Below are 124,108 nucleotides of genomic sequence, written 5' to 3' on the forward strand. Positions count from 1 at the left end.
TTACTGATTCATAGATCAATGCTCAACACTGAGCCATGCAGGTGGGGCTATAGTTTCTATTGGATTAAAAATGGGCACCACCCATAGCTTGTTTGATGTTTTAGGGGGAACGAGAAGATGGAGAGTGTTCCCTCACTCATCCTCCTCCTGGACATTTGAATGAGGAGGCCCCTTGATTGGCTTGCCTTGGATTTCCCTTTATTGATGGCTGCTCATGATCCTGAGCTGAACTTTAGCTCACAAGTCTAAACCCAATTTCCAGAACCCTCTGCTTTATCTGGTGCTACTTATGGGAATGAGAGCTAGCCACACTGTTCATTCTGATTCCTGAATTTCACATTTAAAAAATGAGCTCATCCTGCTAATGTCTAAATTTGCCATGAAGTATGAGGCATTTGTTGAATATTCCTAGAGCAGAAATTTGATTAAATCGATATCTCTTCTATTAAAATTACGTTGGGATTATTCTGATTGCAATTTAAGAAATCAAACTAATATTAGCTGAGCCAAAAAAGGGAGAGGATTCATTAATTTAAATAACAAGGATGACAAATGATAGCTCTGGATTTGCACATTGAATCTTGTTAATGGAGCATGAATGCCTCCAACAACCCTGGATTACCTGGCCGTCAGGTGGTGATCTAAGAAGGAAGAGTGTATTTTGCAATAGGTCCAATAATATACCAGGGAGACCTTGAACTGACCAGCCTGAGCCATAAACCCATTTCTGAACCAATCATTATAGCTAAGTAGTAGAGGTATTCTATGTAGACAAATGATATAAGTTATTTATATCCAGAGTATTAAAGAATCTCCTAAATTAATAATAAAAAGAAAAATGACCTAAGAGGAAACTAGACAAAAGCCATAGAAGAGAAAAATTAATAACAATAAGTATATGAAAAATTCTCATTACCAACAGTATTCAGTATAATAAACATAAATTAAAACAATGAAATACCAATTTTATTTTATTCAAAAGTAAGTGTTGATGAGCGTGTGGGGAAATTGGATCTCTCACTGCTGGGAAGTAGTTAAACATAGCATTATAGCCTTAGCTGGTTTGGCTCAGTGGTTGAGCGTCGGCCTGTGGACTGAAGGGTCCCAGGCTCGATTCCGGTCAAGGGCATGTACCTTCGTTGCGGGCACATCCCCAGTGTGGGGTGTGCAGGAGGCAGCTGATCGATTTTTCTCTCTCATTGATGTTTCTAACTCTCTATCCCTCCCCCTTCCTCTCTGTAAAAAATCAATAAAATATATTAAAAAAATAAATATAGCATTATACATCCATGATTTAGAAGACAACGTAGCCAATAGAAATAATGAGGTAGTGCTGTATATATTAACATAGGAACGTCTCTAAGACTTGTTCAATAGGAAAAGGTAATTCTCAAGTGGCAATTTTAAAAGCCATTGAAGGTACGCCTTAGGAGAACCTGCAGCAAAGAGTGCAATTTGCTGACAGCCCACAGCTGCCAACTCAGTGGATTCATGAGGCCAAAGAATGAAGATGCCACTAAGGCAAGAGGAAACAAATCTTAAAGCAACACAGTAAGTGCAATGATAGAGATGTGTACAATATATTATGGAGGCCCAGAGGAGGGTACCTAAGCCAACTTTGGGAAGATACATAATTTGGGGTCTGGGATGGCTCCCAGAAGGAGATGATGATCAAGCTGAGGTAGGTGTTAACTGGGTGGAGAGGAAAGAAAAAGCATTCCAGAGACTGAAACTGAATGAGAAATTTATAGAGGCAAGAAAACTGTATATACAGGGAACCACCAGTGGGTTACTAAGTATTAAAATAAGAGGTAGGGATGGATTATAAAAGATGAGGAGGCTAACAAGATAGGCAGTCTAGCAAAGCCTCCTACATAATATTAGGGAGGTTTGAATATGTTTTTATGAGATGAGGAAATACTAAAGGCTTTTGAACAGGAGAAGCTATCTGAAAAGATTTTAGAGGATGGTAAGACACAAGGCAGAGAGAATAAGCAGGAGGCTCTCACTGTTGTTCAGAGAAGATAAATGTCAAAAAAAAAAAAGAGGCTGGAATAGCATGACACTAGTTGGAATCCTAGAAGTGGAAGAAATCAAGGAATACTGAGTTGGTACAATCTGTAGGTATTGGTAATGGGTGGTGTGGGAGGTGGCATGAGAGAGGGGGAGGAGTCACGATTAGATATACCCAGGGCTCTGGTGTGAGTGCAGGAGAGGTGGAGAGATGAATCAGAAGATCAGGCAAACTATACCTTAGAGAATACAGTGATGGTTGAAAATGGCATCTGGTATTGTCCTTCTGCCACTGTCTTAAAAGGGATTCTAAAGGGATTTTCTTTCCCTTGTTCTTCCAGCCCTACACTTGCATTACTGGCCTAAGTGGATACTCACCAGCTGGCCGTGTCCATCATTACAGCCAAGTCTGAGAATTCCTGATTATACTTAGAGCCTGTGGAGCTGCTGACACAAACGGTCATTAGCAGATGACCCTTTTGTAACAAACTATGCTTTAAAATGTAAACTGTGGGGCATTCTGCTTGCATTGTCCAGAAGAAACTTTCTCCTGCCTGAGCCTGGATTAATCATGAGAGAGCTCGTCAACATTCCACTGGTACATATTCTTACCCTGGTTGCCTTCAGCGGGACTGAGAAACTTCCAAAAGGTTGGTGTGAAAACTCTTATCTTCTTGTTGCCTTGTCATAGTTATAAACTGTGTGTGTGTGTGTGTGTGTGTGTGTATGCGTGCGCTCTGCTCACGACTGATTCTCATAATGGTGGACCTAGGTTTTAGTTGGTAAAGTAGGGGTGGAGTGTGTGGAGAAGGAGAAAGCTATATAAATAAGCAATTGATTGATGGTCTCCTTTCTACCCGTTTCCTTCCCTGCCTTAAGGTCTGCAGTAAAAACTTTAGCCTGCAGAGCCCTCACTCGTAGAGGAAACATTAGCAGGTAGAAACCTTAGACTGCAAGTTATCAAGATCCGTTTTGTTTATGTTTATGCTAAACTTCAGGGTGGTCTAAATGGATGATGAAAACCTTTTAACTCGGGAATATAATCAACCCTACTCTCAGACATCCAGAGTGTTCACTCCTGAATGAAAAAATCATTTCTCTTTTCACTTTTAATTTTACAAAACACTTCCTAAATATTTTAGTTACTAAAAAAATCAGAATTAGAGAAAGATACACACAATTTGCCTACTTAATAAAAGCCTAAAGACAATGGATTCTCAATAACTTTGAGACCCAGTAATGATTTGGCTTGGCAAGAGACTGTGAACGTTTTTTTCAGAGCCTTTGGAATGTACCGGAAATAACACCACCTCAGGGGAAAGGAAAGCAACTTAAGAAACTGACAAACACCTGTTGCAGTAGCAAGAATGTCCACAGTGATATGGGTTCTGGCCAGTGTATTATGAAACTGAGACTAGTGAATTTCAAATCAGGAAGAAAGACTGGAAAATTTTGTGATTTGCAAAGGGACTAAAGGCTGCACTGAAATCTTTTTTTCATGAGAAAGCAGATTGAATGGTATCAAAGATTTTTCAAATTAAATGTATTACAGTAGCATAAAAAGACTTCTGTGATTTATGACACTCTCACATGAATTATTTTCCCTTTATATTCCATTTTATCAAAGAACTGGACATGCTTGCATTGTATAGATAAGTGAAGGTAGTATCTGTATGTAGATGGGAAATGTAGCTTTAGATTTTGTGGTTCACTAAAATTTCTGGAGCCACAATGTTAAGATTCACATGCCAATACGATAAAGCTTTTTTCATAGCCTGATTTCATATACTTATTTTGTTTTGTTTTCTAGTTTACATAAGCAGAATGATATCTTCAAATGCATTTAAACATTTAATTGCCAATTAATACGCTGAGGTATCTCCAGATAAAAGATAACCTCGATCTTTTCAAATAGCTAATAATAGCCAGAAAGATTTAACATCGGCTTCAGATTATTTTAATACTTCCTTTCATATAACGGATGTTCGGTAAGATAGCACCTGGATGTTAGGACTTATGGATTATGTCTTATCTGTGCTATTCTAAACTCCAAAGTTATATAGAATGACATGGTGAAATGCTAAAATTTAGTAAAATTTATTCTTATAAGAAGCAGGACAATTGATTTTGATGGTTCAAATTAGAATTAAGTACACACAAAAAAATCCCCAACCTCTTTATATGAGCAACTCCTAATTTATATTTTAGAAATAAATGATTTTCAGTTTCCAAATTTTACAGATAAAGCCCTTAGTTCACACTTATCTCTATTTTGAAAACTTTAAAATATCAACCTTAGTCAAAAACACCAAGCCTAGCAGAGCAAAGATATATTAACTACATACCCCAGTTGAGAATAAATATTATCATGAAAACACAGCCCTTAAAATTATAAATGATGAAATGCATAGAATATGTTGGTATAAACAAAACACAATAATGTGCTATCCTACCTAATAATAGACAAATATGCAAATTGACCATACCTCCGACACACCCACAAGCCACACCCATAAGCCATGCCCACCATCTAATCAGAGCAAGTATGCAAATTAACCCAACCAAGATGGCTACAGCCAGAGAGAGCAAGGTTTCCTAGGTAACAGAGGAAGCCAAGCTTTCTGCCTGCCCTTGCCAGGCCTAAGCCTCCACTCAAGCTACAAAGTTTCAATTATAGAAGGTAAACAAATTCAAACAGAAATGGCGGCAGAATGGAGCTTGAGAGAGCAGGCCAGGGTTGCCGCCAGCAACAGGGGAAGCAAAGCTTTCTGCACACCCTGGCCGGGCCCACCCGCTTAAGCTACAAAGTTTCAATTATAACCCCAACAGAAATGGCTGCCAGCCGTGGAGGGAGCCCCAGGCTTGGCTCCGCTCCAGGCTACAAAGTTTCAATTGTAGAAGGAAAATAAATTTCAGATACCAGGGCCTCTGCTTGGGTTGCCAGGGGGCGTGGCCAGCCTGCAAACCACCACAGGCCCCTCGCTCAGGCCGCCCCCTGCCCCAAGGGAACCCCACCCTGATCAGGGACACCCTTCAGGGCAAACCAGCTGGCCCCCACCCCTGTACCAGGCCTCTATCCTATCTAATAAAAGAGTAATATGCAGATTGATGATCACTGCAACACACAATATAGCTACCCCCATGTGGTCAAAGATCCTGACCCCATGTGGACACAAGATGGCCACCACAAGATGGCCAGTAGGAGAGAGCAGTTGGGAGGCACCCGGCCTGCAAGGGAGGGCAGTTGAGAAGGGCCAGGCCTGCAAGGGAGGGCAGTTGAGAGGGACCCGGCCTGCAAGGGAGGGCAGTTGGAAGTGATCAACCCTGGAGGAGAGGGCAGTTAGGGGTGACCAGGCCGGCAGAGGAGGGAAGTTGGGGGCAAACAGGCTGGCAGTGGAGTGGTTAGGGGGTGATCAGGCTAGCAGGCAGAAGCAGTTAGGGGTAATCAGGAAGGCAGGCAGGCAAGCAGTTGGGAGCTAGCAGTCCTGGATTGTGAGAGGGATGTCCGACTGCCCGTTTAGGTCCCGATCCCACTGGGCCCTTAGTTCACACTTATCTCTATTTTGAAAACCCCTGGGATCGGGCCTAAATGGGCAGTCGGACATCCCTCGAGGAGTCCCAGATTAGAGAGGGTACAGGCTGGGCTGAGGGACAACCCCTCTCCATGCACGAATTTCATGCACAGGGCATCTAGTTATTTAAATATTATTTAACATAATAAAAATATTCTACATAAACTATTTCATAGCTGATACTTTTATTCTTGGCAGAAGGCAACTTTTAAGAAAGTTTTTTAGATTGAATCCATTTTCCCCAAGTCCTTTATCATGAATGAATCAGGGACTCTGCCTAATAGTATTTTACAAAACAGACTGATAAGAGTTAAAATAGTGCAAGGATATTCAGTGGATTCTTTTCTGTCAGCATGCCATTTTCTCAATAAAAGCAATAACCAACTTTGTAGAATTAATAGCTTATTGTTTGGTTTCAGTTTAACCAAGATTCCTAACATTCAAAGACAAGAAAAAAAGTCAATACCTTTCTGAATCATGTTGACTAGTGATACTTTTGACGATGATCTCAATATCATAACCCACAAGTAGGAGAACTTTACAAACCATCATGTATGAAAGTAGCCAATGTTTCACTGAATTGCTTACCTTAACCACATACTTCAAAAATATTTAATGCTTTATCATGAAGTATTAAGTGCATAGCAGAATTTAAAGGGTGGGAGTACAGGAATTCACATAAGCAGAAATTCACATATGAATTTCTGTAACATGCACAAAGAGCTCCTGGCTACACTACATTCTTAATATTACCCCATTGACTAACATACCTAGAAATTTTTGAATCTGAGTGGTTTGCTTTAGAGATATTTGAGTAACCTCTTCTTCTAAATCATATGTATACAGGGATAGGATTCACAGATCCGACATATGACTAATTCAGAGCGGGTACAGCTGTCATTAAAATCCAGGACACTAAGTCCTGGATGAATGATTAACAGTGACGTGCATTGTAAGAGTAACTCATTGCACGTTTGGGGAAACACAAGTTGACTTAGATATTACTTACCTCAAAGAACAGGAAAAAAAGCAGAAATGTCAAGATTTCTACCATATTTCCAAAGGTGAAGCAGGCAACTTAGCAATGAAATAGGACTTGGTGGTCATTGGGGGAAAGTGACAAGGGAGTAGAGGACTCAGAGGAAGTGGTTCCACTCAGGAAGATGAGTGGAGTTGACCAGAGAATGTAGGACTACTTGGACCATGCTGAGAATCTAGCTGGGGCTGGGGACAGCACCTTTATGTGGCTCTGACCTGCACCATGGTTTCACTTTATCTGACAATCAGATATGAACATAGGAGCTGCAAGGACAGCTGGATGAATTAGTACATGGTTGGTGCTCGAGGGTCAACGCAGCCAAAGAACTATAGAGTAAGAGAGTTGCAATTCTATGGCAACACACCATGGAGTATAGGTTGAATAATGATGTAAGTGAAATAAGGATATTTAAGGCCTGGAGAAATGTTTACCAGTGCTCAACATATAATGTTAGGTACTATGCTAAGGATTGTCAGTGACTATTAAAAGGGTCACTCCTGAGTACATGCACATTTTTGATGGATCCCTATGAGATCACGTCTTCACCCAAACGAAAGCCCTCAGGGAAGCAACTTGAGAAATTCTAACGGGCTGAGCCAGAACTCTTACCTGCCTGTGTCAAATGTCATTCCTGAAGGACCAAGAGTGTATTCTGAGACAAAGAATTAATGATACAGTATTAATAAGTGACTGAGATTATCCATAAACTTCAGAAATTCCAAAGCATCATAATAAAAAAATAACTTATGTTATTCCATCACCAGTAGAATAAGTGTGTTAATTTCCAAGATATGCCAAGTGATGAGCAATACTGCATACTCTCTTTCTTTGGGGGCTTTGGAAAATTTCCAATCCCAAAGCGTTTTCTCATAGTGATAATACAATACTGTATTCATGATGTTAGAAAAACCTGAATATTTTCCAAGTCTGAGCCCAAATTTTACTAAAACAGAAGGGAGCAAATACACCTGACTTCTTTGTTTACTCAATCACTCGGTCACGTTAATCAGCAACTATTCTGGCAGAAGTTGGTATGTCAGTGACCAACGTGCTAGAGCCCACGAAAGGGTAACATTATGCCCTTCTCATCTAGCAACTAGTATTCAAGTTAAGTTACTCTTTGGGTCCGGGAAAGGGTTGTATTCATTGTCATGTATTTGTTATTCATGTGGTCCTTGTATTGAGGGAAGAAATAGTGCTCTATTATAAACAGGCTCTGGCTGAGATGAAAACTGAATAGTAGAATGAAAGTAAACAAGAGAGTCTGCTGAGTCAACAAGTACCATTAAATACAACTATGTGATAGTGTCAGTAAAATTTTGAAAGCAGATTTGTTTAGATAATTTTGGAATACGGACAAAATGGACTTAACCAACTATGTTCTGCTGAAAGAAATTGATACCGATGTAAATCTTACGACCCCTTCCCAATCTCTAACTAGTAATATGCTGAAGACATGAAGACATGGTATGGTTTAGAGTTAAAAGATGGGAACATTGTACCAATTTTAACCTTGAAATTCAGCTCTATCCATTTGTACTTTTGTTATATTTAGACAAGTTATATAACCATTCATAGCCTCCATTATTTCTCATCTGCAAGTGAGAATGATAATGCTATCTGTTTTTATATTTATATTATGATATAATAGTTTATTCCATTTTTTCTACATATCCTTTAAAATATGTATCATGATAAAATTGTTTATACAATTCTGCTTCCTGCCACTTTTACTAAACACATTCTATATTATCAATACTCCTCAAAATGCCATTTGCAGTGACCATAAGTAGCATTCTGGTTAGATAAGAGTTACTGGTATCTGTTAGATATCTGCTTCTCTAAAATAAAAGCCCTGATTTGCTGCATTTGTTGATTTCTGTAGTATAGATACTCCAACCACAGTTAATTTCAAGCTACCAACACTGAATTGGTAAGAGATGTGCAAAAGCATGCCTTTATATACTACTTCTACCATACAGAACGTTAGATGTAAATAACCTCAAGAACATAGATAATAGTAAAATAATTAGGAAGTGATACATTTTCAGTATTATTACTTTGTTTTTAACATAATTCAATTATAAATTTATATGACTTAGTGTTTAATAATGTTTGTATTTAACAATTGTCTCATAAAATTCAAGCCAGCTCCATCAGACCACAGTTAGAAGACAAAACTGTGTGCTTAACTCTTCTCCCACTTTTGTAGTTAGTATGATTTAGTACAATTAATCTGTTTTGTGCAGTGAAAGTCATCTACTTACCTTCCTGTTTTGATATTATTTTCTTGGGATAGATTCCCAAAAGTAAATATTAATGGTAAATCTGCATATAACCCAGAGACCAGGAGAACAATTGAACAGTTCAGGTTTTCAGGTTTCTGTGTTTAAATTACAGAGTCAAATAATGCACAGGGTTTCATGAGGGCCAAGGACGATTTTAAGTGCTTTATGTATATTCATTTATTTAATCCTCATGACAAGCCCATGTGGTGGTTTTATCATCATCTCCATCTGCAGCTGAAGAGGCACTAGTTAGGTGACTTGGTGGGGCAGGGAAGGATGCAGTGGGGTTTTGAACTCAAACCCTGTGCTAGCCTGGTTGCTCAGTACCCTTTCTCTTTAAACAATGAAAGCATTCAATATTATCAATTAACCTTTGGGCCCATCATTACTTGCCTTCCACAAACTTAATATTTTTTTTGTTTTTATCTCTTAATATCTATATTATACAATCAATTGATTATTTCATTTGTTGTCTGTTTAGAAAATATATACTTTTTTCTTAAGAGATTGACTTTTTCAAAATTTATCAATCACAAGTTTGCTTCCATTGCATTGGGAAATGAACATTTCTGCAGCATTTGGATTTGTTATAACTTTTTGCTATAAAGATAATATGTATTCATTTGTAACACTGTAAGATACAGCAAACAAAAAATATAAAATTATACATAGTGCTCACACCTAGAATAAAATGCTTTTAACATTTTGGTATTCATTCTTCCATTCTCTCTCATATATACGTGTGTGTGTGTGTGTAATTTTCTTTAAAAATTTAGGAGCCTGGAAATTCATTTTACTGTTTGGCTTTGGATTTATTTTAAGTCTTTATCTATACTAATAAAAGGGTAATATGCTAATTAGACTGAATAGACCGGGCGTCTTCCGGATGTCCTTCCGGATGCCCTTCTGGACAAAGCCATGATGGCAGGGGCCAAGGCAGAGGTGGTTAGGGGCGATCAGGCTGGCAGGGGAGAGTAGTTAGGGGCAACCAGGCCAGTAGGGGAGCAGTTAGGGGCATCAGGCAGGCAGGCAGAAGCAGTTAGAGGTGATCAGGTAGGCAGGCAGAGGCGGTTAGGGGCAATCAGGCAGGCAGGTGAACGGTTAGGAGCCAGTGGTCCCGGATTGTGAGAGGGATGTCCGACTGCCAGTTTAGGCCCAACCGGGTTTCATGAGGGCCTTCCTTCCTTCTTCCTTCCTTCCTTCCTTCCTTCCTTCCCTCCTTCCTTCCTTCCTTCCTTCCTTCCTTCCTTCCTTCCTTCCTCTTTCTTCTTTCTTTCTTTCTTTCTTTTCTTCCCTTCCTTCCTTCTTCCTTCCTTCCTTCCTTCCTTCCTTCCTTCCTTCCTTCCTTCCTTCCTTTCTTTTATTCTTTCTTTCTTTCTTTCTTTCTTTCTTTCTTTCTTCCTTTCTTTCTTTCCTTCCTTCCTTCCTTCCTTCCTTCCTTCCTTCATTCCTTCCTTCCCTTCCTCCTTCTTTCCTTCCCTCCTCCTCCTTTTTCTTTTGATTAAAACACTTCAGTCCCTCCTTTTCTCTTGCTGCTTTGGAAGTTTGGTTTTGCATCTATTCTTTTAGTGGTAACCATTAATAATTTTTGTACTATATTCCCTGTGCTGTACTCACACCCCTGTGCTATTTTTATAACTGGTAATCTGTACTTCTTCATCCCTTTCACCATCTTGCCCCTGTCATGTGGCTTCCATCTGTACCTTCTCTGGATCTAGGAGTTTGTTTCTTCATTTATTTTGCTTTTTAGATATGGGTACCATATGATTATACTTACATGTGAAATTGAAGGAACAAAATAAACAAACAAAACAATGATAAAATTTTAACACATGTATTCAATCATACATTTTTCTCCCCATGTTTGTAGTTACTCAATATTGCTGCCATCTTCCTCTTTATGGTAATGAGTTTAACATATTTTAACTATCCACTGAAAATCTTCCCTGAACTTTCATCTTATAATTGTTTATCTATAATTTTAGTTTCATTTTGTTTAAACACAAAAATTAGTGATTTACTTTTCAAATATTCCATAGTAAATTAAAATTGGAATCATATTTTACCACCATCCTTGCTTACTATTGTCATCTCTCATCCCTTTCTTTTGGGTACAAGTTATTTCTTACTAAGTTTATATACTTCACCAACTGTTTCACAGAAGGTCTGTGAGTGGTAAACAATTTCAGTATTTGCCTGTCTTTATTTTGTCTTCATTTAAAAATAATTATCTAAGTTGACTATAGAATTCCAGGCTAATCGTTATTTTATCTCATCCCTTAAAAGGTATTAATCCATTGCATTTTCGTATCAATTGTTGCTGAATAACCTCATGTCAGCCTAAGTGGCATTTCTATTAAGGTGATTGATCTTTTCTTTCTAGTAGGGTTTAAGATTTTCTATCTTTAACTTTTTATAGATTGAATCCAACATATCTAGGGGTGAATTTATTATTCTTTATCTGGCTTGGCACTTGGTATAACTTTCCATCTGAATATTCATGCTTTCTTTTCAATTTTGAAAAATGATCAGGTATGTATCCCTTTACAAATTGCTTCTCGACCATTCCCTCTGTTTTATTTTCCTGGAACTTCCACTAGAAGTGCCTGCCAATCTATATTTTATGTTTCTTAACTAGTCTTTAATAACTTTCATTTCTTTGTACTGCATTCTGTATATTTTAATGGTATTTCAATGGAAAATAGTGGCCTTGATACCTATATATGTCATTTTACCTAAAATTTTTGCTCTCTCGTTTGAGCTACTCTTTCAACCTTCTACAAATACATGCCTTTTATAAAGGCCTCAGAAATATAGTCTGGTTCATTTAAATAATACATCAGTAAATGTGCTAACCCTGAGGAGAGAAAGAGCTCTAAGACCTGGTCCCTGACCTAAAGCTCAAGATTTTTATAATTGAGTGGAACAAAGTCATAAACAGATTACTTTAATAGTGTCCATATGACAAGTCCTATACGAGTGATATATAGAGGATGAACTAAGGTTAAAGAAAAGGGCATCTGGCTCTAACAAATCAGGGAAATTGGGAGAACATGATGCTCAAACAGGATTTTAAGAAAAGAGTAATATTAACAAGGGAGATATGAGCTAAGTGAGACCCTCCCAACTAACATTTTCTATTTTCCTTCACTCTCAGCCCATGAGTTTGCCTTTGAGTTTAAAAAAATAAGGTTCTTTAGATAGAGTAGGTGTGTCTTATGGCCAATGTACCAGTTCTTGGTGTTTCCTGAAGCTGTCACCAACTACCCCACATGTTCACTGGGTTTTCATAGGCACCTTGTGTTTCAACTAAAATGACCATATAATTTATTGTCCTAACTCAGGTAATTTGGGAGTAAAGGGGGCACTATTGATAATTACATCAGGAGACCAGGTATAACTGATGATTATAGCTGATCATCTTGTATCTATCCTACCTTGTCATCTAGATTGTGGGTCCTTACAAGACACATCTTTTTGCTTCTAGTCATTCCCCCTAGTCCCTCCACCCTCCCCCTCAGTCCTAAGCAACCACTAATATATTTTCTGTCTCTATAGATTTGTCTACTCTGGACATTTCATAGAAATGGAATTGTATAAGATGTTGTCCTTGTGACTGGCTTTTTTTTTTTCACTTAGCTTACTAGTATTGTTTCCAAGGTCTGTCTATGCTGTAACATGTATCATACCTCATTTATTTTTATTGTTAAATGGTATTGAATAAATTACATTTTGTTTACCTATTAATTTGCTGGCAGATACTTGGGTTGCTTCCACCTTTTGGTTATTATGTGTAATGCTGTAATTAAAATGAGTGTACAAAAATCTATTTGAGTCCCTGCTTTCAATTTTCTTAGTTAAATACCCAGAAGTGGAATGGCTGGATCATAGGATAAAGGCAGGTTTACTGTGTGAGGAACCACCATACTGCTTTTCACAGTGGTTGTACCATTTTACATTCCAACCAACAATACACAAATATTCTAATTTCTCCATGTCCTCACCAACATCTGTTGTTTATTTCTTTTTTAGTACAGCCATTCTATAGGGTGTGAAGTGGTATCTTATTGTGGTTTGATTTGCATTTCCTTAATAGCTAATGATGATGAGCATCTTTTCATGCTATTATTGTCCATTTGTACACATTCTTTGGGAAAATGTCTATTAAGACCCTTTGCCCATTTTTTAAAATTTGGGTTATATATCTTGTATAATGGACTTTTTCTAATCTAGTCATATGCAGATGTGAATTCCCTATAAATCAGATGAAGCTTAAACTTCAGAGTCTCTCATTCTTAGGAGCCCCTTCTAAGACCCTCATTGGACTTGAGGAATGTGTCCAGATAAACATATTTTTTATAAAATGTGGAGAAAATTATTTTTAAACAATTGTTAACATTGCCATCTCTTTCCACTCTGATTTCCCTTCAGTCATACTTCTGTTAAAGTTGACTGGTGTTGAAGTGGCCACAGACATTTTATAGTCATAATTTGATATATTCTTCCTTAAAGAGGGCACCCAAATTATATATCTTTGAGCTTATAAAACCTGGACCTGTCCCTATTCCCTTAAGAGCCTTCTTTTTTTGATTCTCCAATACCTAGTTTGGAAGCAGAAACAAAATTCTCTATATAAAATTTTCCTTCCTTTTGGCAAATTTCTGCTATGCTAAAATATAATTCTTATTCGGGTATGTGATGGTCTCTGACTGCTTACAGAGTTAGTAAACAGCTCTCATGTTATTTCTCCTCTCCTGTTAGCTCCTGTCATCACCACTCCTCTTGAAACAGTGGATGCCTTAGTTGAAGAAGTGGCTACTTTCATGTGTGCAGTGGAATCTTATCCCCAGCCTGAAATTTCCTGGACTAGGAATAAAATTCTCATCAAGTAAGTATTCTGCCTTTTCTGGTAAGAATGCCAATACCGCCTTGCAATATACCTTGACATGAATGCAACCACAGCTCTTGGCAGTATTAAAGTTCACCTTCTATGACATGTGAAATGCAAAAGTCCTTATTTTATAAATATAAGATCTGAACTTCAGTGACGTTAAGGGAATTGCTGAAAGCAAAACAGTGATTTAATTGACATGGGGAAGTCAGGACTATTTGCTTCCTTGTATCCCAGAGAACTAGAACTATGCCTGGCACATTCTGGGCAGTCACCAAATATTCGCTTAATGAATGCATAAATATTCAGTTAATTTACTTATGTAAATATTTAACCCTTTCTGCTAGTTACATTTGTGTGTGTGTGTGTGTGTGTGTGTGTGTGTGTGTGTGTGTGTGTTTTCATTATCCAGCTGCTATTTCCCAGTAATTGTGGGAATATGACTCTATAACTTGGTAATAATATACTTGCCTGAATAAAGTAAACTTTACCTTTCATCTTATCAGTAGACGCCCCCATTTCTGAAGAAATCAATAGTGCTTTGATTACTGGAGCCCAGCTAAGGTTAGAATATAATGTTAGCTTTATATCACTAAATAAGATTATTTTATTATTCAGAATTCACTCAAGTTTCCTCTGACCTTCAATCTACTTCCTCATTGACAACTCATCTTTCTGATCAGTTCACCGTAGCCCAAAAATCACAAGTGAGGCTCTAACCTGGCATTTTCCTCTGTGACCTGCAGGCTCTTCGACACCCGGTACAGCATTCGGGAGAACGGGCAGCTCCTCACCATCCTGAGTGTGGAAGATAGCGACGACGGCATTTACTGCTGCATCGCTGACAATGGCGTGGGAGGAGCTGCGGAGAGCTGCGGGGCTCTGCAAGTGAAGATGAGTGAGTGAGAAAGACAATCATCTATTGATTTAATTTTTTGAAATCTTTAATGTTGAAAGTATTACAGATGTCCCCTTTTTTCTCCCATTGACCCCTCATAACCTGTCCACACCCTCTGCCCAGGCCTTCAGCATCCTATTGTCTGTGTTCATGGGTTATGCATATATGCATACAAGTTCTTTGGTTTCATCCACTGATTTTAAAATTGACTTGGTACATTTTGAAACAGGTGGTAAATAGAGCCTCCCACATACCTAGAGGTTCAGAAGTTAGACAAGTTCAAGTTCAAAACACAACCTTGAGGCAGTTAATTCTACACCTCTTCTTTTTTAAATATATTTTTTATTGATTTCAGAGAGGAAGAGGAGAGAGAGAGAGAGAGAAACACCAATGATGAGAGGGAATCATTGACTAGCTGCCTTCTGCACGCCCCCAACTGGGGATCAAGCCTGCAACTGACTGAAATCGAATCTGGGACCCTTTAGTCCGCAGGCCGATGCTCTATCCACTGAGCCAAACTGGGTAGGGCAATTCTACACCTCTTATTCCTGCTATCAACCACCACCCTGAAGGCAAGTCTCAGTCCCTGTCCTCTCCATTTTCTTGCCTTCACACAGCTCTTTATTTGCTCCACCCAGACTTCTTTCACCAAGGAACCACTCTTACTTTTATACTCTGTGCCTTTAGAACAGTTTCATTACAAACATCTACCCCCACCTTTGATTTTTTTTTTTATCTCTAATCTCTTAACAGTCCTTCTACCCTTTTGTTTTATTTCAAGTTTGACTCTCTTACGTGACTTTTCAAACTTGAGTGACTTTTCTGCTTAAATGGAGGCTGTTGTTCCCCCCACACACAGACACACACACTCTTCATGCCACAAGGCTAGCAAGTATTCATGGCTAATCTCCTAGCCATCATTTAAGTGATCATATTGTGTATTCCTATGCAAAATCTTTCCTCTCTTGAGGATCTATGCCATCTGACCAGCTCTACTCATCAAGTCATCTACTCACTTCTAGGCACTCCCTGCATTTACAAAAGACTGATTCCATACTTATTACCTTTCTATCTACCCCTACTCTTGCTGTCATCCTAGGGAATTTTAACGGTCATGAAACAGAACCACTAGCCACTTCATCCTTATAATTCCTTGGCTTCCACAAGTCCAGTGGAGTTTGCCTTAACTCTTTATCAGCCTACCCAATCAATGACCTGTCACCCCCCAGGAAATGAACTGTATTTAAAATCTTAGACCCTAGTATGTCACATCCTGCACATGAACACTTCCATTTCCAGCTCTGCTTGCTGAGGGAAGCAGTTTCACAGACTTATGATATGTTTCCAAATAGAAAGCACAAACTCCACCTCTTTCTCAGCTAAGAACAGACTCTACCTCTCTCACTCCCTTAGCCCCACTACACACTGTCACCAACATGGTCATGTTCTTTTGCCCTTGACTCCTCTCTGTTCCCCCTCCACTTACCCCCAAATGGGACTTTATGCCTTCCATACTTAGTTCTCTCTCCAACCTGGTATTGTATCAAGTACTCCCTTACTTACCAGAATCCTCAAATCTCATGACCTCCTGTGCTATTGCTTGTAAACTGTTAACCTTGTAATAATATAACCTTTGTTTTCTCCTATCTGACACCATGCTACTGATGGGAGGAGAGGGGGCCGGGAACCACATAAAAAGGCATATTGGCACCATAAGTACCACCAGAAACCTTTTTGTTATTATTGTTGATTTTCATCGTTATTTATTTTTACCTTTTATCTTTGTTTTGCTGTTACTGTTTTGTTGGAGGGAATCATTAGCTGCTTCTTTTCAGTGTGAGCATGTGAGATATATGTTCTGAATCTTTGCATGGCTGAAGTCTTTACTTTGTCCTTATTCTTAGATAATAATTTCAGGACAGAATGAGAGTTTAAAAAGGCTTTTCCCTAGTTTTTTTTGTAGACAATTATTCATTTTCATATGATATTCTCACAGATGAGAAATCTTTTTCTTATTTCTTTACAGGTAAATCTGATGTTAATCTTTCTTTAAATTTTTAGGATTTTTCTCTTTATTTCTAGATTTTTCTCATATTCACAAGAATATGTTAGGTGTGTGTTTTCTTTTATTGTTCCAATTTAGTTTTAGGTGGACCTTTTTTATCTAAAGACCAAAGGTAGGTTTTTTATTTTTTTCACAATGAGGTACACTATTTTTACTTCTCATTCTCTTAATTCTATCACATTCTTAAATATTAAATATCCTTTTTTCCGTTTTCTCCTTATATTTTCTACATCTTTATCTTGATATTCTACCTTCTTCAAGATCCATATCATAAACTTGGTCTTCAATATGACTATTCTGTTATTCCACCCATACATTGATTACTTTGATCTTAAAAATGCATATTTTTAATTTCTAAGAATTACTTCTCTAATTGCTCCTTTTTTGGATAGCAACTCTGCATGTTACAAGATACAATATAAACTCAAGTCTCTCTGTAAGGATATTACTAAAACATTTCTAAAAAATATTTTCTTTTTCCTGCTTTATTTCTGTTTTCTTCAGGATAAGTTTTGCTTTTATTTTGGTTCTTATCTTTTGCATTCATGTCTATTCTCAAATGCCTATTAATCTTTTATGTTTAGTTATACTTATAAATGAAGTCCTAGACCAGTGGTCAGCAAACTTATTAGTCAACAGAGCCAAATATCAACAGTACAACGATTGAAATTTCTTTTGAGAGCCAAATTTTTCAAACTTAAACTTCTTCTAACGCCACTTCTTCAAAATAGACTTGCCCAGGCCGTGGTATTTTGTGGAAGAGCCACACTCAAGGGGCCAAAGAGCTGCATGTGGCTCTCGAGCCGCGGTTTGCCGACCACGGTCCTAGACTAATTAAAATAGGTACCTAGTGGGACTAGGGGAACATTGTGGAGAAGCTGATTTGGGGGGTTCTGTGAGTAAGAGGGTAGGGATGAACCCCAAGCAGAAAAATTAAGTAAGGAAGTTGGTATTTTCTCATTTGCTGAATAATAAAGGCTCAACTTTGAAGACAGAACACATTTAAGTACTTTACTACTTTGTGGTACTACCTTTCCTTTCACTGTTTCTTACAATCTCTCTGGCACTAAATATTCTTTATATTGGTCCTATCCTAAATACTCTTATCTTCTTTTCTCTGTCCTCTCCTTAGGAAAGCTCATCCCTCATGAGAGTATACACTGGTGTGACCATCCCAATTGCTAAAATTTTGGAATGCTTTCACACTGCTGGGTAAAGAGCTGCTTCCTGAGAGACCCTCCCCTCTCCCCCTGACCCCCCACACAAAGTCCCTGCCCCCATCACTACTCCAACTACTCAAGGGCCTCCCCCAGGAGTTCCCTCTCCTAACTTCCTTATGGATCCTGCTTCAACAAGATGACAAGTTCTGATTCATCAATGCTCATGGCTCCACCTGAATTATGTTCCTTTCGCGTGGGGAATCCATGAGTCCACATTAATACTCAATTCATTGTTAGTGTACTTTATATTCAATTTCCCACAAGGATTCTCCTCTCCTCTCACCCAACAGATCTATTTCCCTGAGCAGATAGCATTTATTTGCTTTAAACCAAGACTGTATGCCTAAAATATTATCTGGACTCAGGTTTGCCCTAGGAATCAGTTTAGGGAACCTTTGGCTATATCATAGGGAAAGTGACAGAGTTGATAGTTTCCTATAACATGTTTTAGAGCCTGTCTTGTATTATTGCCACAATGCAGGATCATCTCAACTCTGAATGGCAATAAATATCTAGATTGAAAATGAGTAGACCATGAAGTCTTTGCAAATATCACTCACAACCACCACAACACCCCCCCCCATCAACAACAACAACAACACATACATGCAAACACACAATTGAAATAGAAGGGAAAACATCTTTATGTCATGCTCTCCTCTGTCAAAGGAACAAACTGATTATGGCACATGACCTAAAAGAAATAAAGTGCATCTATTTCTCAATCTTCTGTTGTGTATCTGTAACATAAGGTTATTAAAGAAATAAATTTAGTTTTCATTATTTTATGAATATTTTAAGTAGTAAAATAGCTGGTGTCCTGAACTTTTCAATTCTTCTATATATTAGATTTAATAACTTCTTCCTCTGAAAGCTTGGAGAATAAAAATTAGCTGACATAAACTATTTCTTCTGAAAGAATTAGTTTAAGAATATTTCATAAAATGATAAATTACCCTTGTTTGCTTTGCAGAGTAGATTAACCATAAATTGCATGACAGAATCCAATTACTAATATAATAATATCTGGTTTACTTTCTAGAGGATAAATGTACCTAATTTTTTTAGTCATCAAGTTTAATAGTCCAATGAAGATGGAAACTAAAGGGAAAGTAGGTCATAACTCAGAATTATATAAAAAATATAAGCTTAAATATTTTTTCAAATGTTTTCATGTCTGTGTCTATGAATTAAATTATGTTGAATTGTTATGGTGACAGGTAATTTTAATAAACGTTTTATTAACTATCTTTTAAAGTTAATATTATGATAACTTCAAGCTAATGGTTCATAAATTTGTGTTTTTCAAGTTTTTAATAAAACAGAGATAAACTAAACTTTAGAAATGACTTCTGTTTGGTATCCACTAAAAGCCTGCTCTAGCACTTAGTAAATTTTATACTCTACTATGCCTAAAATTGTTCTTAAAATGGATATTTAGAATTAAATAGAAAGTTTAATTCTAAATATCCATTTTAAGAAGCTCTAAGTTTAATAAAGTCATATTGCCTTGTTAATTTTGAATGTTTGTTTTCCTTTAGAACCTAAAATAACTCGTCCTCCCATAAATGTAAAAATAATAGAAGGATTAAAGGCAGTTCTACCATGTACTACAATGGGCAATCCCAAACCATCGGTGTCATGGATTAAAGGAGATAGTGCTCTCAGGGTAAGTGATTATTATGTTAAAAAAAAAATAAAATAAAATAATATATATATATATATATATATATGTGTGTATATACACACACATACACACACACACACACAATGTATTTTCAAATACAACAATCCATAGCAAACTCCATTATACACTTACAAATTTTAAGGCAAACCAGCTGGGGCTGGCTAGGGAAAAACGAGATGGGTACCTGTAGTGTCAGGGAGGAAAAAGGAGGCAAAGCAAAAGCAAAGCTAGAGGCTTTTTTGTTGGTTGGTTGAATATTTATTTTTCAACAATGGATCATAAAGACTTACAAAATAAAAAAGATAGAACTAAAAGCCACACTTTAGACCTGACAAACAGTTTCTGGGAGGAGAGAGAGAAATGAGGTTTGAAAGAAAAGGAATGAGAACACTCTAGAGTGGAGTTAGAGCATGAAGACTCAAGTCTGGTGAACAAGCAAACATCTTGACAAGTACCCCAATCACAAAGAGTAGTCAAAAGTCATTATTCGCATGCTTACTTTGTACTGCTTTTGTATCTTATCTTATACCTACATAATAGAATATCCCATAGGGGATTCATATATATATATATATATATATATATATATATATATATACACACACATATACATGTATATATGTATATATGTATATATATATACATATACATATATACATATATCTATAATAATAAAAGGGTAATATGCTAATAAGACCGGATGTATTCCGGATGTCCTTCCTAATGAAGCCAGGGCCGGAGGGAAGCCAGCTCGGGTCCAAGGTGCTGGAGGGAAGCCAGTGCCAGCAGCCAGGGGAAGGAAGGCCTACTCTTGCATGAATTTTCGTGCATTGGACCTCTAGTATATATGTGTGTGTGTGTGTGTGTGTGTGTGTGTGTGTGTGTATGTAAAAAATATATATATATATACACACACACACACACATACACATATATATACATATATATGTCAAATAATTCAGTATCAAATCAATTAGCTTCTTTAGAATTTAAAATAAAACACATATTAAATATTTTGTGGTAATCTATATGCTTCTCTGGCTTTCCTTTTCCTATAAATATTGGTGCATTTCCAACAATAAAAACAAGGGGTGGCTCTATAAATGTTACTGAATTTAGAGTCCTAGAAGAGAAGATAATTTTTTAACTTCAAAAACCAATTTTTGCATTATTTGTAGAACTTACCATTTTTTTCAAAGGACCTGTATTCCCTTAAGGATACTACATAGAGTATGCAGTAAATAAGGTAGTAAAAAGCAATGCTTTTAATCAAACATACTTGGATATGATTTTTAGGAAATCAAATAAGCCTTGGTGTAATCAGGTGATAAGAGAAAATAAAAATAAACTAATCTTATGGGATGATTATTAAAATTATTTAGGTAATCTTGTACTATCTCATTTACTATCAAATATTATACATTGTAAGTGCCAAATATAAATGTTCAAAATTATATTCTTGATGATAACAGTGATGACAATAACTTGATGAAATGTGTCCTTGATAGAGCCATGGACCTTTTAAAATTCATGTCCCTATCCCTGGCAGGAAAATTCCCGCATTGCAGTTCTTGAATCTGGGAGTTTAAGGATTCATAATGTGCAAAAGGAAGATGCAGGACATTATCGATGTGTGGCAAAAAACAGCCTCGGGACAGCATATTCCAAATTGGTGAAGCTGGAAGTTGAGGGTAAGGAGCTGCATTCCTTCCCCTGAGTGTTATCAAGAGGGCCTCAAGTTCTGCTGTGAAGGCTCTACTGTATGTAGCTGGCAAAAGTAGAGGTGTAGGTAGTTCAGTTCCCTCAACTGTTCCAGATATTAGACTCTAAGATCAAGACTGTGAAAGGAATAACTAAAAAAAAGAAAGAAAATTTCATTGGAATAGTAAGTCATATTCCATCTATTGCCTACAATCACAGGTAATTTTGACCAAAACAAATTAAATTCACTATGATACTAAAACTAAAGGATACTACTTTAGAATTTCTGACTGGTATGGACAAGTCTCCCTGGTTAATAAATTTGAAGACATTTGATCTTTTGCAGTATGTAGACATGACTTTGAAAATGTTACCAAAAGAAAATAATGTGGTTTTTTTTCAAACTGTATTGTTACAAAGCATTGAAAAAAATAAAATACTCAGAATGTATAATCAAAAACAGTCCTACTTCTATGAGATACATTGTTAAAATATATTTTTCATATTTAAAATCAACTAATTCAACAATTCTCTGTGAAAGTTCTTCACTGAGAAATCAGAATCCACATAGGACTAGTTGTTTTACCCATTTGGTCGTCGGATCCTTCTTGACCTAAAATTACAGCACATTTTGCTTAAAAATAGAAGCCGCCAGCACACCTGTGCTACGTGAGTGAAGTGAATACAAAATCTTTCCCAGCTCTTCCTGTTACAAGTTATTGAATTGACCTCTCTGGTTCCCAGTTTTCTCATCTGTACAGTGGAGTTTGTTGTGAGTATTCAGTGAAGTGTTGACAGTATTTAGCATGTATGGCCTTTTGTAAACACTCAGTAAATATTGACTAAGAATCATCACCTATTTTTCTGCTTTTCTCTTATCTGATTGATAGAGTAATTGGACTATCATATACTTGGTACAATTATATCCTAGTTCAATTGGGGAAGATGTTTAGGATTCCCCACAGCTTACTTTGATTTCATCCTACCCTTAAGCCAAAATTTAATCTTTCCTACATCTCCTCCTTCTCAATCATATAATTTACTATTATTAGCTCCTTTAAGATTATTTTTATTTCCCAGTTAGAACTTCCTCTCACAGCTCTAGTGATCTCACTTCCCACATTTACTTCTACTTGAGATAACATGTTTATTATGTTATTGCATCAACTGCTCGTAAAATTTTTATGAATTCCTCATGAAAATGAATGCAGTTGGTGAGAATAGTGACTGTCAGATGTAAAACAGGATGTATTTTCAGCCTAGTTGCTGTAATTTAATATCTTCTAAATTATCAATGCTAATAAAGCTCAGTATGCAACAATCAGTTGATGTTAATTTTACAGCGAAAAATAAGCATACAACACATTAAGTTGCACACTTTGACACATTGAATATCTGCCTGGATTCATTGTTTGCTTGAACTATATGTGTAATGATGCAGATTAATGTTATCCATTTGTTTACACTATCAAAGATTTTCCTCTTCAATATATGAGCTTCTACACTATAATATAGGATACTATTTTTAGGTCACTGTCTTCATAGATATTGAAATGATTCACTTTGACTTTGGCTAGAGAAAATTATAAAAAATCTTCAATTATTGGAGTTCAATTACACCATTTAGTCCTACCTTGCCATTTAATTTTGTATCATGCTTATCAGTAAAACTTAATACTCTTTTCTTTCTTCCTAACATTTAAATGGTCATGCTCATTGCTTTAACAGTTAATATATGCTGGAGGTTTTCTTAAACTTGCTAGTACTGAGAGTGGATCACAGTATTTAAAGTTACTCTAATAGTAGGCAAGATGATCTTTTTATCACACATGTCTAATTTCTACTCCATCCTAGTCCCTATCCAGATAGCTGATATACATGAAAATTTGTGACATGCTTAGCAAAGTTGCTGGTACATAATAAGCATTTATTAATGGCACTAACTATAATTATTACTATTAGAACACAAAAATTACAGCAAATCTGTTTTGGTTCTTGAAGATCTGAAAAGTTGGCTTCCACTTAAAGAAATAGTTGAGGCATTTCCACAAGATATAATGCAACATGACCTATTTAAAGGAAGGGCAATTCAGCCAACTACTAAGAACAGGTGAAAATGCAACTGAGAAGTGACTGGAAGAATCCCAAAAGTGCCTGCAAATACCTCCTAGGTTGGCAATGGTGAGGGCCGAAGATGAATCTAGGCCATGGTCAGTCAGGGCAGATGAGCATTTGCTACATGTTGTGTCATTAACTCTGAAAATTAGTTTGAGCAAGTTAGGAGAACTCGACAGTGCCACTGGATTCTGAGCTACACTTACTGCAAGTGAGTAGGAAAAGATAGGGCTTTGTTCACCACTGCTAGCTTCTAATGAGGATATGCAGGCCAGGCCGTGGATTTGGTAGTGTGTTCACGAAAACCTAGGTGCCATAACAAACAGAGAAACACCCTTCAACACAGAAGCAAAGCTCCCTTTCTGGATTGCCATCCTCAGTCGGTGTGTCTCTGGAACAACAATACAAAGATATTCTACCCTCCCATCTTATCTTACAAGGTTCAGACTGTGACATGCAAAATTACTGATGGAACTCCACCTCAAGTATGGTCAGACATGGATGTTTTTCTAAAAGGGTGAGCAATGGGATGTCTAGCACTTAAAAATACGAAATGCCTTATGTGGATTATTTTATTTAATCCACACTAATGGTCTGTGACAAAGGTTTATCATGGTGCTATTTTAGGAAACTGAGGAACAGAGAGGATAACTAGGCTGCACAGATAGAAGTGTCTAAGAAACTAAGTAATATTGAATACTGTCTGTTCCATTAAAGAACAACATAGTCATGTGTGAGATTGTCCAGAATTGTGTCAGAAGGGGGATTAGGGAAGAAGCTGGAATTCTGTAAATAATGGAGACTAGAAATTTTTTAAAAAGAGAGACAGTGGGTATAACGTTTTCAATAAATTTAGCAGTGAAAAAGGTAGAGTCAAAAAAATGAGCAGTAGCTGGAGGCATATAGGTAGTGTTGATTTGCAAAATTTCTCTTTTTAAAAGATAAAAAAATGTTAAACTATTAATGAGAAGGAGTCTGGAGAGAAGGAAATTTTGAATATGCGAGAGAGGGGGAGGATTCAAAGGAATATTGGTGGTGCTTGAGAAGGCAAAAGGGGTGTATTCAGGGGACAAGTGATGCGATGAACTTTACACAGAGGGTGACCACATGTCCCAGTTTTCCCAGGACGTTCTGGCTTACACCTGTTGTCCTGGAATAATTATTAATAGAGTCTCTCTATTACTTTCAAAAGTATCCAGGCTTCAACGATAAATTATATGATCGCCGTGCTTAGACAGGAAGAGAAAAGTTCCTTCCTTGTAATAGGAAGAAAGGAAAAAGCGGTGTATACCAGTATAAATGAGTTAATGTGTTTGGTGGATAGAATTTGAGAACGCTCTGTTCTAATGGTCTCTATTTCCTGTAGGAAGTAGAAAGTAAGTTTATCTTCTGAAAATACTTCTATAAAGGGGGGGGGGGGGCAGAGGGATGAGGAGAGCAGAAGGGTTTAAAATAGCTGTGGAGAATGGGAGAGATGACTCACAAGGGAAACCAGGATTCCTGGGTGACATTAAGTGGAGAATGGGACATGAATATAGAGTGGGGGGGTTTATTGTTGGTTGGGGTGTTTTTTTTGCCTAGTTGCAGGTTATTTCCTCAGCTTTGCTCAGCATTACAGGTATAAGTTCAGAAAAAGTAGAAAGCCAAATCCAGGGGCAAGAATCAAGCATCTGAGTTTTGCCAGGATGGAAAGAAAATAGGGCAAAGGATTTGAGAGAATATTACAAGAGAATAATCAAAGCAATGAATCATGCAGTCTTTATGTACCAAATAACACAAACCTCGATTAAACACTTACAGCTCCAGGATTTTGACAGACAAGATAATATGAAAATCTTATGACTATAAACACCCAGAAATTCTGGATTGGTTGTACAACTCACAAGAATAAAATGTAAATCTTCAGAGGTCAGGAATGAATAGGAATTTTTAAAACAGAGCCACATGCTCGTGAGCTGGTTCTGCATTGTCCTGGAGGTAATGAGAGATGACGTGTCCATCTCTACAACCTAGAATATTGGTTTTAAGACTCTTAAGGGACAGTAGACAAGGTCCTGGGACCCTGTGAAGTGGAGATTAGCATGAGAACCTTGCATAAACCTGAGAACTACTGACGTGAAAAGATGGGCCAAAAAAATTCCATCCATAGGCTCAGAAAGACAACACAGAGGCTTGTCTGTCTCTACCTGGACTCTAGGTGTGCGGGAGGAAAAACAGGTCTGCTTATGAATGAATATTCAACACTCAGGACTATATCCCACATAAGTTTGATATCAAATTCATATTGCCAGCACAGATGGAAAATTCCCCGTTAGAGAAATTAACATTAAAATTGGTCCCAAGCAAAAAACTTAACAACAAAAAAGCTCTAAAAAGAAATATCTTGCCCTGGCCAGTTGGTCTCAGTTGGTTGGAGCACTGTCCTGTGCCCCGGAAGGTTGCAGTAGGTTGCAAGTTCAATCTCCGGTCAGGGCACATATGGAAGGCAACTGATCAATGTATCTCTCTCACATCAATGTTTCTCTCTCTCTCTCTCTTCCTTTATTTCTAAAAATATCAATAACATTCTAAAAATATGTCTTACCCAGGTTAGATAGTATTTTCATAATAAAGCCAACTAAGAATGAGTTCACAATGCAAAATCATAGCATCCACAGCAAACAACCTGCCTTGAGTGAGAGCTGACACAATGTACAAAGGGGTTAAAACCCAGGAAATTCAGTTAATACACAATATAATAGAGACTCTACAATAAAATAAATGAATTAAAGACATAAAAAGAGGAACAAGAAACAAAGAAAAATATATTAGGGAGAAAGGCAGTTTTTATGAATAATAAAATATAATTTTAAATGGAAAATAATTAAAATTCAAAGATAAGTAATGGTATATTAGAGATAAAGAGACAACTCATATATTAGAAGTCAGTTCTTCAAAATTTAGAATTCGGTGCAGGAAAATATGAAATTGAATTTAAGAAATAATTAGGGATATAAATTACATAACAAGAGAACAGAGAAAATATATTAGGCTATACTCAAGAGCATAATGATTGCAAACTTGCCAAAATGAATGAAAAAGTTATCTTCAAGCATGAGAAGCACAATGAATCCCAATCAGTAAAAATAAAGAGCAGATATATGAATAGTTTCACACCCAGATGCATCATAATGAATACAAAAGGCAAAGAGGTGATGTTACATCAGCAAAGAAAAGACATCCTATCTAATAAAAGAGTAATATGCAAATTGACTGTCACTCTAACACACAAGATGGCTGTCCCCATGTGGTCAAAGATGGCTGCCCCTATGTGGACACAAGATGGCCAGCAGGGGAGGGCCATTGGAAGGGACCAGGCCTGCAAGGGAGGGCAGTTGGGGGCGATCAAGCCTGCAGGGAAGGGCAGTTGGGGGAGACCCAGGCCTGCAGGGGAGAGCATGTTGGGGGTGGGGGGACCAGGCCTGCAGGACAGGGAAGTTAGGGGTGACCAGGCCTGCAGGGGAGGGCAGTTGTGGGAGACCAGGCCTGCAGGGGAGGGCAGTTTGGGGGGACCCAGGCCTGCAGGGGAGGACAGTTGTGGGGAGGGAGGACCAGACCAACAGGGGAAAGCAGTTAGGGGCAATGAGGCTGGCAGGGGAGGCAGTTAGGGGTGACCGGGTTGGCATGGGAGGGCAGTTAGGGGTGACCAGGCTGGCAGGGGAGGGCAGTTGGGGTGACCAGGCAGGCAGGGGAGGGCAGTTAGGGGCAATCAGGCTGGCAGGGGAGCAGTTAGGCATCAATCAGGCTGGCAGGCAGAAGCGGTTAGGGGCAATCAGGAAGGCAGGCAGGCAAGCAGTTGGGAGCCAGCAGTCCTGGATTGGAGATAACATCTGAAGTGCACAATTCTGACTTCACCTTTTTGTTTTTTGACCAGAGGGATATTATCCCTTTTAAAAATGTGTTTAATAAACACTACATCACATAAATTAAGTGCTTTTGAAATGATAATGTAATTCTTTTTTTTTAATTTATTTTTTACCCAGAGAGGTCATTGTTATGAGTTTTTTCATCATTAGAAAAGATCCATTTAAAGATTTTCAAATATCTAATTTTCTTATAGTTCCCTTATCTTCTTTGACTTACTTATTATGAAATCGCTTATTTACCAGAGCTGAGTGTAGATCTTACTGCATTCAGACAAATCCTGTTTTGGGTACAAAAACTGGTGAAGTGTAGAGTATGTGTGATACAAATTAAAATATATGGATGTTGGATGTCTTGGGTTCCTGTGGATTGCATTTTCTATTACAACCTTGTTTGCCTTCGGAGCTTTAAGCCATTAAGACAAAAAAATTGGGCAAAGTTGAAGCTGGAACCAAGGGAGGGTTCTCAGTCAGCAATACTAGTGGGAAGAGGTGGCTTAAGATCAGGACAAAGCTGAGAGCCCCAGAAGCAGACCAAGAACAAGAACAGAGCCCTTCCAGGCAGAAGGTTATTGTAGGCTTTCCTGTGGCTTAAACAACTTCTCATTTGCAGGGGGTTCCCAAAGCAGAACCCCGTGTCAACACTTGGGGGAGGCATTAATGGGGAATGAGGATAGAAGGACAGCCATTTGGCAAATTTAAGTGGCCTCAAAGCATGAGTGCCCATCACTTATCTGGGCACTTGAGTCTGTCAGTCTATTGCTCAGCAGTCTGAAAGGCTTCATCACATACACTTAGGGCTGACCAGTTCTATTGAAGGCATTTTTTAAAAGAATTTTTGAAACATATGCAGTGCATAAGACAATAAGTAGAGTTGCAGAAGACCAAAATAAATTATATGTGTGTGTGTGTGTGTGTGTGTGTGTGTGTGAGAGAGAGAGAGAGAGAGAGAGAGAGAGAGAGAGAGAGAGAGAGAGAGAGAGAGAAAATGTCTATACATATAACTATCAGAGATCAGGACTAATTTCAGAAATATTAGACTTCGGCTGTCTTCTTTCCTAGAGATGAGATTTCCTTATTGCATCTAGAAAAGTGGAAGCAATCATGTAATATTTACACATTTGATTTGCTTTTTTCTTTGTTTATGCTGCAGCTCTTAATATGACAAATGCCACAGAGAGAGGTATTTAAAACCCCAGTGTGTGCTGTGCTCTCGGTGATTGCAATTTTAATAAAATTTGCAGTGGTCCTGTTCCCGGCATCGATTCTACTTTTTGATGCCACTAACAGGTTTGATTTGTTGTCATGAGTACCTGTGTATTTAAAAGCCAAACCAAAAAAAAAAAAAAAAAAAGAGGCACAAACCTTTGATATCCCTGGGAGTTATCAAGGAGAAAATTAAATCTGCATGATTAATAGGGTGCATGCTCTAAAAGAAGAGTTTGACCCATGCATTCTGATTTTAGGGGGTATTATGTTGAATTCTCATCTAAATAGTTCTCTAGTGCTTTTAAGAAACAGTGGCAAAGTGGTCCTTTGGTTGAAGAGTTGTCAGTAAAGGCCTCTAAGGAAAAAAAAGTTATATCATTATTTTAGAACTGAAAAGACAATAGTTCAAATTAAGGAAGAGTTAGGCCCTCTTTAATGGCAGGTTTAAAAAAAAAGTGTTTCAAAAATTTGTCTTAAATTGTTTAAGATAATTGAAATGTTTAATATAATGTTTGCATTATATTAATTGAAATGAGAAACTATCTGAAATATGCATATCCTAATTAGGCAAGCTTTTTATTTCTACTTTTTAGGTATTAAAATAAGATGCACAAGTGCAAACATGCACCAAAGAGGAAGTGTTCTTTGTCTTTTCATGCATTAATTCATCCAACAAAGATTCATGGAGTGATTTTGCAGGCAGTGTGCAAGACAGAGAAGGCCAGGCCTTCTCCAGGCTTCATTTCAAAATGTAACTAACTATTTCAATCATGCAAAGATATCCGAGAAAGCTATTAGAACTCTATGGCAAAATGGAATTTGAATAATATTGCATTCAGTTATTTCCTTCAGAAATAACTTTTAAATTTTAATTAGTATATTCATTTCCATGAATACAAGTTTTCATGAATATATAAGGTATAATTTTTGGAGGAAGTTTAATGTACTGGATAATATCATGGACTCTAAACTCTTGAGAACATTACCTTGGTTCCAGAGTCTAGAGTAAACTGTCTAAGTTCAAATCCTGGCTCCACTACTTACAACCTGTGTAACTTCAGGTAGGTTACTCAGTCTCTGTGCCTCAGTTTCCCCACATGTAAAAATGAGGTTAATAATACTCTAACTCAAAGTTATGGAAGGATAAACTTACATAATATATTTAAAGCTCTCATAAGAATTCTTGGCAGAGAATTATGATTCAAATAATAGTTATTATCAATGTTAGTTCTATGGCTAATATAACTTCTGTGCAACAAAAGAAATATTTAAACACTTGTGAAGACAATTATAGTTCTTTATTCTGTGTGTCATCTTTATCTTTGAGACAGAAGTATTATAAAGTTCAATGGCAAAGACAAAAATTTCATTTAAAGTAGAGTTAAGCCCAGCTGGAGTGGCTGAGTGGTTGAGCATTGACCTATGAACCAGGAGGTCATGGTTTGATTCCCGGTCAGCGCACATGCCCAGGTTGCGAGCTTGATCCCCAGAGGGGAGTGTGTAGGAGGCAGCCGATCAATGATTCACTTTCATCATTGATGTTTTTCTCTCTTTCCCTCTCCTTTCCTCTCTGAAATCAATAAAAATATACTAAAAAAAAAAGTAGAGTTGGTTTTTATTAACTTTGGTCCTGTCAGAAGAATAGCAGACTTCAAATCTGGAATGGGCCTCAGACGTCACATAACTCAATCCTTTACTTTACAGATAAGGAAATTTAAGACCAGAAATTTAATTACTTTGCTCAAGTTAGCAAGGAGCTTGGATGTCCTGATTCCGATGTCAATACATCTTCCATTAACCCATCCCCATCTTTCCTTTCTCTATATTTATGCTGTGTAGATCAGTATTCTGGAGCATTCGCATGCTTTAGCATTGGATAAACCTGGGTGTTAATCCTGTTTCTGCCACTTACTAGTTATTCGAGGTTGGATAATTTACTTAACCTCTGCAAGTCTATTTCCTCATTTGTAAAATGGAGGCATATCACTTAGAGTATGGAGTTCTTAAACTATCCACTGCCTACCTGGTAGCTCTTTGATACACATTGGCTATTGTCGGTATTGTTGTCTGTTGTTTACATTGCTTGAGAGCTGGAGGACTTCTACCCAGAGAATATTGCTGGTTAGGCTTCTCAAATTTCATAAATAGAATGTCAACATTACCAACTGCTTCTCTTGCTTCCAAAGAACATAAATCTTCCCTCAAGCAGCAATGCTTTGTACCTGCATACTCGGTACTTGTTAGAGATTATAACTTTGCCTTGGCCCCACTGTGACAAGCGATCTAAGAAGCTGTGTGAAGATGTGCCTTTGCTGGAAAACTGCAAAGCGGCTGTTTAGAGTTAACTTGTCCTATAAACAAACAAACAAACAAACAAACAGTATAACAACATGAAAGCGAAGGTGACCTTAGTGCACATCCTGAATTACATCATATGTTACTCACCACATAAATAGCTATTTGGCAAAAATCTTGTTGAAAATATTGATCATTCCATCACTCATTGCTCTATTGAGAATTTGATTTTAAAAATTTAGTGCCTTGAGGGGAGAAAGTGGTCTCTTTTGAGAAACTGGCATTTTACTTTACTTCCTGTAAAGAGAACTTTTTATTTTCTTTTGCGTCATTTTTTGCCTTAGCTGGCATGTATCTCAGAATCCAATTTGAAGCTTAGTCATAGTATGTTACAGAAAACCAGCCAGAAGTCTCCTTTTCCCTGATGCTAATGTGTTATTTAATTTCTTTTTGGTATACTCACTTCAAAACTTCTATGGGAAGAGGTGGAATTAACTAAGTTGATGGGTTAATGGAACTTTTCCTTCAAGGTAGTACTTCTGAAACATAAGTGCAGATCTTATTAGAAGGCATAGCTCCAGGATGCATTCCCCAGAGCTTCGGATCTGATAGGTCTGTGTTAAATCCTTTTAACAATTTCCTAAGATCCTTATGCAGATAGCCTATGAACCACATTTTGAGAAACACTAATTTAAGGATTTCTACTTGGAATGTCTTTATTCCAGTCGAAGCTTAAAAATTTAAGGAGAAAATTAGCTTACCATAATTAGTAAGATAAATGTTAGGATAGCTTCAAATTTATTCATTTGTTGAGTACTTACTATATTCCATGTAATGAATTAATTCCTAAGGATATAGAGATAAATAATGGTTTATTAAGTAAGGAAGATAGACATGCAAGGAAGTAATTACAATAATTAAACTTTAACATATTTGCAATTATAGAAGTTTGTACAGGATACACACACAGGACAAGGGAGATAGTGAGAGGTCAGGGGAAGCTTCAAAGATGTGAGGTCCAACGGGGCTTTGATTGATGAATCGCAACCAGCTCATGATACAGATCATATCACAATGAGGGAGGCAAAATGCAGGTTTATCATGCAAGCACAGACTGACACTGACTCATAACCAGGGAGTAAAAGGACTACAGAGTTTGGGAGAAGATCTATTAGTGGTGTTATAAAAACCAGAGTGAGCTGCAATTTGACTCACAGACTAACACTGATATTATACTCTATGGTATCCTCTTTTGGATATACTGTCGTTTTTAAATGGGTATATAGCTACTATCTCGTCAGCATGGGAACCTACAGTTTAGGCATCAAGAATCCCTTCTCCAAGGTCACAGAAATGTTCCCAATTCAAGACACTTTGATAAACAGGATGCTATGGTGTCACTTAAGATTAAGGTTATGGCTCCTACTTCTTTCCCCAGCTGAAACTTCTGGTTAGCTATAGTAATAGTAATAATAATATATACGGTATATAAAGAATACATTTTGGTTTTTAATAAATGTTAGCTTCTTTGACTGCTATCACAGCTCAAGTATCTTCCATTTCATGAGAGCAAGTACAAAATGTTATTTGAATATAAACTATGATTTTTTTTGTTTGTTTGTCAAGCCTCACCTGAGGACATTTTGTCCATTGGTTTTTAGAAAGAAAGGGAAGGAAGGAGGGGAAGAGAGAGAGAGAGAGAGAGAGAGAAACACTGGTATAAGAGAGACACATTGATCGGTTGCCTCCCACAAACACCCCGGCCAGGGTTGGGGATAGAACCTGCAACCCAGGTATATGTCTGGAATTCGAACCCATGACCCATAGGTGTGCAGGAAGCTGCTCTAACCACTGAGAAACACCAGCCAGGGCAGAAAATAAACTATGATTTTGATACCAGATGTACCATGATTATATAAGATGTTAATATTTCAGGAAGTTGAATGAAGGATACCTGGGAACTCTCTGTAACTATCTGCTACTCTTCTGTAAATCTAAAGTTATTTCAAAATAAAAACCTTCCAAAAGGGTAAAATAAGAAAGGTTTCTGTCCTGGTAATTACACAGGTTAGTTCTCCCATTAAAACCAGGAAGAAAAAAAAAAGAGATTCTTTTTAAAAGAATAAAAATAGTGAATCGGAACTGAAGTCCAACTTTTTATCTGCTTATGGTTAAACCACTAATATATTTTCAGAATTATTTTAACAAAAATACTCTTAATAGTTGGTCTATGTATGTCTGAGACTGAAATAAAAAAACAAAAAAAAACAAGTTAACTTCATGTGGCTCGTCTCTGAATTAGCTGGTAAACACTTCGTGCCTGTAGTCATTATTCATCACCCGTATTTACAAGCTTGGAAAATGTTATTATGTCAAAGGACACAGAGATGTTTCCAACCCAAGCCACTTTAGAGGATCGTGATGTCACAGAGACAGGCAAGCCTTCCTTTGAGAAGAGAGTCGCTGTCTGTGAGGGTGCTGTGTATGTTTTCTAAGGGCCTTGCACTGGGACTCCTTCAGAGATGGAGCCACGTGAATAAACCTCCCCAAGCATAGCTCTGCTTCAAAGGGAGCAGAAATGTAAACAGCAGGGCACACCAAGATCGGATTTGTTTGCTTTAGCATCCAAGAAGTCAGGAAAGAAAGACCAGGTATTGACTTAGGTTTATTGTTATGTATATCAGATTTCCTTTTAATGATCAGAAAATAAAACAAGATTCAGTTCAGAAACCATGTACCACAGAGCCTCAATGTGACACTTTTCAACCACTCCTGGGCCGATTTTTTTTAAGTAAAAAAAATAAAAACAATTCAAATGACCCTTTTTGTTTTTTGTGATGCTTGTCTTCTAACAGAAATCTCCAATGTCTAAAAGAGGATGCTAGGTGAGACAAATGTAGCCTTTTACGAACTGATTCAAAGAATACAGTATTGATTAGCATCCATGTTTTAATAACAGGGCCTGAGGAATGGATTTTTCTTTCTACGGCACATAGATCTGGTATAGAGGGAATAAGAAAACAATGAGGAATTCTGTGGTCTCGTGCTCTGGTGGTCTTGTGTTCAGTGCCTGCAGTGGTGCCTTTAAGAGGTTTAGAAAAGAGAATTACTCTGACATTTCAAAGGTATGTTATCCTAGATGCTTAAGAACAGTGGACAGGCTCACTTACGGTGAAGACTGACCTTTGTTAAGGAAGCAACAGGCCTGGGATGTGACTCCCCACCATGGACTGCCCAGTTGGGAATTTCTGATCAGACCATCCTGCGTGGTTACTCCCAGCCACTGAGCTTGTCAGAGCTGCCTTGTGAACCCCCCTGAGCATGTCAGGTTTATTACAGAAGTTTTTTTGTTCACAGAAGTTTTAAGTAGTCTTTGACCTTGCTACTTAAAAAATAAATAAGAACATGCCACTGATTTGGTTGGTGGAGGCAGGAAAAGTTCAGACAGAGAAAACTATAAATGGGAAATTATGAGTTCATTTACATTTAAGAGGATTGGTGTTAAGTGTAGAAATGAGGCCTTCTCACTATGATGCTACATACAATGCAAAAAATTTCTGGCTCTGCACCTGCAGCAAATCTATCTCAGATTCCTTGTCTGGAAAATCGGCTGAGTAATATCCATTATGTACAATCAGAAGGATAGGGTTAAATGAGATAATATATAATGTGTGCAGATATCCATAAACTGCGAAGAACCATGCAATGTATTTTCAGCATTAAAAGTAGTTAATAGCATTATTTTATAATTATAAAAATATGTTGCAGTTAACTTATCACTAATTTGAAGAAAGGTCTAAATTGACATGAACAAATAAACCTTCCCAGAAAGAAGGGATCTGTATCTGATACAGTTATATTAAACCTTGTCTCTTTTCTATAATGTTTTTTAATGTAATGAATTCTCAAATCTGTATACCCAAGTTAGACATTTTTACATGTTCTTTGTAGCTTGCTTCACCCGCAGTTTCCTAGCAGATGCTGAATTCATCCTCTGTGCTCTGAGCAGCCTCTGAGAGCTGAAACAGAGTGAATCTCAGCTGGTGACAGGCTCTGTTCTGCAGAAACCCCCTAATCCTCTGTTTACCACAACATGAGTCTATTGCCATAGAAATGATAGCTGAGATCCCAGATTCAACATCACTGACTTCACAGCAGGGCCTTGTAAGAGGAGAAGCCACGCTAACAGGAAGAAACGCATTTTGTAAGAGCAGAGTAGGGAGTCTGTTACCTTGAAAGAAAAGGTAATTGTCAACATAAATAAAAATGCATGAGTGAGCTATGGTGTTGGTGTGCTGTGGTTTACTTTCTGTGTAGTACTGCCTGGCTAACAGCAATCATTTGAAATTTTACATCATGTAGTAGTTAGCTTTGAAAAGGTCAGCCTTTCCCTTGATTGCATTTGTTTTTTATTGAAATAAGAAACAAGCAGATTCTAATTACTCGTTGCACAACTGATATTCCCTTTTCATGATGTGTTGTTTTTGTTTGTTTTGTCTTATTTCTATTAATAGAAGAAACTGAACCTGAGCAAGATAATAAAGGTATTTTTTTCTTTCTGCACTGCTTCTTTTAAAATGTATGGCTCCATTCAATTGTTTATTTCTGCTGACCTCATAAACAACTCTAAGTGCCTTATTTTGTAAGGAAATAACAAACGGTGTATGGGGAACATTAAGTCAGCATTTAACAGAGTGTTATTAGATGGGCTAATCTATTATATAATGTACTTGGTAACTATTTTATTAAGAAAAGATTGAGTCAACAGAAATTTTAAACTTGGTATTCCAAATTCTGAAAATGCAGACAAAGTGAAATGAGATAAATCAGCAGGAGACTATCAGTCTCACACAGGCTGTAATGGAAAGTAACCTTTTGACTGAAAGTCTTTGGGGAGGGGGAGGGTGTTAAAATTTTTGAAGAAATGTAGAAGTGTCAAGGTGCCAGCTTGGGTTTTTATTGTTATTATCATAAGAAGACAAGTATTATGCAATTGCTCCAAACCAAACCAAACCAATTAAACACATTAATTTTCAATTGTATATAGTGCAAAATAGTTGAAAATCCTTTGTTTAGGGAAAAAAAACCTATCCTAGAACAAGTTTTCCTATGACCAACATTAGGCTGGTATTATTTGAAACGGCACCTCCGTATCATAGTAATTCAAATATGGTATTTGAGCTGTGTCCCTATTTCTAAACATCAGGCTACTTACAACTACATTTAGATAAAATAATTTCACCTGCTCCTGTGTAATTTTTTTTTAGTTTAGTTTTATTTGTGTTTGCTTGCAATTTACTCCTATCAGCCACTTTTTATTTAAATCAAGTAACCTTAAAAATTTCTGTAAGGGAAACTAGAAAATTATAAAGAAAAGAACAAGAGGAAATAAAATCCATGAGAGCGCATTGTGTCCTCTGAAATAATTGCTCAAATAGCATTTATATGGACTGCATTCCTGTGGTCTTATTCCCTTACCAGAAAAGGGAGGTAATTCATCTCAAGCCAAACCGCTCATTAATTTCAGACTTCATTTGGATCCCCTGCCCATTGGGCTTCCATCGCACCACAGTGCAGTTTCGAAGTGAATAATGGCTGTATCTCCTGATTACAAGTCCAGATTGTAACAGTGATAATCAATAATAAAACTCATGTATTTGAAAGTGCTTTGAAAAATGGAGACAGACAGAGAAAGCGAGAAGAAAATGATACGGTTCTATTATAAAGGACTTTGGAATCACTGGCTACTTAAGCACAACTTTGAAAATGATGTTCTCAACCTTCAGTTAGCACCGTAAACTTAGCCAAGAGAAATTAAAGGCCCAAACTTATGACTAGATATCATGAGAGAAAATGCAGGGATAAATATTGCCCATGTCTATTTTCTATGTTGCCGATGAACAATAGGAAAGGAAATGGGCAAGAGCTCACAGTGAATTAAAGAATGATGGATAACTCTATTGAAAGAAGAATGGATCATTTTTTTTCTTTAAAAATCCATATCAAAACAGTTGTAGACATGTTCCAAATTACTAAGTATTGTCATACCCCTTCTATTAAGCATCTTATTTATGTAACAAAAACATTTTTATATTATCTTTCATGCAAATAAAATACAAGTAGGAATAGTCAATTATTTTACTTGATATGAAACATATCACATTACTTTTAAAATGAATGACCTCAAATGTAATTTCAATTTGTGGCTACCACTAAAATAATGGGAGTTTATTATTGAACTATGTCTGTGTTTATTATTACAGGTGTATTATTATCCAAGAAAGTTAGGCTGGCATTTATTTTTAATTGCAACTGGCTTTACTTTCAGTGTTTTATAAATGTGATGGAATTCCTTTTACCCAACTTTCATCTTTTGTGCTTAGGACAGATGGGTAATAGCAATATCAGTGTTATTGCTGATAAAACTTGATTGAAAATAAAGCTGTCTATTCCTTTACCCAAGAATTAGACTAATATAACTTCTGTGTCTTCATTCTCCTCAGCTCTGCTCCACTCTCCCACCCTTCACCCTGAGTTGTAGGATGGAGAACCCCTGACCTGGGGAACTTATCTGCTGCATGCTAACCCCATACCTTCTTGTTTGCAGGGTAGCTGGGAGAATGATGGCCCAGAGAGGGCTGAGACACTCATAATATGTACAAGTCGCTTTCCCCAGTCTCACCAATCAGAGGCATAACTCATTCATTCAGTTATTTATTCATTTAACAGATATTTATGAATGCCCATCATATACCATACAGGATTCTGGATCATCTATCAATCTATCTACCTATCATATGTCTATCAATCGGCCTGTATAAATGAACAAAGCATGCTCTGCCCTTTGTGATGCCTACATTCCAGGGAAAGAGCCAAAAAACAAACAAATCAATAGTTAAGACATGATGATAAATGCTATGACAAAACATAAACAAGGGTAAGGCAATGGATCCAGAAAGCATTATGGTAAGGAGACATTTGAGTTGAAACCCAATAGATCACTGGTTCTCAACCTTTCTAATGCCGCGACCCTTTAATACAGTTCCTCATGTTGTGGTGACCCCCAACCATAAAACTATTTTCATTGCTACTTCATAACTGTAATTTTGCTACTGTTAATGAATTGTAATGTAAATATCTGTGTTTTCCGATGGTCTTAGGCTCTACAGCAGCAGTTCTCAACCTGTGGGTCGCAATATTTGCTGCTGCTGTCACACTTTTACAGCACCTATGGGATTGAAGTAATCCCATTACAAGCTATTCAAAGATCCTTCTTTTTTCAGATTCTCAGAGGCAATGGGACCCCAAAATGATAATTTCAATAGTCTCGCACTCAAAAAATGTATGACACATAAGGATAGCCCCAACACCTACAGGAGTTATTTCAGCCAAATGATGAATGTGGACTCAAGTATCCTATCTAATAAAAGAGTAATATGCAAATTGACCATCACTCCAACACACAAGATGGCTGCCCCCATGTGGACACAAGATGGCCACCACAAGATGGCCAGCAGGGAGGGCAGTTGGGAGGGACCAGGCCTGCAAGGGAGGGCAGTTGGGGGTGATCAAGCCTGCAGGGGAGGGAAGTTAGGGGTGACCAGGCCGGCAGAGGAGGGAAGTTGGGGGCGACTGGGCCTGCAAGGAAGGGCAGTTGGGGGGACCCAGGCCTGCAGGGGAGAGCAGTTGGGGGAACCAGGCCTGCAGGGGATGGCAGTTGGGGGGACCAGGCCTGCAGGGGAGGGCAGTTAGGGGTGACCAGGCCTGCAGGGGAGGGCAGTTAGGGATGACCAGGACTGCAGAGGAGGGCAGTTAGGGGTGACCAGGCCAGCAGGGGAGGGCAGTTAGGGGCAATCAGGCTGGCAGGGGAGCAGTTAGGCATCATCAATCAGGCTGGCAGGGGAATGGTTAGGGGGTGATCAGGCTGGCAGGCAGAAGCGGTTAGGGGCAATCAGGAAGGCAGGCAAGCGAGCAGTTGGGAGCCAGCAGTCCTGGTAGGTTCGGGCCTAAACAGGCAGTTGGACATCCCTCGAGGGGTCCCAGATTGGAGAGGGTGCAGCCTGGGCTGAGGGACACACCCCCCCATGCACGAATTTCGTGCACTGGGCCTCTAGTGTTATATAATCTAGGTCTCCATTATTGTTGCCAGAAAACATTAGAAAAAAATAAGATTACCTGGGTTCACCCTTGCTAGGATGCCAGCCAGCCTATGGTAGTTGTCAAGTGCTCACAACTTGAGCTAAATTGGGAGAAATCTCCTATTAGGGGCTCAGATGAGGTATCATGTTAGTAACTCTGGAGGAAATATACCCTGCCTTCTGGCTGGCTTGTGTTCTTGAGAAACTTAGAATGTCCAAGGGGGACAGCCTCTGTCATATAGTCCTGATTGATACTTCTTTGGACCCATGCAGCACAATTGAAACTTTTACCATTTCACCTTTGAGCCTTGTTGTTCTGAAACTTCAATGGAGGTGCCACCTTCACTCCCTCTTTTTTTTAATGTGTTTTATTCATTTCAGAGATAGGAAGGGAGAGGGAGAGAGGGATAGAAGCATCAATGATGAGAAAGAATCATTGATTGGCTGCCTCCTGCATTCTGTAAAGACCACTCCAGCTTGACCACTTCAGAGGGAAGAAGCACTCACCACTTCCTGTTTTCCTAACAGTTTTTGCCAGAATCCTGCGGGCTCCTGAATCCCACAATGTCACCTTTGGCTCCTTTGTGACCCTGCGTTGTATGGCAACAGGCATCCCTGTCCCCACCATCACCTGGATTGAGAACGGAAATGCCGTGAGTACTATCTGCGTGGGGACTTGTCTGGGGAAGACTCACTGGTGGTGAATTTCAGTATATACCACATATAGGGGTTGGCAAAAGTAGGTTTCCAGTTGATTACCTGAAACATGGTTTATTCTTGTATTATTATTAATTATCATATTATTTTCTATACACAAAAGTGTAGAGCTACTTTTATCCATCCCTGTATTTGTAGTTACCCTGATCTCTGTCATTGGTCTCACCTGCACCTCTCTTTTCAAAGCCTTCCAATATTTTCATGCTAGAAGTCACTGCCATAGAAATTGAACACCATGGGTTTACTTTCCTTGTATCATGGGGTATAGTAGAAAATCAAATTCTTTATGCCTTTGTGTAAAAGGGAAGTGTTAGCAATTTTTTCCCACACAAGTAAAATAATTTTCACAAAACATCATTTAAGCCTGGCTGGTGTGACTCAGATTGTTGAGCATGAACCTAGAGATCTGGAGGTTGTAGTTCGATTCCTGGTCAGGGCACATGCCAGGGTTGTGGGCTCGAACCCCAGTAGGGGGCATGCAGGAAGCAGGTGATCAATGATTCCTTCGCATCTTTCATGTTTCCATCTATTTCTCCCTCTCCCTTCCTCTCTGAAATCAATAAAAACATATTTTTAAAAATTTATCACTTAGAATCAGTTCATTGCTAGAATCTACTCATTAATTCTTCCCCCATTTCCTAACTGCTATTTATGACTCGAACACATCTGGGGTAGGAGGAAGAGATGAGCAGTCATTAGAATGGAAACTAATTTAACTGACTTTCAAGTCTGCTTTACAACTCTGTGCCTGACAAGTGTTTATAACTGACTCTTCAGAAATCAGGGAATACTCAAGATGATGCCAGTGATGCATTTTCCTCAGGATCACTATGTCCCTCTCATCCCCCAATTTGTTAGTTGATGGGGAGTCTCTCTGAAGGTCCTTTTGGAAGATTTGAAAATAACTCCAACTCAGATCTTCTACCAACCTTTGCATGTACAAACCTTTGGGTCCAGACCATTGAACAGAGCTACTACCTCTTTGCTCCCTCCATTGAAGCTGCTAGGTAGCCTGACTCTGCTTCTTAAATTTTATAGATGAGAATTAGACACCTGTCTGCTGTGTCAGGAAACTGAACGTGTGTCAGGGTCCCCAATATCACCTTCAAGTTTGATGATTCACTAAAAAGACAGAACCCAGATAAGCTGTTATACTTATGGTTCTAGTTTATTACAATGAAAGGAATCAGGCTAAAATCAGTAAATTAATCCATTGTCCTCTCCAAGTGGAGTTGCATGGAGAGTGCTTAATGGTCCAAGCAATGATGTATGACAACATGTACAAATTATCATACCAGGGAAGTTCACTCAAACCTTGGTGTGCAGAGTTTTTACTGAGGCTTAGTTACGGAGGCATGGAGGGCTAACACGACTGATTTTAACTAATCTCCAGCCCCTCCAAAGGTTGAACTGATAAAGCATGACCTAAGGTCCTTGGTGAACAATTTACATTGTTAATATGAACTATCTGGCTTGGTCCCAGGTCTCAGGTATACAAAAACATGCTTATCAGACAGGATATTCCAAGGGATAAGGTTATCTCTCAGGAGCCAGTCAAAGGTCAGTTTTTTCTTTCTACGGTGCAGGGTTTGAGCATATTAAGCCCATTGATTAATCCTTTACTACACAGCAGGGGACATATATCAACTCTCTAGGTGGTCCTATTGAGAACCCTCTTTCATGCCTCAAGGAGACGGAGTGGGGATGGCTCTCAATATAGCTGAACAACTCAAACCTTGATCGCTCATCTAAGGGGTTCTCAGCTATTTTCATGTTCACGTTTTGAGGCATAGTCTCTGTCCAACTTTTTGGTATCTTGTTGGCCACAGTGTCCATATATTATCATATTACAATATATTAATGATAGCATTTTCAAGCCAAATGAATGTTCCAAATGAGGGGGGAGGGAGAAAAAGGAGAGGAAAGAAAAGGGAAGAAGTAGGCCACTGGATATGAAAAAAAAAAAAAAAAGAAGAAGAAGCCGAGAAGGGGAGACACGTGTGTGGAAAACTGTCAGTGAAAGAAATTTGGGTGGATGTTGTAAATCAGGAAAAAGATTCCACATTCTAAGGCCTCCCCATCTAATGAAGAATGCCATCTTGCCTATAGCACTCTCTAAATCTTATAATTAATTTACTATTTTTATTTTCACTATTGTTTCTGCTGAAGGGCCTTTTATTTTCCTTTTCTGATACTTGAGAAAACCCACCTTTCTTATAATTTGTTATTAAAATAGGTTCATCTTATCTAATTGTCTACCATGCACCTTCTTCACAATAAATTAATTAAGTGAATAAATAAATGTCATTTTATAAGCTTGTAACTTGAAGTATGCTGAAATAAGAATGAGGTGGGGAGTTAGAAGACCTAAGTTGTAAATGCTCCTCTCCAGTTAGTGAAATTTTAGGGGAGTCCATTTACCTCTCAGACATCAATTTGCCCATGTCTATAATGACAAAGATGTCAAGTGTCTGGAGAAGGTGATCTCCAATATGACATCAGAGCTAACAGTCTCTAATTTTGCTAAATTATAATAAAGTAATTCATAGTCCTGTTCTTCTTTAGCTCTCCAATTAAATCTTGTATCATTTAAAATTTGAATCTTATTTGGCAATATGTTTTGTGGCTTTTCCATGGAAGCTGTTATAGTTGTCTTAAGCGTCTCAAGTTGCTAAAGACATGGTGAAAGAAAACTGGGGGGCTGACAACATGACTTTACTAATTTGTCTTACTCCCTGGAAACAGTAATAAAGAAAAGCTATATGCTTTTAAAATAATCCGGAGTTTTCAAAAGGCTCTATTAGTTTAGAACTGGGCAATGTATGATTCTATCTGTTGGAGTTGAGAGTAATAAAAAAGTCAGGTGGTTTGAGTTGTTTTGGTCTTATTGAGACCCCAACTTAACCCTTTAAAGATGTGATTCACAAAAAGCAAAAGGCTAAATAGACCCATTGCCCCAGATTCTAAAACAGAAATAAAACAAACTAACAGTGACTCTCTCCCAGGAAGAAAGCAAAGTACATCTGTAGTTCTCAGGGTCAGAGAGAAGTGTTGCTCTTACAGCCAAGCTTTGTTCTTGGTGATACACTCCAAATCCAAACAGAAATGGAGATGACTTTGCCTGTGCTGCTGCAAATCACAGGAAACGGAGACAATTTCAGGCAATTAAATGTGGTACAAGTAGCAAACCAGAAAGTCTGTTAAGGATAACAGGACAGAGCTCACAGCCCTGATATCATTTTGGGTGGACTGAATGAAGATGAATGCAGACCTGGGAGCTATTAGGCACGGAATAAATAAAACAGAGTTTGAACTGTGGCTCTTTCCTAACTACAAGTCAGTGAACTAACTTCACTAACACACTACTAAGTACAACAGGTCCTCTAAAAGATGTGGATGCTCTTTTACTAACACTCCAAACAGTTATAGCCAAAGAACAAGAAAAAGGCAGCAACATGCCCCAAAATGTTCATGAATTATTTCGCTTTCTTCCTGTGGATACGGCATTTATTTTTCATGAAAATTTGTGGTCTTAGATGAACTTCAGAGTGAGCTGTAATATTCCTCTTGTTTTACAACATTAGAAATAGTAGTTTGATGTGGAGGAGCAGAGCTTTTCTAAAAGAAAATATCCTTGTATTGTGATAACCAGATTTATTTCAAGTTATACCTATAGTAATATCGATTATTTTGTTATTCAATAAAAAATGTAGAAAAATTGCATGCTGCCTTGCTTTGTTCAATAAATATAGTTCCTAAATTATTTTAAAAGTTGAATCATTTTAATTTATTAGAAGAATGTTATCAAACAAATAGCCAAATCACCTGCATTGAATTGTGTTTGTGAATTTTCTTAAAGGGAGGCTCACCTATATTTTACACATATTTTTTAAGAGGCAGAATGTTAGGTTCAATGTACATGAGCTTTGAAGTCATCTTATCCTATTAGCTGTGTAAATCAAAATAACTACATATATCATTTTTTGTGCGGAATATTTTAGCACCTAAATTAAAAGAGGCCAATGTTTATGGCTATGCTGATCAGAAGCAATATGGACATTTTCTCAGTCTATTACTCCTTTTTCTATGATGCATCGATAGGCATTATTACAAGTCCCTGAACCTGTATCCCCTGGATCACACCTAACAGCTCAGTGAGTTAAACCCAGATAGCTGGAACTATTTTCAGGACAAGGCCAGTGAGACCAGAATACCTTACAAAGGTCTTCCTATGCTAAATTCAAAGCATGATGAAGTTAAGAGATTATCCAGCACTGTGGATAGATGATCTCAAAACAGCATAATGACATATTTATAATATCCCACAGGTCTTCTATACCACCTTGCCACCTTCCAAAACGGGTGGGGAACATCCAGCCTGGGGGCCAGACAAGGCCTGCGAAATCATTAGGGGCGAGTTAATGAAATGTCTGAACAAATAAGCAGGCTAATTTTTCAGTTGGTAATTTTGTATGGCCCCAAAAGGATGCTGTAAATATCCAAATGGACCTTGGCAGAAAAAAGGTTCCCCACCCGTTCTAAAAGGCTTCCCATCCATTTTCTCAGGTGTGAACCACTATGCCTACTTAATAAAGCTTCCTGTTTGCCTTCTTTTGAGAAAGTGAACACCACACACTGAGCAGAGAGCTGTTTATCCAGCTCCTTCAGGTGGGCGTGCCTGGGTGAGTTGGAGAAAATAATGTATTTACTGTAAACACCAGATATAGTCACCTCAATGAAGGTCTTGGTTTTGCCCAGGCAAACCTTGGTCAACACACAGTAAAAATCTGAACTCATCCCTTTGATCTTTTAAACCTGAAGGGCAGAAAGATCAAAATGGAGGGCAGAGGGTTGTTTATATTTTTAGGTCATCAAAAACACTAAACTGTTGGTCAGGATGATCCATGAAGGAAGAAAAACAAATTCAAACTATGACTAACAAGGCCCGCTGTGCATGAGTCACAAACTGGATCAACTGGGCCTCTGCAAACAGGAGGCAAAGCATTTAGGAGCCACGACATGATCAAGCAAGGAGCCCCGTAACTCGATTTATTCGCTGAACTATTTCAATACCTGGATGAAATCCAGGAGAAGAGAGGTCAGGCAGTTTAAAAATCACTTATTTTCCCTACCAAGAATGTTTTCAGTGACCTTGAGGAGATGTTAGAAATGACTTTCTTAGGTGTGAACATGAAAATAGTTGGAGTTTAGCCAGCACGGGGGGGGGGGGGGGGGGGGGGGGGGGATTACTCATTTCAGAGTTGTTTCCAAGGCATTGTACTTCTTGAAAGAAGAGATTAGTTTTGCAGAGGAAGGTAACTTTCTACAGATTTCCCTTCTACAAACTATAAAGGGATTATATTTACAGACAAGACATCCTTGTAGCATACAGCATGGTGATTGAGCACAGAGGTCTTCAGCTTTTCTCTCATTGTTGCTTTGTATTAAAATATAGGGAGTCTACCCCCCACTTTTATAATTGAAAACAAAACAAAAATTTATGGAGAGACCAAAAATGTAATTCAAATTGTTCAGTCCTTTTGATCTAACTTGGACACTCAAATTCATAAGAAGTTACACTTCTGATAAGTACAACAATGAATTTTATTTGAAGTCCCAAATGAGTATATGTCTCTTAAAGATATTTTTCTCTCTACCTTGTTAATTTCTCATAGAGTCCAGTCTGCTTATCTGGGGAAAATGCCACAATACTTGATCTGACCTGGGAAGTTTCCCCAGTTAAGGTAAATTGATGTTCACATAAATAGTTTTTATCATAAGGATGAACTCTAATAATGCAAGCAGAGAATAAAGACAAAGAAGCTAACAGGGCAAACTTCACTGCCTGATTGGTAGAGAGAATGATTGGTTCCAGGGCCAGCCAGCCACCCAGCTGCAGAAGGAAGAAAGCTAGCTTCAACCCAGGGCTTCCATCCCCCTTGCTATAGTCTACAATCCTCCCTCAGGCAAAACAGCAAAATAACTGGCTCCAAATTTCTCATTTCTGGCCTCATTCCCTTCTACTGGGCAGAGAAGCCCTTGGAACCCATCTCTACCCTCCAAGATAATGTCAAGGCAAACCAAAGCCTTAGTTGTCATTCCATTCAAATTTCCCTCAAACTGGCATTCCCCCTCACACAAGCAGTGATGACTAAAAAAAAAATTATTAAAATGATGGCATAGAGCTGGGGAAAAAAAGGGTAAATCACCTTTTTAAATTTAATAAATCTTTATTGTTCAGATTACAATTGTTCCTCTTTTTCCCCCCCATAGCTCCCCTCCACCAGGTTCCTACCCCACCCTCTGCCCTTACCCCCCCGCCACTGTCCTCATCCATAGGTGTACGATTTTTGTTCAGTCTCCTCCCGCACCCCCCACTACCCTTTTCCCCCGAGAATTGTCAGTAGACTCCCTTTCTATGCCCCTGATTCTATTATATTCACCAGTTAATACTGTTCATCAGATTTTTTATTCCCTTGGTTTTTAGATTCACTTGTTGATAGATACGTATTTGTTGTTCATAATTTTTATCTTTATCTTTTTCTTCTTCTTCCTCTTCTTAAAGAATACCTTTCAGCATTTCATATAATTCTGGTTTGGTGGTGAAGAACTCCTTTAGCTTTGTCTTATCTATGAAGCTCTTTATCTGACCTTCAATTCTGAATGATAGCTTTGCTGGGTAGACTAATCTTGGTTGTAGTTTCTTGCTATTCATCACTTTGAATATTTCTTGCCATTCCCATCTGGCCTGCATAGTTTCTATTGAGAAATCAGCTGACAATCATATGGGTGCTCCCTTGTAGGTAACTAACTTTTTCTCTTGCTGGTTTTAATATTCTCTCTTTATCTTTTGCTCTTGGCATTTTAATTAGGATGTGTCTTGGTGTGGTCCTCTTTGGATTCCTTTTGTTTGGGGTTCTGTGCGCTTCCTGGATTTGTAGGTCTACTTCTTTCACCAGGTGGGGGAAGTTTTCTGTCACTATTTCTTCAAATAGGTTTTCAGTATCTTGCTCTCTTTCTTCTTCTGGGACCCCCATAATTCTGATGTTGGTACGCTTGAAGTTGTCCCATAGGCTTCTTATACTATCTTCAACTTTTTGGATTATTTTTTCTTTTTGCTTTTCTGGAGGAGTGTTTTTTGCTTCTTTGTATTCCAAATCTTTGACTTGATTCTTGCGATCCTCTAGTCTGCTTTTAGGTCTCTGTATAATATTTTTTATTTCAGTCAGTGTATGTTTAATTTCTAGTTGATCCTTTTTCATATCCTTGAGGGTCTTGTTAAATTTATCGGTCTTTTCTAGGAAATTCTTGAATAACCTTATAACCGTGGTTTTGAACTCTATATCCAGTCTTTTGCTTTCCTCCATTTCCTTCATTTGTGGCCTGCCTCTTTGTCTCCGCATTTTAGCTGCTTCCCTGAGTTGATGGAGTGGCTTTGTGTGCTAGGTGTCCTATAGGGCCCAGTGGCTCAGCCTCCCCAGTTACCTGAGGTGGACACTCTTGGTGCACCCCTTTGTGGGCTGTGTGTGGAGTCTTGTTGTAGTTAAGCCTTGATTGTTGTTGGTATCACTGGGGGGAGTTGACCTCCAGGCCAATTGGCTGTGAGGATAAGCAGTGTCTCCACTGGGAGGGCTTCTGTGCTCAGCTTGGATGGGGCGGAGTCTCAGGGCTGAGCAGACAGCCTTGGTTTCCCATCAGCCCCGCCCTAAGAGGCCCCTGTGTCTCCGTGTCCCGCAGCAGTGGCTGCATGCATCTCTGAGAGAAGGCTGCTCTCAAGTTTCGTCTGCTGCCAGACAGTCCAGTTTCTCTCCAAATGAGTCTGGTACTCAAAGTCTCACCCGGAGCTGGATTTCAGTGCAGTTGGGAGGTTTTGTTTCCCTCCCAAACGAGAAAGCTAGCTGCGCACTTGCTGCCTGCCCTCTCCGCGTGCTGCGAGTAAGCCCGCCACGTATTCAGACACCCGCCCTTTCCGCACGCACGGGTCTCCGCACCTCCACAGCTCCTCTGAGTCTCAGTGTCCTTTTCTCTTTCCTTCTAGTTGTAGAATTTCCACTCAGGCAGCTTTCTGGTGGTTCTGGACGATGTCCGCTCTGTCTTCCAGTTGCAGTTTTGAAATTGTTGTGCGAGGCAGCAGTATAGGTGTTTACCTATGCTGCCATCTTGGTTTCTCCCTCCCACCATTTTTTTTTTTAATGCCACCACCTAAACAATGACATTCAAGTCAGATATTTGTTTTGTTCATGGTAGGTTGATCTGTGGAGATCATTGCTGTTACTGTTCTTGTTTTCTAATGACTTCATTTCTTCTCACTTGGAGGACTAGGGAAGGCACTATAAGAGTGAGAAAAAGCACAGGATTTGGGTTCAGACTAGGTACAAATTCTAACTCTGCAACATAATAGAAAGCACTGGGCAGTGACAACCAGAGTTGGAATGATGATGACTAGTAAATAAGCACGTATGTATATTAACCTGTCAATTATGTGCTAATACTGCATTGATAGCCTGCCTCTTCCAGGATATTTGATTTTCTGATTTAAGTAGTATGGCATGATGTATGTCATGCCTCAGAAACAGAATCAGCTGCACAAACATTCTTCTGGGTAACCATCCAACTATCCAATGTACATGTGTGGGGAACTGAACAGGAGTTATGGGAAAATAAAACCAAAAGTATACAACCTCTCATTCTTAATTATCTCTTATCTTCAAAAGATAGAGAGTGTATCTTGGGAAATCCACACCGCATATCTTTCCTTCATTACATTAGTTATCCATTGCTGTATCACAACCATCCAAAGCTCAGTGGCTTAAAACAATAACCATTCATTAATGCTCAGGAGTCTGTGAGTCAACTGGGTAGTTTTGTTCATTTGGATCAGGACTGCTTGATCTTGGTCTAGAATGGCTTTATCATATACTAGTATTAGGTGGTTATTGTTGGCTCCAAGCTGGAACAGTGGGAATAACTGGGTCATATGTACCTCATCCTCTAGCAGGCTAGCTCTGGCTTGTTCACAGAAGATAACAGGTTCCAAGAGCAACAAGATAGCAAGCCACAGTGTGCAAGAACTTTACAAATCTCTGTCTTTTTAAATCATGTCACAAGGCCAATCTATACTCGAAGATGCTTCCTTTTGAGGGAAAAGCTACAAAGTCACATTACAAGGTCATGGACATACAGACAGAAAAGACTGTATTTTTGCAATCTACTACCTGCCTTTTGATCATAATCCTAACCCATTTTCTTTCAAGTCTACTGATACAGGAAGTTAGGAAATCTTTTACCTAATTCTATGTGTGTTTTTTTTCTCCCTACTCCATCAGGTTTCTTCTGGGTCCATTCAAGAAAGTGTGAAAGACCGAGTGATTGACTCAAGACTGCAGCTGTTTATCACCAAGCCTGGACTCTACACATGCATAGCTACTAATAAGCATGGAGAGAAATTCACTACTTCAAAGGCTGCAGCCACTGTCAGTATAGGAGGTATGGTGGGTTTTTGCATTTGCTTGCTCCAGGAGGGGAGAAGAGTTGGCTCTATTCAAAATCCTTTTTTATATATTTTACTCCAGTCACCTTTGGCTTATTTTATCCTCCATGTGGACACTCCATAATTATTGATTTTGCTGATATATTGCCTCAAAAACTTTATCCTCTGATACCTACTCAAGTGATGGGTAACAGCTTTCAAAAGCTTCCTTCCTTCATTTCTTTTTTTCCTTCCTTCCTTCCTTTCTTCCTTCCTTCCTTCTCTTCTTTTTCCTCTTTTTGTCCCTTTCTTCCTCCCTTCTTCCCTTCTTTCCTCCTTTTCTTTTTTTCCTTTAATTTTTTTTTATCTTTCCTTTTCCATCTTTTCTCTCCTTCCCCTTCTCTCCCTCTCTTTTCCCTTCCTCCTCTTTTTTTTCTTTTGGGTTTATCAAACTTTCCAAAACTCTCAAAGAGTAAATTGGAAGTATTTACCATGGTGGTGACAATTTCTTCATGGCTATTTCTTGAGGGCATTTTTGCTTAGGAGTATGTGGCCTACCTTATGGTCTTTCCCTTTCCGGTTTCTTGCAAGTGATATCACGACTTACAGGTGTTCCAAGGAAAAGGGCTGATACATAGAGTTCTGGGATACTTGTGTTGGGTTTTGAAGGTTTATTTTTAAAGTTTAAATGTCCCAAAGGCTTCTGAGAACATTTGTGGAATCCCTAGAGATGAAAATAATCCCTGTACCAGGAAATTCCCAGCATGTTATATTCATAGCATGTCCACTACACAAGGGTCAGCAGAAAGATGCTTGTGCACACATGTAATTCAAGCATCGGTAGAACCTGTGCCCAGTGCCAGGTTTCCAGAGCCTGGAATTGCTTACTACAGTGCCACTTCTTTGATCTGCCATGATGGGGGAAATTTCTAATAATGTTTGTAATGTTTAATATGAGGCAAAGAGAGACCACGGAAAAATATATAGGGAGCATTGGGCAAAGCTGGACCTCTGATGCATGCCCATGAAAGTAAGATTCTAAAACTAAGGTCTTCTCCAGGAATATATGTGCCTATGTTGTCTTGAGACATCATATCAGTTATTCTAAAATTTCCACTGAAGGGAAAACATTTCTCCCAGAGAAAACGTGTGAGAATCCTAAAAATTCAACTCAACAAATAATAAAAGGATTACTGGTTACACAGCACTTTGATGTTTGTAAAGTACTCTTACATGCATTTATTACATACACTGGATTCAGGCCATTGTGTTATGTAAAGGATACAAGCTTAATTAACAAATGGGATAATTAACAAGGGAGTCTCTGACTTTCAGGGACTTTAAATCTAGAAAGGAAGTCAATCAGTCATATATCGGATGGCAGAGACTATGTTCTATGGCAGATGCATAAACAGTGTACAGCAGAAAAAGAAAGGTTGTGCTTAAAGGAATGGAGCAGGAGAAATGAGTATGAGATGAAAAAGTGGAAGTGTATTCAGAAAACAGCAAGTCTAGAGCATGACGGGAACTGGGAGTGATAGGGAGAGTAGAAAGAAAAGTTTGAAATGTGCGCTCCAGCCGAGTTATGAAGAGCCTAAGTAGGTTGAATGTATTCTTCAATCAATGGAAGTCATTTAATTATTTCAGAGGGAACAAGCGTTATGGTCATATACATCCTTTATCAAATTAACAAATGTTGGGCCCTAGCTGGTTTGGCTCAGTGGAAGAGCGTCGGCCAGCAGACTAAATGGTCCAGGGTTCAATTCTGGACAAAGGCACATGCTTGGTTGCAGGCCTGATCCCCAATAAGGGGGGGGGGGGTGCAGGAGGCAGCCGATCAATGATTCTCTCTCATCATTGATGTTTCTATCTCTCTTTCTCTCACTCTTCCTCTCTGAAATCAATAAAAATATTTAAAAAAATAAATGTTGGTTGTCAGAAGTTTGGCAGGCATGGCAAGAAGTAAGGAGTATATTCTAGGAGTCTAGAAAACTCATAAATGTCTGAACAACAACAGTAGCATTTGGTACAGAGAAAAGGGAAGAGATGTATAGGACCTAGCAGGATAGAAATGATGAGATTTAAAAGTGTTTGAATGTGACAATGTGGTAGAGGAATGAGTTAAGATGTGTCTGAGATTTTGAGGAAGGTGTCTAGACAAATAATGATAGATAAAAACAAAACAAGAACGTGAGATAAATTAATTAAAATGTTGATGCCTTTTAATTACTTGATATTATTCTAGTTTCATTATGTTACATTTTATTTTATATTTGATCAAGATCCAATGTTAAAAAATCTCTCTCTTTGTATGTGTGTGTTTGTGGAGAGAGAGAGAGAGAGAGAGAGAGAGAGAGAGAGAGAGAGAGAGAGAGAGAGAGAGAGAATGAACTGATCTAATCTAGTTAAATTTACACCTCCTCTGGGCAGAAAAGAAGAAATAATATTGTTAATCTTAAGAGAGTCTCATTTCAGGAAGTTATTAAGTCATTCAAAGGTCGATTCACTGCCAGGATTCTTCCTGCCTTTCCTCTTTCCATCCCTTCCCTAGATAGCATGGGAGAAGGAGACTTAAATTTATGCAGTGGTATCCTCTGGGCCTCCCTGGTCTCCAGTGAAATCTACAGCCGGAGCACTTATGATCTCATTTCTGGGCTTGGTTAGAATCCAGAGGACCTCCCTGACTGGCTCAGCCCCTTTGAGGTTCCTCCTGTAGCAGCACAGCCCTCTGCATCTCAGTCAAATTCTTTAAGCCCCTCTCTAGAGGCTCTGCAAGTAGGTCACCCTGTCTCTCCCTACTATGGAAGGCCTGCTGAATTCCAACCCAGCCCTTCTTATCCCTCATGGGGCCCGATGCAACTTCTGAATCATTGCAAGTAACACAAAATCCAAGAGCGATTCAGACCTACCAACTTAGCCGTGCTCTCTACCCAACCATGTCATGTTACCATTTTTAAACTAATGTGACCATCCCATGTCAGGGTTAGAGACCCTTATAAGATTTTCTGTTTCTAGCTTGCCAAATCAAATGTAGGAAAAATTCCCTATGCTTTTGGCTTTTTCCTTAATTTATCAATATATACATCTCTTCTAGGATATTGGTCCAGAAAAATGAAATCTATAAAATGTGTATCTGAATTCTTAATTTCCTTGTTTCCCTCCTATTCACAACATCCCAAGCTGGAGGGACTTGTCACAAACTCCCCCTTTAGTGTAGCAACCTTCAGAGCCTACCCATAATAAGTACACAGAAGGTAGTGGCATGACCAATAAGAAGAACCTACTAAAATGGGTATATTTGCCCTGAAAAGGCAGATTCATCACATGGACATGATTTCTTGATGATGAAAGGACTACAGAGCATGGTTGTCATCATATCATCTACAGGAACATTTCCCCTTCATCCCTATCCCAGCCCAAATGAGAACCTGATTCAATTCCATTAATAAATAGAATATACCAGCAGACGAAGCTTTAATCTCCCTCTCCCTACCCCCTAAATCCCCCACACTAAATATATATATATATATATTACAGTATTTTTCTGACGGTAGAAAGAGCCCTACGGTGTGAACAGGCAGCATAGAAAGGCAATGTCCCAGGGTGCAGGGAAGAGTGGTCAATGTTGAGACTAGACCAGAGAGAGGATGGGGGCAATTAGCAACAGCAGCCTTGGAAAAATAGCACTAGAATATGTGTGAGTAAAGGAATGGTGGGAACAATTCATGGGTTGGCACATAGCAGCGAGAGGGCTTGAGATATGCTGCAGCAGCAAAGTTGAATGCAGGTGAGGAGCAGTGACCTCAGTAGGGGCAATGGAACCAGCAATGCCTTGACTTTAGTCAATGAGCCTGAAAATGCATGTTGAGCAAGTGTTAGGTACTATACTTGATTCAATAAATTTTAATCCTGCACATGGGGAAAAAAGTTACCAAGAACGAGGAAAGAGGAACTCCCTCCAGTTGCTAACTCATAAAAATATATAAGGCCCTTTGTTCAGCCTCTAATCTGTTTTCCCTGTGGATCTCACTGACTATGAGGAGATTTTAAGCTCCTCTACTTTTCCTAATATTTCCCCAGGAAGATCCAGTGAGGATGTCTCAATGGTACAATGGAATAAGACCTCTGAACACCATGAGACATCTGCCATTTTCTCTCCATCACTTTGACATCTTCTTTTTAGTTAAACCTGCTAGATGTTTCATGAAGTCCCTCTGCCATCATTGAGGAAATTACCTTCTAACTCTGCAGTGCTCCCTGGACCAATGTTCTACAGAAGTGAGGCCACTTTGGTGAAAGGAATCTGTTGAGTCACTCTAATTCAGAACCATTTCAAAGAAGCTTGGTCTTATGCTCCCCAGATCTTCCAGAGCTTGGTTGTGGCACCTGCTTTCTCTATTTCTGCTTCAGGTCACTTTCGCCTTTTGACTTCTGATGGGGCTGGCCAGAGGACCAGAGCTTGGAGTCAGATATGGTGCCTCCCTTTGACATTCTGGCAATGCTTCCTTACCTCAAACTTCTTTCTCTTATTTCAGTCAACCCCATCCTCCCTTAGTGTCCTGTAGTCAACAGCCCCTTTGTCACATTCTTTGTGTCTCACTTAGAAGTTTTTTCTCCATCTGTTTATTTACTCATCCTGGCGCGGAAAACTGGAAATGGAAAAATCTGGTCTAGTGCTTAGGATTAAGTTTAATGATACTTCTACTGTTTAAGGACAAGAAAAAAAAAATCAGCATTTATTTTCCATGTGTTTGCCCAAATCCTTATGCATTGTTTAAGAAATATGATACACTTCTTTCTGACTCATTTACATTTGTTATTAGTCATCAAAAAGAGTCAGAAAAACTTTTGGAACCTCTCCCTATGAACCAGGAAGTTGCATTTCCCCTCCAGTCACAACTCCAAAAGGTTCAAATCACAGGATAGTTGGCAAGATGCCTTCTCTTTGTCATCAGAATCCTGGGCCCTGTGGCAGAGACCCAAACTCATTTTAATAGGCCAGCATTATTCTGATATCAAAGCCAGATAAGGACACTACAAGGAAAGAAAACTTCAAACCACTACCCCCGATAAATACAGATGCAAAGTTTCTAAACAAAACATCAGTAAACTGAATAGCACATTAAAAGGAGCATACACCATGATCAAGTGAGATTTATCCCAGGGATGCAAATCAATAAATATGATATGCCACATTAATAGAATGAGAGATAAAAATTATATGATTATCTCAATAGATGCAGAAAATGCATTCAACAAAATACAATATGTTCTCATGATAAAAATTCTCAACAAATTGGGTATAGAAGGATCATACCTCAACACAATATGGGCCATTATGACAAACCCACAACCAACATTATACTCAACAATGAAAGATTGAAAGATTTTCCTCTAAGATCAGGACAAAAAAAGACAATATAGGTGGCAACCTCATTGACAGTTTTTTTCAACAATTTTTAAAAATATGACACCAAAAGCACAAGCAACAAAAGCAAAATAAATAAGTGGCACTATTTTCAACTAACAAGCTTTTGCACAGCAAAAGAAACCATCAACAAAATGAAAAGGCAACATATGGAATGGGAGAAAATACTTGCAAATCATGTATCTGGTAAGGAGTTAATATCCAAAATTTGTTTTAAAAAACCCTCATTCAACTTTAAAAGGGTAAAAATACAAACAACACGATTTAAAAATGGACAGAGGATCTGAATAGACGTATTTTCAAAAGAGACAATGAAATATCACCTCATACCCATTAGAATGCTATCATCAAAAAGACAAGCATTAAAAAGTGTTGGCAAGGATGTGGAAAAAACGGGGACTTCTTGAGCACTGTTGGTAGAATGCAAATTGATTCACCCACCGCTATGAAAAATAAAGAAATTAAAAATAAACTGCTATATAACCCAGCAATCCCACTTCTGTATTTATACCTAAGGAAACAAAAGAAAATGAAAACAGGATATTGAAGAGATACTTGCACTCTCATGTTCTTTGCAGCATTATTCACAATAGCCAAGATATGAAAACAACCTAAGTGTCTATCAACAAACAAAGGCATAAAGAAGACGTGGTGAATATACACAATGGAATATTATTCCCTGGCATTTCATGGTGGCTTTATAAGTTTTCATTTTTTTCTTACATTTCACTTTTCAATTACAGTTTGCATTCAATATTATTTTGTACTAGTTTCAGGTATACAGCAGAGTGATTAGACAATCATACTTTACTAAGTGTTTCCCCCAATATTTTCAGTACCCACCTGGCTATATGGTTTCATATTGATTAAAGGTGTTTTGTTTTTGTCTTTAATAAAGGGGGAAAGGAAGAAGGAGTAACAGCCAGTAGCCGCAATGATTGCTACCAGCTGTTCTGCAGTTAGGCATAAGAGCTAAGGACTCTTTATAATCAGGCAGCTTGCTTATATTAGAATCGCTGTATGTTTTAGAAGAGAGCCAAACTTTTACTGACTTCCCCAGATAATTTAAAAAATACTACAAATATTGATGACTGTTGGAAAATTTTGCAATTTTAAAATATCTTGTTTTGAGATAAAAGCACTTGTTTATGATTGCAAGGTTCTTGGACCCCTTCCCTACTCCCCATCCTCCCTCCAAAGAAAATATGACTGGAGAAATTTCAATAAGAAATGCATGGAAGCCCAGAATATGAGGGCATCCTCCAATTTTCTTAATATTCTTGAGACAACAATGCACCCTTAATTAATTATATTTTTCCTTCCTTACTTGCCCTTGAGATAGAAGCATATCTAAGCTTATTATCTCCTCCCAAGTACTATGCCTGGATTCTCCTTGGCATTGGCACATATCCATGGTATTGAGTCCTCCTTTTACATCTTAAATTAAGGGCTCTCTCATATACATAACCTTGGCCTCCTCAAGTTTCAACAGGTTTCCCTGCTCAGCTGCCCTCAGAATCTGCCTTTACCTCTCTAAATTACATACCATTTCTCTGGAAGAATTTCCTGATGTCTCCTTCCACCTGTTCTATCTGTACAGTGGCAGAATTGGAATGAGGTTTGGATCATAGTGGTGCCTCATGTAGGTTGATTTCTGAGCCTCATCATCAGACTCACTTAATAAAAAGCCCATAAATACAAGACTTACACACTCAAGGTTACAAAAACCTCATAGTCACCAACCCTCACAAATGCCAAAAAGATGATTAGACGGACAAACTTCTGAGTTTACAAGGTTTTTCAAGAAGATAGACTTCTCAGAGGAATTCATTTATTTTTTTAAATATATTTTTATTGATTTCAGAGAGGAAGAGAGAGGGAGAGAGAAACATCAATGATAAGAGAGATTCATTGATCAGCTGACTCCTGCATGCCCCCTATTGGGGATTGAGCCCACATCCCCAGAATGTGCCCTGACAGAAAATCCAACCGTGACCTCTTGGTTCATAGGTCGATGCTCAACCACTAAGCCACACCAACTGGGCAGGAATTCCTTTTAGAATCCTTAAAACTCAGCAAAAGAAGAACACCCAAATGGACCTGAAACTTTAAAAAGGAGTTGGACATTGACATTAGGAGAAATTCTATTAAGGCAAATTGGATTTAGTCAAAGCATATGTTTTACTTCTTATTTTTATGATGGGAATTGGGGCACAGAAGGACATAGATCAAGTATTTGGTAAAGAGTGTGAAGTTTTAGATTTCCTATACAAAAAGAGATGAAATCATACACCCTTGAAAGGGTTTTCCTGCCTTGGGAAAGTCCAAGTTGGGGCCATTTCTGCCACTAGCCCCATTAACTCACTTGAGGAGATGGGCCTTTTTCTCAGTGCCCTGAGCTTTCACGCTGAGGGCATAAGTTATGGGTCCCTGTGTGAAATGAAAATGCAGGGTCTCTTGTTAATAAATGAAGTATTTCAAGAAGGTGACAGCAGTGCGGTAAACTAAGCATATAATCCTTCTGAGCGCAGGGCGCTGTGTGGCTGCACAGGTCACACGGCTGTGAGGCTAGTGGGTCTATGGAAATAACAGCTCTCTCATCTCTCCTTCTCTCCTCTACTCCTCCCTCTCGCCTCTTCCCACTTAACCTCCATATCTTGCTTTCTGGATGAAAAGTCCCTGGGTGGCTAATGGAGGTATATTCGGAGCTACAACACTGACTGTGCTGATGGCTCCCACGGTTGCTTTGACTTGAATTCAGTTCCTGGAGACACTCAATATTTTCTTAATATTCTCCAAATATGCCTATTAATGTGGTATCTGGCCTCCTAGCAGAAGCAGAGAACTTTACAGAAATTTAAGAGATTAGAGTTATCAAAGCTATCTCTTGCAACCATAAAATGAAAATGCACTAATTTTTGCTTCTTTCCCCCTTTAACTTGATTTCCTGTGGGAACTTCCTTTCCTGTTATAAGAATGGAGGTAAGACATTGTTATTATATCAATGTTTTGTTTTGTTGAGTTTTAATTTTTATTTGACATGCCATCTATTGTCTATTTGCTGAGCATTGTAATCTTTCAGAAACTTTCTAATTTCAAATCCTTTTAATACTCTTACAAGGTGTTGATGAAAATGGAGATGGGTAACATCTATTGAATAACATCTATGGTGTATCAAGCACTGTTTTGGCTTTATATGCATTATTTAAAGTTATCCTCAGGAAATCCCTATGAAATAGGTACTATTATTATCCCTATTGTACGGAAAAGAAACTAAGAGAGTTTCTTTGAACTGGAGAGTTCCAGTGACTTACAGAGCTAGTAAATTATAGGCTTGGAAAGAGAACCCAGAACTGATTCCCAAACTCTCCCTCATTGCTTTATCCTGTAGATAAGAAAGTATCACCTCGTAATATAATATTTGGCAATTTACAGTGTTTTATTTGCAGTAAAGTTGGCTTTTATAAAAACTCTAAATCTACAAATGATGAAACTGGTATGAAGAATAATTAATAATAGTAATAGTGATAATAGCAGCTAAGTTTTGTGGTCGACACCTTTCTCATGTCAACATTTCAGCAATTTTATGGGGAAAGCACTATTATTATCACTATATTTTTATATGCGGAACCTGTTGCACCAAGAATTGCCAGGACTGCATAGCAAACTACAAAGCCTCAATCTTATCTCAGGTAGACAGATGCAAGAACTTAGATTGGTAACGACTATACTAACCCAGTTAGCACAGTAACTGAGCAGAGCAGGATCTAAACCACCAACCACTCCTCCTAATTTCATGGAATGAAAGAACACATTGCATGCGAAAATTTGGTTAGTTCTTTATCTTTTCCCAATTCATATAGATTTGACCTACTCATTTATCACAGTTCTAAGAGACAGCGTTCTGATCCTTAAGAATTCTACAGTGAAGCTGAATAAGCTACTGAGGGGACATACAACATAAACATGGTAAAAGTTAAATTAAAATGCAGGCCACCAACAGACCCTTTATTGGTAGCACACCTGTTCTCTCTATGTATTTTTAAACCACTCACTCTGTTCCTGGCACTATATAGGAAAGTAATGAATCAAAACAATTCAACATATTAATGGAAGCACATACAAATTCCAAGGTCTCAAGAACAGAAGTAGATCATTCACGTGCACATAAGTGCAAAAGAAAAATTTTACACTCATTAGTAGTCAAATACCTAGTAATGCTCATTAAATAAAATTCCATACCATTTTTCACTTGTGATAACACAAGCACTCTCAAACTCTGTTGGTAGGAAGAAAATTGCAATAACCTTTCTAGAGAGCATAATTTTTATTAAGCAACTTAAAATGGCTGTATCTATTCATTGGATAAATCCACTTTTAATAATTTATGTTAGGGAAATAATAAGTGTATGAACAATAAAATCCAAAACAACCTTTCCTTTTTTTATTGGTGAAATGTATGAGCAATTTCAATATCTACCAATAAGATAAATTGATGTGATTTTAGGATATTTTTGAATAACATAATGGCATAGGAAAATGTTTATATCATGCTAAGTAAAAATGCATGATATAAAAACATGTATAAAATAATTCTAATTGTAATTATGTACACCATGTATACTATCTATAGTATATATAAAACTCTATATATTACTCTTATGTATGTACAGATTATGATATATGTACAACTATTTAAAGTGTATATATTTGGCTAATATAATAAATTTTCAAAATTTAATTTAAATTTTGTCTTTACATCACTCTCTGTTCTACACAATAAATAGTAATTTTAGAAGAAACACAAGAGGTATTTTTCAGGGGAGGCCATGTGCTTCTACTTGAGGACACTGGGTCTGGCATTTCAGAAAAATGACATTTGATCTATGTCTTAGAGCAGGGGTTGGCAAACTTCTGCAAAGGGCTGGATATTAAATATATTTGGCTTTGTGGGGCCTACGGTCTCTGTTGTCACTGCTCAATTCTGCTGTTTCAGGGTAAAAACAGTATGACCATTCATAAATGATTGAAAGTAGCTCTGCTCCAATCAAACCTAACTTCCGGAACTGGCAATGGAGTTTCATATAATTTTGACTTCTTTTGGTGTGTTTTTTTCAACCATTTAAAAATATAAACACTATTCTTAGGTCACAGGAAGTATAAAAATGGGCAGCAGGCTGAATGTGACCTGTGGGTTGTATCTGTTGACTGCCTTAGAGAATGAATCATGTATAAAGGCATGAAAGAATAAAAAATTCCAGTTTGCTTTGTAGATTGGAAGTGGCATAGAACCCTGTCGGGAAAGTGCAACAGTAGACCAGACAGTTGGGATATAGGGAAAGGAGATTTTTCCACATCAAAGGAGGTACATGTGGGCCACCCCTAAGGAGGCCAGTAGAAGGTGTAGATTTTTCACTGGAGTAGTGGGGTTGCCTTATCTCAAACCACAGCTAGTCCTCTGCATGGACAAGGCATTGTGTTCAAAGGGAACAGAGGTCTTCCTCATAGAAACTCTACAATCACTTTTAAAAAGGTGACATACATTTTAAAGCAGAGAGAGTAAGAGTAAATGGTGTAATGAGACTCCTTTAAGTACTCCATTTGACCAAGGAAAATTGTGTGTAATACAAGAATTTAAAAGGGGGACTTGGGATCATCCAAAGAGAGAAACTTTACAGAAAGGAAGATGAGCCAGGTTTAGTTTGTCAGGAGAGAGAGAGGGACTGGCTCCATGAGCAATATTAACTAGCATTTTTGGAGACAGTCTGGCAGATCATTCCAAAATAACTAACATTCTGCGAACAGATCCCTGTGACCTCTGCCCCACTGTTCAAATGAACAACAGGACCAGCTGCTTCTGGTGTTGCTCCAAGGGCCTTCCCAAGAACTGCTTGCGGACAGGGAGGGGTCTCCTCACTTGCAAAAGACAACAGGAGACAACAATGGAAGTTATTTGCATTTATTTTGTCCCCTTAAGTGTTGCTGTGAGCTCCTTTCAAATTTTGTTTAAGTGATAGGGTTAGGAGGTTGAGGAACAAAATGGCCCAATTTGCCTTTGTGTTTTGCCTCTAAAATTTAATAAATACATAAAATTTGAGGTTTATAAAGTCTGTAAAAGAAGAGAGAAAAAAGAAAAGGAAGTTGTTTCAACTCTGAAACTATGGGCAGTCTCTGACTCTCTCCACTTATATATGTATATATATCACATGTATAAAATGTGTATATTTGGTCCTATATATTATTTCTTACATTGTAGAGCTAATCCTAGTAAGTCTTTAAAGCTTCCAGAAATATTAGAGACAAAGAAAATTAATATGAACCATATACTTTGTATTTTACGGTTTTCCCCAGCAAGCAAAGGGTTTGCACAGGCTAGTTAACTTCAAGCTGATAGAAAAGCCAAAATTGCAACCAAAGTTTCATTTCTACTAAAAACGTAGCCTGTTTTTTCTTTTGATTTTTATTTGTTTTTTTGCATTATGTAGCTAATATTCAAAAAGAAATGAAGACTCAATACTATCAAGTCAACTGAAGTTGTTAAAAAAAATGTAGGGCTTTTTAGGAGACACAGCAGAAATTCAGAGTGAGAGACTGTTTGGTAACTGGCTTAATAATCCTTATCTCTGAGGCTATTTTCACTTATTTTTCTTTTCTTTCTTTTTTTTTAGTTTCCAATGTTTTCTAAAAAATGTTTTTTGTTTGTGTAATTAAAGAAAAACTTAGGAGTGCTTTTAATTAAAAAAAATACAGAAAAATAAAGAACTGTTATTCAATAGTTAACATGTGATCAGCAAAGCCTGCATGAACCTTTCTCAGCTCAGGGACAGTGGGGGAAATATTGAACTTTTACATGACAATTTTTTCCTGTTAAGTGAAGAATCACATCTTCACGTATCCATCCTCCCTTTTACCAAGATATTATATTAATATGTGAGACCATTTTGTAAACCAGTTTGAGCAACTTCTGGTTATTAGGTATTATTATTCAGTTTCTTAAAGCACCACATTGTGCTTCTCTTAAACTTTCTTAGTGTTATCTCAGACCAAGTTCCTTCCCTAAGAAGTGGGGTCATCGCTATTTCTCTGGGTGTCTTCCCAACCTTATCTGGTCCAAGTTTTCATAGGAGTTTTGTGTTTTCTTATTCAAGGCCTTTGTTCTAAAAACCTGTAACATGCTAGAAGTAACACAGTCAAATTCAGGTAGACTAATTAGGAAAAGGCAAGTATGGATTAGAGGAAAATTTTATATTACAAAACATTATAAGTATATTGTTTCTTGGAAGTTCATTGTTTTACCTGATTGAGTTGTATTTCATTTAATAGATTTGCTTTAAAAAAGCCAATGGTTGGTTTCTAATTAAAGTATCAATTTTTCAAACGGGTTTTCTTAACACTTTAAAAATTTGGCACAAATTCTAATTTGCTTAATTTTCTGGTCTTAGAATCCTTTATATAAAGACTAGTGGCCCGGTGCACAAAATTCATGCACGGGGGGGGGGGAGGGGGGGGGAGAGAGTGTCCCTCAGCCCGGCCTGCACCCTCTCCAATCTGGGACCCCTCGGAGGATGTCTGACTGCTGGCAGTCAGACATCCCTCTCACAATCCAGGACTGCTGGCTCCTAACCACTTACCTGCCTGCCGGCCCAATCGCCCCCAACTGCCCTCCCCTGCTGGCCTGATCACCTCCAACTGCCCTCCCCTGCCGGCCTGATCACCCCTAACTGCCTCTGCCTCGGCCTCCACCACCATGGCTTTGTACAGAAGTAAGTCGGACATCTGGAAGATGGACAGTCAACACGGTCTAATTAGCATATTACCCTTTTATTAGTATGGATAGATTATATAGGATATTATTGCTTAAATGCGGGGGCGGGGGAGCCTTTTTTAGCATGAGGAGATGCTCTTGGCAGACAAAAATACATAATCCCTATATCTGGACTGATAGCCAGCCATATGTACTATAGTGCCAAACCAGTCATTAAAAAATTGAACCACTTTCTTACACCTTACACCAAACAGCTGTAGCCCTTAAAACCCCTCCTCAGCCCCCACCTTAGGTTCTGCCTTCGCAGTTCATCCAGATTAGGTTCTGACTGATCAGTTTCTATGCCAGTCAGTGTCTCCGGGCCTATCTCGGGGCCTGATCCACAGTCTCTGCAGCAGCTGCTGATCAGGCCTTGTCTCTCACTCTCTCTCTCTCTGGGCCTTGCCAGCAGCTGCGGCAGCTGCTGATCAGGCCCCGCCTCTCTCTCTGGCCCTCTCTCCAGGCCTGATCCGAAGCTGCAGCGGCAGCAGTGAGGTCGGTAAGCCTCCATCTTGGCCCTAGGCTGGAGGCTAATGACCTCGCCGTGCCTGCCTTGCCCCGCCCACCCTCCACTGCCTCTCCCGCCCACTGGCCACCAGCCTTGCTGTGATAGGAGCCTGTGGTCCATGGGGGAGGGACTGAGAGGTGCTTCATGCACTTCCTGGTGACCAGTCGTCCATCTGGTCATTTAGGTCATGATGGCCCCTGGTATTTTATAATGTAGATAGAAATCTGATGAAAGGCATAAGGATGTATTGAAATCAACACAGTGCCTACACATAAGTGCTCAATAAATATTTGTCAGGTGCGTATAGGAAGTAATATAATTCCCAACATTCCATTAAGGCGGCAGTGAATATGTGAAGGAAATACCAGCAGCATTGTCTATCTGCCCTATTATTCTCTTACATTGCTATAGCGGATAAGCTTTTAATCTTATTTTTGTGCTAGCACTATAGAATTTAGTTTTTCTTCACATACATTATCCATTAATGCACAATAATCTAAGTTCAGAATAATTACTTACATCACTCTACAGATTAGGGCAGTGGTTGGCAAATTCATTAGTCAACAGAGTGGCAAACTGCAGCTCGCAAGCCGCATGTGGCTCATGAGCCGCCATTTGCTGACCACTGGATTAGGGCATTGGAACTCTGAGTGATTGTATGACTTCCCAAGACAGATGATGAGAATGTAGCAAAGCTAAAGATGCTCTTCACTCCCCTGAGAGCCATATCCTATGCTTTCTCTCCACTTATGTGGCTTTCTTTATATTCTTTAACTAGAGGCCTGGTGCACAAATTCAGGCCGGCCAGGGTTGAGGGGCCATGGGAGGTTGGCTGGTCGGCCGTGCCCCTGATAGGGGTGGGGGGTGCCAATTGGGGCCGGGGCTGGCCGGGGGGAAAGGGGCCACAGGAGGTTGGCTGGCTGGCCTCGCCCCCCGCAGTGCATATCATAGTGACCAGTCATTCCATCATTCCGGTAGTTTAGGGTTTTATACTAGTACTAGAGGCCTGGTGCACAAAATTCGTGCACTGGGGGGGGGGCAGTGTCCCTTAGCCAAGCCTGCACCCTCTCCAGTTTGGGACTCCTCAGAGGATGTCCGACTGCCGGTTTAGGCCCGATCCTTCTCACAATCTGGGACTGCTGGCTCCCAGCCACTCGCCTGCCTGCCTGCTGATTGCCCCTAACCGCTTCTGCCTGCCAGCCTGATCATCCCCTAACCACTCCCCTGCCAGCCTGATCGACGCCTAACTGCTCCCCTGCTGGCCCGATCATCCCCAACTGCCCTCCCCTGCCGGCCCGGTCACCCCCAACTGTCCTCCCCTGATGGCCTGGTCGCCCCTAACTGCCCTCCCCTGCCGGCCATCTTGTGGCAGCTATCTTGTGACCATATGGGGGTGGCCATCTTGTGACCACATGGGGGTGGCCATCTTGTGTGAGGGTGTGATGGTCAATTTGCATATTAACTCTTTATTATATAGGATATGTAGATGGAATGCTGGGAAGATGGGTGAGTGAGAGAATCTAAGTATGGACAGTGTCTCAAAGATATATGTATGCTACAAAATCCAAGTATTTAACTATCCTAACACATAGATAAACTGTTTGTAAAGCTTTGGATCAGAGTATTTACTATGCTAGATTATTTTTTAATCATCATGATGAATATGTTTTTATGTATTTGTTTACCTATGTCAGCTTATTTGTAAGAAGAATCTCAGACTGCTTAACTAAGAGCATTCAAATTCTATGTATAAAGATACCCATAGTTTCCAAAGCTTCCCACATCCATTATCACATCTGATCCTCATTATAGCCCTCAGGAGTAAGGCAGAGGTGATATAATTGCAGGTGGAAATGTGAAGACAGTATTCACATGGAGCACTTCAACCAATTTGCTAGTGCAATTTTCTCCTATTTCTGTAATGTAGATGTGGAAACTGGAGAAAAAAAAAAAAAAAAACAGACTGAACGCTAAGAAATAGCATGTGATTGGGAACACTGTTCACTGCTTCTTTCAGTAAACCACAGAAAGATAACAAAGGCTACTGCGCCCAGTACAGAGGGGAGGTGTGTAACGCTGTCCTGGCAAACAGTGCTTTTGTTTTCTTCAACAACTCCTACGCGGACCCTGAGGAGGCCCAAGAACTACTCGTGCACACCGCCTGGAGTGAACTGAAAGCAGTGAGCCCGTTCTGCCGGCCAGCAGCGGAGGCTTTGCTGTGTAACCACATTTTCCAAGAATGCAACCCTGGGGTGGTACCTACTCCTATACCCATTTGCAGGTAAAATTAAAAGTTAATAAGTGGGTGAATGTATTTGGCTGTCTCCAAACAGGAAGAGTTTTCAAAAGTGGAAGTTGTCTTGTGCATTAGTAAAGGCAAAACCTGGCTTTTGTCCAAAATAGAAGGCAATTAATTGGACAAAACTCCTATCATGTAAATCACTGATGATACCTTAAATACAAGGGTTCTGAGCTTCTAGAAAATGTCATAAAGGTATAATATTCTGTTGCCCTTGTTATTGTTCACATTATCATATTCTTAAATATCCTGCTTTCTATGAAATAAAAAAAATCCTAAACTAATATGGATCTTATTAGTAAGCCAAGAGAGAGAAAGGAAAATAAAACTACATTTCAAGTGTTTCAGCATTATTTGCTAATAAATATGAGATCAAGATGAGCATTTCAGAATATTACTTTATATTATGTGTAAATATATATATTTTTTAAATATATTTTTAATGATTTTAAAGAGGAAGGGAGAGAAAGATAGAAATTTCAATGATGAGAGAAGAGGATCATTCTTGCATGCCCCACACTGGGGATCGAGCCCACAACCCAGGCATGTGCCCTGAATGGAAATTGAACCTTGACCTCCTGTTTCATAGATTGATGCTCAACCACTGAGCCACACTGGCTGGCTGTATATATTTTAAAATACATTCCACCCACTATTTTAATTTAAGTATTGACACTCTTGTCTCATGGGGACGTGGGGGGGGAGGGGGAGAAGCAGGGAAGCACATAGCCATGGGACAGGCCTCAGCTTCTCCAGAGCTGGGGCTGGGTAAGGACTCCCATGCCCTCCTGTAGCCTGCCAGGAAAGTTGTGTGGTTCTGGTTTTGAAAGACAAGCATGTAGAGGTGAGGACTGTGTTTCTCAGGCCCTGCCCATTAGCCCCAAGATTAGAGGAAAATCTCCCAGGATGGAAGTTGACTAACAATGATCCATGACTTTTAGTATGTGTGTTTTTGAAACTCTGTGTACCTTGTTTCGGCACCTTTGTAGTTATTATACTATAAAGTTGAGAGGAGACAGATTACAGATTCCTAATCTAATACCTTTTGAAATTGAGAGTTTGTATTTTTTCCAAGAAAAACGTATTTCACATGTCATCTTACTTTTAAAAGTAGCATTAATTATGTCTTACAAACAAAACGAGACACATTTCATCTGACAGGATAATATATTCCATAAAGCCTCACATTATTTACAATAAAACAGTCCTTTCAAAAACCCTCTTGTGAGAACAATGTGCTAGGATGATGTTTTGAAAATAAAGAATTTAGGCACTGCCACAAATTTGGCGCTAACATGCCATGACTCATCAAGTGTTGCTCTTCATCAACTGTTTTAGAGAATACTGCCTGGCGGTGAAGGAGCTCTTCTGTGCAAAAGAATGGCTGGCGCTGGAAGAGAAGACCCACAGGGGACTCCACAGGCCTGGGCTGTATCTGCTCTCGGTGCTCGACTGCAGCAAGCTCCCCAGCATGCACTGGGACCCGCGGGCCTGCACCAGACTGCCATATTTAGGTAACAGAGTCCTCGCAAGACTTTGGAGGTTAAGAGACAGTTACTGGTTTTGTAGAAACTAAGGTGTGCACTTCAATCTCCTAATATTTCTAGACATTTCAATTTTTTTTGAGTTCTGCCTCCCGTGGATACCCAATAACAGAATCCTAATTGCACAGGCTAGTATAAGGATTTACTTCATTTGTTCTCAGAGAACTTAAAGAGCACTTCTAACTGCTGCTTGAGAGCTTACCTTATTTCAGAAGGGGATCTTAGGAGAGCTTGTAATATTTTCTGGAATGTGCAGAGAAATGGCTAAGAAACTTCTCAGACTTTCTAGAGGAATGGGATAAAGGAATAAAGTTTTCTTTCTTAGCCAGTGAAGCAAATTTTTAAGCATGCAAAAATAAGCCACATGTTTGAAAATGCTGACCTCCCAAAACAAAGCTGGATCCCTGCATGCTGCTTTAATGAACTTTGTAAGGAACTCTAACAGCTGGCTTAATTTTCAAGACGCAATCTTTTCACATTTAACACAAAGAATGTTTTCTAGTTGCATATCAAAGAGCTGAAAGAGAACTTGCTGTTCTTAGCACTCTCACAGACTATGTGAAATATCTGGATGCTCACTTAAAACAGATTTTTATCCTTTCCCCCTCAGATTTTAAAAAAGAAAACCTAACAAGTAAGTAATTTGTTGTGCCCTTGAAACCTTCTGTGTATGTAAGTGGAGTTGTGCATGTGTATTTACACTCATACTTCATAATGTCCAGAACAGAATCTACAGGTCCTCTCCAAGGCAGTCACCAGGGTAAAGCATGAAGAAAAATCATTGGTCTCAGCTTGTAGCTTCTAATTAGGCCATGGAGAGCAGCATATTTAGTGAATGATACAAATGATATCTCCTACCTCAAGATTATTAGCTTGCTTGATCCCTTACATGGCTATAAAATACACCAAATTGAAAATGTCACTTTTGACTTTGCATTCATGATTTTTGTATCAGCTAATTATCTAGAGTGAAAACAAATATCTTTTTATTCATTGAGCCAATTCACAATCTTTACTTGTGACAACAGGTCCCTCTTTTGGAAGATAGGTGTGTGTTTTTAAGACAGCTAATTTCCAATATAAGGTTTACAGGGACAAATCAAATTATTTTAAAATGGCTGTCTCAAAACTCCTGGGAAAGAATTCAAAAAGTTTTCTTGAAAAGGGATGTCCTAGAAACTAACTTATATCAGAGTGCTTTAACCTACAAAAATGCAGAAATCTTCAGAATGATACTAGAAAAGTTTTTCATGTCAGTCAGCTTCCTCTGATTTGAGTGGTCTGAGATTTAAATCATATTTAGTTCCTGTGATACATATTCCAAACCTAATCACCTCTGCATTTGGCTAAGAGCCAGCACTTGATTTTATTGGCTTACTTAAAGGACTAAGACTTAAAGTATTTTTTAAAAAATGAAAGAAAAAAGAATGCTACTAGCTGCAACCGAATGCCTCAGAGTTTTTAAACAAGAGCAGTTAGGGAAAACCAAAAACAAAAAATCTATTCTGAAAGCCTGTCAAATTGTTATTCCCAAATTGAAGGATGAAAAAGAAATGTTTCTAGTCTTTGTCCTAAGTAGTCCAAGTTTACTTTGATTGGACTTTTAATTGTTGACTGAGGTCTATGTTATCCTTCAACTGTTTACTCATTTATCCATTCCAGTAGTTCACTGAGGGTTTACTGTGTGGAAGGGGCTGACCTTTAATCCTAGATTAGATAGGAATAACATGCACAAAAAGCACCCATATTTCTGCCTTTTAAGCCAATTATAAAGATATAAGTATGAATTACCTACAAAAACTCATTTTCTATTCTTAAAAAATCAATTTTAGAAATGAACAAGACAAAAAACACACACAAAAAACAAACAACAGTGGTGGCTACTGGAAGAAAAGGGGGTTGGGGTGAGGTTATAAAGGGTAAAGGGGGTCCAATATATGGGGACAGAGAGATTTGCCTTTGGGTGGTAAAAACACAATGCAATATACAGGTGATTTATTATAGAATTTTACATTTGAAACCTATATCTAACCTTACCTATAGACACTCCCCAACTCAATAATAAAACTTTTATTAGTAGATGTACTTTTAGAAAGGCATCACAACTGTTTGGTTTGGGCCCTGTACATGTTATTCTTTTTTTAGAGAATACTATCTCTCCATCGCCATACACACACATACACCTTCAACTGGTATTGCCTGTTCACCCTTTATATTTAACTTTGTTACTTACCTAGAAAATGTATCCTGTATGCCTAGGCCAGGAATGGGCTGCCCCTGGATGTTCACAAGCATCCTGTTCTTAACATTCTTATAACACTTTTTACACTTTATTATAATTACCTGTTTACTAATTTTTCCAAGTTAAATACTTTTAAAATATTTTTTTATTGATTTCAGAGAAGGGAGAGATAGAAACATCAATCATAAGAGAATCATTGATCGGATGCCTCCTGCATGCCCCCTACTGAGGATTGAGCCCACAACATGGGCATGTGCCCTTGACCGGAATAGAACTGGGACCCTTTAGTCCAGCGGTTGCCAACCTTTCGAACCACGGACCACTGGTTGGTGACCGCTGCTAGTCCACAGGCCAATGCTCTATCCACTGAGCCAAACCAGCTAGGGCCAAGTTAAAATAACACCAAGATGTGTCATGTTCACTACAGTATTCTTGATACCTAACAATCAATATTAATTTAGAGGATACATTAATGTTTGGATGAATGAGTTAATAAAATTCCCCTGATGTCCAGAGGAAAAGGATAAAGAGATAAAATGATGATGAGAAGATGCCCGATAGTGTGGTTCTGTGGTTGCGCGTCGACTCTGAAGGGGTCATAGTTCGATTCCCTGTCAGGGTACATGCCCAGGTTGTGGGCTTGATCCCCAGGAGAAGAATGCAGGAGACAGCTGATCAATGATTCTCTCTCATCATTGATGCTGCTATCCTTCTCTCACTCTCTCTTCCTCTCTCTGAAATAATTAAAAACATTTTTTTAAAGTCATGTTGAGGAAAGAAACTTTAAAAGGAAAGAAACTGGAGTTCCAAATTGATTATTTCAATCCAAAGATATAATTAATGTCACTCTAGGAAAGACCAGAGCAAATAGATCAGAAACAATAATCAAGGAAAAGCAAAACAAAACTATCCCTAAAGGAAGAAGTAATTAAATGCATAAAACAAAACTATTGTTTAAACTATGTCAATTCTTGCATTTAAAAATAAGTCATCCTAAATTATCATGGATTATCCTCTTAATATGCCACTGAATTCTATTTTCTGATATTTTTTAGGAAAAGCTACCCTTATATTTACTAATGAAATTACACTACAAATTTTATGAATTACATTACATTCCCTTGCCTGTTAAATATAGTATGAACTGCTCGGTAAAATACAGATATAAAAATAGTCACTTCTCCCTGTCTTTTAATGATTGCCCCTTCTTTATTATTAGCAGCAGGTTTCACTCTCCAGTTTAGGCCCCCCTCTTTTTTCAATTAAATTCAAAATATCGTGGTAGTTAACTGGTTACATTTCCTAGTTATAGCTATATTCAGATTTTCTAATTCTTCGAATTTAATAATTAATATCATTTTCCTTAAGATTTAAAAAATGTAATTATTTTATTTTCATTGACCTTTGAATCTATTGTCTAATTCCTTCATCATTCCTAATTTGTATGTTTGTGCCTTTCCTATGTTTTTAAAATTAAAATTCCATTGATTAGGCTACTTAATAATGTTTATAAGGCCAACTATTCACCTATTTTAAATTCTATCATTTGTGGTATATGTATTCTAACTTATTAATTTCTGCTTGTATATGACTGTTACTTTATCTTCTATTTTCCTTTGTTTTCTGTAGTTTTTGTTTCCTTTCCAAAGTCTGGGGATAAATGTTTAGTTCTTTCTTTTTTTAATCTAATGGAAAGAGATAATGCTATGAGTTTATTATTTAGCACAGTTTTGGCCAAATTCCATACCCCCTATTAGGAAGTCATTTTCTAATCTGTATCTATGGCTACTTTTTACTCTCTGATGGAAAAGATACTGAATATATTTTCTTTTCTTAGATGTCCTATTGGATTTTATTTATTTAATTGCATTTTGGTCAAATAATAGATCTGCATAATTTCTGCTTTTTAATTTTATTGAGATTTTCCTTGGTGGCCTGACAAAAAGATCATGTCTGTCACTTTTCCACAAATATTTCAAAATAAGGTTTATTCTCTCTTTTTAGGTTATAAACTTCATTCTTTACTAGTAAAACTTTCCTGTTGATTATATTATTAAAATACTCTGTATCCACATTCTTGTCTTTACTTAATCAATTAAAAGAATTTAAAATATAATTAATATGATTGTTTTATAGATATCTAATGGACTTTGCACTCTACTGAGTGATATGCATATGGCATCTTTTGGTTTCCAGCAGTAATGCAGATTTCGCCTCGTTTTTATATTGCATAGACCTTTTCAATGGGAGTTTGACAGTGGTCAATTTTTAGATGAACTAACTTTTGCTCATTTGTGTCCCAAGTTTTCATCTTCTTCCATTAATTTTATTCTGTTTGTAAAACAACAGTATAAAAGCTCAGCTTTAGACAACCCTGACTTCAAGTATAATTTCATTAAAAGATTTTATTTAATAACAAATTCCACAATTGCTGTCAGGTCACAAACAATATGATGCATTGGAAAGAGCACTAAGCCAGGATCTGTTGTAGTTTTTTTTTTTTTTTTATGAACAACAATTTGTTTTGCTTTTATTTATTATTATTTTTCATATTATTGATAGTATTACAGATATCTCCCTACCCCCTTCACTTCCCTCATCCTAGCTCCTACCTATTCCCCCAAGTCTGTATTTTTTGGTCTTGACCAAAAAAGTTTTTTCTCTAAGTCTCATTGTTAAAATTCTACGCTCCTATAAACTGGATTTACTTTCAACTGGACCTCACTGGATACTTACAATTAGACTTTATAGATATACTAGGAGCCCATTTGCAGGAAGAATCCTGCAAGCGGCCACTGCGGCCGTGCGGCCGCTGCTGCATGCATTGCCGCTGCCACCACCATTGCGGCTGCCGTGCCTGCACCCATGCGCCCTGCCCCACCCCGCCCCGCCCGCACTTTCTCTCTGGCAGCCACCTTGCTTTCTGCTTTTCCTCCCTCTTCCTTCTAAGTTGTCTTCAGTCTTCACTAGTCCTTCCCTCAGCATATGCAAATTAACCGCCATCTTTGTTGGGTAATTTGCATACTCGCCCTGATGGGCTGGTGGGCGTGGCTTTGGCTGGTGGGCGTGGCTTGGGCGTAGCGAAGGTGCGGTCAATTTGCATATTACCCTGTTATTATGTAGGATAACCTGGGAGAATCTGATACATAAAAACTCATTCTTAAAATTAAATTTAGTTTACTGATTACTTAAATACAAAAATTGCATCTTAAAAGTTTAAGGATGAATGACAAGCATTATTGTTTACTTTCAGCATTCCCATCAATGACGTCCTCAAAGCCGAGTGTGGACATTCCAAATTTGCCTTCCTCCTCCTCCTCCACCTTCTCTGTCTCACCTGCATACTCCATGACTGTAATCATCTCTATCATGTCCAGCTTTGCAGTATTTGTGCTTCTTACCATAACTACTCTTTATTGCTGCCGAAGGCGAAAACAATGGAAAAATAAGAAAAGGTGAGGTTCTAGTTTAATCTAACCACATGTAGTAATGTTTTAAAACCCCGATATTTAATATTGGAATAGGGGATGGGAGATGGAATACATATTACTGCCATGCCAATCTTCTTATGACATCCATGGCATTGCTTTAAAATTAAGCACCCCACCATGATCTTTAAAAATATCAGTAACTTTTTGCATAGGATCACATGTCCTCAGGTTGACAGTTTCAGCACATAGAAGCTAAACAATAATTTGGAAGAATATGGCTATTCCTGCTCCCATCTTCCCCCTCATCTCCATTGCCACTGCTAGACTGGACAGTAACAAAACTCCTGAAAAATGTGACATTTGACTCTAGACCAAACAAAATACTTCATTGCTCTAAAACTGAACAATCTTTGGCTGTCTTAGTATAATTTCTTTTGTTTCCTACTAAATGCCAAATCTCTTTAGAACATAAGTCTGAGTATAAAGATCTCACCTGAGCCTGAGCTCCTTACTGATCTTACCTGTCTTAACCTGCAGAGAATCCGCAGCAGTGACCCTTACTACTCTTCCGTCTGAGCTCCTGCTGGACAGACTGCATCCTAACCCCATGTACCAGAGGATGCCACTCCTTCTGAATCCCAAATTGCTCAGCCTGGAGTATCCAAGGAATAATATTGAATATGTGAGGGATATTGGAGAAGGAGCATTTGGAAGGGTCTTTCAAGCAAGGTAAAAAAAAAATGTTAAAAAAATCTCTTCACTGAAATATGTTGTGTCTGAAAAGTTACCAGGCCAGTATGTATAATAGTTATTACCAAAGGAATTAATTCTTCATGCCATCAACCTTACTTGAATTGAGAACTGTACTTTTAATCTAAGTAATTTCCCTCTCTACTGGAAAGAAGGGTGTGAATATATAGGGAGAATCTTCATTTGTATAGTGTTCAAAGTACAAGTGATCAGCGAAGTTTAATTATCTTTCCTTTTTAGAAAATAATTTTAAATACATTTTAAATAATTTCTTGCAATGTTCTTAGTAAATAATTCTCAAATATACTTCTCTTCCATTTTCTATTGCTATAGTCTCCACTTTGTTTAAAGTTTACTTTGAACTAGTTTTTCTATTTAAGCACTCAGGGCCTGACCTGTATAGGTATTAAATAGATGTTCTTAGAATAGTAAAACAGAAAAGGAAAAAAAAACGTAATGAAAAAATGTCAGAAAACAACAAGCTTGAGAAACAAGTATGCATTAGGCTCAATGCCAGCCCTTTGTGTGAACTGGAATAAAATATCCTCTCTGCATGATGCCGCTCCACAAAACTGCTGGGCCAGAGAATGGGGACACCAATTATCACTTTGACCTGGTGCTCTTGGGTGGGACACAACTTTACATCCACTCAAGGTGGCCTTGGGGGGGAAGTTTACACGTTTAATGAAAATCTCACACAAATACTTATTAAAAAACAAAAATATGCAATGTATCATTGTAGGGGCTTTGGGGACATAAAGATGAATAAGTCATGGTCCATACCTTCCCAGAATATAGGTTCTAACCAGAGATTAAGGGGTTAGGATGGTAATGATAATCCCATTGGGTCTGTGGTGTTGTAAAAATTCCTATAATTTATGAATACTGCACTTTTCAAACTTAATCTATATTGAAAATAGCCCCAGTAATTTTTATCAATTGAAGTCAAGGAATTTTAAATACAATTTACTTATTGGCATCCTCTTTGATTCTGAGGCTCTGGAAAAGGCTGTATAAATGGGGGGATGTAAATAAATATGCGACTATCTTTGATTTCTTTCTAAATAAATGAACTTTGATTTCTTTCTAAATAAATGAACCTCCCAGGGCTCCAGGCTTACTCCCCCATGAACCGTCCACTATGGTGGCAGTGAAGATGCTAAAAGAAGAGGCTTCAGCTGACATGCAAGCCGACTTTCAGCGGGAGGCGGCCCTCATGGCAGAATTTGACAATCCTAACATTGTGAAACTGTTAGGTATGAGTATATAAGTGAAGAAATTTATTGTATCAGAAAACAGAGGCTTTGCCAGTTTTTCCTCCTTCATACCTCATTTGTGCCTTTTTGCTTCATGCCTTGACCAGAGAAATGTCTCTGTTCCTTCCCATACACTAGATTCTGTATCAACGAGTGGAACATCTCATTAATTCACCTCAGTTTTTAAAAATTGGTTTTTTAATATTTCACAGAGTACAATGTTGTCATTTCTTTTATTTTCTTTCTAGTACATAGAAATATACTGTTTGCTAATGTCCCTGGAATTAAAAAGTAACCCTACAGTAAATAAGCCAAGATAATAGTGTTTTTATTTCTCTTCCTTATTGAATGGAGACTTTTGATTATTGCCTAAAATAAATAGATCTAATAATCTATTTTTATGGTGATGTAAAATTGTGCCCAAATGATCTAATATTCCAAGTTGCCCAGTTTTCCCTCTCAAATGTAGCAAGATTTTAAGATATGAAAATGTCCTCCTGATACTAATTCTAAGACTCTTCATGTTAACATTTTTCCTTTCTAGCGTGAATATTGTAAAACCTAAATTTCAGAATGTTTTACGGCAGCAACCTGAAAACTTCATCTAAGATCTTGGGATTGTTTTTGCTATTCTTTCCAAATTTCATGCGACACCTTCCTTACTATCCTTCTTCAGAGAAGCAGAAACACAGAGGGATTACTTACATATTCAAACACCCATTCATAAACTCCTTCACCAAACACTGAGTACCTGGTCTACCAGACATGTGGTTGGTTTGCAGAATTTAAAGAAGACGTAATCTCTAATTTTAAAATGTTGGGGAGGAAAATTTCAAATAAATGGATGTTTATGACATAGGATAGTAAGTACTATGTTAAAGGATGATAGAAGAAAAACCTGACACTGGAAGGATCAGGAACTAAGGCACCCTATGGGGAATGATAGATACCTGCATCTTATTAGGTAAATAGATATTTACACAAAGAGATGGGGTCCGTATTCAACTATGAAGCTGTCAACAAAAAGCCAGGGCCCCATATTTCTGATGTGGTCGCTTGCTTTTAGTGCTCTTTCAAGTGTGTCGCTTTGGAAACCCAACCTAACAAAGGATGCTATTTGTTCCAGGTGTGTGTGCTGTGGGGAAACCCATGTGCCTGCTCTTTGAATACATGGCCTATGGCGACCTCAACGAGTTCCTCCGCAGCATGTCGCCTCACACAGCGCACAGCCTCAGTCACAGTGACCTGTCCCCGAGGGCTCAGGTCTCCAGCCCTGGGCCCCCGCCCCTCTCCTGTGCTGAGCAGCTTTGCATAGCCAGGCAGGTAGCAGCTGGCATGGCTTACCTCTCAGAGCGCAAGTTTGTCCACCGGGATTTAGCCACCAGAAACTGCCTGGTGGGTGAGAACATGGTGGTGAAAATTGCCGATTTTGGCCTCTCCAGGAACATCTATTCAGCAGACTACTACAAAGCTAATGAGAATGATGCAATCCCTATCCGTTGGATGCCACCCGAGTCCATTTTCTACAACCGCTACACCACAGAGTCTGACGTGTGGGCCTACGGTGTGGTCCTGTGGGAGATCTTCTCCTATGGCCTGCAGCCCTACTATGGGATGGCCCATGAGGAGGTCATTTACTACGTGCGAGATGGCAACATCCTCTCCTGCCCTGAGAATTGCCCCCTGGAGCTGTACAATCTAATGCGTCTGTGTTGGAGCAAGCTGCCTGCCGACAGACCCAGCTTCGCCAGTATTCACCGAATTCTGGAACGCATGTGTGAGAGGGCAGAAGGAACTGTGAGTGTCTAAGGTGGAAGATGTGCAAATAAAACACTACCATTTCCTCTCAGACTCTGGGAGCCAGAGGAACACAGTGCCGAGGCCCAACAAAACCTAGGTAGAAAGAACAATAGTAGACATGAGTAGCATGTCATTTGTTTCTGGGGAAAAACAAAGACCGCACAGAACTCAGATAGGAGCTCAATCTATTGGAAGTTAATGATTGGAAACACAGGCTAGGAACAGGTCAGATAACCAGAGATAACTACTCTTCCTCATGGGGGATGTCTGCATTACATATTGTACAGGAAAGAATGTCATCTGCTCTGTTCCTGAATTAGCTGGCAGCAGAGGAAGACTCTGCTGTATTACATTTTAATACGAAATGCGATAGAGAGCTTCATTTTCAGGAAAGCTAATTCCTGTCCTTTCTGGTGTAGCTTCATGTACGATATTTAAATAAAACACAGAAAACTAAAAAGAAGAAAAACACATTCATTGTCTCCCCACCCAAAGATGGATGTTTGGTTTTTTATTGAATTTCTTCTTGCATTTTATGCATATTTTTATAATTGTCCGTGATCTACAGAGCTATGGTTTACTTTATCAATAAGGGGTTTGTAAGGAATAAAATGAGCAGTCGGCAAGTCTTCATTCTTACTGTGACTTTTAGTTCCTTTTTCTGTCTTTGTGCTTCTCCTCCTTCAGATGTTTTTCCTTTGTATGCACTTGTCATGAATTTACTCTACTTATTTTGTTCCTAACATTTTTCTGAAAAAAAAATGTTTTTGAGTTTTATAAGTTTATCTTTTTCTTTAAATTTTTATTGGTATCTTTTCATTTGCTTTCATCTTTATTTCTTCCGCTTTCAAGGACTTTCTGTCCTTTTTCAGTTATTTAGCTATTTTTTTCCTTTTATTTCTTATATAAAGATAAGCACTCTGGCCGAAATAACTTTCTAAATAACATTGTGGACTGATATTATATACCTTTTGCAAAATATTACCATTTGACTTTGTGTTTACTTTTGAAGCCACATATTTCAAATCTGTCATTCATTAATTTTATTGCCACAGTCTATTAAAGCTCTTAAATAATATGGGATTTCACAAAAATGATCTTATGGCTTTGAGTTATTTTAGACCTGATGTTTTTGTGCCTTTTGACATTTTTTCCTTTTAGAAACCAACTTAATAGGCAGTAGAATTAATATAATGTTGCTTACCAACTTTCTGCATGATAACCTATCTTTTTACATTTTATGATTCTTTTAAAAATACTCTGGGACTCAGATTCCAGTGGCGCTAGATTTTTCAGTGGAGCGTCACACAATATATCTTTATTTAAGACCAACATGAATGATCTGAGCATGAACCCATATTCTCCTAAGAAGCAAATAAACAGAGAAGAGGAAATAGCAGTCGACACTAAACCTGCTTACTTTCATTTAAACTAATTGGTAGTTAGGCAATGGAGAAATGGTCTGAATTCTTGAAAGCAGATTTTCCACGTCTGCCGGAAGGCTCCACCTGCAATCTCCAAATCCACCTTCATGCAACAACTTGTCATCTTTGCTGGAAAACTTCCCATTTCTTATTCATAGTCACTCCAGGCAACCAAGACAAACACATAGAAATTACCTGAGACTTTGTCCTATCCTTCACCCCTGAGATTCTACCAGTATTACTTTCTAAAATCCTCCTGCTCACATTCCCTCCTCTTCAATTTGACTGCACGATACTCAAGCTCTATCACTGCCTACCAGCCTATTATCTAATCTTCCTCCCGTTTTAGGCCAGAGCAGATTCCATGGGCTATAACAATGTAAGGACCTGCCTATTCCTAGTTCTGATTCATAAATAGAGAAGTAGGAAGTTAGGATGGAGACCTAAGTAGGGAGGTGCTTTACATAAAAGTCCTGATTATAAGTTCAAATTGAGTTAGATACCCAAAGGGCTCGATAAAGAATAAGGTTACAGCATGAGTTCAAAACAGAAAGCCAAGAGGCCAACAAAGCAGAGAAACTGGAGAGGGCCACTGCAAGTCGAGAGCTTTCATGTAGATACCCAAGTCATATTTTAAATGGTTCACATATGTGTGTCACATATGCTCTGCAAACTTCAAAGGTGTCTTCTGGTTTCATCAGCTGAGAAAGTTTTATCATAAAAGAAAGACATGGAAGTCAAGCCAATCAGAAAAGCTACCCACAGAAAAGCAGGTTAGTACAGTTCCTAGAGTACCCACCATGTGGCCTGTACTGTGGGTGTCATGTTGGCCCTCAGAGCCAGGTTTCCACAGCCTTGGTTCTACTGTCTGCCACGTTGAGCTAGTCTCTGCTGCCCTCCCCACTGCTCAATGAGTGCCCCGACTTCCCGGTCTCTTTCTCCTGGCTTCCACAGCCTCCCAGGTTCTCGGTCTGTGTGTGTTTTAGGCTCTGATATTCAAGAAACCAAAGCCAAAAATGTTATAGAAATGAGGGGGCAAGCAAGTAAATATTATGTAACCATTCAGCTTCATTAAAAATTTAAAATGATTAACATCTAAAGATAACAAGTACAACTCCCACTATAGTAACAGTTATAATAAAAATAGCACTGACAGCATTTATTGAATGCTTACCATGTATATTCTAAGGACTCTAAATATATTAATTTAAACCGCACAGCATCCCTGTGTCATTGGTACTATCATCATGCCCACATTTTAGGTGAGCAAACAGGCACAGAGAGCCTGTGTAACTGGCCCAAGCACACAGAGCAACAGAGCCTAGTGTCTGACCAAAAGAGGCTGAGCTCTCAACCGCCATACTGTGGTGCTTCAGTTTACTAGAGAGGGAACCTCTGTGACTATAAAGAGGTGATCTGTAATTTGCATGTGGTTTCAGAGCACATACTCTACCCCTTTTATTATTAACTTCATATCCAAGTCTTTTTATTGAATAGCAAAAAAGTATATTGTTGCATTGTCAATTTAATCAGAAAGTCAAGTAGATGGCACATTTCTTTTTGTTTCCTCTAAATGTATTTCCAATTTAGGTTAAGATCACTGTTATTTCTTTAATGCTTATCCCAAGGTTCTGTATTGAGGAACATGGATCCATTACTTACCAGTACTGTCTTCTCTTTTAAATAAATTTCCCATTGTAAAATCATTGTATAAACTCAAAAAGAGAGATGAGAGAGAGAGAGAGAGACTCTTCATGCCATTGTTAACAAGTGTCAGAACAGTGTGAGACACCAAGTCATCTTGAGTGGTCAACTATCAAGCATGGCAAGAGTACCAGAGTATATCACGTAACACACACACACACACAAACACACACACACACAAAAAAAAAGACAATATTTTTGGGATTGTGATGGAGCAGAAAAAGAACACTTTTTCTCACTTTGTAGTGTATTATGAACCTATTCCATGTCACAAAATAATCTTTAAAATGTCCAATTTGATTTCTAATATTCCATTTTATGGCTATACCATAATTTCGTTTTTTCTTATTCTTTAACATTTGAATTTTTCTAATTTTCACTATTATAAATTGTAATAACCATCCTTATTTGGACATGGCCATAATTACCTCTTTATGTAATTCTGAGGAAGATAATGTTTGGGCTAATGGCATGCACAATAATAAGGCTTTTGTTATGTATTGTCACATTCCCTAGAAATAGGATTCTCATTTCTGCACTGCACAAGAGATCTCATAGCCCTAATCACTTGCTGACAGAGAATTAATTCTCTATTTTTAAGAAATATTTAGTTTACCAGGTTATAGAAAAACTAGAGGCCCAGTGCGGGGGGTGGGGGGGCCCTCAGCCCAGCCTGCACCCTCTCCAATCTGGGATCCCTCTCATAATCCAGGACTGCTGGCTCCCAACTGCTCACCTGCCTGCCTGCCTGATTGCACCTAACCACTTCTGCCTGCCAGCCTGATCACCCCCCTAACCACTCCCCTGCCAGCCTGATCGGCACCTAACTGCTCCCCTGCCGGCCCGATTGCCCCTAACTGCCCTCCCCTGCAGGCTTGGTTGCCCCTAACTATCCTCCCCTACCAGCCTGGTCACCCCTAACTGTCCTCCCCTGTAGGCCTGGTGCCCCCAACTGCCCTCCCCTGCTGGCCCGGTCACCCCTAACTACCCTCCATTGCCAGCCTGGTTGCCCCCAACTGCTCTCCCCTGCAAGCCTGGTCCCCCCCCAACTGCCCTCCCCTGCATGTCTGGACCCCCAACTGCCCTCCCCTGCAGGCCTGGTTGCCCCCAACTGCCCTCCTCTGCCAGCCCAGTCACCCCTAACTGCCCTCCCCTGTAGGCCTGATCCCTCCCAACTGCCCTCCCTTGCAGGCCTGGTCCCTCCCAACTGCCCTCCCCTGCAGGCCTGATCACCCACAACTGCCCTCCCCTGCTGGCCATCTTGTGGCGGCCATCTTGTGTCCACATGGGGGCGGCCATCTTGTGTGTTGAAGTGGTGGTCAATTTGCATATTGCCTCTTTATTATATAGGATATCTCATTTTAATTTTGTTTTAATTACTAGTGAGGTTGAATTTTTTTTGTTCCTAGGTCATTTATAGTTTTTATTTGGGGAATCATCTATGATTCCCCATTTTTCTATTGTGTTATTCATTTTCTAACAAGGAGAAAAAAGTATTTATACTTTCACCTTAAAATAATGTTTATAGAAGACCTTTGAACAACACGGGATTGAACCGCACAAGTCCACTTATACACGTATTTTTTTCAAAAAGTACCTATACTGTTTTCTATGCAGATGGCCGACTGTATGCATTGATCTATACAGTTTCCTATAGGATATCTGAGCATCCACAGAGTTTAGGTTCCGCAGGGGGTCCCACACCCAGTAGCCTCATGGATACTGAGGAACAACTTAGGTATTGGGGAAGTCAGAAGTTATACATAGATTTTTAACTGGTGTGTGTGTAAGAGAAGGGAGGTGTCAGTGCCCCTAACCTGCTCATTGTTCAAGGTTCAACTGTACATTTTTAATATAAAAGCGATAATTGTTTACTTTTTAAAAGAAAAAATAATAAGCAATAATATATAATAATAATATACACAATGTATAATAATAGAGAAAAAATAGCAATCAGTGGTAACTAACATTAATATCAAGACAAGTATTCTTTCAGCCTTTTTCAGATAGGTAAATAGATTGATAGGTAGATAGATGATTGATAGATAATTTTCAAACAAAAGCGAGATCACATCATTGTATTATTTCAAGCTTTGTTTTAATCACTAAATATATCATTAATATCTTCCATGTCAACAAGTATTAAATGGCTAATGAGTATTCTATTATATGGACTTAATATAACTATTATTTTATTGTTGGACATTTGTTTTATTTCTATCTTTCATTATAAAATATAATGTTTTGGTAATTAATCCTGTTGCTAAATTTTGTGAGCATCTATCTTAAATTGTGATTTTTTTTTATATGTAACTCCTAGAAATGGAATTTCTAGACCAAAAGGTCTATACAATGTTAAAGCTTTTAACATAATGAGAAATTACCTTCCATTATTTTATCAATATTATACATCTTTCAGTCAAATACTAGTAAGTCCGTTCTTTCAAAGTCACCAAAATTGAGCATTAGCATTTTAATCATTGCCAATGTAGCTTAAAATTTTTATTTTGTGGTATATGCTTTATTTCTTTAAATAAGGTAAGGTTGCATATTTTTTCAATGTTTTGGAGACAATTTATTTACCTTTTGATTTGCCTCCTACTGATGTTTTTCTTTCTATTGGATGTATTTTTTTCTTGTTGCCTTAGAAAAGCACTTTATATATTAAGGAGCAAAATTTTGTTATACATGTTTCACCTACTTTTATCATGTTAAAAATATATACTTCTACTTGTATTTCATTATAAGATTTTATTAATCAGGAAAGAATGCTAAATTTTCAGTCTGTTGAGATGATTGTGGCTTTTTCCTTAATTAATCTGTTAATATGCAGAAATGTATGAATTGATTTCCTAAGAAATATCTTTGTGAGAATAATCTCTCTTTGGGTGTGTCATATCAATATTTTAATTTGATACCAAATCTGATTTGTTAAAATTTATTTGCACCAATATTTATGAATTTATAAAATTAAAAGTTTATTATTTCTTCTCTATTAGAGTTTGGTGTCGGCATTATGATAATTTCAAAACTTAGGAGTTTCTCTATAATCTTGATTACTATATATATATGGCTAAGAGACCGGCTGACCGGCTGACCGGCCAGTAGGTATGATGCGCACTGACCACCAGGGAGCAGATACTCAACGCAGGAGCTGCCGAGCGACAGCAACTTTGCAGGGTGCCCTCTCGAACTCCGGGACCCCTCGGGGGATGTCGGACTGCCAGTTTCGGCCTAATCCCCACAGGCCAGGCCGAGGGACCCCACCTGCCAGAGGGAACCCACTCACTCTGCAGATGTCCTTTGAGCCCCGGTGCTGCTCCAGGTGCAGCTGGATGGGGAAGGACTGCGGGGGGGTTGGCTCCAGGGCATGTCCGGCCTATCTCACACAGTCCTGCCCTGCCGGCCACCTTCTAATTAATTTCCTTTCAATGTGCACAGATTCGTGCACTGGGCTGCTAGTTTTTAAATAATTGTTATTTATTTGTAAAAGCAATACATACATATGGTTTATAAAAAACAAATTTGGAAGAAGGGTACAAATAAAAAAATAAAAGTTCTCTTCCTATTCATTTCTGGTCCCACTTCATCCATTTCTGGTTTCAGTTCTTTGATGATTATTACTGCAATTCTAACGAACAGGCTTGAGTCTTCTTCTTAACTGATCAATTTAAAAGGGTATGTAATATCTCCCTTCCTAACAGGTGGGCATTTTACAATTTTATTCAAACCCCTTCTCTACTTCCTGAGATTTGTTAAATTCTTATTATCACTTATATTGTTTTTCATAACTTTAAAAGATTTTACTTAAAGGTTACACATTTATTCTGACTAAGATACAGTTAGAGCTCTCACACTTCCTTTCACCACTTTTTCCCTTTCCCTACACTCTACATCAGTCAGCAATACACCTATTTCAGTGCTGTCAGTATCTACAACATTTGCATTTTGTTATTCAAAAACTTAAGACTTGGGTATTAACTATAGGTTGATCCTAATTATGAAAAAAAGGATGCAGAATAGCTACAATTGTGTAATTATGTAAATATTTATGTATTGCCAAGTAAATAATGAACTTCAGTTATCTTAATATGGTAATATTGTTGAATCTCCCTTAATTCTTTATTTCCCCTATTTCATGGATGTAGTATCACTTAAAATATCAAAGAATTCTTATACTCTGTTCTGATTTTTACATTTTTTTCTCTCTCCTCTTTCTGCCTCTCCTCTTTCCTGCCTTTGTTTTGCATAAATACTTGTTGATCTTTGATTTACCATATGTGATTACAAATTAGAGTTGTATGGATTCATATTGGTGGCAGGAGTGGGGTTCCTTTGCAGTTTTTTTGCATGTTTATGCATCAGGGCTTCTCTCTTCAGTGGGATGGCTCCCTGGGAGCTTTGCACATGTGGTTTGTAGGAAGGGTATAGGCAAGACTGACTTAGAACCCCCCAAATTGACAAGATAATGAAAGACTCTAAGGACACAGAACTTCAATATATTTCACTCCTGGAGAGAACTGTTATTCCTTCATCCTTTTCATCCCCTGTGAGAGTCTTAACATTCTCCCCATATTCTACTTGACCTCCCTACTTAGGTTCATGGCTCACCTCAAGGGCCCTTCCCAGGCAAATCTTCCAATCTACTCAGAAAGCATTTGGGTGCCACAGCTGGTAGTGAAACCTTGTGGTCCACGTGTTCTATATACAAATGTCTCACTGGCCACTCTGACTGACCACTCACAGGCCATCCCTGCTCTCTGTTGATTCACAGCCTGGTGTCTTTATTCATGTGAAACCACTTCTTACCTCCCCTGACAGCTGGCTCATGTGTACTGCAGGAAGCAGTTTACATTTTCTGTGCCCTGCATTATCTCTCTATATAAAAGCCTAATATGCAAATTGTCCCCACATGAGTTTGACCAGGAGACCGATCGCTCGCTATGGCATGTGCTGACTACCAGGGGTGGTGCAGAATGAAGGAAGGCCCCAGCTGGCAGCAGGCAGCTGGGGAAGGGAGGCCCCAGCCTGCAGCCGGAAGGCCCCAACTGGCTCTGATTGCCGGCCAGGCCTAGGGACCTTACCTATGCACGGATTTTGTGCACCAGGCCTCTAGTTCATGAATAAGAACACTAAGAGACTTTCTGCTTTCCAAATATTTGTCAAACTCCTGGCACTTAGATTGGCTCCAGCAGGTATATAGATTTATTCTTTCTTATTCATATACAGTCCTGTCACATCAGTGAATTCTTAAAGCAAAGGAAAGGGTTCAGTCTACCATTTTGATAAAGAATAGCTGAAATAGCTTGGGAATTATCTGCTCATTCATCCTTAATCTTCTTCGTTCTTTGTTTCCTCCCTCTTCCTGCCAGCCTCTTAATATTGGAACATACCACACACAACTTAGTCCTTGGGCAGCATCTCTCTTTTATCTATGCACGCCTTTAGTCATCTCATCCGGTTGTAGGGCTGTAAGTACTACCTATGTGTTTATTTTTAGATCAAACCTCTCTTCCCAGCTTCATACTCACATTTCAAATTACCTATTATAGACAAAGCTTCAAATTCTCCTCCCCAGAGCCTGGTTCTCTGCTCTACGTATTTCTATGTGTGATCTAGGAGCAAAGCTGAAAAGATGCCTTACAGCATTGTGTTGCCTTTCATGTCAGGGAGGAGTCCCAGAGCCTCTCCAGGATGAGTGCCCACTTCGTGCACTAGTGCTGATGGCTCAGATATGATTCTCAAGCGTGCATTTTATGTCCATTTTAACAGCTATAGCCTCTCCCGTTCTGATTACAGCTGGCCGATATTCACCAGTTTTTCTCATGTGCCTTCTATCCATTCCTGATTGGTGGTACTGATATGGATGTTTCCTCTTTAACATGACCTATGTGTTACTCCAGGAGAATCTGGGAGGGGAGAATCAGTGCTGTGCTCATTCCTTATTGTGGGGAGGATGTTGCCCTGTCCTTGTGGATTCAAATCTTTACAACAGACCTGTTTCAGGTCACCACTCTTACTTGCTTCACGTCTATTTAAGTAGCACAGTCACCGAGATACAAACACTTATAAGTCTGTATTGTGGTCCAGATCGCCATAAAAACAATGGCACCTCTCATTCTCCCAGTGACTTTCAGTGCTGTGGGTCATTCCATATGCTGAAGGGTCAGAAACTACATCAGCAGCAAAGAGTCACAGGCATGAGGGTCTGATTAAACAACAGAAGTCTTGGCCAGTGCAGTTTTTATAATTACAAACAAAGCTACACGTGACTAGATATTTGCTTTGCCTTCTAAAAGATCATGTCATCTGCGCATAAAGCATAATAAAGGTGAAGGAAAATAATTACACGACTTGTAAGCCGTGTCTTCCTTCCTGGTCCCTCTTAATTAAAAACTTTTAAGAGATTCAAAAGGGATGTTTTTTTCTTATAAGCTTTGTCATCATACCTGTAATTACACAAGTAGCCATCATGACTCTCTTTTCAAACCACAGCCTCTGGAAAGTATACACCATATTTAGAATTTTGCCCATAAGAGGAGAAACCACCTGCACTAAGGTTATGTCAGAGAGACGGTAACCACAAAAAACACCAGACTTAGATATACACTATCATTTTCTGGGTGTGCGCTTAACTATTTAGAGCTGTGATTAAAATTAGAAGTGTTGGCCTGACACTGCACCATGGTCGTTAGTATAATGCTCCTTGTTATTTCAATTGATGCTTTACTCAGCATGGACTAAACATATGATTTTATGTTAACTCCAGTTTTGCTATCTTGTTCTTTTACTTATTGGAACGTATTCTATTTAAGGAATTAAGGAAAGCCCATTGAGTGCCAGGGCTTCATTCATTTTATCTTCGCTCATTTAAGTCACCTTCCCACTCAGAGCTCACCTTCTCAGGAAACTGTCAAAACCACCTTGGCCCACATCACTCTGCTCAGGCCACGTTATTTATGGCAGTCTGAACAAAGAGCCACTCTGATTTCAGTCATTCCCCAAAGTACTCTCAGAAGTGACAGGCAATGAGCAATACAATGAGCAAGAGAAAAACTTACAGAATAGTGTTACTGAGAGAGCGAAAAAAAAAAACCCAACAGAGGTAAATTTAATTTCTAGGAAGGCAGAAAAGAAGATCAGGAAATGTTTGAGGAGTCATAATTTTTAACATAACTTTTAATAATAAGCCTCTTTCCTTTGTTTTGTTTTGTTTTGTTTTATCGAAAAAACATATTAATCACCGTTGTGGGGTTTGTTTGTTTTTTGGCAGACAAACCCAGTTTCCAATTATGAGATCAGTTTTGCAAGGTTTTTACGAGAACAGTTTTTAATTTTTAAACATGAAAATTTTGGGAGGAAATATGCATCTACTCATCCAATTTTAGAGAAATTTGGAGAAAATTCGGGGGGTTTTTTTTAATGAAAGATTTCTTTCCTTATTGCAGTAAATGTGGATTTTTCTGGCACTTGCCTAGAATTTACCATTCCAGGGTAAATCATTATATCTACAGCACAATCAGCAAGATGCTTCTAAGATATCATAGCTCTAAAGAAAAAAACATTAATCTTTTGACATGAACCTTTTATAGTTAGATCCTATACTTTAAAAATCTACACTTGGATTTCCCCCCCCCCCCACCCGCCCCCAAGATTGCCTTGTATTATTTAGTAACCTGCCAGTTTTGCATTAACAATAAATTTGGAAGATAATTTTTATATTTTAAATATAAACATTTACAACATTATTTTAATGGTTCTATACTAAACCATTATATGTTGCATAAGTGTTATCTAGACACTCAGCAGGTAGAGTGGTGAAAGGCATGGACTCAGGATGAGTCCCAGCAATTTACTTAATGCCTCTGTGCCTCAATTTTCCTCACTTATAAACTAACTAGAGGCCCGATGCACGAAATTCATGCAAGGGGCTCGGCCCTCACAGTGTCTGCTTCGGCCGGAAGGTCATCTGGCTGTCCAGTCTAATTAGCATATTATGCTTTTATTATTATAGATAGTAATAACACCTAGTTCATAGGTTGTTGGAAGGATTAAATAGGTTAATATGTGGACAACGTTTAGGAAACTGCCTGATATACAGTAAATACTACAAAGGGCTTTGCTAATATAATTGCATCTAATTTTTGCTATGATACAGAAAGATGCCACCTCTATCCTTAGAAAATAGTAAAAAGATACATGCAAGAATATACTAGTAGTAACAGAACTAAAATAATTGGGTCAGACTCAGTAAAAAATTTTAGGACTTTTAATGTATGTTGCAAAATTACATTCCAGAAATCTTGCAACACTTTACACAACCAATAGCAATTTATGAAAGTACATGTTTCTCATATTCTGGTTAACTTAGAATGCCATCAAATTTTTATTTTTAGCTGGTTTGATAAGGGAGGAACTTTATCTCTTGTTTTAATTGATTTTTATTCCTGGAGACATTGTGGATTTTCTTCACATATTTTTATCAACTTATTTTGTTCTGTTTTTGTTTTTAAATCCTCACCCAAGGATATTTTCCCATTGATTTTTAGACAGAGTGGAGAGAGGGAAAGACAGAGAGAAATATTGATGTAAGAGAAACATATTGATTGGTTGCCTCCTGCACGAGCCCCGACCAGGGCCCCGGGCCGGGGAAAAACCTGCAACCGAGGTATGTGCCCTTGAACCTGGGACTCTTCGGTCCTCAGGCCGATGCTCTATCCACTGAGTCAAACCGGCTAGGACTGTTCTTTTCTTGAATTGTCAAGTGTGTTCTACTTCTTTCCTACTGATTGTCCTTCATCTGTTTATTTCTAGTTTTTTGGAGCTAGACTCCCTTTAATAATCATTATCTGTACTTTCATTGTATCAACTTCAGATCATTTTTCTCTGTGATAGGGTATATGTCTTAATCTGATTTTCTAATTTATTACATCTTTTATCTAAAGGCCCCAATCCAAGTTTTACTGTTTCTATTGCATTGTTTTATTTTAATTTTTATTTAAATATTTTTAATAGGTAATATATTCACTTGAGTTAACACCTAAAGGTAATATAAATCTATACTGCAGACTTCTCTTTCCATGAAGATGAAGCACTTTCCTTATTCTACCACTAAATACAATCAAACCCCCTGAACACCACATATAAATCCAATATAAGGAGACTGTGAAGGGTGGAGAGAAGAGGGAGATCAGCTAGGAAGAACACAGACCCAAGGAATGACACAGTGGTGAATTCCCTGGATTTTCCTTTTGCCTCAAATATCTCAGACTTGGCACTGAAGGAGCTGGCAATTCAGAAACACCAATGGATATATGCCCAAAAAAAGCTCTAACTAAAGCCTGCTCTCTTTAGCCAAAGGACTAGGAAAAGGGCAGCTTAGCAACACAGAAAACTTTTAGACAATAATTACTTTCTCTAGCCAAACACCACAGAAAAAACTGACCTCCACCCCACCCAGGCCAGCAATGGCCAAATGGGGGCCTAGATTTCCACCCACACCCATTTATAAAAGGTGTTCAAACTCCTTCAGGAGTGTATCAGAAAAGACCAAGTTGAGTCAGGAGCTAAGACTTCCACGCCCACTGGGTTCTAAATGTGTGTAGAGGGAGAATTTAAAGCAATTATATAAAAGTTTCTACACTTCATTTGAACTCCTAGGATGTTGACGCCAGTAGACCATAAATTACAAATATATAAGATAATACCTACAGTAAGCATAACAGAATTATACCAAGAGATATACTTTAAAACACTTGATAAAATTAAATTATAAAAAAAAATGTTTAAGTAGCCCTAGCTGGTTTGGCTCAGTGGATAGAATGTCAGCCTGTGGACTGAATGGTCCTGGTCAAGGGCACATGCCAGGGTTGCAGGCTCGGCCCCCAGTAGGGGGCATGTAGGAGGCAGCCAATCAATGATTCTCTCTCATCACTGATGTTTCCATCTCTCCCTCTCCCTTCCTCTCTGAAATCAATAAAAATATGTTTTTAAGCCTAACCAATGGACACAGTCACCAGGGGGGGTGAGGGCATGAGTGGGGGGTGATGGGGGGCAACAGGGGAATAAGGATACATATGTAATACCTTAATAAAGAAAAAAAGAAAAAACATATTTTTAAAAAATGTTTAAGTAACCCATAGGAAGTCAGGAAAAAGAAAATAGGGAAACCAAACAGAAAGCAACAAATAAAATAGCAGACTTAAGTAAGCTCTAGCAAATTAATCATTACATTAGTTGTAGGATTGTAATGTTTGGATGGGCTTCCAGTTCCAGATGGGAGAGTATGCACATGTGTTTGTCTGATCACCTGGGGTCTCAGTGGGCTATAGATTTTGATACATTTCTAGAAGATAGAAAGCAGATGAAGCCATGCTGGCAGAAGACAGAGCACAGAAAACAAAAAGATGAGAGGCAGAAATCATTCTTCTTGCCTAAACCTTAGAGAGGCTAAATAGAGACTAGTTTTACTAACTAAAGTCTTATCCCTGGTAAAAGGGGAAACTCAGGTCCACGGGTGGTGATCTTTCTGTTGTCAGCGCCTGGGCCATATTAGTAAATATTTTGATTATCACACCTAATAACAAATCTCTTTAGTCATTCCTTCCTCCAAACCATCCATTATTTTTTTTATACATTCATTTTACAAATCATTACTGAATAGCTGTTAAGTGCTAGGCACTGTTGTAGGTACTGGGGAAACATGACTGAATAAGATGGAAAGGGTCTTGGGTGTGGTGTTTCCATTCTAGTAGAGAACAAACAATAAATGTGAAAACAAGGATATATACAAGATAATTACATATACAGTGAGCACTATAAAGGCAGAGACATTGCACAAACTAGTTTATTTCCTTCCTCACGCTCACCACAAATAAATGTATCAGCAACTGCTTTGCTACAGCATGCCAAGGGCTCTCAATAGTCTACCTACCCCATGTGATAGTGCCTGCCACATAGTAGCTCTACTATTGTCTGATTTATGTGAATCCAGAATCTGTCCTTACAGCATGCTTCCTGGAACCACTCCTGAGTCACTGTGTTAGGCCAGGTTCCCTAGAAGTGAAGCCTAAAATGATGATTCCTGTGCCAGTGATTTACTGAGGGAGTGTTCTCAGGGAAAATCCTTAGGGAGGGAGGGAAGCAGAATTGAGCAGCAAACAAGATGTGCAAAGGGGTGATTTCAGCTGAAGTATGGCTCATCTTGACCTCACAGGGAGCACTGGAGCATAAATTGTACCACAGAGGTTGTCCTACCCGGAGGTAAGGGAGACTGAACTGTTATGCCTGTACTTTGGTCACCTTTGTGCTAGCAACTGTCCCCGGAGAGTGGGTGGTGATGTTGGCAGGTAATCAACCACTCAGGCATTGCCACATGAGACAGCTCCTGTCATTGGAGGGCAATTCTCTAGAGAAAGAAGTTGGTATAGTAACTGGGGATGAGTTTCCAGGGGAAGGGGATTTGGGTGGGACACTAAAGCACCAGCTATACCACTGTTGTTTTCAGCACTGCCATTCTAGGTTACAGAATTAAAGAAAATTCTGCTGGAGGAAGGTCTTTTCCATGTACTTCTTAGACAGTCTTCCTTCATGGATCGTCAACCATATTCACCTACTTGCAAAAAAAATTATTTTAAAGTTTCTGACTTATAGATAACACCCTTCCCTAGTTTCTTTTTTTGTTTGTTTGTTTTACATATATCTTTTATTGATTTCAGAGAGGAAGGGAGAGGGAGAGATAGAAACATCAATAATGAGAGAGCATCACTGACTGGCTGCCTCCTGCACGCCCCCTACTGGGGGCCGAGCCCGCAAACCGGGCATGTGCCTGGACAGGGAATCGAACTGTGACCTCCTGGTTCATAGGTCAATGTTCAACCACTGAGCCACACAGGCTGGGTCCTTTCCTAGTTTCCATTGCTAATGCTAGTACAATAGTCTATCACGTGGATTTTTTTTGTTTGACTCAATCAAAATTTAGAATGAGGAAGGCATTAAAATCACTATCTGAAATTCAACGTCTATTTTTCTTGACTTTCTGAATTGTCAATTTGGAACTATTCCTTATTACCAAGTTTATTTTTATGTATACAATCATCTTGTTAAAGAGTCAAGACAGTGTTTTATGTTGAATGCCTCCCTTAATACTGCTAGCAAATATGGCATAAATCATGGTAACAAAATCAATCTTTTACGTTGGTCCAGGATCCTGCCTTCTGTTCTTATTGAAGCAACAGCTGAACTTTTTCTTTTTTTTTGGGGGGGGGGGGTGTTGAGGGTAAAGTTTCCAAATTCAACCGTCACTGGCTACAAAAAGAATGAGATGGAAATGGCCTCGTCCACCATTTCTCTTACACAGTATGAACAACACACTTTCAGCCTATTAGTTATCTTCTTCTCTACAGGAAAGCTATTACTGATGACCAGTCATGGGAAATGTGCCTTCTCCCAGGCTTCTGGAGTCCTCAAAGTGTCACAAATGCCAGGAAGAAGCAAGGAGAGAAGAAGGAGAAGAAGCAGAGAAACAACTTCTATCCTCTTTATTATTTACAAACTATAGCACATCCCTGCCTTCTGTCATGGATGCAATCTTGGCTCTCCATATTTTAGAAGAAATGAAGGTTTTTCTATTGATTTGATGAAGAATATTCCTGGAGGTCTATGCCTCTACGTGACAAAAATGCAAAAGGGGATGTGTCCCAGTTAAAGTTTGGTAAACCATAACTCTTCCTGTTGTCAAGGATTTCACATCTTTTCTCACCCTTGAGAAAGCTCTCAAAGCAGACTTGACAATGTTTCACAAAGACCACAAAAGGACATGCTCAGCAAGGAAAATTCCAAGTTTGGCACCAAACAATGTAATCCATCCCTCGGCACCAGTGAGTCTCACTCAGAATGAATAATCCACAGCACAGCCCAGTACCAACCTCAGATTTAAGCAAGAGGGGGCCCTGACTTGGGTCCCACAATTTAGAGGGCATCACTCTGGTCCTTCTCCAGCCGTGACCTTCCTCATGGGGTAAAAGGAACCAAGGAGACATACTTACCTAGAGCCTATATCCATCATTTCACACTATTTTCTAGGTATCAGAACCCCAGAATTTCAGTGATGGCACAGGCCCTTTCCTGAGTCCCTCCACCTCAGAGTGGACAGTTCTTCTGGTGTGCACACCTCCTTGCTGGGGGGCTAGCCGAGGAAAGTTGTTATGAGAAGAATTAACACAAATGTTAATAAAAGATTCTTCATGTACTGGGCAGACCCAGGAATAGAATAAGGACGACAGTCCAGGGCCCAGCTCTTCCCATGCCAGCACATTCCAGCTGAAGGCTCTGAAAACTATATATAATAGTATTTAACTCAGACAATAGGAGAGCTACTATGTGGCAGGCACTCCCTGGCCTGTGGGGATCGGGCCGAAACTGGCTCTGCGACATCCCTCTAGGGGTCGCAGATTGCGAGAGGGCACAGGCCAGGCCAAGGAACCCCACCGATGCACAAATCCATGCACTGGGCCTCTAGTATGCATATAAGATCTTTGGTTACTCTCTTCCCGCCCTCCTTCCTTCCCCCTCCCGCCTTCCCTCTGAGATTCATCAGTCTGTTCCATGTTTCCATGCCTTTGGTTTCCGCTCCTGTGTTAACCATCTGCCCCCTGGTGGTCAGTGTGCATCATAGCTGTCGGCCGATCAGCTGATCACTTAGGCTTTTATATATATAGATATATAGATACATATTTATTCACTTAACCCTCACACTGACCCTATGGGATACATGCTTACAGGGAGATTCAATAACCTGAAGCAGGTCACACAGTAAGCAGTGGGCCCAAGATCTAAACCCATGCAACTTGTTTCCATAATCTATTCTCCTAATCATTTCACCATTCCAGCACAGTGTTTTATCCCTCTGTGAGTTTCCAGCTTGAGTAAATTTGACATGCATCAGAATCTTCTGTGGAATTTTAAAAAATCAGATTTTACTGAATATAACTTGCTTAATGATAATATCAGGGTTAGGGAGGGTTTCCTGAGGAAGACGATTCCTGAAACAATTAAAGGATAGGTCCAAGATAGGCAAGCAAATGAGATGAGAGCAGGATAATCTCTTCTGGCCACCCATTGAAGAATAAGCAAAGATAGAAAATAGGGCTTTCTACCTATGAGCAAATCACAGCAAGACACTCTCAAGGTGGGGCGGCTTCCCAAGTCATATGGCCCCATCCCAAAGTTTCTACCTCATACCTATTGTAGACCAAAAATAAATAAATAAAAGTAAAAACTAAAATTGTTTAGTTGGAAATAGTTCAAATGTTGGGAGATATTTAGGGTACAAAAGTATCCACAACAACATTGCATATAAGGGTCAAATTGGTTTAATATATAGGTTCTTGTCTTCCTCATTCCAAAACAAGCCAAGACATTTTCTGTTTAAGATCTAGGGATTATAATTACACGCCTTTCATGATTCAATGGTCACAGAAAATTCCAGTCAGAGATAAGTTTTCCAGTGTTCTGAAAAAAAGGGCATGCTATTATGAGCATGCTTAGAACCATTTATGATGACATTGTGTATATATAGTCAAGATTTTCTTTTTATTTCTCCAAATCAGGCTAAAGGGAGAAGCCTCCCACTGAAACTTCAAGGCCAAGGGATGAAAGAATTGCTCACCCTCCCTAAAACTTAAACCTCAAAGCTGGGGGCAAGTAAGCCAGGGCTTTGTGCTGTTGGACAGCCCCTGGCTGCTGACCAGCAGAGCAGGGTGGGCAATTTGCCCAAAGCACTTGTGAGGCTGGAATCTCTTGGGCAGAATCATTGGTTTGAGAACAGTTTATCTCCAGGAAATGTCTTTGCTGGGGTCAGGCTGGGGGTGGGTGGGCAGAAAAATCTACTTTACTTGATTCTTTTTCCCCAGCAGAGATATTTCAAAACAATCCTTATTCATGTCTAAACGTGTCTTTCCAGATAGATTAAAGAAGCTTCTAGGAGGTGTCACAACAGTTTTAAAGGAAAAGACTGTTAGGCTACACTTGTAATTGCTATGGGCAATTTGCTCCTGGAATAACTAGCACCAAAAGGCAACCAAGACTGGATTTTATGGGTGTGTGCCTTTTGACAGGAAATCTTTAAAATTAATATCCTTTTTTGTTACCAAAAATTGAATGAAAATATTCTATACATGATATAAAATGGACAATGTTAATATAAATCAATTTATTTTATATTCCTTAATTTGAGGACTTAAGGTTTGACTATCTTAATTTGGGAGGTGTTTATTGGGGGGGTTTAAATCTTCAGATGAGCTTCCAGTTCAAGATGGAAGAGGAAACACATGGGTTTGTCTCACCATCTGGGGCCTCAGTAGACTACAGATTTGATAAATGTCTGGAAGCTGGAAAGCAGATGAGGTCATACTGACACATAACAGAGCACAGGAAACAAGAGAACAGTTCAGTGAAGGTAGAAGCCATTCTTCTCTGCTAAGCCCTTGAGAAGCTCTCGATTGGCAGAGGCAGGTACAGAGAGGGAAAAGGGAGGGATTTAGAAACCTCTTTCTGCCAATGGGACAGCTGCCCTCTCAACCATTCGCTCCTTCCCCAGCCCCTGACCATGCAGAGTGATGGGTGATACCAGCATTTAATCAAGAAAAACTACAGGCTATTCTCTAAAATTTCCATATCAAAATATAGATGGAAGCAAGGTTGCCCTTGTGGATACTGGTGCCTCAGAGTAAAATGATCCTCATTTTGGTCATTTGCCTGCTTGCTCGTGACTTTTACTCTCCAAATTAAAGCCTAAGTATACCACCCTTGCAGCCAGCCCTCTCTTTCAGGAAAGTCTTGACCTGGAGAAAAGATCTACAGAAAAATTCAGACCTTATGTTGATCAACCCAGCCTTCCACAAAAGGGAACACAGTCGCAAGCACCTGCAGATATCTGAGACAAACCACAGGACCAGTGGCAGGGACCAAGAGGAGCAATTACAAAAAGTAATGATGATGCCTGAGGAAAAAGCAATTTCTCACAGATTGAGAAGCGCTAAAAAAGAAAAATATCCTAATTAGTATTCTCAGAGAAATTTGAGAAGATATTGAGATACTGCATCCAAAACTATAACAACCATTGGTTACAGAAAAAGAGAAAAACCATAAGGTTTTACAATTTTTAATATTTTAGCTGAAAGAGTAGTCAACTTGATTTCATTAACGGTCCATTTCTTCCCCCCTCACTTTATCCACACCCCTCTCGATTTAACATTGTGGTCCCTTCTCTATATGTTGCTGGGTCTTTCCAGGTGACTTCTTTTAGCCAATGAAGCTAGCAAATGTGATAAAGGTAGAATCCGGGAAAATGTGCTCCCTCTCTTTCATTTCTGTCGTTGCCATAGAAATGCCTAAGCAAGGCTTCTGGACATATGTGAGAGAGACCTGTGGAGTGGAGCTCCAGCAGGCAGCTGTGGAGCCAGCAAGTCTCAGCTAACTGCCCACTCAATCTCAGCTAACACTACCCTTCAGGAAGGCTTTCAATGGTCTCTCCGCCTAACAAACACCTCCTTGGCAACTGTCTCATTAGCTTTATACCACCTCATACCACCCATCACTACGGAAATGACCTTCTCATATCTTTATATTCATGTTTATTGTTTGTTCTCTCTACTCAAATAAAAATGCCACAGGATTAGGGACCTTGTCCATCTTATTCACCAGTGTTTCTTTAGCATCAACAACAATGCCTTGCATTGAGCAGATCATCAGTAACTATTTGTTGACTAAACAAATAAAAAATGAACAAATGGGTTGGCAGAGGGAATAACTGAAAAGAAGATTGGTTATTAGGAGTGACAGTCATATTTACCAACTAACATAACCCGGACATGGACAGATATGAAAGGTCCCCAGCCATAGGAGGCCTGAAGGTCCCTCCTGCCAGATGAATAACACTTCCATTTTAGGATCTAGGGAAGGTGCAGAGGATCCCTAAGTATTTCAAAATGTTAACTACTAGGTTGCCAGTGCATACCAGGTGAAGACCACTCTGGTGGTTACATCATGTGTGATAGTAATAAAACGTCTCATATCTTAACAAATGCATCCAATGACTCATTTTTAAGTGCTCAGGGGTATCATCTTAGCATCCCCAAGTCATATATCGCTATTGTTGGATCCCTTATCAGTGTTTCCATGGCTATGTAAAAAACATGACTGATGAGCTTGAACATCAAGCTCTCAGGGCCCCCTCTCGCTTTATGGGATTGAAGTCATTTTTGAAAAAAAGAATGAGATCACTTACACTTCTCAAAAACTGCGGGACTCTCTGAGCTTCCCACTTCTCCCACTCACATTTCTCTTAAGTCAGTGAGGCACTGCTTCTGCTTGGCAACCAAAAGCTGCCCTCTCTCATTTCCCAATGCCCCTCTTCTTTGCCAAGATAATCTTTCCCAGACAGGGGCATTCAGGAGAAAGAGAAGTCTCCAGAAACTGGAGGGAGGTGGGGGGAATCCCACAGAAAAGGCCCTGGCAGTGCTTCCTTAAATGAATTCCACATTTGGATAGGAACCAGCAGCTGACACACATATGAGAAGATTAGGAGAGAGTGTGTATTGAATAGTTCAACAATACCAAAAAATGAAACATAACAATTTTTAGGCTGCGAAGAATAATGCTAGTTGAAAGAATAAAGCAATTAATTTTCCATACAAAATATCTGTTAACTGCAAATGGCAAGTTAACTGCTAACCAAAATAATCAACATTATAAAACTTCACTTGTTTGGTTAAAAAAAGAAGAATGCCTGGTAATTTGAGCCAATTTTTAGAGAGAGGGATGATTTATTTCTCTAAATGCCCTTTTAGTGAACAAACAAGAGTAGCTACTAACAGCTCTTTGGAAAACCTATCAAGAATGAATGAGAAACATTTTAATGACTTCAAATTGTTATATCCAGTTGCTTCTTGAGGCATAAAATATATTATTATCACTGTATTTAGTATCCTGTCTTGTTTCTTAGAATTGTATTTCCTTATACGTGTTAGCATGTAAGACAGTAGTCCGTGCAGTGATACAATGAGTAAAGCCATAAATAGGTTGGACGTTAATAAATAATTTTTTCCACTTTTAGAAAAATAGCAGCATTATCCCAGAAAGGCTGCAAGTACTCAGCTCTTAACCCTTCCTCCTGCTGCCAAGGGGCTGATAAATATTTGTAAATAGAAATCAACCACAGAAGGAAGGCTGTCTGATTAATGGAGCAAGCCTTTCAGGAAACACCCAATTTGAAAGATAAAGCCAGAGAAGTTTCTAGATGCTCTTCCACAATAGCTTCAGGAACTTTTAGAGGTTATCCCCCCTCCCCCCGCCCCCAACCATTAACATCATACAACAAACAGACACAATTCAAGCATTCCTACATGTCACAGATAGCAAAAAGAAGTAGAAAGAGCCAAAGTAATGAAACCAAAAATGGAAGAAATCACATAGTCACAGCAGAAATTACCTTAAAGACTAAACTTGGTCTGTTGATCTGCTACAAACTTTGGTCTGTGAAATCATATTTTCCTCATCTAAAATCAAGAAGTCACTAATGTGGTATATCCATGTGACCTGGTGTCCAGGGAAGACCAGCCTAGTAGTGATCACTCCAGGCGCAGAGTTTAACCAGTAACCTAATAAAAATCAGTAGCTAACAGTAGAGACATATTGTAGATATACATAAGCATATGGAGAGAAAGGAGGATGGGTGTAGGCTGTGATGATTAAGGTTGCTAAACAAGAGCGCTATACTTTATCCCATAGTTTGGGATGACTCATCATTTTATAAAATCCCAAGCTGAGTCACTTTATTATAAGCCAAGAAAGATGAAATGAGAGACCCAGCTGGCTTGTGTCCTTACTATCCTGGGGCAGAGACTAGCATCCCCAAACCAGAATGATGCCTGAATAGATCCTGTTTCTCTTTCAAGTAGATACCACATCAAAACCAGTATAAAATGTCTGTTCTGACACTTACCCTAATTACAGAGAGGGTCAGTAGTTTATTTTGAGAATCAATGTGCAATAGAAAAAAAAAGTTATAAAAATCACTATCTCCACGTTGAAGTAGTAATTTTAGCTATTTAGTGATAAAGTGCCAGATTTGGCTTAATGCTAAGCCAGTTGGAACAAAGCTTGAAATCAAGGTCAGACAACTGGAAGAAGGTAGGATAGCAAAATATAAATAGTGAGCAAAAACTGAGGACAGACTGAAGTAAAAAATTAAGAGCTCAGAACACCAAGTGGTCATATAGGAAAGCCTAAATATTATGGTCAAAGGGGCACATTAAAGGTCAAGGACACAGAACTCAAAGAGGGATGTATGCCCCAGACCATGCACAGTGCATCTGAAAACCAAACTCCATAGCAAGAACAAGCATGAATAACAGACAAGTACAGATAAAAGAAACAGATGCACAGATCATGAGACTCCAGAGCTGAGCTCTTAACACCTCTCAGATCCTTGTTCTAACACTTGTTTTAAAGCCCAACTGCAACTCTGCCTTTGAATTGCCTGTGATACTTCTGAATTTTTATAAATCCCTGACCCCTTTTCTTTATATCAAGACAAGTTGCTTCCTGTTACTTGCAACCAAAGAATTTTAATTAACATAGCATGTGCACATTATAAAGATCTTGAAGCATATTACCAAGATGTTCTCCAGAAAGTTCATAGGGATTCATTTGCCCAACAACAGGGTCCTGTTTTTCTCCACTCTTATTAATTCTGGATATCTCCATTCATTCACATCTTTACAAATTCTCCTTTATATTCTAATGGCTGGCATACTCAGAAATAGCTTTTGCACACTATGGCTTTGCCACAGAAACACAGAAGGAATGAATATCAGGAAGAGATTCTGGACACAGAGAACAAACACTCCTATTGATATAAATGTGTGTTATCTTCCATTGGGAAAACGATGACATCATTTGTGGCTAAATACAGGATAGTAAGATCAAGCTAAGTGAGGGAATCTTGGAATGAATGGACACAGGATGAGTGTGTAATACATCATAACCTAGAAGAATGGGACACAGTAGACACCTCTTGATTCTCAAGGAAACTGCCCAACCCATAAGGATTTTTTATTCTCAGATACCACTTAAGTTCAAAGCTAATTCATCAAAAGGATACCTACTTCAACATACTGCATTAATTCTAGCTTTACACAATAAGGTAAGAGGAGGTTTAAGTATTAGAAAGGAGAAAACACTGTGATTTTACAGATAAAACTGAAGACTGAAAAGTGTAAGGATTTATGAAAGAGTTCAAGGAGGTTGATAGCTAAAAATAAACATGCACAAATAAACATATTTTAGATAAAACTGGTTAAAATATGCAATACGGATTCTTTCACTCTCAATCACAAAAATATAAAATATCCTGGAACTGGCATGAAAATAAATCTGTAAGATCTGAAACAGCAACAACAAGAAACTAAACGGTATGTGGGGAAAATAAAAGACTGCTTAAATTGAGAGATGCGTTTTGAGATGGAACTATTTAATGTTATCAGATGTAAGTTATCTCCTCCTTTCACCAATTAAAATTCAATGAAGATATATTTAGAACTTGATGAAATATTCATCTGGAAGAAAAGCCCATGAGGTTTATAAAACTTTGAACTAATAGGGGGCACTTATCCAAATACATATTAAAGATTACTGTAAAGCCATAATTAAAAAACTATGGTATTGACAGTAGAAAAAAACAATACCAAAAATTCAATTCAATTGAAAGAACAATGGAGGGCAAAGACACATGTGGCTTGCTCCAGCCCTTCGTCTCCTAGAACCCTGCTATAGCCAGAGATCAATAAAGAGGGAAAGTGGGTGGGGACACAGACAAAAATATATGTAAGTATTTTACATATAATAAAGATTACATTTCAAATCAGTGTAAAGAAAATGGTTGTGTTAATAAATTATATTTGAGAAAAATAAAGTTCAAAACCTAATACCTCTATCACATTCAGTTGCAAAAACCCCATATCTTCTCTAAGTCATTTAAGCAGAAAGGAATTTATTACATGGTTCTAAGTGGCTTACAAGATCATTTAAAGGAATGTAAAAGAAAACAAAACCATACTATAGGTTATACTTCCAGGAATGACTCCCAAAGCCACATAGCAAATCTGGGTTCAGAGAGTTGTTGCCAAATTGCTAAGTTGCTTCTACAGCTGTGGGATCTGAAACCATGCTGCCTTTGCTAGTTTCTGTATCGTTGAAATAGGTGTCCTGTTCACCCCCTTTATTCCCATTCAACTCATTTGCAAATCAAGTCTCACACAAGTATGTTCAATTCACAAAACCTAAATCACATCAGAAACATACTTGCACAGATGCACGAGAACGGCTGGTTTTAGCTTTCCAACATGTGCAATGCAAGGAGGTGCTTTAGACTAATTCACACAAACCAAAATAACTCTCAGATGATTTACATATGAAGAACCAAATTATAGAGTAGAACAAAATGTAGAGATATTAATTTTAAGTAGTTAAACTAATTTTTAATAATCTAAGTAGGAATATGCTATATATTACAATGTGTTATACAATTATATAAATTGGAAACATCCTAAAATTATCAGTATGAAATTGCTTAAGTAAACTGTGGTACATTATATGGACTGTCATGCATCTATTAAAAGAATTAGAAGATACTTTATAATATGAAAAGATGTTTATAATGTATCACTGAATTTTAAAATCCTATATAATAAAAGGCTATATGCAAATCGACTGAACAGCAGAATGACCGGTTGCTATGATACGCACTGACCACCAGGGGGAAGATGCTCAATGCAAGAGCTGCCCCCTGGTGATCAGTGTGCTCCCACAGGGAGAGCGCCACTCAGCCAGAAGCGGGGCTCATGGCTGGCGAGTGCAGTGGTGGTGGCGGAAGCCTCTCCCACCTCCGCAGCAGTCGGAAATCCCCCAAGGGCTCCCGAACTGCAAAAGGGCACAGGCTGGGCTGAGGAACTCCCAACCCCGAGTGCCTCTAGTTAGGTAATAAAACAGTAAGAGTATAACCTCATTTTGTGAATTATTCCTATTAATGATGTTATTTGCATTAGATGTATTAAATATATTACAAGTAATATACATGTTCAATTTATAATCTATCTATATAAAAGCCTAAGCGACCATCGCAACCAGATGACCGAACAGGCTGTGTGGGGTGACCAGGCCAGCAGGGGGGTTAGTGAGGGGTGACCAAACAACTGAGCAGCAGGCTGCGTGGGGTGACCAGGCCAGCAGGGGGGCAGTGAGGGGCGACCAAACAACTGAGCAGCAGGCTGTGTGGGCAACCAGGCTAGCAGGGGGATTAGTGATGGGCAACCAAACAACTGAGCAGCAGGCTTCGTGGGCGACCAGGCCAGCAGGGGGGGCAGTTGGGGGCAACCAGGCTGGCGGGGGGAGGCAGTTGGAAGTGATCAGGCTGGCAGGCAGAGGCAGTTAGGGGTGATCAGGCTGGCAGAGGGGCAGTTAGGGGCAATCAGGCAGGCAGGCAGGTGAGCGGTTAGGAGGCAATGGTCCAGGATTGTGAGAGGGATCCGAGATTGGACAGGGTGCAGGCTGGGCTGAAAGGACCCTCCTCCTCCCCTCGTGTACGAACTTCGTGCACCGGGCCTCTAGTATATAATAAAATACATGTGCACACATATCTATCTGGAAAGAGAAAGAATGAGAATGAGAAGGCTACATGCCAAAATGATAAGAATGACTATCTCAGAACAATAGGTTTGTGGATTCATTGCCTTTCTCTTTTCTTACTTATAATTTCTTAAATGGATATATAATAAGATAATATCTCCTTTATTACCAGAGAAAGTTGTTCTAAAAAGGGGAAGGGAGGCAATGAATCAATATAATTTAGAATAAAGATCTTTAAATCCTAAGTAAAATATTAGCTAATCTTACCTTATAATAGACAAATATGCAAATTGACCGCACCTTCGCTACGCCCAAGCCACGCATACCAACCAAGCCACGTCCACCAACCACACCCACCAGGAAACCGTTGCAGGGACGATGGGGTGTCGCGGAGCCCAAAGCCAGGAAAGCCTCGGGCGGAGGCTTTCCCGGCCTTGGGCACCAGCCACCAGCAGGGAGCCTGCACGGATCGCAGGCAACGACCAGGGGGTCGGCTCCTATGATCCGTAGCAGGGACACTGGGTGCGGCCGAGCCCACGGCCACCACCCGGGGCCAAGTCCCGACCCTGAAAGAAGGCAGAAGGCAGTGGCCACAGCCAAGGCCTGGGTCCCCAGTGCCGGCAGAAAACTGGTGCAGGCAGCCAGGTGAATGAAGGTCTATTGCACGAATCTTCGTGCAAACGGGCTACTAGTAATTTTAATAAAGTTAATATTTACTGGGAATTTACTATTTGGCAGACACTATTCTTAGTGCTTTAAATATATTTTTATTGCTTTCAGAAAGGAAGGGAGAAGAAGAGAGAGAAACATCAATGATGAGAGAGAATCAAACCGTGACCTCCTGGTTCATAGGTCAATACTCAACCACTGAGCCATACAGGCCAAGCTATTCTTAGTGCTTTAAATGTACTAACATATTTATTCTTTATAACACCCCAAGATGTACATACTATTATTATTTTCATTTTACACTGCGGGAACCTAACACACATAAAGACTAAGTAAATTGCCAGAGGTGACACAACCAAGAAAGGGTGGAGCTGAGCTAGGCAATCCAATTACAGAACCCAAACTCTCAATTACAACACTAAATAGTGTTATCCATATTAACATTGTTAGCTAACATTTCCCGGGCATCAACATACAATGCAATTCAGCCATTTAAAGCGTAAAATTTGATGGATATTAGTACATTCATGGAAGTGTGCATCCATTGCCACAATTAATTTTGGAGTATTTTCATTACCCTAAAGAGAACCCTCCCTCCAATCACCCTAGGCTTCATACCAATACTTGACTAGTATAATTTATTGTATCCTTGCAACAGCCCTATATAGTAGGGGCTAATATATCCCCCATACAGATGAGGAAACTGAGGCACAGAGAGGTTAAGAAATGCCAAAATTTACACAACTAGCCAGCAATGGAACTACAATTAAAATTTAGGAAGTCTGCCTTCACAACACTTTTTTCAACTACTATGTCACCACATTATATTACAAAATTTGAAACTTATGAACAAGTAGAAAGTATTCCAATAATATAAGAATGGTTTGACTTGAATAAAGCTAGTAATTAGATATATCATATCAATAAGTGCAACAAAAAAGCATATGCCAAAATGCATTTGATAATATTCAATATCTATTTCTAGGAAAAGAAAACAAAAAGCAGATGCAAAATATGCTATACAAGAGTAGAAGTGTGCTTACACATCTATCTAAAATAGCCAAAATATTTCATAGTGACACAATGAAGCCTTACATATAATAAAGAATAAAATATGTCCCTAACTTCAATTTATTCTAGAAGTTTCAACCAATGCAATAAGTTTAAGTAAAAAGGAAAAATATGAGGTTTCTCTTGAAAAGACGGCAAAAAATATTTCCATATATTAAATTACATAAATAGAAAAAATACTAGAAAACCAACTTCAAAATCATTTTCAGCAACACGACATTCCAGTAATCTAAGGAACTGAACGGAGGACTGTGAAAAATTACACAACAAGGTAAATGTGGGTGGGAGTGGCCGAGGGAGTGGGGATTAGGGTTCAAATCTGTTTTTTAGGTGGCACAGTCCCCGTAAACTGGAAATCATTACGTCCTGCTTCACCTCCCACGAACACATGCCAGTTAAGATTCTTTACATTCTTTTCCCCTGCCTATTTTGCCTGGAAGAATACTTGAAACCACAATGTTGGATGGATAGTTTATTTTTGTGTGTCAGTATTTTAACTGGAAGAGGAGAGGATTTTTCCTGGATCTTTAGATTACAGTGATTTGACCCTTTATTAGTTATAGGATTTGTTGCCTACATGGAAAAAAGAAGAACTCTGGCAAAGGGAGTGTGGAAAAGCTAAGGACCAATATTTGTAATTCCTTTCTTTTGGACCTACTAGTAGCCCAAACCTCCAGTTGTATGGAGTAAAAAGAAAGGAGCTCTGAGTCCTTTGATGTCCATATGAGTGCGAGGAAATTAGAGTGATAGCATCATGAAGTGTCTTGCAGACTGCAAGAGTCCCCAGGAATCCATGCTAAAGGGAATCCTCAGCTTTGCATATCCAGGAGCCCAAATGTATCTGCTCAACTAGGGGCGATCAGTATACCCAAGAGTTTCACCTAATGAACCTACCAGATACTTTGATAAACCATTCATTTATGCATCCTCCCTCCCACAAAGCCTCTGGTCGCTAAGAAGTCAATATATTAATTTATCTTTAGAAATAGATCAGTAGATGAGATGTACTAAATAAAAACTGACTTGGAGTCAGAACTATGGTCTGAATCCCAAATTATTCATTTGAATATTTTGTGTGACCTTGGCTGAGCCACTTAATCCATTATTTGCCTAAAATTAGCCTCATCAAGGTCACCTTTAACCCGTTGGTTTCAAAGTTCAATAGATCCTTTTATTAAAATCTCACTTAACATCTCTCTATACCTTTGAACCTTGCTGATCACCTTTCCTCACTCAGCTTTTATAACATCACCTTTCTGGTTTTCCTCTTACCAGTCAGATGATTCTTCTTTTTCTTTAGCTCTCTCCTTACATCTAGGATCTGACTTCTGTACTCAGTTATTTGGAACTTCAGATGGGTTTGTATCACTTTCCATGGGTAGCCTCATCCGAATCCACAGATTCAAGATTCAAACCTTTATCCTGACCCAAATGACAGACTGGACATCTCCCCTAGAACCAACCATAGAGACCTAAACACAGCTGGCCTCAAACTGAGCTAATAAACATCTACCTCTATGCCTCCCACACTGTCCAAATCACAAAATGAGCTCTTCATGTGATGTTGATGTTACTCATCTGTGGATGTCCCTTTCAGAAGCAAGTCTTCTTTACATAATCCCTGCCTTAATTCAAGATCTTATGACATCTCCTCAGGAGCCTCTCTACTTGCTCTACTGATCTCCCTGACACTTTTCTGAACTATGTCAATTTTTCCTATATATTTCTTCCTTAATGACCTTCATCAAAGGCAAATCTGAGACTCTTAAATGGCTTTCCCTGGATCTCATATTATTTGAGCTCCTTTGTTTTATACGTAAGGCCCTTCATGGTCTGACCTCATCCTATCTCTATACCTTCCTCTTCAATCACTCTCTCACATGCCTTGAACTTCAATCAATCACTTCTAGTCTCCAAAACATATCATATAGTTCCAGGTACATTTGCCTTCCTACTCTCCCTTCCTTCTGTTGGGATACCATTACAAACCCCTAAGCTTACTTTTTTCTCATCCTGTTAGGAGCAGTTCATTTGTCCCTTTCACAAGAAGTCTTCCCTTATCCCCAGTGTAATAGTTTGCATTAGTGGCCACAATTCCTTGCCATTCTCTGCATTTACAGTTTTGCCATAGCCTCAACATGAGCAAAGTATAGTTCCAACTTTGAGATTGGCTTTGTGCCTTGCTTTAGCCAATAATACAGAAGCAGAGATGATAGTGCCAGTTCAAAGCCCCTTTAAAAAGCTTCTGACATCACTATGGGAAGAACATGTATGGACCTGTCCTAGTAGAAGCATGAGAAACTCATGGAGCACAACTTCTCCGTAAGCTGACCCGAGTCCAGCTTTGATCAGCTGACCCTCAGAGGACTCACAGACATGGGAGATACATGCTTATTATAAGCAACTGACATTTTATGGTTGCTTGTTAGGTGCTATATCGTAACAACAGATAAACTGATACAGTCAAGGGAGTTTATTTGTCTCTTCTCTATCTTCCCATAGCATCCTTGCATGTCCAGTTTATCTCTAAGACAAATGAGAAATCAAACTGGCATAATGCCCTCCTGCCATTACTACTAAGCTCATTACAAACTTCAGCCAGAGTGGAAAAAAAACTGTTTATATTCTGATAAGGTTTAAAAAAAAAAAAAAAGGCAACACCCTGCCTTAGCATTATTCTCCCCAAATAAAGCCTTCAGTCCTTTCCCTTAAGTTCTTAATTTTCTAATCAAAAAAATTTTACCCTTGACTTTTTACAAGACTGATGCCTACACATATGTGCGAGCCTTTATTTCTAGATGGCAATCAAGTGCATAAACACGTTTTTCTGCCATGAACAAATTAACTTTAACCTCTGTTATTTGGGGAGCCTAGCTCTCTTGAAGTGTGGAGTGACTTGAAAATTTTGCAAGTAAAAGTAGTTTTATTTTCTCAGCACTTTTGTCTGAGCTTTTCTTTGCCACAAAGTAAGGTGCTGGGCATTGGGCTCCACTGAGGGCTCCACAAGCCTGTGTTTTGCAAGGGTGATGGGAGGTCAGAGAGATCTGTCAGTGACAACGGAAATCTGAAAGGCACTGTCTTGGGAAGATGCTAAATCAAGAAGACTGGCCCACAATTCAAACTCAGCACCAAACCGAGATGAATAGGCAGGCAGAGAGTCCCATTGTGAGTCTGGAGACAAGCAACTCGGGTACCCAATTCTTAGATTCATGAAAAGGTGCCCCTGCACTTGCTTAGGGAGCTGTGCAGCGTCAGCTTCAGGTGAGTCATGCTGGCACGGACAAGCTCTATTTTCACATGGTGGCACAGAAATTTCATATTTAATTATTTTGTGTTATATATACAGACAAGCCTTGGGATGCTTGTGCAGCTATATTAAAAATGATTATGAATATGACTGAGCTATATGAGATGTGCTTCGGATAGAATGTTAAATGAGGAGGGAAAAAAACAGAAAAAATTGCTTGCACACTATTATTATAAGACATAGTCCTAGAAAATAGACGGGAAGAAAATACATGCCAATTGTGATTCTTAACTAAGTGAAATTAAGAGCGGTTTTTTTTTAATGTTTCTGTTTTTTAAAATATGCAATGTAAAACTATAACTTTATAATGAAGATAATAAATGCCTCACATCAAATATCATCTACAAACAAAAATTCAAAGAAAGAAAAAACCCCAAAGGTTTCCCAGTGAGCACTGAACCGGAAGAAAGCCCTGTGCAAACCTCCCTGGCATCTCCTCATAGAGAGAGTCCTATCTCATTCCAGGCAGGGCCCCTTCTCCAAACTCGGTGGGAGATAAATGACTCACCCTTTGGCTCTAGGTTTCTAGACTCCACACAGGCTACCATCTTCCCAACACATTACAATTGAAACAGTTACTGTTTACTTCAATTATACACTCATATACATTCCTGAAAGGTTTTCTTGATTAAACATGGACTTACCTTGGTCTTTTGCAAAAGGCTTTGAAATATTTCATCAGCAAAAGTAGTCGGCTTTTTTGTTAACTGTTTCTATACATAGAAGGCTCATCTCATTTCATTTTCTGAGGGTGAGTTTTCAGACCTCATCTGCACAGCCAGGCTTGCTTTATTTGGTAGCCCCCCGGGCTCTACCTCCAGCCTGTTCAGCTTTTAACAAGTACGAATAAAAGCAGCTTTTCCCAATCCTTGATGTTAAAATTGTCCGTGAGCTTCAGTAATTCAAATGAACTCACCTGCTCTGTTTGGCTTTCCCACTGTTTTTCAGGGAAGGGGAAGTGAACTTTTTCTGGATACCTGTGCATATCTCCCAATTGGTTAAATGGAAGATATCTAAAAGGAATACTCTGTATTGGTGCAAGTGTCCCCAGCATTGCATATATAAAGCATATTGTACAATGGGGTAGGAAGAGGAAGCAAGAAATGCAAAAAAAAAAAGTCAATTTCTTCCACAGGATATCACAAATACACATGATGGCATTCAATGAATACAATCTATATGCTAACAGAAATCTTTTCCAAATAACAGATTAGAAATGATCTGTTTATGGAACCACTAGTTTATAATACCAAAGGGTAGTATGACATTCCTATAGGAATAATCAAATGGCAGGCGTGCTGTTCAGAAAAGCTTCTGTTTGAAAACTAGTGCAAGGGAACATAGAGCTTCACAAAACAATGGAACAGGAGCGCACTTCTCGCTCTGCAGAGCTGACAACTATTTGAACAGGAACCCTGGGAGTGGAATGTCGGAAGAGAGGATTAGGGACTGGGTTTGTCAGGAAGAGTTTGGAGATGGGCTGAGTTGATAAAATGAGTCAAGGGTCAGGTTCTTCCTGTGATGGAAGCAGAGCAGTCAGAGTCAGATGTTCATGAGTTGAGGCTTGAAGAGCCATTTTAGGAAAAAGCCAGAATTCTGAACTCTGGTTAAGAATAAGCAGCAGTGGGGATATGGCAGCAAGAACAGAAACTGTGACCCTTATGAATCTTGGACACAAGTGGACCTGGCTCCTGGATGATGTCACATTCAAAGAAGAAGAATTCCAAAATAGTAATTATTAATATATTTTTTAAATTAAATCTTAAATATGCAACTCAAAAACAAACAGACAGAAAGTGGTACCCGATTAAAAACCCTTGTCTTCCCTCTGACTTACTGTGGAGATCAACTTCCTGTCTCTTCCCTGAGCTGTTTTTCCCTCTTTATGTTTCCATCTCCAATTAAGGCTTTCTCTGCCCTTTCACTGTTTCCAGGAACTGGTGAGACAGGGAAAAATGCTCCTCAGAGAGTAGTGGAGAGGGACTACCCAAGGTGGGAAAAGAGCTTTCTCTTGGGGAAGGTCAGATGCTAAAAATGATTTACAAAGGTTAATAATTTTGAGTATGTCTCCCTGCCCCTCTGGTCAAAATCACACCACCACCACCACCACCATGTAGCTTCCCTTCTCTTCTACTGGGGCATCTGAAATCGTCCTTGTAATGTGCTTCTAGATGTCTTCCAGGTGGACAATCACAGCCACCCTCAGCCCGTAGTAAATTTGATGCCTTGCTCAGATGGGCAAGTTCTTGAGAAGCAAACACACTCAACACAGTATTTCATGAGATGTCAGGACAGGACCTCTGTCCCAGATTTTTGGCACTGAAGCTTTATCTCCAGTAACAATCCTCCTGGAAGTAGACTACCATTAGATGTCCCTCCTCCCCTCAACCTAAACAAATGAATCTCCACCCCCACCTTGGGGCCTGTGACCCGAATGGGGGAAAGAATATCTGTGTGGGTAGAGCCTCTCAGTGAAGAACTGGAAATGCAAATCAGAGTCAGACCTGGCCTGCCCTGGAGGTTCCCACTGGCACCTGTCTTTCAGGTGCTCTGTTTTTAAAGCGCGGAGGTGTGCCTGCGCACTCTATCCTGACACTAATTTCTCAATTTCATTAAGAAATCCCATGCCCCAAAGCTTTAAATGTTGACATCTTTTTCTCCTTACTTCTATTCTTCTTAAACCATAGCGAGCCTTCAAGGATCTTCAGAGGAGCAGTGAAATTCAATACTGTTAAGAATTCCTGATTGTAAATCAACGCTGCATGAATTCTATAATCTCCATCCATTAACTATACCCAAAGAAAAGCATATTCTCAGATTCCTCTAGTCAGTAGCTGGTCAGGTTAAGCCATAGTGGGGACACCAAAAAGTGACATATTCAATTGCTGAAAGGGCTTGGATCAGCTCCAATACTGATCAAGTTTATCCTTCATTGATAAAAAGATATTCTAGCTTAATGCCAAAGCTCCTCTCACAGAAGTAGAGTCAATAGCAAAAAACAAAAAAAACAAAAAAACAACAACAACAAACAGAAAGAAAAAACTTTTTAGAAATCACATTGTGCATTTTCAGTGTAATTTGGTAGACTACAGGGATACATAAAACTAATGTAGGGTGCTATGGGAAAAGGACTAATCAGAGAATGAATTTCTAGGGGGGATAAAGATGATTTATACAATCCTACATAATAAAAGGCTAATATGCAAATGACCAAATGGTAGAATGACCGGTCACTAAGATGCACACTGACCACCAGGGGCAGACACTCAACGCAAGAGCTGCCCCCTGGTGGTCAGTGTGCTCCCACAGGGGGAGCGCCGCTCAGCCAGAAGCTGGGCTCACGGCTGGAGAGCACAGCGGCAGTGGTGGGAGCCTCTCCGGCCTCCGTGGCAATTCTAAGGATGTCCGACTGATGGCTTAGGCCCACTAAGCTGTCAGTCAGACATCCTCCCAGGGCTCCCGGACTGCTAGAGGCCACAGGCCAGGCTGAGGGGACCTGCCCCCCAAGTGCACAAATTTCGTGCACTGGGCCTCTAGATAAAAAATAACTAGAGGCCAGAAATAGTAATATAAGTACTGGACTGCTGAAAATAAATTAGAGCAAGCACACCAATAACTCACTCGTTTATTCAATAAATATTATTTAAGTGCCTCCTCTCTTGTCCCTTCTGGCTCACATGCAGACTCCAGGGACACATGAAGCAAATAAGCCCCTGATCTCATGGAGTTTTCATTGTAGTGGAAATTTTGACTGAATTAGAGCAAAAAGAGACACTAATGTAAATTTAAGAGAAATGGTCAGTAATATGAATAATAAGGTCAGGATGGTCCAACAGCTACATAATTAGGTCTTTCAGAATGACTAGTGAGCACATGAAATAATAAAATAAAAATTATCTGAGCTGATTAAGGTTTACATAAAAAGACTCACTGAATCCTGAAGAGAAGCAGTAAAGAAATATTCAATTATGTGAAGACCTAATTTTAAAACATTTATGTTAAAAATCATTATTGATACAACAAGGGCCACTTCATAATAATAGACGATTTAATTTACTAGGAAGATTGTTTTAAACAGAACACTTCTAATAGCCTCTGAACACAAAAAGTAGAAACGCATAGATCCCCAAGGAAAAAATGGCAAATGCACCATCAAAGTAGTTTCAATTTGTCTTTCTAAGGTGTTGATAGGAAAAGCAGAATACAACAAAAGAGCAAACATTTTATAACATAATCTATATGTTCTATGTAATAAAATTTTACATCTAACCATTAGAGATTAGTTCTTCTCAAGTCTACAAGAGACCTTTTGAATGAAGATAGATACTAAGATAGAAATTCCTGTTTTCTGAATTCCAAAATAAAGATTAAATCCTGCACTATAATAATGTATCAGACTGACATCATTTATCATTGCCAAAACATTCAATGCTAGAGGCAATTGAGCAACATTAAAAAATTCCTTAAGAAAGAGATTATTACCCAAGAATTATAAACTCAGCCAAAAAATGTTCATGTGAGAGGAAAAATGAAATATATTTTCACACATACAAAGTATGCTTTCTGGAAGAAAAAACATTCATGGAAGCCAAAAGAAAAATGATTCAGCATAGAGAGGTAAAGAAAGAGGAACATGTGGTGTAAAGAAAACTCACAAGCTAGATAACCAGCAAAATAGTTATCTAAGGACTTGTTGGCATATGTTAGCAAAGATCCTTCCAAGAGAAACTGCATTTTTTGGGGGAGGAAAGGATATGAAAATAAATATGCAGATTTTTTAATATATAAGCAAGGGTAGGAAGGAAGTAAAACTGGAAAAAGGGAAACATTATTTTTATTGATAAAGGTTAAAGTGTTTTTGAAAAACACTTTTAAATATATAATGTCAGAGAAACTAGAAAAGTAATTTCAAAATGGCAACTTAAAACAAAGAAAAATAAACATATACAAAAGCATAATAAAGATAATTAAAAAGAAGCAACTTTTAATTAATCTTATTGTAACAAAGCCTCATGGAATGAATAATAAAGCAAAATCAAGCTTTTTGTTTTTTTATAAGCTACATGCCCAAAACAAAATAATGTAGAACTGGAAAATGAATTTAAAAAGAAAATAGCAGGCTTGGAAATACTAACACTTGTAGAAGTATAAATTTAAACAAACAAAGAATTTTATTGTATCAAGTGAATAAAAAAATGTTCAACCATGTCCATCTAAGCCATAAGTGTTGAGTTTGGCCAAATTTTTAATAGGAGACTATGGCAAAACTATTTTAATTTGATACCTAAAGCAGAAAGATATAAATTATTACATATGACAATCACAAACTTTATTAGAAAGAAAATAGATCTGTATATCTAGCAAAGAACTCTCATACTCTCATACTTCACAAATTTGGGGGGGGGTGGAGATTTGACACATTAATTCTAAATTGTAAATAGAACAAATGTATAAGAATACCTACAAAAATATTGACTCAAAGGAATAAATAGTTTGGGTAAGTTTCCATATCACATATTAAAACATTTAACATTGCAATAATTAAAATAATTATTAAGTTATTGAAATGAATATTAAATTATAATATATGAATTGTTAAATTAAAAGAGTTGAAATCAACAGAACACCTTGTATCTTTCTTATCCTTTATCTTTCCCCATGGGCACATACATTTATAATACATGTGTACATTTATTAATAATTCCATAATTGGTGCTAGAAAAATTAACCTTTTTCTTGGGAAAAATAAAGGCACATCTCCATTTCTTACCATATACTTAAATAAATTTCAATGATATTGAATATTTAACCACTAAAAATAATAGAAGCACAAAATAAATGGAGTAAAAGATAGCCAAATACATTTATAAAATGGGAGAGGACAAAGCATTTCTAGTACATACATTCAGAAAACATAAATGAAAATAATATAGAATTGATTAAGAGAAAATGAAACACTTTTATGTAGCCAAAGATATTATATCAAAGTTAGGAAAAACATTTACCTTATATAAGACAAAAGGTTAGTAAAACAAATCAACTCCAAATTAAAATGACCAATAACTCATAAAAAATAGAAAAGGGATATGCAAAGAAAAATAATAAACTTATGAAAAAACCTTCAATCTCACCAACAAACAAAAAAACTAAAATAAAAGCAAGAAACTGATAAATACATACCAATTTGGCTAAGAATCAAAAGATTACTCAAGACCAGTATTGATGAAGGCATGGGGAAATGAGCTCTCTAATAACTGGAAACCTTCAAGGACATCTGGTACCAGTAAGTAGCATCAAAAATTGAATAGACATATTTAATTGTTGTATCAGCAATTTCACTTCTAGAAATTTAGCTTAGGGAAGTAATCAGACAAGTGCATATTTTCCTTCATAAAAATCCAGTATTTTTATGAAGGAAAAATTATAAAAACTTAAATGTTCACCAAACAGTATTTTAATTATAATACATGCACACAATGGAATATCATGCAGCAATTTAAAGGTTGAGATACATGTGTATGCAAATGCATGAAAGTTATCCATAGGGGGGAAAGATTACAATGCAATATAAATGCTATGATCCTCTTTATGCATAAATGTATAGTGGTTAAAACGTATAGTTTCACCTTGGAGGTGAAAAAGTGTTACTCTATTTCTTTATAACTGAATTCAATCTTCTGAGGTCCTATTTCAAAAGAAAAAAATCAATCTCACTTATGCAGGGTAACTCTGAAAATTATTTTAAAACTTAGTTTATTGAAGCTTAACTCAGTTTTCTCTGTGAAACTTTTCTCCTCACCATTTTCTCCTTCTCACTTGAGGCATCTGGGTAGCAGAAGCTCAAGGATATCATGGCATTGGAAAGAGGAGCTGTGGCCTATTGCTGAGACGCCCACGGATTCCAGGCTTGTTCCTGCTGGTGTCCAGGATTGGACCCCTGCTTCTGCCCAGCTGTAGCAGGCCCTGCCTTGCTTTGGTGTTTGCACCGTGCCTTGCTTTGGTGTTTGCACCGTGCACTCTTGCTGTCTACAGTTCCTGACATGTCCTCAGGCTATGAATCCATGCACATTCTAATCTTCCCCATTCCAGACCCTCAGCCTCTTGCCACCTTTTTTTTTGGGGGGGGGGGGGTTGGGGGGGGGAGGGGAGATGATAGTGCTAAGTGGTTATTTTTTTAAAGAAATAAAATCATGACTCTCTTACAAAAATTATACGAATACATGGCAAAGATTTTATTTAGCTCATTAATTAATGAGGGAACCAGTAAGATGTTAAAATCCAGTTCAAGAATTGAAAGTACAGAATCTAGAATTCTTCCCATCAGTATTAAGCTCCAGCAGGGCAACTGCCACCAGGAGGCTCCAAACTACAATAGGGAGGGGATAGTGTGGGCCCACACAGCCAACCCCAGGACATCTCAGTAGGCTCACTGCTTGCCATTTGCCTTAGCCATTTCACTGGCCTTTAAATAATGTGACCCTGTATTTAATGTAATTAAACTTGTTGGACTTCACTGATTGTGTTACTGGTGGGAGTTACTATATTTGGTTGAATAATGTCTCTCTGAAATCTAAATTGAACTCAACATATGTATATAAACATCTAAGTACCTCTTTATTTCCTCTACTGTAGTGTGTGTGTTTTTCTGAGCATTCATGTATTGAAATATAATTTTATTTTAAATTAGAGGCCTGGTGCATGATATTCGTGCACTTGGGGGAGGGGGGGCGGTCACTAATCCTGGCCTGGAGGCTCCCGCCACCACAGCTGCACTCGCCAGCCGTTAGCCCAGCTCAGAACTTCTGGCTGAGGGGCTCTCCCCCTGTGGGAGCGCACTGACCACCAGGGGGCAGCTCCTGCATTGAGCGTCTTCCCCCTGGTGGTCAGTAAGCATCATAGCGACTGGTCATTTTGCCATTCGGTCAATTTGCATATTAGCCTGTTATTATATAGGATTAGTTTCTTTTCGTGTGTTCCATTATATGACAGAGAATTAGATATTTTTTTAAATTATGAACTAGGTAGATTGTATTATCTAAGAATCTCATTTCAGAATAATTTTTAAAACACAAAATTGTTAATAAAGATAGACACTGGTTTTGATAGAGTTGAAAGCCACTGACTTACACCATTCTGCCTCTTCTAGAGACCTGTGCTCTGGTTATTAAGGAGAGAAAATATCTCTAGTACAGACAGTGACACTGCGCTTTAGTTAGGTTTGCCTTCCCAAAATGGTGAGTCCTGAAACTTCCTATTAAATGGCCTAGGTGGGGCCAATGTCTCATCAATATGTAGATGATACTTGAAGTCTATTTTGCCATTTCTCATCCAATATACTTGTATAAATTAATGCAATGAATAATTAGGGTATTTAATGATTATTATTTTCCATGCCACTTCTAAAAATAAAATATGCTCACTGAATGTATCCATGTGAAATATTCATATTAGGCAAACTTATACAGACAGAAAACAGATTGATGGTTGCCTGTGATTGGGAGGGAGGAAGAGAAGGTTGAGAAAAAAAGGGGAGTAACTGATAAAAGGTATAGGGTTTTTTTTTGGGGGGGTGATTTAAATGTTCTTAAATGTTCTTAAGTTGTGGTGATGGTTGTACAATTTTGTGACTATACTAAATGTCATTGACCTGTTCGCATTAAATTAGTCAATTACATGTGAACTATATTCCAATAAAGCTGTTACAAAAGGATTGCTGAAAGTAAATAAATAACAAAAACAAGTAAAAGAGTGGCAGAAAGTTTAGTAACACTGATACCTACATTAACATGGAAAGTAGAAAATGTACCTATGAATTTCATGATTTAACTAGATTTTCAGGTATGATTTTAAGGTTTTGCCTGGGTTTTTTTGGTTTTTTTTTTTTTTTGGGGGGGGGGTTGCTATTTATGATAAAATGCATCACAAGAGAAATGAGTAAAAAAAAAAAAGACTGCTAAGTAAGTATAAAAGACCCAAAAATTGTTTGATTTGAAATCTGTCAATTTCTAAAAATGGCAAATGATGCTAAGTAAAACAAAACACACACACACACACACACACACACACACACACACACAGATTCAGGCAAAGAACAAATTGAAGGCACTGTCAGGAAAATATGCTCTAAAGATGAAGCTAATTTTCTGACTATAAAATATTTCCTTCAGATTTCAGAGAGATCTAAGTTGGTATTTCCAAGAACCATCCAAACATCAGGGCTTCTAAAAAACTAAAAAGTATTGTCCCTGCTATAAACAACCATATGCAGATTTTTGTGTGGAGATAAGTTTTCAACACCTTTGAGTAAAATACTAAGGAGCGCAACTGCAAGATCACATAGTAAAAGGATATTTAGTTTTATAAAAAACTGCAACTATGTCTTCCCAAGTGCTATACCATTTGCCTTCCCACCAGAAATGAATGAGAGTTCCAATTGTTCCATATCCTGGCCAGCATTTGATGTTGTTAGTGTTTTGGATTTTTGCCATTCTAATAGGTGTGTAGTGGTACCTCCACTGTTGTTTTAATTTTTTAAGAAAATATGATGTTATCTTTCTATATGTTTATTTGACATCTATATATCTACTTGGGTGAGGTGCCAGTTCCAGTCTTCTGCTCATTTTTTAAATGGCATTGTTTACTGTTATGTTTTAAGAGTTCTTTGTCTATTTTGGATAATAGGCCTTTATCAGATATGTATTTTGCTAATATTTTCTCCCAGTCTCTTGCTTGTCTCTTCTGAGCATATGTTTCACCGAGCATATGTTTTAAATTTTAATGAAACTAGTGTATCACTGGATCTGTTTTAGCTAAAAAGTCATTGCCAATGCCAAGGTCATCAAGATTTTCTCTGAAGTTAACTTATAGGCGTTTGCACCTTTGTATTTACATGTAAGCCTCATTTTGAGTTAATTTTTGTAAAGGCTGTAAGATCTGTGCTTATATTCATGTTTTTCCATGTGGATATTCTGTTGTTTCATCACCATTTGTTGAAAAGACTATCTTTGTTCCATTGTATTGCCTTTGTCAAAGATCAGCTAACTATGTTTGTGTGGGTCTATTTCTAAGTTTTTGATTCTGTTCCATTTATCTATTTGTCTAGTCTTTCACCAATAGCAGACTGTCTTGATGACTATAGTTTTATAATAAACTAGAGGCCCGGTGCATGAAATTTGTGCACGGAGGGGGGTTGTCCCTCAGCCCAGCCTGTACCCTCTCCAATCTGGGACCCCACGAGGGATGTCCGACTGCCCGTTTAGGCCCGATACCAGTGGGACCGGGCCTAAACGGGCAGTCGGACATCCCTCTCACAATCCAGAACTGCTGGCTCCCAACTGCTTGCCTGCCTGCCTTCCTGATTGCCCCTAACTGCTTCTGCCTGCCAGTCTGATCACCCCCTAACCACTCCGCTGCCAGCCTGTTTGCCCCCAACTTCCCTCCTCTGCTGGCCTGGTCACCCCTAACTGCCCTCTCCTGCAGGGTTGATCACCTCCAACTGCCCTCCCCGTGCAGGCCTGGTCTCTCTCAACTGCCCTCCCTTGCAGGCCTGGTCCTTCTCAACTGCCCTCCCTTGCAGGCTGGGTGCCTCCCAACTGCCCTCTCCTGGGGCCATCTTGTGGTAGCCATCTTGTGTCCACATGGGGGCAGCTATATTGTGTGTTGCAGTGATGATCAACTGCATATTACTCTTTTATTAGATAGGATAGAGGCCTGGTATAGGGGTGGGGGCCAGCTGGTTTGCCCTGAAGGGTGTCCCTGATCAGGGTGGGGTTTCCTTGGGGCGTGGGGCGGCCTGAGCGAGGGGCCTGTGGTGGTTTGCAGGCCGGCCACGCCCCCTGGCAACCCAAGCGGAGGCCCTGGTATCTGGAATTTATTTTCCTTCTACAATTGAAACTTTGTAGCCTGGAGCAGAGCCAAGCCTGGGGCTCCCTCCGCGGCCGCGGCCGGCAGCCATTTCTGTTGGAGTTATAATTGAAACTTTGTTGCCTTAAGCGGGTGGGCCTGGCCAGGGTGTGCGCAAAGCTTTACTTCCCCTGTTGCTGGGGGCAACCCTGGCCTGCTCTCTCAAGCTCCATTCTGCCGCCATTTCTGTTTGAATTTGTTTACCTTCTATAATTGAAACTTTGTAGCTTGAGTGGAGGCTTAGGCCTGGCAAGGGCAGGCAGAAAGCTTGGCTTCCTCTGTTACCTAGAAACCTTGTTCTCTGTGGCTGTAGCCATCTTGGTTGGGTTAATTTGCATACTCACTCTGATTGGATAGTGGGCATGGCTTGTGTGTGTCAGAGGTATGGTCAATTTGCATATTTGTCTATTATTAGGTAGGACTAGTGGCCCGTGCATAGATTCATGCACATTGGGTGCACAGATTCATGCACATTGAAAGGAAATTAATTGTGCCAATAGTTGTGCCAATAGTTGGTCTTCAGATACATTCTGTTGACAACTGCTTTCTTTCAGCTTCAGAATGTCAACAAAAACAACCAAATTCACGATAGACTATGACATATCAAAACACATCGCGTGCAATTGGCACCAGCGAAAGCTTTATATGTATCGTGCATGCACGAGTCAATGTTTATTTTTAAATTGCCAGTGTGCGTCATATGTACCAGACAGTCAGAGAGATGGTTGGTCACTTAGGCTTTTATATATATAGATCTTAAGGTGGGAGAATCCAACCTTGTTCTCCTTCAATATTGTGTTGGCTATTCTGGGTCTTTTGCCTCTTCATATACACTTTAGAATCAGTTTGTCAATATGTACAAAATACCGTGCTGGAATCTGGGCTAGGATTGCACTGAATCTATAGATCAATTTGGGAAAAACTGACATCATGATGATATTGAGTAACTGCTATACACAAACGTGGAGTATTTCTCTACTTATTTAGTTCTTTGATTTCTTTTATCAGAGTTTTATAGTTTTCCTCATATAAATCTTGTACATGTTTTGTTAGATTTATATTGAAGTACTTAATTTTCTTTGGTGCTACTATAAATGATACTGTGCTTTTAATTTCAAATTCCACCTGTTCATTGCTGACATATAGGAAAGTGACTGATTGTGCACATTAATCTTTTATCATACAACCTTGCTATAACAACTTATTAGCTCCACTTGTTGTTGTTGATTTGTTCTGATTTTCTACATAAACAATCATGACACTGTGAACAAAGACAGTTTTATTTCTTTTTTCCTAATCTATACACCTTTAATTTCCTTTTTTTGTCTTAGTACACTAACTATAATTTTCAGTATGATGTTGAAAAAGAGTGGTGAAAGGACACATCTTTGCCTTGTACCTGATCTTAGTGAGATAATTTCAAGTTTCTCAACATTAAGTATGATGTTAGATGAAGCATTTTTGTAGATATTCTTTATTAAGTAGAGGAAAACCCCTCTATTTCTAGTTTACTGAGGGTTATTTATCATGAATGGGTTCTGGATTTTCTTAAAATGCTTTTCTGCATCTACTGATATGTGTGATTTTCTTTTTTGGGGGGCCTGTTGATATGATGGATTACATTAATTGTGGTTTTGGGTTTTTTTAATGTTTAAAAAACCTTGCATACCTGAAATAAATTCTACTTGGTCGTGTATGCAATTCTTTCTATACATGGTTAGATTCAATTTGCTAATATTTTACTGAAGATTTTTCTATGTTCATGAAAAATATTGGCCTCTAGTTTTCTTTTCTTGTAATGTCTTTGTATGGTTTTAATATTAGGGTAATGCTGTTCTCATAGAATGAGTATCAGTTTCTATTTTCTGAAACATTGTAGAGAAATTACATAATTTCTTCCTTAAGTAGAATTCACTAATGAAAATATCTGGGCCAGAGGTTCTGTAAGGTTATTGATCATTGATTCAATTTCTTTAATAGCTCTAGCCATTTGGCTCAGTGGATAGAGCATCAGCCAGCAAACTGAAGTGTCCTGGGTTTGATTCTGGTCAAGGGCGGACTGAAGGGTCCTGGGCCTTGTGTAGGAGGCAACCGATCGATGTGTTCTCTCACATCGATATTTCTGTCTTTCCCTCTGTCTTCCACCCTCTCTAAAAATCAATGGAAAAATATCCTCTGTTGAGGATTTTAAAAAATTTTAATAGTTATACACCAATTCAAATTGTCTGTTTCTTCTTGTGTGAGTTTTGGCAAATTGTCTTTCAAGTAACTGGTCCATTGCACTTAGGTTATCAAGTTTGTGAGCATAGGGTTGTTTATAGTATGCCTCCATTACCCTTTAATGTCCGTGAGATCTACAGTGATATCCCTTTTTTTCATTTTTGATATTAGTAATTTGTGTCCTTTTTTTCTTAGTCTGGTTAGAGGCTCATCAATTTTATTGATCTTTTCAAATAACCAACTTTAGTTTTCATTGATCTTCTCTATTGATATTGTTTGTCTATTTTATTGATTTTTGCTTACTTCGGTTTTAATTGCTTTTCTTTTTCTAGTTTCATAAGGTAAAAGTTTAGATGATTGATTTTAGATCTTCTTTTTAATATACAAATCTACTGCTATAAATTTTCCTCTAATCACTACTTTCACTGCATCCCAAAAATCTTGGTAAGTTATATATTCAGCTTTATTTAGTTAACAGTATTTTTAAATTTCTCTTGAGATTTCTTCTTTTATCCATATGTTACTTAGAAGTGCTTTATCTCCCAAGTATTTTGGGATTTTGCATCCAAACTCTCTTTTAACTAAAGGAACCTCAAAGAGTGATAGCATCCAGTTATGGTGAACATATAGATAAAAATGTCATACATTATGATACTATAAGCTGGTATAGTATTTTTGGAATGTATTTTGGTATTCTCTACCAAAGTTAAAATTTTACGTGGATAGCCTGGCTGGGTGGCTCAGTCAGCATTTGAGCATCAACCTAGGAACTAGGTCACGGTTCAATTCCCGGTCAGGGCATATGCCCAGGTTGTGGGCTCCATCCCCAATCGGGCAGAAGGCAGCTGATTAATGATTTTTCTCTCATCATTGATGTTTCTATCCCTCTCCCTTCCTCTCTGAAATCAATAAAGATATATTTTAAAATTTTTAAAATGTATATGCATATTAGCATAACCAATGGACACGAACACTGGGGCAGTGGGGACTTGTCCTGGGGGGTGGGAGTGGCCGGGGAGGGGTCAATTGGGGAAAAGGGAGACATATGTAATATTTTAAACAATAATGAATAAATAAATAAATAAATAAATAGGACAGAGAAGGGCGAAACCGATGCCTCACTAATCATGTAATGTTAAATGAATCTAGACATTATGGTCTTACCATACAAAAGAAAGGAAATACAGTAATCCTCTCTCATCCTTGGGAATGCGTTCCCAGTCCCCCAGGGAATGCCTGAAAAACCACAGAAAGCACCGCACCCTACGTGCACCGTTTTCTTTAACATGACCTGCCTATGATAAAGTTTACTTTATAAATTAGGCACAGTAAGGGATTTACAACTAATAAAAAAAAAAAAAAACACAGAACAGTTATAACAATACACTGTAATAAAAGTTACGTGAATGTGGTCTCTCCCTCTCAAAACATCGTTTATCGTTCTTACCGTAATCTCCGTAACCTCGGCCTACCACGTTTTCCTTACCTTGTGAAGCCGGACGCTTTCACCTTGTCACTTGGAGCACATTGCGGCCTCTCTTCGGCATACCCACAGCATCGCTACGCTTGTGCTTGGCGGCCATTCGAAAGGAAAATAAGGGGGGCGCCAACACCATTACCACAAAACTGCCACCGTCCCTGTGACAAGCAGGAGGGCCACTGAGCGAGTCACCAGCGAGCAGAGCGCGCCTCCGCGCCCAGCCCAGGGACGATTCGCGTCCCTCGCGAGAGGAAGCGGGTCACGCGAGATTTCATCACCCGACTCAGAACGGCCTGCAATTGTGAAACTTCCGAGTTATCTCTGGGTTTTTCCATTTAATATTTTCAGACCGCGGTGGATCACGGGGAACTGAAACCATGGAGAGCGAAACTGTGGATAAGAGGGGATTCCTCTAGGTGAGCGGTGGCTAATTTGGGAAGAAGAGGTCTAAGGTATTTGGTTTCTGAAAATCGTACATCCACCCGAATTTAAAGGTACAGAATTCGCTTCCAAGTACTCCCTGAGACATTCATTGGAATAATCATTTTCTCTTTTTCCAACCTCTTAGCAATATGTTGGAGAAGAATATGATTAACAAGTACCTATCATTTTTATCTTGTTAGTTACTAAATCTATAAGCATAAAGACTTTATAAACTCCTAGTGAGAGTTTTCCATAAGCCATCGTAAAGGTCTGATAAAATCAGAGTACAGCCCTGACTGGTTTGGCTCAGTGGATAGAGCGTCGGCCTGCAGACTGAAGGGTCCCAGGTTTCATTCGGGTCAAGGGCATGTACCTTGGTTGCAGGCACATCCTCAGTAGGGGGTGTGCAGGAGGCAGCTGACCGATGTTTCTCTCTCATCAATGTTTCTAACTCTCTATCCCTTTCCCTTCCTCTCTGTAAAAAAAATCAATAAAATATATATTTTTTTTAAATCAGAGTACAGTTACATTGTCCTAAGATGTTATCCCTCCTTTAATGCAACATAAACCACCATCTCGTGGACACGGGAAAGACTTATTCCTCAGGTTGAAAAAAGCAGTTCTGAGCTGGGGAAGCATATGGTGGTGGCTTCACCTCAGAATTCGGGAGCCCTGTGGCCGGGAAATAAAGGAGGTCACAAGCAGAAAGGCACCGTGCAATGCAAACCGCGGACTTGAACAAGAGAAATGGCACTGACCAGAACCACACATCAGCAAACACTGATTGAGAATGATTTATTAAGGTCCAATTAGTACGTCCTCAATTTCAAATAGTTCATAGCTCCTTCAGAATACATGCGCATGAGTGAAAGTCCAAGTTCATTTATTTCACTTCCAATATAAAACGCTCTGTGTATTGTATAAAGTATGTGCAAACACCTTTCTGCTAACTGGTTCCCCGTATTCTTTTCACTTTGGGCACTTTACACGTCAGCCCTCTGCTTACATGGTGACCATGCACTGACTTCCTCCTCCCTAGACAACCGTCTTCTTCTGGACATCTGTCTCTTAAACATACTCCCGACTTCCCCATACCTGCTTCATGACTGTGACTTTATCGGTTACTTATTACCACAAACTGGTGCGATTAAACGGGTATCCCCTAACATGGCAGCAGTCCATCTGGGGTGATTCTTAGAGAATACACAGTATCCAGTCACATGCTGACACTCAACCGATTTGCTACAGAAGGGTCCCAAGATATTTAATATGAAGATCCTTCATTCACTTGGCACGTTTGACTTCTTTGCGTTTTCTTGAATGCTACATTACAGTTGTGGCTGCTAAGAGCTGAATAATTGGTCCCTCAAATAAAATTTGGAATTGCTAGACATATGAATTAGGGTATCCTGGTGATTTGTGACAGTTGGCTGTTTCTTAGTCCATCTTACTATATAAAAAAAGTCACTCTAAACTAACCACTGGAACTTCCTTTGTAAAAAGGTAATTTAACTGGCTTTCCTCACAATTGTCACCCATGAGGTGCAAAGCAGGAAATCCCTTTTTATAAAAGGTATGAACATAAAAAGACAATTCACATTTTTTAAAAAAAATCCTTCATGGGAACATATCCTAAGTAAATAATCAATTATATGGAAAAAGTCTTATGTACACAAATTTTTTGCAACATCATTTATAAAAATGAAAATTAAAAATAACCTAAGTAGTCAACAATATGGAAATGGTTAAATAAACTGAGTTGCATCCATTAAATGGAATATTATATAGCCATAAAAAATTATGTCTTTGTAAAATTTTTAATGCCATAGGAAAATGTGGCAATTCTGTAGTGGAAGAAAAAACTGATTATAAAATTGTTTACAGTATGATCCCAATTATATAAAAAGGTATATAATATACATATAGGCATACACAGGGGGA

At 38.7% G+C, this 124,108-nt stretch overlaps 1 protein-coding gene across 3 annotated transcripts; it reads left to right on the forward strand.

Moving 5' to 3' along the window:
- The first annotated feature begins 2,229 nt into the window (after positions 1-2,229).
- MUSK (muscle associated receptor tyrosine kinase) lies at positions 2,230-76,914 on the forward strand. 3 transcript variants are annotated; one of them, XM_054727569.1, is made up of 15 exons: positions 2,230-2,663; positions 13,674-13,800; positions 14,550-14,701; positions 19,528-19,655; positions 21,223-21,364; positions 35,410-35,439; positions 39,562-39,686; positions 49,077-49,236; positions 57,623-57,629; positions 64,977-65,240; positions 66,597-66,772; positions 72,298-72,499; positions 73,013-73,204; positions 74,333-74,481; positions 75,608-76,914. In XM_054727569.1, the coding sequence occupies exons 1-15, from the start codon at positions 2,585-2,587 to the stop codon at positions 76,288-76,290; spliced, it is 2,616 nt and encodes an 871-aa protein (XP_054583544.1). In that variant the 5' UTR covers positions 2,230-2,584; the 3' UTR covers positions 76,291-76,914. The 3 variants fall into 3 exon arrangements, with proteins under 3 accessions (XP_054583544.1, XP_054583542.1, XP_054583543.1); XM_054727567.1 differs by lacking the exon at positions 35,410-35,439 and adding an exon at positions 67,413-67,436; XM_054727568.1 differs by lacking the exon at positions 35,410-35,439.
- The last annotated feature ends 47,194 nt before the right edge of the window (positions 76,915-124,108 follow it).

This window comes from Eptesicus fuscus, chromosome 15, assembly GCF_027574615.1.
Source record: "Eptesicus fuscus isolate TK198812 chromosome 15, DD_ASM_mEF_20220401, whole genome shotgun sequence".
Classification (NCBI taxonomy): Eukaryota; Metazoa; Chordata; class Mammalia; order Chiroptera; family Vespertilionidae; genus Eptesicus; species Eptesicus fuscus.

Excerpts from the sequence above, each read along its gene's own strand:
- MUSK (XM_054727569.1), top strand. The coding sequence starts at position 2,585 with ATGAGAGAGCTCGTCAACATTCCACTGGTACATATTCTTACCCTGGTT. Across the intron at positions 14,702-19,527 it reads GGCTCTGCAAGTGAAGATGA|AACCTAAAATAACTCGTCCT; the intron begins GTGAGTGAGAAA and ends GTTTTCCTTTAG. Across the intron at positions 65,241-66,596 it reads ACTCCTATACCCATTTGCAG|AGAATACTGCCTGGCGGTGA; the intron begins GTAAAATTAAAA and ends CAACTGTTTTAG.